This window comes from Apodemus sylvaticus, chromosome 5 (assembly GCF_947179515.1).
Source record: "Apodemus sylvaticus chromosome 5, mApoSyl1.1, whole genome shotgun sequence".
In the NCBI taxonomy this organism is placed as follows: domain Eukaryota; kingdom Metazoa; phylum Chordata; class Mammalia; order Rodentia; family Muridae; genus Apodemus; species Apodemus sylvaticus.
The window spans coordinates 53,744,445-53,888,623 of NC_067476.1; the positions used below are offsets into that span (position 1 = coordinate 53,744,445).

The following is a 144,179-nucleotide window of genomic DNA, read 5'->3' on the forward strand; positions in this document are numbered from 1 at the left end:
GTGTGCATGTGTGTGTGTACACAGAGCACACTGATTCTGTGGACTCTTCACTGGCTATCCTTTGCAACAACAAATGTGAGACCCGAGGAACAGGGAAAGGGCAGGGAGGATTTTCACCGTACTGTGTGTCTACATATTTGTAGCATGCCATTTGATGGATGTTCAATTGTCCCTCTGAGAGATGACAGTGACTGGACTGAATGACTTCTGAGGGGGAGGACACATGGCCTAGCGTGCTGGGGCAGCCTCAGTGGCTACCAGCCGTGCCACGGAAGCTTACCATCACTTCCCACTCTCAAGTATCCCACTGCAGGTGCGAGTTTTATGGCTGCTCTATTTAGAAGGTTCTTTTTGGCTCTTAATTTCTGTGAGTTCAGATTGGACGTTAATTGACATGAGAGTGATGCGAAGGGTATCTGCAGGACCTGGATCGCCACAGACAAACCTTGGGGCATGTAGGTCAAGTTTCTAGATTGTTTTAATTAAGATGGGATGATTACCCTAGCTGTGGGCAGCACCTTTCCAAGGTCTGGGCTTCCCAGACTGAACAGGAAGGAGAAAGCAGGCTGAGAACAAGTATCTGTTCTCTCTGCTTCCAGACTGCAGACACAACATGTCCAGCCTGTAGTGCTTCTGGTGCCACGCTGGACCACGCGCAAACCGTGAGTCCAGAGCCTGCAGTGATGATGGGGGGGGGCGGTGTTTCCCCCACTAGTGCTTGCTTCTTATAAAAGCACACCAGGACCTCCTTTTCCAGCTGATTGCCTTCCCATAAATTTGGGATCGCTGTCTATGCGCTTGCCTCCTGCTGCACACGGCTCGTAGCAACCGTTTGTTTCCTTGCTGTAGGAAGTCAGCAGAGACTTAGTGAGTCTCCTTGTCTAACACACGTTGAGGCCGTTGGACGATGCCTCACTCTGTACCCACAGCACAGGGTTAGGGAAATGACTTGGAACAAAGAGCTGGGGCCAGGTCTTCCTATGTGCTCAAAGCAGCGCTGTGCAGAGGCATGCACGCGCAAGGCACATGTGTGAGGCGGATGATTTAGGACGTTCTCAGGATTCCTGAGCTCCCGGAGGCTTTCCCAGATCTGTGTCTCCCTCTTCCATTGCTTCCAGTATCTATTGGACTAAGATGCAGCCTCAGGAAAAAAACAAGCACACGGAGGGGTGCCAAGGTGTGATGAATAATGAATATTTACGTACTGAAGAGAGGTTTTCTGTTGTTGTTGTTTTTGAGCTTGTCCTTACTACCACAGTATAAAACAGGAAGCAGACATTTACTTTGCTTGTTTATATTTACACAGACAAGAAAGCCACAAGTCGACACCGTATCATTCTGCTTTTTATTTATTGTCTGGCTAACTTACAAACATGCAGGTGTCTGTGGTAGCGCCCACCCTACCATTTAACTACCCCGATGACACAGGCGTCTGTGTCTGTTTACACAGTGCAGTGGTATGAAAAGATTCCTGCCTATAAACAGGGAAAGTTAATTTCATACCAAAAGTTTGAGAAGACTTCAATAACCACCCTGTTTCTGGTACTAAAATAACAAAATTGATATTACAAGTTAAAATATAAAGGCCTAAGAGTTTTTCACAAATATGCAACAAATCCACTACTTAGACATAAGAAGTCGATTCTTTTCAGATTGCAAGTAAGGCACCATTGGGTTAAACATTTTCTCAGCTTTCAGTAAATAAAATGCATAGTGAAATAGACACAAAACACTCAGTTTTAATACTGCAATATATTTCCATATAAAATGATTTTCAAATGTTAAAATACTGCATTGCATCTTAAATACACATAACGAAATATTATGGGAAAAACATACATGTAAGCTTTGATTTCAGGGAAGAAAACAGTCGTGTGTGTGTGTGTGTGTGTGTGTGTGTGTGTGTGTGTGAGAGAGAGAGAGAGAGAGAGAGAGAGAGAGAGAGAGAGAGAGATACCATAGGTTAAGCTAAACACAGAACTTCTCCAGAGTTTTAAATGCAACTGGGTCACTGACTTCCAAAGACAGGATGTAGGTGTATTAATGAAACATTCTTTGCAAAATACATTCTAAACCTTCTTTATTATGAATGGCAACTTTGAGCTGTGACCCCATTCCTGACTTAGAAATGTACCTGAAAAACTGAGATTTACCAGAACTTGTCCAATTTTCACTATTCCTTAAAAAACTGAGACCCACAATTTTTGAGTCTGACCTTTCTCTGCCTCACACAGCACAAGGACCAATTCTATTTTCAGTAAAGTGGGTCACTGAGCGTCTATCAAAAGGATGTTTATTCTAGTGAATATCAAAGGATTCAAAATACATTTAAAAATGTTAGAAATAAAAAAATTGTCAAGCTTGTTAAACATTTTATTTCTTTGTTCTTATAGAAGACAGACAAATGGCAGAGGAGAAGGGAGGAAAATTACTCTCTAAAGAACTAGGTCCGGGCTTTGGCAAGGAAAGTTATAAAAATACAATATATTCAAATCAATCACTTTATAATTTATTAGACGTTTCATCTATTAGAACTCCTAAGTTATGCTTTTATATAAACGAAACAGTCATTCTATAAATAGGAATGTCTTTCCATTTTTCTTTGGATTGATTTTTTTTTCCTTTTTTGTTAGCATCTCCCAGCAACGTGTGAGCAGTACACTGGACCCAAAATACAAAGTTCAGGTAGATACACACATGTGGCCATGTGCTTTAATAGACAAAGGTAACATTAAACATGACTATATAAAACATCAAAATGGAAATCTTTTTCCAACTCTACAGCTAGATTTGAAAGTCCCAGTAAAATGTTGTAAACAGAATTACCTATCTATGAAAGGCAAGCCTGGCCCTTTTGTGGTCCCTCCATTAGCAGAACTTAACTTGCACAGATCCAAGACAATGAGTCTCGGGAGAAATTCCAGACCAGAGCTTTCCAGCTTCCCCTGGTGCAGGCGAACTCCACCCCAGTAGGCTGTGTGGAGTTCTGCCCATTATCGAAGCTGTCCCCTTCTGCCATTATCTGATTGGATACGTTCTCTGACTTTCTTCTCCTATCTTGCCCTCCTAGCCTTTCCTGGCCTGAGGAAGTTTTCTCTGGGGTGGAGGACTGAAGAGCCACAGATCTGCAAGGCCACTGACCAGCGAGTGCACAAGCCGGCTGGTTCTGAGCCAGAAAGTGTCCACACGGTTCTGTTTTCTTGCAGGGGCTTTAATTCATGCGACTGTAAACTGTGCTAGATACATTTCTGACTAAGATACTTTGAAGAAACACCTGTACATACATATTCAGGAAAAGAGGCAAAATAAGGGTCAAAAATCTAAGGTCTCACTGCCTGCCAAACATTCTATCAAGTTCTGACTTTGTCTTGGGACATCTCTTGAATTGCTAAACGTCAGATTTGCCTTTTTAGGCACAAGCTTTCCATACTAGCTCCAGTCCTTCAGACCGCCTGACAGTGTGGTGCTTAGGCACGGCACGTGTGGACACTTGAAATCTGGCCGTGTGCTTGTTCCAAGTACAAAAGAGTTACTGGAGTGTGAAGACTTAGTACCAACGATGTAAATATCTCATTATAATACAAGTCGAAGTGATATTTCAGATGCACAGAGCTAAGTAAAATGGAATTCTTTTCATCTGTTCCCTTTTACCTTTATAAAACATGACTGCTGGTCATTTTAAGACTGGGAATGAGGCTCACATTATGTTTCTGTTAGACAGCTCTGCCCCGGGGCCTACCTCAGACTGCCAACGACTGGACAACGTGCAACCCCGGGGCTTCACGTAAGGCCTGCTCAGGAACTTGCTTGGGCCGTCTGTGGTTCGTGAAAACAGAACAGAGACCACGTGAGCAAGAAAGGCATAGAGAAAACCAGCTCGCAGGGGATTTAACAACTCAGCCTGGAGCAAGAGAAGCAGTGAATGTCCGACCTTGTGGGGTGGAAAGCTGGGATACAATTCTTCTCTGCCTACTTATAACAAAAGCTTATCCATCCCAGCAGCGGACCCTGGCAGGCCGCAGTGATACAAGCAATAGCTCAGGAATATATACAATGCTAACAGCTAGGCGCTTCTTTCCCCGCCCCCATTCGCAGGGATCCACCCCCCTCGGCTTCCGTTCCTCCCTCCTACTCTCTCAGAGCAGGGCAAAGCAAGAGGAGGGGCGTCAAGTTCTCAAACAGCAACAACAGAAGCAGCTTTGGAGCTTGGGTAGAGCGGAGCAGGCAGAGATCACCTCGCGTTGGGAGGAAGGGGTGGGGCTCCCCTTTCTCTTCTGTTGGATCCACCTTGATGAAGAAAGCAGATAAAATATAATTTTGGTTGGTGCTCACTGCTTTACCCAGAACTTGAGGCTGGGAGTGATGTGAGAAGATGATGGGCACTTGTAACCGCCTTCGGCTATGGGGAAGTGGGGGGAGGGCACAGGTACTGGCTACTGAGTACGTGATGGGTGCTGGCTACTGAGTACCTCCTCACAGTTATGTAAGTCAGCCATCAGGCATGTGGTCTGGCTGTCATCTGATACACCACGAGTAGCCAGCGAGATGAGAGGTGGCCCTGGACAATGCTGCGACGAGGGGGCATTCAAGGTGTACCTCACGCTGCTCAAGGCTGACTGTGCGGCTGACGCAGCAAGACCAGAATAAAATGTGTTTCCTGATAAAGCTCCATTTTCGTTAAATGATTTGCTATTAAAATCAATTTTAGGTTTGTTTTTAAGTACATTCTAGAAATATTGAAAGCAAATCTTTAAGACTGAGGGGCAAGCAGTGAAGAGTTACCAACTTAAAAAACATTTTAAATGCCTATTTGCTTTCAGGGGCTGTGTCACTCAAGGAGGCCGTGATAGTGACCAGGCCATTGTCCCGGTCCTCAAGTCACTCACTGGAGGCATAAAGAAAGGGGGATAGAGAAGGAATGTGTTTAGCTAGAACATTAAAAACCTAGAGGGCAAGGGAAGGTGGTTCTGATATTGGTTTAAACATCTACATGATACTTAAATTCTATTAAGAATGTTTATGATAGCCGGGCGGTGGTAGCACACCTTTTAACCTTGGGAGGCAGAGGCAGGCAGATTTCTGAGTTCAAGGACAGCCTGGTCTACACAGAGAAACCCTGTCTCAGAAAAAAAAAAAAAAGAACATTTATGAAAAATGAGGGAAAGTGTTTAGAGTTTAAGCAAACAGCTTCTTCAAGGGAATTTGTTCTGGTTCCTATAACAGACAGACGTGCCCTACTGATGAACACACATCTTACATATTCCCTCACAGAACAGCCAAAGGCATCTGTTCCACGTGAAGGCTTATTTTCATCCAAAACTTCAATTACCAACACCATAGTTTCCTTTTAGTTATAACTTTGGGCATGCACTGCCTATACACACAGTATCCCAAGTAAATGAAATTTCTAGGATTGGAGTTTTCCTTCCAAGCAAGAATATTTTGTTTGTTTCTGGCATCTGATCTTGGAAAATTCCTTACGGTGTTCCTAACTCTTTAAAGTCTGCAGCAGAAGCACAAAATGAAAACCGGGCTTGCTTCATTTAACCCCAGGTGTCTATGATAGAAATTGCTGCTATGGTCCTGCACAGCACCCGCAGGCTCAGTCCCCCCTTGGCTTTTGATCTGGCTCTGCTTTTTTTTGGGGGGGGGGGGCTTTGGTAAGTTCTTCCTGAAAGGTTTCTAAGCAGCCTTGACTTCAGTTGGTACTGAGCTGCTCAAAGGCTGGGCACCCGCTGACCCACAGTTACTGTGTGCTGAGAGGGACTCAGTAGGCCCTGAGCTTCCCTGAGGAACTGTGTCAGAGAGAGCAAGGGCCTAGCTGTGGTGACTCCTGTCTGATGTGAGGGATTAATCGTGAGTCTCCTCAGGAGCACTTTTCCATATTCCGTGTTAATTTTCTCTTAGTCCCCTGCATACTTTGGTGTGAAATTCCATGTCATTTTTTTTCTTAGTCCTGTTGCATATTTTGCTGTGAGATTCCAGTGTTTCTATTCTACCTTTTGTTCACATTTCTTCTTCAGCAGGGAGAAGATGATGCGGGCAGCATGCATGTTAGCAAGCCAGGGGAGACATCCGGATGTGCAATGCTGGCAAGTTCTCGTATGGAGCCTTAACAGACTCCCGAGGGATAAAACCATGTGACAAAACAGGGGCGTGTTTACTAAGCAATGCTATGTGAAAACCTACACCTAATATGACCTACTGTCTTTACCCCTGTGTAAAAAGTCAGAATTAGATGGAGAACAATAGGAAGAGGATCTGGTGGAATGAAAACGTTCTGTTCTGTGAGTGTATATATATGCACACATATATATGTGTGTGTATGTATATGCACACACACATATATGTATGTTGAATATATATACAATGTTGAATATATAACATATGTATATGTGTTTAATACATATACAAATCTATGGTCATAATGCATTTAAAAGATCAAGGCAGTATTTTGTTTTAATTTATATGACATTTTGCCAGTCTCCAACTAGTAGGAATAGAAGATGGACTGACCTTTGATCTCCTAAGAAGGTCAAAATGGAGGAGATGACCCAAAGAAGCAAAATAGTATAACTTAATACTGGTCCACCAGATGTATTCTGAGATGGTAATGCCACCTTCAGAGAGGTACCGCTCAATCTGGGTGCACTACCAGAGTGCACACAGCTCCTAACGGAGCTGCCCATGCACTCCCGGCAAGCGGGCTGGCATCCCTGTGCACCTCGGCTGCAACCTCGGCTCTCACCGCACAAGCCCACACGGCGCACGCTCCGGCAAACAGCGCATGCTCCGGCAGACGTACTTACTTCGGCTTTCATTTCTGGCCAGTTTGCTGGGATACGTCTTGGTTGTTGGTACATACGGCTCTGGAGGTGGCAAATCAGAAATCGGATGGAAGTAGAATCTGCTCTCCCACTCATCTGTGTAGCAACAAACAGAACCTCAGCACAAGAAATCCGCTGGGAGGACATGGGGAAGACAGACAGACAGGCATGCACAGAAAGTAGTTCTAGTTTTGCGGCTGGAAGTGCAGAGAAGCCACAGCGAGACCAGTGTGCCCGCCCAGCTGCCTCAATGATCCTGCCTGCAAAGCGACAGGATTTGAACTGGCGTGACCTTGATCCTCAGGTCTCACTGGGAGCTAAGATACAGGGCACTTCCCCCCGCCCCCCCCCCCACAAGTGGGCAAGGAACATTTAATTTTTTTTTTCATTTTTATTTTAATTTTATGTGCATGGGTATTCGGGTTGCATGTATGTCTGCACATCAAATGGTTTTGGAATTCTAAATCAGGTCCTCTGGAAGAACAGGTGAGTCTAACTGAGACCCTCCAGATCAGAGGCAGAGGGAAACAACTATGCCTTACTCACAGCTGTTCAGAAATGTAGATCATAAGATGGTAATTTGCAAACACACACACACACACACACACACACACACACAAATTACAAAATCTCTGGTGAATTAAGTTAACCACACTGAAACTCAAACAAGGAACTAACTAGAAAAAAAAAAAAGAGAGAGAGCTGCCCTTTTGGGAAGTGGGAGGAAGAGGCGCCGATAGGACGTCATGGTGAGCCGTAAAATGGACCCTTAGCTCTGTGCAGTGTGGACAACAAGGACGGAACAAGAAATCTCACTTCAAATAAACATCACTCACCTTCACAGGATGAGTCTTGGAAGCCATTCCGAACTGATGTGGAGGGTGGGGGTGGGGGCGGGGGCGGGGCCCCGGCACCAGGCCTGTCCGGAGGGAGGGGAGGCCTGGGCCCACTTCTGGGACTGTCCATTCCACTCCTGGACGGCAACTGAGGGGTGGCAGGCAGGGCGCGAGGTGCGCTTCCATTTCTGTTTATTGGAGGTGGCGGTGGGAGGGGCCCTGGAGGAAAAGACAAGACATCGGCTTACGTCCACACGGTGGTCGTCATCGCTGTGCAAGGCCTGACGTACACACCCTTTAACCAGGGAAAAGGAGGAGCGGTGGCGCCCTCCTGGACACGGACAGAAACACGAAGGGGACGGACACACGTCCGTGCGCATCTGTGAAGTCAGTGCATACAATGGCGGCTAACTGGATGTCTGCCTTCAAGCAACCTCTGAGGCTCGGGACCAAATGGTGAAATTAGAAACAGACAACAATCTATTTATTTTGACAACCATGTCACTGAAAAAGCATTTTATCCCTTTAAAGACTTATTGAACTAATTATTGCGATACCATGAAAGAATTGTTTAAAGTTAGTCTAGGTCTTTAGAAAAACTAAGATTTCTAAATTAAAAAAAAATTAAATTATTTGTGTGTGTGTGGTATGTGTGTGGTGTGTGTGTGTGGTATGTATGTGTGGTGTGTGTGTGGTATGTGTGTTGTGAGTGTGTGGTGTGTAGTGTGTGTATGTGTGTGTTGTGAGTGAATGTTGTATAGTGTCTGTGGTGGTATGTATGTGTGTGTTGTGAGTGCGTGTTGTGTATGTGTGTGGTATGTGTGTGTTGTGTATGTGTGTGTTGTGAGTATGTGTTGTACAGTGTATGTGGTGGTGTGTATGTGTTTGTGTTGTGAGTGTTGTATGTGGTGTGATGTGTGTGTGTTGTGTGTGCATGTTGTGTATGTGTGTGTGTTGTGTATGTGTGTGTTGTGAGTACGTGTTGTGTAGTATGTGTGGTAGTGTCTATGTGTGTGTTGTGAGTGCATGTTGTGTAGTATATGTGGTGGTGTGCATGTGTGTGTTGTGAGTGTATGTTGTATAAGTGTGTGTGTTGGAGTGCGGGTTGTGTGTGGTGTGATGTGTGTGTGTGTTGTGAGTGCATTTTGTGTATGTGTGTGTGTGGTCTATGGTGTGTATGTGTGTGTGTTGTGAGTACGTGTTGTGTAGTGTGTGTGGTAGTGTGTATGTGTGTGTTGTGAGTGCATGTTGTGTATGTGTGTGGTGTGTGTGTGGTGTGTATTGTATACTGTGTGTGTTGTATAGTGTATGTGGTGGTGTGTATGTGTATGTTGTGAGTGCATGTTGCATATGTGTGTGTTGTGAGTGCGTGTTGCGTAGTGTGTGGTGGTGTATATGTGTGTGTTGTGAGTGTATGTTGTATAGTGTATGTATGTGGTGTATGTGTATGTTGTGTGTTGTGAGTACATGTTGTGTAGTGTGTGTGGTGGTGTGTATGTGTGTTGTGAGTGCATGTTGCATAGTGTGTGTGGTGGTGTGTGTGTGTTGTGAGTGTATGTTGTATAGTGTATGTATGTGGTGTATATGTGTGTGGTGTGAGTGCCTGTTGTGTAGTGTGTGTGGTGGTGTGTATGTGTGTGTTGTGAGTGCCTGTTGTGTAGTGTGTGTAGTAGGTGGGTAGAGGGGCACAGGGAGTGAGAAAATGCCGACCTTACTCTCCCATTACCGACAGTAGGTGGTGGGTTCTGCTCCCAGTGTGGGTGTGTGCCGCTGGCTGTGGAGCTTGGGTCCCTGTCTACCAAGAGTAAGGTAGTTGTCACCTTTGTCACAACAGTGCCAGGAGCAATAACTAAAAAGGCAAACTAAAAGTATTACATATAACCCAGCACTCATAGATCTCTATGAGTTTAAGGCTAGCCTGGTCTACAAAATGAATTCCAGGCCTGTCTCAAAAGTATTTAGATATAAAATAAAGATTTAATATATATTACCAACCCATTTGAAAACGCTTTCTAAATACAATGTAATAATACTACGTGAGGTTGAGTTTCCCCCTGGACCTGGGGGCCCTGCAGCCGCTGGTCTCCTGCAGCGCCCGGGCTGAGACTACAGGCTTTGCCTGGATCATTGTTTCTACTGCCAGAAGGGCCCTCAACCTCTGACCAGGCCACCTCCCTGCCTCGCCTGAACTGTGTTTCTGGAAGATTTATGGGCAGAGACGTAGACTCAAAGCCTGGTTCAGGGAGACAGAGATGGTTAATTCTGGTAGTGGTGTAGCTGTTTTGTTTTTGGCATTACTCTCAAGGGAACTTACTTCCAACCATGACAGCCCAGCTTCCCACTAGGGAGCAGGGCCGGGTGGAAGATGAAAGTCCCCCCCTTTTCACTCTCAAAGGCGGACTTGGTCAGCCGGACTGCTGGCCTCCTAGACTATCCGGCCCCTTTCTAGAGATGTCCACGCCTCCATCGTGACTTTAGACCATTGGCATGGAGGTGCATCCACGGCTTTACCTGCTTTTGTTTGAGACATTTGGGAGAGCAGGGTTGTCATACCTGATCTGCCTGGCGGGTCCCGCACGGGAGGAGGGGGCCTCTCGTTGGGTGGGGGAGGGAGAGGCCCGGAGCGTCCAGGGGAAGGCAGGGGAGGTGCAGAGGAGGTGAGGGACAGGTTCCGCTGCGGCAGCCTGGGGATCTCGTCGTTGGAAGCCGGAGGCAGAGGAGGGGGGCCTGGCCGGCTGGGCGGGGGCGGAGGAGGTGGTGCCTGTGACCCCGCCCCAGGCCGCGGGGTGGAAGGCACTGGAGGTTTGCTGTTCTGCGAGGGGGGAGGGGGGACCGCTTCTCTGTGGATGGCGGGCCTGTTGCCCACGGGAGGAGGTGGTGGAGGGGGCTTGTCATCCAAGGCTCGGCTTGGGGTGGGGGGCAAAGGAGGCCTGGGGAACGGAGAGGAGGAGCCCGAGGGGTTCTGGCGCACAGAGCCTGCTCCAAAAGCAGCACCTCGGTTTCCGGGAAAGGGGGGCCTGGGGGCGCCCAGCCCTGCTGGGGATCCCCGGTTGTGCAGACTCGACGGAATGGGTCTTGGTGTATTGGGTACCGGAGGGGGAAGGCTATCTGGTTTTGAGCCCACATCAGGCCTCGGAGGAGGCATTCTGTTTCGGGGCGGCTCTGGGGGCCCACTCCTGTGGCCTGGTGAGGGTGCGGGAAACCTCCCCGGGCCACTTGGGGGTGAAAAGGGCTTGGCAGATGTGGCTCTTCCTCCTGGTGGCAAAATCGGTGGTCGGCTTCCTCCGGAATCTAAAGAACAAGGAAACGGATACTGGGTCAAAAAGTGAGGAGCCCCAGATAACCAGAGGGCAAGGGTGGCTGCTGGCCCTTTCCCACTGATTATTGGTAACTAGTGGCTTTATAAACTTAAATTATTTAATATGTTGGTGTGGCTCTCCTGGAGGCGGAGACATAGAGCTCTATCAGGTACACATTTTACAGCCGGGCTTCAAAAGGATGCACTACGCATCATTTGCAATAGTTCCAGAAAGGTCGCTGTAACTAGAAGACAGAACGGGACAGCATGGAGAGCCCGGAGAGACTTCTGCTAGTGGCTGTGGACACCCCCACCCGCCACTGCCGTCTATTCCCCTGCGCCCTGGACTGCTCAGATTTGAAAAAAATTCAGTCAGCCATCTTAGAGGTGTGTGAATGGAGTTACGCCAAAGAAAGTCTCTCTCTAGGTGTGAGGGTTTATCTAGTCCCTTTGAGAAAAACAATGGTCCAGCTGGAGAGATGGCTCAGCGGTTAAAAGCACTGACTTCTCTTCCAAAGGTCCTGAGTTCAAATCCCAGCAACCACGTGGTGGCTCACAACCATGGGTAACAAGATCTGACTCCATCTTCTGGAGTGTCTAAAGACAGCTACAGTGTATTTACATATAATAAATAAATATATAAATCTTTAAAAAAAAGAACATTTTTTAAAAAAAAAGAAAAACAATGGTCAATTAATGTAGGGGGCGGGGCAGGAAGGATTTAGTAAAGAATTATGACTACATTAAAAATAATCAGGAAGGAAAACTTTGTATAAGTAAGAACTCCATTGCAAAGAAGTAGGCACGCTTCTCCTCCGGGGTCAATCCCCAGAACTGGCAAAAATGTAACAATTCTGTAACACTTTTGTTGAACAAGTGGAGTGGAATTTGGTTTAAGAAGGAACTAAGTGGGGAAGAGATGAGGGGAATCTCAACAGCGTGTCCCCAAATCTGAAACCCAAGTTAATTCTTTTTTTTTAACATTAATTTATTTTTATTTTATGATTATGGGTGTTCTGCCTTCATGGACCACGTGTTTTGCAGTGCTCTTGAAGGCCAGAAGAGGGTGTAGGATCCTCTAGGGTTGGAGTTACAGAGAACTGTCAGCTGCTATAGGATGCTGGGACTCAGGCCAAGTCCTCTGAGAGAGCGGCTGCGACTCTGAATCCCCAGCTGCCTCTCCAGTCCCACCAGGTCATCTTGAAAAAAAAATGCTTACCATTGAAACATCTTCCACTTCAACCATGAATTAAGTAATGTGCAAATATGTATTGTACACCCATTTTCTAGACGTTAGAAACAGCTGGATGAGCAAAATTTTAAAAAAAAGTTCTCTCTCCCGTCTTTCCTGTTCTTATGGGAGACACGGTGATACGCAAGTAAAGAGGCATTTTCTAACAGTTGTTAGCACAGAAAGGAAGCTGATGAGTTAGAGAGGCCTCTAGAGAGGCCAGGCCAGATGGGGGTCCTCAGACAGTGCCTCTGAGGACAGGACATGGGAGCTGAGGCCCAGAGAGAAGGAGCCAGCTTTGGGAAGACGCCGCAGTGCACACTTCAGGCAGAGAGGGCCACTGAGTAACACGGACAAGAGCTTCAGGCTCCAGACCGGAGGCCTGAGTGCCACAGCCCAGGGGAACTGAAGCCACAGGAAGGGAAGTCCGAGTGGCCAGGCCACTAAGAGCCTTGGAGGCGAGACGGAGTTAAGAGTGTACCCTCCACACAAGAAGCACTTGGACGGTTTATTCAGTGGAGGAACATGAACCCGAGATCATTTTTAATTTTTGACCTCAGCACTGTAAACATGTATTTTTCTTTTTTAGACCACTTTTGTTTTTTTTTTTTTGTTTTGTTTTGTTTGTTTGTTTGTTTTGGTTTTTTCGAGACAGGGTTTCTCTGTATTGCCCTGGCTATCCTGGAACTCACTCTGTAGACCAGGCTGGCCTTGAACTCAGAAATCCGCCTGCCTCTGCCTCCCAGAGTGCTGGGATTACAGGTGTGCGCCACCACCGCCTGGCCTTTAAAACACTTTTTAAAAAAGATGTATTTTTTCATTCATTATTCGTAAGTACACTGTAGCTGTCTTCAGATACTCCAGAAGAGTGGGTCAGATCTTGTTACGGATGGTTGTGAGGCACCATGTGGTTGCTGGGATTTGAACTCAGGACCTTTGAAAGAGTAGTCAGTGCTCTTAACCACTGAACCATCTCTCCAGCACCATGTATTTTTCTTGAGTAGGTGGTATAATCCTGCACTACTAGCTTATGCTATGTCTTCCAAATTCACATGGAAGCTATGGTTTCCATCCATCTTAAAACAACACAGTCCACCAGCACCACCACCACCACCACCACCCCGCCCCACTGACTTCAAAGCCTTCTTCATTTTCCTTTTATTTAAGTTTTCCACCTTTGTTAAAGTTCCGAGTGCGTGCATCTGTCAGCTGCCTAGATTTTCTGCCTAGATTTCCCTGTGTGCTTCAGGGAAATAATTTTATATTTAAACACAAAGCTGGCAAGACAGAACCTACAGCCAGCTACCCGAGGACCAGTGACTTCGCCTTTGGATGAGAGTGAGACTTTCGTCCCAATGCATGAGGTCACCTTCAAGCTTCGTGCAATAGGCCTACTTGAAACCTCTGTGAATTCTGTGTTCAGGCATGCGTCCCATCCGCAGGAAATCGCATCATGGTCATGCAATATCCAAGACTGAATATGCAACCTTCAAGGACGTCAGATAAGGGCTGCTCTATCTGTGTTCAGAACACTGTCTTCTAATACCAAAGGTCTGCCATGCAAAACACCTGCTGCTGTCTAGTGTGGCCTGGAGCTGTGACTTCTAGGGCATGTTCCACAGTGTACTTGAAAATGCTTTATGTGTGTTGCTATGTACGGCTGTCTGACAAAGAAAGCTGCAACCTGAGGTTACTGGGTAGAGTCTGGGGGTGGGGGGAGAAGGCAGGTCAGAGGACCCCCCTTTCTCTTTTCCATTCCCCATCCTTTCACCTCCAGTTCACCCTTCAGAAAAGCACTGGAGGACGGGTTACCCCGAGGATACTGTCCAAATATTACATAGCTCCATAGGACTGCCTGGTCCTGACTGATAAGAAGCCCGAAAGGTCTCTCATAAAACAGGGTGACATCTTGAACAATGTGACTGTCTTAAAGGGTAGAGGCTAACTGCCGAATTGTCTCTTGTTTGGGACATCAGAGGAAGAATTCTATTTACCGTTGTCCCTGTTGGCGGTGGACCTCAGCTTCGGCATTCCAGCCTGGAACAGTCCTCCCAATCCTGGAGGACCTCCCCCTCCAAAATTCCCACCGCCGCCGCCACCTCCTCCTCCACCTCCGCTGCCTCCACCATAGCCGCCGCTGCCACTCCCGGCTCCTTTTGGTTCTGCAGATGGAAGGAAAGACACTTGAGAAAATGCAGGGGTATTTGCCAGTCCTAACTCCAGGAAGCTACCCCAAGGATGGAACAGAAGCGGCTGACCCTGGGCATTTAAAGTGAAAGAGACACTTTCCTCTTACATTGTGTACTTATTATCGGTACCAAGAAATTTCATTTGATTTAGCCACTTTGTTGTATATTTTCAGTTAAAAATTACAAAGAGAGGATGACCTTCCATTTTCTAATAGGTACATGGTTTCAAATAATAAATGTTCCCACTTTCTAATAACTGTGCCCCATCCTTTCTATTTTATATAAATAATTACTTTGATGGCTGAACTTCCTTAACAATGTGGATTATCAATGTTGCTATGGTAACAGTGTTCTGATTTTAATGAGACCGATCTCAAGCTAAATATTAACTATTAGGTTACCATTGTTTTTTTTGTTGTTATTTGTTATTTGTTTTTGTTTTTCAAGACATGGTTTCTCTGTGTAGTCCTGGCTGTCCTAGAACTCACTCTGTAGACCAGGCTGGCCTCAAACTCAGACATCCGCTTGCCTCTGCCTTCCAAGTGCTGAGGTTAAGGCGCGAGCCACCACTGCCTGGCATTTTTTTTTTTTTTAATTTATGGAAAAGGAGGATTCTTCTATTGTATGCTTAAAGACTTATAATATGGAATCTTATCAAATACCTCCTTAGCATTTACTTAGTTGATTATATAATTTTTATTATTTGATATTTAGAATAGATTTTAAATTTAGTACTGAAAATGGGATTATTTTTGGTCTTGGTCAATTACTCTTACTATGTTTTATTTTTTGCTTAGTGTTTTCTTATTCATAAATGGTATATACCATTTTCTTTCTTTTTAAAAAAGATTTATTTATTTATTTTATGTATATGAGCACACTGCAGCTGTTTTCCACCAGAAGAAGGCATTGGATTCCATTACAGATGGTTGTGAGCCACCATGTGGTTGCTGGGATTTGAACTCAGGATCTCTGAAAGAGTAGCCAGTGCTCTTAACCACTGAGCCATCTCTCCAGTCCTTATGACATTTTCTTATTTCTGGAGCTCCTTGCTGACAGTTTGTTTGGGTGGCTGTCCTGCCCTTGATAGAATGTGTATGGTGTCTCTGACCCTGCCCACTAGAAGTCTCCCATCTCTACCCAGGTAGAGTGTCATCCATGCTTAGCGGGCAGCTCATTGGGAGAGCACTTGCCTACCATGCTCTTGGCTATGACTTCCATCCCCATTACAAAATGAAAACAAGAAAGAAGAAACAAAACTCTCAGACGACCATCTGGAGATATAGCCACAGGTCTTCTGGGAAGCAGTATTACCCCCCAGGTGAAAACCACTGGCCTGTAGACTCCCTGTGTGTGCACTGACCGGAGTACATTTTGGTATTGGGACAGTGGTAGTTTTGCGACACTTACCAAAAAGCTTTCTGTGGCTTCCGGCTTGGGAGAGGTTCATACAGCATTTGAATTAGCTGTTTATTGAAAACTGAGACACAGACCTTACCAATAAAAACCCTTTTAATGTGCAGTTTTTCAGAGGGAAACTAAGAAAGTTTCTGTCTTTGTCGTTGTCTATGCAGGCTTCCTGAGTAAAGTTTGATAAATTGATGATTTCCTAGGAAATTAACTTCAAGATTTTCAAATGAGCCAAGCATCACGAAGCGCACCTGTAGCCTCATCACTCACAAAAGGAACCATCTGAAGACATCTCAGCACGAGGCTCCATTAGTCTGTCCCCCACTGCAGAAAATCCATCTCAAACCTCTTTATCAACTTTGGGAGATCTCATTTTATTCATTAATCTGTTTTTCTAAATTAGCCATTAGATCTCCATCTTTCTTATGTGCACAGTTCTCCGCTGAAGGCACAACTTGGTGATGAATTGGCAAGGACTGTTTTACCTAACAGGCTAAACCCAATTACAGCAACAATTTCAAGAGTGATTGTGAAACTGCTTTAGTATGAGTTTTAAAACGTTTATTATCTTTTAACTACCAATAATATAACATTGCCCATGCCATTCAAGTATTAGTCATCACTGAATAAGACAGCTTAGAACAACACACGCACACAGGACACATTTATGTTGTGTTGTAAACTGGAAGTGTGCTGTGCTATCAAACACACCCATCAGAGCTGTCTCCCTGGAGCTCCACACATTGTTCATATAGGGAAGTGCTATATGGTTTAAATGCAACCCTCCAGGGTCATATGCAGGAAACCTGGTCCTCAGTGTGTCTAGAGAGAGAGTGTGCAACCTTGGGAAACCAGGCTGGTGGGAAATAATGAGGTTGTTGAAAGGGATGGTTACTACTCTCAGAAGGAGCTAATACAGCTTCACAGGACTCTGGTTAGTTCTGAGAAGGTAATCATAAAACAGCAAGACTGACTGCTCCCCAATCGGGTTTCTCATCTTGCCTTGTGGTCTGCCTTATGCCTTCATTTCTGCCATTGTGGTGACGTCATCCCCACAGGTCCTCACCAGAGCCAGGCCAATGCCAATGGCATACTCTCAAACCTCTAAACTACATGTTAAATACATATCTTTTCTTTATAAAGAACTTGGATTCGGGTATTTTGTTATAGTAATAGAAAATGAACTAATACAAAAAACTGAACTTGAGGATTGCTGACTGGCTTTAGTATAACCATCAGGACAGGGCTAAATTACAAAGCTATCATGCATAAGCATTTTGATATAGTGCCCAGAGAGGTTTTGCCTGCTGACAAATATAAAACAGGATGAATTCTGCTATTGCAAAGAGCCTGGTCAGCAGTTCAAGTATCCAATTACGCGCAGGGACAACCAAGCATACAGTGGATTATATCTTGCTTCTGTCAGATGCTCAGCCCTCAGCACCACTATTTCCACACAATGGAAGATGGACCTCGAAGAATATGAAGAGTTTCCATTAGGGAGTAGGAAACTCAGACTGTCTGGTTTCCTTCGGAGTTGGCAAGGAATTCACACCTGCTCTAGATTCTTACAGTAAAGAGAGCAGGCAGGCATCCTCTGTCTGGGACTTGGTAGCTTCTCTAGCCAATAGCAGAGACCACAATTCAGATGGTCACTGGACCAAAGCTTCCAGACAGAACCCAGACAGAAATACTGTGTGGTGTTCTGATCTAGAGATCAGACTGGTAGTCATGTACTGAAAACCCACAGTTCCTCTCTGAGTGCTGTGCATTCTCATAGGCACCTGACGACAGAACCCTGGTCAAAGACTTGTTCTCTATTTCTCTTCCAACTCAGACCTCCCAGGCCCCTGCTGCTTCTTCCTTCTCTGCCTGTTAGCCACATTCCCCGGTGATCCCCTACCTACCTCTACCCCTCCTAAACCCTGCCTATCCACCTGCCTGTGGAGCTGCGTTTGGTGACTGTCAAGTCGCTCCGTTTCCTGAGTCTCTATGAGAGCTGAGGCTATGATAAATCTGATGAGAGCGAAAGCGTCGAGACCTGGATCCAGTCAGGGCTGTTTGTCAGTCCGTCAATGCTAATGAAGAAGCTTACACTGTGCTTACTTGCTTGTTTATATAGACCCTGTGTTATTGCAGGAGGCTTCTCAGACTCAGATGTACAGATAAGCAAACTTGTGATCTCATTTCCTGTCTTCAAGCTCCTGGGAATCGCGTCTTTCTCTAGAATTCCTCTTAGCGGACAAGAGCTCATTGTGCATGCATTATTTCATTGGAAACTCACAACTGACTCGTGCAGCCAGTAAAGCGGTACCCGGCTCCACTTTACAAATGAAGACTTTAAGGCTTGAAGTTGTGGCCTGATTGAAGCTGTGTGCTGGGCCCTGACTCCTGACTCCAAGGCCAGGACACTTCCCATGCTTCGTGCTGCCTCTTGGTCTCTGACGCCGGGAGCAATGGGCTAATCTCCAGAAGGCGCTGTGTATTTCAGAGAATCGCTGCTGTGTGTTTCTTGGACAAAGAATTATTATGCTGGCTTCCTGTGGCATTAGATGGGCTCAAGCTAAAGCTGTGGCTACAATGACTAACTCAGTTCTGTCTTTTGCTAGCTTTGCAGCTGTTGTGTGTATGTGTGTGTGTGTGTGTGTGTGTGTGTGTGTGTGTGGAGAGAGAGAGAGAGAGAGAGAGAGAGAGAGAGAGAGAGAGATGTGGCTGGAGGCATAGGTTGAAGATTAAGCTATAAACCATTTATTTAGAACTATGGAAAAGAGTTTTTACTTACTGTCCAATATTGGAGCACTTCTGTCATTGGTGACTGTCTTCTTTAGTTTCTTCCCTTTGCTGATGTCAGAGAGAAGGGCATTCCTCCCAGCCTGTTCTGTCTTATTCAAGGTGGGTTTCTCGGTATTGGCCTGAAAGGCAACCACAGGGACTCATCTGCTGCTCTTGGGGGTAAAACCATGCACTGGAGCGCTCAGTCAGACAGGTGGCTTGGTTTAAAGATCCTAGGCTATAAACTCTATGGGAGTTTTGGATTTAGATGTCATTTTCTTTAAGAATCAGATTCCTGGGAGCAGATACAGCAACAAAACACACAAATACTAAGTCTGTGATAAAATCTGAATGTTCAGACCATAATCTGCCCATAAAAAGCCAGGCTGTGCTGGTCCTTTCACATGTCAGTAAGTCTGAGGGAGTCTGCGGCCTGCTATTGGCCCTTATCTGAGCTGTGTCCCGAAGAGCAGATAGCATCTCCCATCATTTAGCAAGAAAATGCTGGACTCTGTCCAACCAGAGTGGGGTTTTCAACTCACTAAACCTTTAAAAAACAATTTCATCCAAATACACAGACAAAAGTGTATTTCTCTTTTAATTTGTGAAATTTACTATGGCATAATTTACATACATTGAATCTCTCCTGTCAGCTCACGCTATTAATTTTGACAAACATATAGTCAAAATATGGAATAAAATATTTTTTTCTTACTCTATAATTCCCTCACGTTCATTTGACTGTACCCTGTTTCTGATATTTAATTCCTTTGAAATCTTAGCCCAGAGCAAAGACAGAGCTACTTTTTTTTTTGTTTGTTTGTTTTTGTTTTTTCGAGACAGGGTTTCTCTGTATATCCCTGGCTGTCCTGGAACTCACTCTGTAGACCAGGCTGGCCTCGAACTCAGAAATCTGCCTGCCTCTGCCTCCCAGAGTGCTGGGATTACAGGCGTGCGTCACCACCGCCCGGCAAGACACAGCTACTTAAAGATGTCCAGGCATTTATTTCATAATCCTAAAGTTCCTGACTGTGAGACTGAGGCCCTGATACATTGGGTTAGTCTAGGAATGTGGACACTCAAGTCTAACACATAGGCCTGAAGGTGAGCACCTCTGCTGTGTGAATCCTGTCCAGGACAAATATGGCTGCCTCAGGTCAAAGGTCCTTCTAGCTGGCATGAGAGTCTCTTGGGCTGACCCAGCCCTTCGGAAAGGGGTGAGATTCCAGATTAGCCAGTTTTGATCATAAGAAGTAAAGGCAAGAAACACATGGTTTGAGGCCTCCCTCAGCCTCTTATTGCCAGGCTGAGAGGTGGAAGGGCGACTCCACTGCACGGAATTACTGCGTGCCAAGATGTAGACAGAGTGAAGAGATCCTTCGGCTGCGACAGTGGCAAAGAAGCACTTTCTCCGTGTCCCACTTCATTGTAATTTAGTCATTATTGACCTCTGTGTGTTACTTCCGCTTTACAGACACATGAACACAAACCCCAAACAAAAACACCAATGGAAGCCTGAGGTGTAGTAAGTTAAATCATCTGGTCCAGCGGCAGGGGTGTGGAGGCTGGGAGGAGGAGCAGAGGTCTGAACCCTGGCAGCCTGATGCCAGGACGGTCCCCTCTCGGAGAGAAGGGTGAATGTGGGCTCCCAAATGTTCCTTCCCCATCAGCCCTTGACAGCCCCTGGGAGCAGCCAGTAGGGAGCGTCTCCAACCTCCTTCCACACACAGTCTTCACATGGCTAACGTGGCTTGGATAGTGATTTTGTTCTCTAAAACACCACAGAGAGACCCTTAAAAGCCACCTGTCCCTTCGCTTTAAGAAGGAAAATCAACCAGGATGAACTGATGAATCCACACTGGACACCTTCAGTTTGAGTCAACGCCTTCCACGGCGACTTCCCCCTTGGCTGGAGATTTATTTTGTCACCTGACTTCCTTATGCCAACCTCCCTCAAGTGGCAGACTTGACAGGACCCCCAACTGCATGGCCCAACTAGGTCAGTACTGCCCGGTGGCCACCAATCCATCTCCCCCTTTCTCCGGCCTTGCTTTGAGTTCTGTAGTTATATCCCTGGCTGGCCTCAACTCTCCTACCTCAGTCTCCAGAGTTCAGATTACAGGCGTGCCACCATATCTGCCTTCAAATTTTAATCCATTAGGGTCAACATTCGTGATTTGTAAAATCATCTCTGTGCTATGTCATTATTTAATATTCTCATTACATTCATTTACTATATTATTTTCTGTACTCCTCTTTAATGAACACTTCCTCTTAAATTATATCACTGGCTTTAAAATCAGTCACTGGCTTTGATATGCCAATCATAAACTTTTCGAACACATATTAAAATAAGTGTATCAGCATTCAAATTCTAAAACATAACCCATGTACCAATTAGTAGTGATAGGCAACTCACATTTTGGGAGAAATACAGATAAACTGCTCTCGCCACATCAGCCAGCTAAGCGTGTTTTCTAATTAATCCATGCAAGGGCTGCTTAAAAATTTCATAGACTGACACTCTTATAAAATGAAAAATAAATATTATAAAAAATGAGTTTGTTAAAGAGATACACAAATCCTATCTGAGAATAAACCCAACTCCCATCAAACTGCTATAAATATTTTTAAATGCTTAAACACAATTTCTGTCCTTATGCCCTTAGGGATGCTCACAGGAAGCTGGGGAAGTTAGTAGACCAAAGAGTTACATAAAAGGTGCTATGGGAACCCTGGGGCAGGAGACTTTTTCTCCTCCAGCCTCAGTTTCCAAATACAAAAAAAAAAAAAATAAAGGGATCGATCATCAGTGGGGGGGGGGTGAGGGGGGTCTCCCAGGAGCAAAGGCTCACATGGTAGGTGGGGCTTTGGGATGAAGTGGGTCTTGGAGCCTTCTTACAGGCGAATATACCAAAACAGGCTCTCAGCCTTCCCTTTGGGAAGTAATCATCTAGACACAGGGGTGTGAGAGTGTATGGGGATGGAGGGGGGTGGGAGTAATATTTGCCAAGAACAGTGGGTAAAGATGGCTTCCCCCTTGAAGGCAGAGAAGGCAGAGAAGGCAGAAAGAGAGAGGTGAGTCTGGAAGACGTCGGATGCACTGCAGAGAGCCCTGGCTTTGGGCTAGGCGGTAAGCTCATTTGAATGGGGGACAGTGCATTCTGCATCAGTGCCTCCACACTGTCCCACAAAGCCTTATTTTAAGCTCTCACGTTTGCCTTGACGGATCTAGTGGAGGAAGACCACACTGCAGGCCCATAAGCTTGCATCCCAGGAGACCTGGACCAAACACATTCTTTTTGCTATCTGAATTCAAGAGGTCTCAACTAGGTTCTAACCTCAGGAAAGACTGGGCCCTGGCAAAGCAGACCTGTGCTGGAATGCCAGTGCACTCACGGCACAACTACGCACCAGCATTTGACCTTGGTTGTCTTCCTGCACAGGGTGAAGGGAGAAATCTACTGTCTGTGCATGCTCAGAAATAATCCCAGCCCTTGGGAGGTTTAAGACCTATCTCAGCAAGAGGCATTCTAAAAAGCTGCCATCTTGTCTTTTTTTTTTTTTCTTTTAAGAAAAACTGAATAGAGAAAATATACTCACAAGTGCGAACGTTGGTGGCGGTGGGGGCGCTGGTGGGGGAGGGACGGGCATTTTGGGTAGTTAAAATTTCAGCAGTCTTGAGGGTAAATCTGTAAAACAGAACACATTGGTGCATTAGATCGCTTGCTAACAGTCTGTCATAACCTCCCACTTCTCTTCCACAGTGACACAGGACACCTTTTAGAGGGGATGGGATGCACTACACTCCCCTCAGTTACCCTGGGAAGACAGTTCTGGAGGGACCCTGGTGAAAGTGGAGATGCCAACACTGCTCAATTCCGCCCCTGCACTGCAGACCACAGAGGCGTAGGGCGGCTGTGAGCATGTGTCTGCAGGAAACCTGTGCCTGCAGAAGCAGCAAGATTTTCTGGAAGCTACTAGAAATGCATCCCAGTCTGATCAAACACGTTTCGAGTAGCACCTACTCTTCCTCACTCATTCGCATAAAATCTTTTCTGCTCTCCCACCTTTCAGCCCCCGCCTTGAACAGGTCCAACATTTAATGAGATCCCGAGATGCTCCCAAAGCACGGACATTTTAGAATCTCTGTTGCAGAGTTTGGGCCTTATGCCAGTGAGCGGCCTGGGACACCGACCACCTGAGGGCTGTGCAACATTATGCCCAAATTCCAAACTCAGGAATTCTTTTCCTTTATTCTTAATAGTCTTGCCCAACTGCAGAAAACAATTTCTTAGCACTTAAATATTAATTTGGCTCAACTACTAAAAGGTTAATGTGGAAAATTTACACCTCTTAACAAACCATCCATTGAAATACTGCAGGACAGCCGGGCGGTAGTGGCGCATGCTTTTAATCCCAGCACTTGGGAGGCAGAGGCAGGTGAGTTTCTGAGTTCCAGGCCAGCCAGCTCTATACAGAGAAACCCTGTCTTGAAAAACCAAAAAGAATGGAGCTGGAGAACATCATACTAAGTGAGGTAACCCAGACTCAAAAGATGAATCATGGTATGCACTCACTAATAAGTGGATATTAACCTAGAAAACTGGAATACCCAAAACATAATCCACACATCAAATGAGGTACAAGAAGAAAGGAGGAGTGGCCCCTTGTTCTGGAAAGACTCAGTGAAGCAGTATTTGGCAAAACCAGAACGGGGAAGTGGGAAGGGGTGGGTGGGAGGACAGGGGGAGAGAAGGGGGCTTATGGGACTTTCGGGGAGTGGGGGTCCAGAAAAGAGGAAATCATTTGAAATGTAAATAAATATATCAATAAATAAAAAAAAAGAAACTTCAGTAAAAAAAAAAAGAAAAAGAAAAAAAAAGAAATACTGCAGGAGAGCTTGCACCCTGTGAACAACACCAGCAGACTCCCACACCTGCTTCTAAACCAGACCGAGGACATCGGGGGACCCAGTGCCTTCGAAGTGAGCTGACTATGAAACGGCACTTAGCCCCTCGGGGTGGGGCACCCCTGAACTCCAAACACTTAGCAGGTAGAGGTAAGAAAACATGGCAAGTCTGAGGCCTACACAGTGAGTCTGGCCTATGTAGCAAGCCCAGGTTAGCCAGAGCTACAGAGAGATCCTGAGAGGGAACATATTTTCCAAGTTCTTTATTCATTACTTTCTAATCTTGGGGTGGAGGGGTTCTCTGAGAGACCCCTGGAAGTGGCTTTATCCAGTTGTGGTTTATTACTGCAGTGGGCTATTTCAACGCTCAGAGCATCCTGATCTGTAGAAATCACTGGAAGTTGCCCTTAAATTTGCCCATTTTATGTGCTACATAAAATGGAAGGGTTGAATCAATAGTTGGGTGCTTTATTTGCCCTGTGTGGAAGGATGGGGTGGGTATCAAAGGAACAACGCAAGATGCAGAATCCCAACTGCTCCCCCGCCCTTGCTACGGTTTTTACATTCCATGGTTTCCATTTAAGTCCAGTGACAGTTTATAAATAACACTGTTAATTTATTTTCATGATTTCTTGTGTGCTCCTGGCTCCTTTCCAACTTAGTTTTATTATTTTTCTCCCCTGATTCCAAGGGATGTATTGTGGGGAATAGCAGGCAGCACAAAAATACGCCAAAAGTTCTACTTGTCCTCTCAGTAATAATTAACTTTTAGATTAAAAGGGACCTTGGATAAATAACAGCCAGAAATAGTTCTTATTTTGATGTATATTCTGCTAGTTTATAAATACATGTGAGCACGCATGCATGCCTGGGCACCCATCCCCCACCCTCAGGCTGGGCAAATGTATTCTCTCTCCCCCCACCTCTGCCTCTCTGTCTCTGTCTCTGTCTCTGTCTCTCTCTCTCTCTCACACACACACACACACATACACACACACACACACACACACAGAGAGAGAGAGAGAGAGAGAGAGAGAGAGAGACATTTGGCCAAGAAATATCAATTAAGAAATTTTAGATTACACATAACTCAGTAGTGTCTAAATGAGTCAAAGGTCTTAAATTCACATTGCTATTACAACCATAAAAATAAATAAATACAAGAGTGTTCATTTCACTGGAAGGCACACAAAATTATTAAGTAATATGAAATTGCTGCTAAAATCATGAATTTTTTAAAAGCTCAGAGTTTTGAGATTCCTACTGGAAAAATTCTTCTTGCTTTTTATTCTTTAGAGATTCCACAGTACAAGCTGAGTCGGATGTCTTTAAAACCTGAAAACCATTAAAACTAATTAAGGTGAATTTGGCTTTGTTCTTCAACTTCCTGTAAAAGGGCTCAACGGGAAAACTGAAGCTCACAGTAAACCACACTCATCCTGTTTCTTTAACACAGTCTTTTCACAGGTGCAGTTGCCTGTAGTTTCTATTTTATGACACCAGTTGCTAGGCAACATCCCCACCCCCACCCCCACCCCCACGACCTCTCTGGCCACTTAGAGACTTTTACCCTGGCAGAAAGGCTGGTCTTCCTGCTAATTACTTCACCTCTCCTGAGCTGAGGGTCCCCGCTCAGGGCCAAGAGGCAATCCCAACAAGACACACACAGGAGGACCCAGAAAGCAAAGCCAGCACAGCCCACAGAGGCCCCAGGAGTGACTCGCCCCACTCGTGTTCAGGGGAGCCCACGCTGGCTGCACACAGGACCCTCCACTTCCCACAACACACTTGGTCTTTGTTCAGGTGCTCCTTTGAAGCAAAGGCTTCAGTTGACTACTTGGGGTGGTTTCTTTCTCTCAGCAGCAGGGTGTGCCCGCTGCATTCGGGGTGGGGGTGGGGCACGGCTAATTCTGACACGCTTCGTTCAGAGTTCTAGACAAGGAACTGGTTTAGGGTGAGATAACTCGGCGACAGCTTGTGGTCCTAAAAGCGTTCTCCAGAGCGATACGGAGGGTCGAGAACTTAGGAAGCAGACTCACTTTCATTCCAGGAGTGGCTACTACAGGGGAAGCAGACCACGTGACCATGAAGAGGGTATTCTAACCCACTATCTTACATATTTAATTTAAAAATTAACAGACACTATAGGCATCCCAGGCCCTTCTAAAAGTAAGAACATGAAGTTTAGCTGGTGACTCAGCTACCTGTGGTTTAGCCTGAGGGACAAGGACCAGAAATTCTTTACTTTATCCATGTAAGTGAAACCCATTTTCTTCCCCATCTTCTGTCCTTTACAAGTACAGAAGGGACTCAAATCTCAAAGGTGAAGTTTCCCTAAATCATCAGCACCACATTTAGTATTCCCAGGAGGATTAATCTCTGCCTCCAATCTGCAGTACACACACACACACACACACACAGAGACAGACACGACATTCAAATCCACAGACTAAATATGTTTATTTTAACATCTCAAGTATAGCCTTATGTACTGAAATGTCACCAGATCTATTTCTAAAAAGGTCAAAACACTTAGAAAGGAAAATATTTTAGTTGTGAGTAATCATTCTAAGCATGTATTAAATGTTGCTGTGATCATTAAAGCAAAAATACTTTGCAATCCCTGACTCTCAGGACCAGAAAAGGACCTGGAAACTGTACCAATTGTACAGTTTATCATGTGGGCTCCTGGCTATGTAGGTGGAAAAAGTTCTTGGAATCCAGAAAATTTCTTCTAGATGCAGTAGTTAGGTGGCCTCGGGCAAATGACTTTGGGAAGCCCTGTTTCCACTATCAACGGATATAATAAAGCTATCTTCTTAGTAAAGCTACCCAAGAGTTAAATTAAGCAAGGTTTCATAAGAATTAGCCGTTTGTTAGAAGTTTAAAAAGGATGCGCAAACATAAAGTACAAATCACATGCTAAGTGATGAGCGCCACCATCTTTCCTACCTTCTAACCATGAGAAAGTGAAACCATAGCCCCTGTGTGCACACATGAGCTGCCACTGAATCACAAATCGCAAAGGAGTAAGGGACGTACGCTGTACGCTGTGGTTAAAATCTCTTACTGCTCTTCCACAGGCCCTGAGTTCAGTTCCCAGCACCCATAACCATAAGTGCTGGTCATGAATTCCAGAGGATTCTCTACGCTTCTTATGTCTCAGCAGATTATGTGCGCATGATACACATAAACTCACAAAGGCACACACACACACACAAATAAAACAAACAAACAAAAACTAAAGCACATCTTACATATCTTGGAAAAGAGTTAAGGTATTTCTTATTCTCGTTTTCTGTTTGTTTTACTTTTTAGAACTTAAGGTCACAAAACACATGGTAGCCAAAAGTAAGTGTTTTTTTCCAATATATGGCACACACATGACAAATTGATGGGGGGGGGGAGGCCAAACCTTAAGGCACAAATGTATCAGAATTGAAAGAAAAGCTTTACACGTCTAACAGAAGTTTAAAGAAGCTGGTTACACAAATGACATCTTCATTAAGATGTTAGAGGCCTCACGGGTCTGGGACTCACAGCTCATCTCCCCTGATCTGTGGAGCACTGGGTCTGGGGGAGCGCCAGTTTACAGAGCAGAGCTGGGACCTGCGTCCCTCTGAGGGACCCTGCTGCTGGCACTAGGGAACACTCTCCAGCACTGGCACCAGGCTCTGCATCCCCTCCACAGTGTGCCAGCACCCACAGACACACTTGGGAAGAGCATCAGAGGAGCCGAATGTGTGTTTAGGCAAATCACTTAATCTCCTTTGCCCGATAAAAAAGAGTTTTGACTAGATCAGAATCTACAAAGTTCTGGGAAGCCATCATGAAACCCTAAGGAGGGAAACAGCCCATCTAGGTGAATCCACACAGAGCAGAGCACTCCCTAGGTCCTCCCCTTCCTCTCTCTCCTCCTAGTCTAGTCAAGTATACATGCAACCCGCTACCTTCTGAACTGGAACTCTCTGTAGCCTTCGTTTACATTTGTATTTCTATTCTACACAAGAGCTACATCACCAAAGGCTGCTTGTGCTTGTTGACTAAAGTTGTAAGGGCCCTCCTCAGTGAGAAAAGTGTCGTTCTCTATTTCTGCAAGGGGAAAGAGGATCACATTATATATAAAGATCATATATATATATGATCTTTATTTTTATCTTTATTTTTATCTCGACACACTATGGCCCATTAAGCGTCATTTAGTTCTTCCCTTTGCTGATAAAGGAAATAATACATATATATATATATATATATATATATATATATATATATATATATATATATATACACACATATACTTCCTTACCCTGTGCACATGGGTCTCTGTGTGCACAGCTTTAAAGTGACATTTTATAGTTGGCATCATTTAATATTAATCATATTAAATTTAATTATGACAAACGTACTGTATCTGATTAACACCAGAAGTTGCCTCGGCACTGTTCTGCTGTGGATCTAATTACTCTAAAATAAAAGCAATATTTTCCTAATAGACTGCCTGAGCAGGGACCACACCACATGTGCAGCTGGACAGCTGCAGCCTCAGGCAAGTAAGGGGTGCTGGTGGGGGCGGGGCTTGCTTTGAAACTGACAGTGACTCCTTAGACTTTAAAAAATCCTATGGCAGATCAGGCTGAAGACTCAGAGGCAGCTCTACGGACCTGAGTTGACTTTACCGAGCAGAGGCATGTTAACTGACATAAGGCTCCATCTTACAGAAAAACGGGAAAGAAATTAAGATGAATCCAAATATGGTAAATGGTCAGGAAAAATTCTACAGAAAAAGCTCACTTACACATTGGCTAAGAGCAAGTTCTGAAGCACTCACAATTATCATAGCAGGCAGCAGGAATAAATCACAAGTAGTTCTACAGAACAATTAAACATCTTTATCTCGACACACTATGGCCCATTAAGCGTCACTTACTTCTTCCCTTTTGCTGATAAAGGAAATAAATTTAGTTTGAATGCAGTTTTTCTTACCGTTAAAAAGGAAGGCATGATCAGAGACTCAGACAGAGAGAGACCCGGCAAGACATGAGCCAGAGGAGAGACCTGTCCCTCAGAAAGGCTTCTTCTTCACACAGGCGAGGGGTTGTTTCTGGGCAACCATTTTGGACAAGCTCTGGCCTCTTGTTTAGTGTGACACACCAAGTCAGAGGCAGGCATCCTTCTGTGGTATTTCACTTCCTGCCTGATTAATTTCTCGTTTGTTCCTTCCTCCTTTGCTATAGAAAAAGAAACTAGATTGGTTTTACTTAAGAAGCAATGAAAAAAGCACCCAAATTAAAGTTTCTCCTTCCTTTAGGAGAGAATGTAGCCCCTTGATGCAGAGGTAAGTGGATCTCTGTGCCTCTCTCCTGATAACAGCTCCACCCCCACCCCCCCAAAAAAAACCTCTACAAAAATAATTACTCCTGGAACTTGAGATTTCGTCAAAAGAATTCAATTAGCGAGCACAACCCTCAGTTCTGACTATTTCATTCAGCAATGTTGAGAAGAGTTGCTGAAGAAATAAAAGCCCTTAAGTACGCGGAGAATTAGCCTAAGTGGGCCTTCCTCATTTGCAGAACGTTCAAGTGTGTGTGGGGAGAGAGTCAGGATGCAGGTGAGCTGTGCCGGGCGGTGCATCACAGCAAGTGAGCTTCGGATGCCACCCAGGCCTAAGCCAGGATCAAGAGCACAACAGAGAAGCCACAGACCGGCAGCTCTCTAGGCCCGAATGCTCTGTTGGCTCTCTCCATGCTAACATCGTGAGATCAACTCTGCTGGAAGAGATCTGCCAAAAGCAGACAGAGGGAGGCAGCAGAGGGAGGCAGCTTCTCACTTCTGAGGTGGATGGCAAGGAAATATAGCTCAGGATTTCCCAGTCTTGGGTCCAGTATAGGGTAGCCTAAAATATCCATACCATTTCTCTGCATGAGAAATGTATGAGAAATTCACATTCATTTTTGTAGCACATACCATGTAACTGAGAAAATGGCTTCAGGTGAAAGAATGAAAAGCGAGATATGTTTCAGAAACATCATTATGAATCTGCATGTGGGAACCTGATTCCGGTGTAAAGCACGGCTGCGACAGTGGACAGCGTTGGAGGAGACACTTGTAGGGTACAGAGGGACCAGGAGTATTGCATTTCCTCTGGTGCTTAGGATAGCTCCACCCCAATACCAGAAATACTGATATTGAGGAGTGCTGGACAGACGGGCTCTGAGTTGGAAAGGTAGTAAACCCAAATCCCCTGAGCTCTGAATTGACTCGAACGAGCACTGTCACGATGTTGAGCCCCGGGCCCAGGTCCTAGCCGTGGAATCCCAGGGTAAAGTGACTAAGGTGCTCTACTTTTCTCCTGGTGCTGCCTGAAGGAACGCAGGACCTCTTGCCTAAAGCAGGGCCTCGTGCAGGCGGTGTTCCAACAGGACTTCCCAGGCACGAGGCCGAGCAGAGACAGAGGCTTGCAGCCAGCATCCACTTCTGAAAACCCTTGGGGCAAAAACAAAAAAGATTATCAACTCGAACTTAAATGCTCGGGTGACTGTTTGAGGAAGTCTAACTATAGCTGGCTCTAAAACGAGAACATGGGCAACGGGGTGACTTGTCCACATATTTACGGAGTTATTTTGAAGTTTGCTATGTTAGGCACCCCAGATTCACACATACAGAGAGAGGAAGAGAGGGCGGAGAGGGCATGGAGACAGAGACACAGACACAGAGAGAGAGACAAAGAGACCATTCCGTGTGCACGTTTTCCAAGGCTCTTCCATCTATTAGAGAAGCCCAGTAGGGAGGGAGAATGTTACTTAGCAGGCAGAAGCTCCCAAGAATTCCAGAGAGTAGGGATATAGAATCTGGGTCATTTCATCTTTAATGAAATCTGCAAATGCAGTCTACATGGGCTATACTTGAGTGTGTATCAGGTTAGATAGACGGTGAACTTGATAATGGTCCTCTGCTTAAAGCCCTCCAACAGCTTCTCATTCATTTCCAACACCACAAAGGCCCATAAGATTTTTCCTAGCGCCCTGTCATCCTGGCTGGTGCTGAATTGGCTGTAATCTTGCCTCTGCACTCAGTGCACACAGGGCTGGATTTCAGGTGTGTATCACCACCGCTTGGCTCAAACTGATGCTGATGTACCCCACAGCCCTTTCTGTTCCTTAGCTGTACCAAGTTCATTTGCATCTTGGGGCGTTGTAGTTATAAATCCTCTCACCTGAGCCTTCCTTGTTCGGCTGTGCGTAAAAATGCCCTCAGGCTCCAACTTTGTTTTCTTTTTGCAGAGTGCACATCACTTGATATTGGACCTGTTTGAATGTCGTCCTCGCCAAGATTTTAGCTCCATGAGAGCTGAGACCCTGTTTGTCTCTTTCTCTGTTGTTTCCTTGGCATCTAATCCCAGTGCCTGGTAGGTGTTCGATACAGTGGCTTCAAATTTCTTGTAACACAACGTTCCCTCCCAAGTTTCCCATAGTTAGCTTCAGTTGTCAACTTGACATAAACCCAGAGTTGCCTGGGAAGAGAGGAGCTCAGCTGAAGAACTGCCCTGATGAGAGAGGCCTGTGGCCATGTCTGCGATGGCATGGCTAGCAGCATTTCCTAACTGCTAAGCCAGCTGGCCTGGAACCCTCAAATAAACCAGTCTAGCACCGAGATTGCTGCCGTGCCTTAGCAGTCTGGGGGTTCCAAGTCTGCCTTGTGCTTCTCTGCTTTGCGGGACATCCTCCGCCCTCCCTCTCAGATCCGGAGATGCTCAGCCCACTGCACACACAGCATCAGCATCAGTAGTACAGTGGTCCACAGCTGCCCACACTCTTGCATACACTTAGATCTCCAGAACTCTTTTTGCTGACAGCCACTACATAATCTGAACCAAGGAAACGGCCCGGGAGGAGACCGGACGTGACCTGTGAGGATGCAGGGTTGGACCTGCCGCACTCATCCTTTGGGACCCTGGGTATGAAACTAAGCATAAGCAGGGATTGGGGTGAAGACAATGAAGTACCAATGACGCCCTGAGCTAAGGGCTGAGCTTTGCCTGCACGCAGCTCTAATCGCAGATGTGTGATTACATTTTACTTTGAGTAGGCTGGCGCAGACATTGTAAGTAACAGAGTAACTGGTACTGGAGGAAAGTTCTGAGTGTGACTCTTATATTTGCAATTGGCTGGGTTAATGTCGGGGAAAGGTTAGTATGGGCTCTTCAAGTCTAGAAGTTGGTAATCCTTGGAATGTATGCTAGTTATGATGTGGCTTATTAATCTATGACTGCTGATGGTACACGACTAACAGAAAATACTTCGGATGTTGGGCTATCCTGTTCTGTGCTCCCTGCTATGTTCGTTCCAGACAAAGCAGGGACAGAGGGCAGAACTGTACCAGGAAACAAGTCTGGAAGACTCTAGAGGTTGAGTTCTTGCAGGGTTGCACACCACTATGCTTACTTTCCCAATATCTGAAGAAAAACAAGCAAGCAAAAAGCAACAAGGCCTATGGCTCACTCCCTCCTTCATCCTGTGTGGGGTGGGGGTGGGTGGGGTCGCTTGATTCTTTACCAGCTTGCTAGGATGCAGAGTTAAGGAAAAGTTAGTTTGTTCATCTCAAAATAATCTCTTGGCTTTGGAAAACTGAAGTCTTTTCCATAATAGCTGATGATACAGGTAGTTTCCTTTCTAGGAAAGGATTAAAGTTATTGAAAGGAATAATAGTGACTGAAATCAAAGACTTTAGTAACTGAAGCAATAAAAAAATTAAATAAAATCCCAACCAGTGAGCTAAGAAACAAGAGAGAAAAAAGAAATACTCCAAGAAGCAAAAGAAAACAGGGGAGAGGGGAATGAGATGCCTTCCTCAGTAATACAAAAGGCTCAGGCCTGGTGGGTGGGGCCCGCATTCACATTGTCTTCACTGCCAGGATAACTCTTAACACACTCCTGGGACAGTCTTAGCTCACCCAGACCCAACTCTGGGCTAGAGCTATAAACTCTCAAGAAGACTTCACTGTGTTTGAAACCATTTCTGAAACCCAGGCACTGACTAGGCATTCCTGGGCATGAGGCCAATGACATCAAGTCTTCTCCTTCCTGGAGTCTTAATGCTAATAACCCAAGTACTGGAGGTGACTCCTCGGCTGCGAGATGCTATGGTATTCAGTTCTGGTTTAGACACTCAAAAAAAAATCCATGGGCTCAAAGCTTCAGTGGCCTTTCAATTATAGCAAGTGAGGTCTAAGTTCCTCCATGTTGTGTGAGGCTGTGGGGGAGGGGGGCTGGGGGAGGCTACCCTCCCCTGCCAGCTTCAGCAGGGCCTGTTTCTGTGCTCTCCCTCTTCTGAGCCCGCTGGGTCCTCCCCTAAGAACACTCGCCTCACGGCCGTCCACTCCCCTCACGGCTGTCCACTTCACTCGCAGTAGGCATTACTGACACCATCTGCTTTTCCCACTGCAGCGGCCACTATGGGTCTTTGTCTTGTCTAGTACTGTCTCCCCAGCTGCTTGGAACAGTAACTGACACATCAGAGAGCTTATAAAACACATGAAAGGGCACTGGAGAGCCTCCTGGCTCCAGGTTAGAACATCACCAACCTTATTTCTTTGTAGGAAAAAGTGGGTTTTTTGTACATGGAAGGCCCATGGAGTGCCCTTTGAGGGCACCCTCTTGTTTCCAGTAATCTCATTAAACTGTGAAAGTTTCCAGTTGCTCACCAGCTCCCAGCCCAAGTGTCCCCAGGGGAAAACCCATACAAAACACAGAGGATGGTTTCTTACAGCCCAAAAAGCCAACTACTGGAAAGTCCCCCTCCATATCCCGCCATGTCTAGTCTCTGCACATATTCCAGGAGTTGCTACTGACGTGTAGCTAAGCACGCATTCCTTCTGGTTACCTGTTGATGGTTTGAAGACCAAATACGGCCCTTACAATCATTTCTAGGATGAGTATAAGGGTATCTAGGTTCTCGCCCACCTTCTCTGTAGCCCAGAGTAACTTCATGCCTTCTCTTGGAGGACAGAGCCTTAAGGACACAAAAACTCCCTGGAATCCCAGGGAAAAGGGGCAGATAGAGGACAGTAGCTCTGTACTCTAGAGCCTGACATCATGTCTCCAAACACTGCAGGAGAAGCGCACTGACCCAAGATGCCCCTTGGAGGCCTCTGGCTGCTCATGAGCCAGGCCTGACTGGTGGTGTTTCCTGGAAGAGGCTGACCCAGCTGCTCTGTGAAGACAGGAGAGAGGGGAACATCTGCAGGTCCAGTAATGAGTGGCTTTCCTGGGCTTGAGACAATTTGCATTGTACCATCTGAAAGACTATCCCATTCAGCCCAGAACTGCCCCCTTCAAAAGTTCTATCAGATACCTACGTAGGTGGCAAAAATGTATACCATGATCTTATCCAGGACCTTAACTCCAGTGTATATGTAAATGTAAACTAATCACATATGTTCCTTGACTTACAAGGTAGGTTACCATCTTATAACTCACTGTAAGTTGGAAATGGTGTGGCTAGTAGTAAGTTGCAGTTAGACAGAACCAACAGTGGGGTGACAGCAGATAACAGACACATACTGCACACCTCAAAAAGTTACAGGAAAGATTTGGGAGTTTTCATCATAAACAAATGATGTTTGAGGAAAGACACGTCTAAATGATTTAAACACTTCAGATATCCAGACATCATTCCATTAATATGTATCTGTCAGAATGTTTTATGTATCAGTTTGAAAATATACTTTAAAGAAGACTTGTAAATTTACGTTTAGTAGATTACATGCAATCAACTAAACACGCTAGCTCAGAAACTAATTCTGCAGTGGCTCCTCACGTGCTCCCCCTCACCCTTCAGAGGCCATCAGCGGTTCAGGTCACTGCCCAGTGTTGTACCAGGAGGCCAGCAGCCAGAGTACAGTCCATACTAACGCATGCCTGCTTCTGTAGCCATTAAGTTGAAAAACTGCAAGTTGAACTGCCTTAAATCTGGAAACATTGACTGCATTCATTGCCTTACTTTCCAGAAATATAAATATTCCATCAGTGAAAAGGTTTGCTTTGTTCAGGTTGTGGGAAAAAAAAATGTGAAAGTTGTCAGAATAAGAAAAGGAATCAACCCTAACAACAAGGGGGAAAAGCTGGGGGGGGGGGGTGAAGAGGGGGGCCACTGGAGAGATGGCTCAGCGGTTAAGAGCCCTGACTGCTCTACCAGAGGTCCTGAGTTCAAATCCCAGCAACCACATGGTGGCTCACAACCATCTGTAATGGAATCCAATGCCCTCTTCTGGTGTGTCTGAAGACAGCAGTACATAACATAAATTTAAAAAACAATAAAGCTGGAATGTTAGGAAAATATGTTGCCTGACAGCAACCATTCCACATGGGCTGATGAGAACCACAGCACGCACAGGGGTCACAGAATCCCTGTAGAACAAGCACTTCTCCGAGGGCAGCAGTAACTTTCAGCCTTGACTGAAGTCACTCTTGTTATCAACCGCAGTGGCCAGAATATTGTTTCAAAATATTCATCCTCACTTTCGGCTTTGAAGGCTCTGCCTTCCACACCCTGTGTCCACACCCACAGTTCACTACCATAATCTTCTGTTATTCCCAAATAAATACCAGTTACTGTTTTGAGAATCTGTCCTTGTTAAAAAAATTTTTTTAATTAGATTTTTATCAAAAGCTTGTCACCACTTGTGACAAACAAACAAACAAACAAACAAAAAACCAGTGTGCCCAAGGACCCTGATAATCTTTAACGTCTATCTGGAGCTCATTTATAGTGGTGGCTGTGGAATCCACAGAGATTCCACACACAGATGCAGATGCTGACCACTGGCTTTGTGTGCTGTGCCCCCTCCCCTACCCAAGATGATGTACTTGATCATGTATAAACTAAAGTTAGCCAGGTAGTAGTGGAGCAGGCCTTTAATCCCAGCACTCGGGAGGCAGCAGGCAGATCTCTGAGTTCAAGGCCAGCCTCGTCTACAAAGTGAGTTCCAGGACAGCCAGGGCTACACAGAGAAACCCTGTCTCAAACAAACAAACAAACAAACAAACAAACAAACAAACAAAAAAAACAAAAAGAAAGGAAAGAAGGAAGGAAGGAAGAAGGAAGGAAGGAAAGAAGGAAGGAAGAGAAAGAAAATCCCCTTGCTTTTATTTCCCCTGTTAATTAAGATTACCCTGCCTTTTCTTGAAAACTGAAAATGTATGAGGCCAGGCTATTCCACTTACAAAGTTCTCTGAGGATGGTGAGGGCGCTTGTCAACGGTGGACACCGGGTGAGGTGAGCAGGAGGGCCACTGCTTCCGGTGCTGAGCCACTCACGCTGCTGTGGACAGGAAGCAGCTGGCAGCTCCTCAGTTCTTCTCCGCCTAGGGGAGATGTCACACTCTGCTCCCCCTCACACGGTCCCTGTGTCTCTCTTCTCCTGCTTCTTAGCACATTTTGCTTTTCTCTGTGGCCTGCCAAACAAGAGTTTGTTCTACCCAGATGACCCCAGATTCCCTCCAAGTACCTCCCCCTTCCCCTCTGGCTGCTCTGAGTTCTCCAAATGACTGACTGGGAAAACTTGAAAAAGTCTTCCCAGCTTGTCTGCGGTGGACTCAATACCCTGTCAGGGCACCAAAAAGACACCAGAAGATGCTCCCTGCTTCCAACTGTGTGTGCAAGGGTCAGAAAAGACACAACCAAGGTGATCAACGCCACGATTTTTTGCAGGATCTCCCATCCTTTTAGTGAGCAAATGACTCTTTCCCCTGCAACCCAGAAGCTGTCCAACACAAGTCTTGGACTATTCACTGTGTCTCAGATCCATTCCAACAGGATGACCAGTCGGTGGTTTGTGTGCAAATGACTTCCATGGCTACAATGAAATATTGACAGCTTTGAGGACAACAAAATACCAAGCAGCATAAAAACCACATGGTGCATATTTCCTATACTACCTCCAGGAAGACACAGCAACACACAGCAGAGAAGAGGAGAAAAAAAAAACAATTTAAATACTCTCTTCCCGTCTTATCCCCACCACCATTCAATAAAATAGACAGACAGACAGACAGACAGACAGACAGACAGACAAACCAAAATAAAATGAAAAACAGAACTTGACCTGGGCCCTACTCTTGGCTTCTGAGTGGCATGTATATTACGTCCTGACAACGCACAGATGGTTGTCTGGGTGCTGCGGTCAAAGCCGTGTAACAGAACATGCCAACATCACTTCCACCTCTGTTCTCTACATGACCCAGTGCCATGGCTTCTCGCAGTCACCAAAGCTTCCTCTTCTAGATAAGCGTCTCTAAGTCTGAGGCCCTGGCTGTCCTTGTCTTTTCCTTTTGCCCTGACCCCGTGTGGAGTCCATCGGCTTTCTCTTCTAGTTAAACACACGGTGCTCTCGGTTTGTAGGAGGAGAAGTACTGAGCATCCTGTGACATGATGGTGTCACCTGCCCCCTGTGCAAGCAACACTGTGAGGGGCCCTGCACACAGCCTCCACTCAACACACACAGCATCTACCGTATGCTCGAGGCACAAGGAGATTACAATGGTTAAGCAAACCCAATTCTCCACCTACAAGGAGCCAGCATTCACATCTGAGCCAATGGTGGTGGGATGCGCGCGAAATGAATTGCGAGTTCCGAGCACCACATTTTGGCTGAGCTCAGCTTAGCTTCTCCAGCTCCCACCTGAAGGGTGATCCAGACGAGGATCCAAACGCACAGCACTCCAGCTCTGTCGGTCACTGCTGTTCGAGGTCTGAGGGCATGGGCTGTCTGACCATCCACGTGCCGACAGACTGCGGGACTAGCCCACAAAAGTCTGGTTCATAAAGTGACTTAAGCACTGCTTCAGTTGCTAGTCCTCAAAGCAATGGGCACAGGGACACGGGGACAAGGAGGAAGAGTTCACTCCCCTTTGTGCTCCTAAGTTCCAGTGCCTGCCCTTTGTCCCCAAGCTAGCCCTAAGTGTTCCGTTGACCCCTGCAGGATCCTAAGAGGGTCGTGCCCTCCCAACACATATTCTCACGATTCCTCTTCCTAGGATAAGAGAATCTCTCTGAGGTATTAGAAGGGAGGCAGCTGTTCTTTAATTCATACTATTATTGTAAAGAGCATGACTCATTCCTTTTAAAGATACTATTATTTTATGAGTCCTTTATCTTAAAGATTTCATTATTTGTGTGTTGTGCACGCATGAGCACAGTTTAACTGCAGCAGAGGACAGCATGGGAAGTCCTGAGCTGGAGTTACAGCCAGTTATGAGCCTCACCGCATGGGTGCTGGGAACCACACCCGGGTGGGTCCTCTACAGGAGTACATGCTCTTAACTCTGAACCATCTCCCAAGTCCCACTGCTTTCTGTGTGTGTGTGTGTGTGTGTGTGTGTGTGTGTGTGTGTGTTGACTAGATGGCTTAGCCAGTAAAGGCACTCACCATCAAGTTGATAAACTGAGTTTGATCCCTGGGACCACATGGTAGAAGGAAAGAACAATTTCTGCAAGTTGTCCTCTGACCTACACACACACACACACCAAACAAACAAGCAAGCAGATAAATTAAACATTTCTTAAAGAGGAAGGAGCATCTAAGGTAGTGTTTCTCAACTTGTGGGTGGCAACCCTTGGTGGGGTTGAACAATCCTTTCATATATCAGATATTTACAACAAGAGTCACAAGAGTGACGAAATTACAGTTATGAAGAGGCAATTTAAAAAGAAACATTTATGGTTCGGGGTCACTACAACATGAAGAACTGTATCAGAGGTCAAAGCATCAGGAAGGTTGAGACCCACCGAGCCAGGAGGTAGCTTAGCCAGTTAAGAGCTTGCCTTGCAATTATGAGAACCAGTGCTCAATCTCCAGAAGCCACATTCAAATAAAGAAAAACAAAACAAAACAAAACCAACCAACCCTGGCCAGCATGGTGGTGTGCTGGCAACCCCAGCACTGGATGTGAGGATTTAAAGAAAGATGATTGTGGCTCACTGGGGCCCACTTGCTGAGCTCTGGGCTAGTGACAGCTCCTGACAGAATGTGGACAGTGCCGGAGGATACCTTTATATAGTAGAAAGACTGCAGTGGAAAATACCAACAGTCTTGTTTCTTTTAAGGGTTTTGATACCTCAGACTTTGAGGTAGCATCCCCGTTAAATTTATTTTTAATATATTATTTCTATTCATCTTTGCCAATTCATTAGGTAAAAACTGTGCACACAGGCTCCTTTAATTTTACAGATTAGCAGTGAGACTGACCATGTCTGGCATTTCTCTACTTCTCATTACATCTTTTTTTTGTTTGATTTTGTTTGTTGTTTTTTGGATTTTTTTTTTTTTCGAGACAGGGTTTCTCTGTATAGCCCTGGCTGTCCTGGAACTCACTCTGTAGACCAGGCTAGCCTCGAACTCAGAAATCCACCTGCCTCTGCCTCCCAGAGTGCTGGGATTACAGGTGTGTGCCCCCACCACCCGGGAATTGTTTTTTTTTTTTAAATTCCAGGGTCAATCTTTTATTTCCTTCTATTTGAAGCAAAATATTACCCAAAGTGTCATGCTTTATATTTTACCCTCTGTGGTGGGGATCAATTCCAGGGCCTACGTGTGCTAGACAAGCACTCTCATAGTAAGCTTTGGGATTTTTTTTTTCAAAACCAAAATGAAACATTTAGCCACTGGGCCTGGTGGGCAGTGACTATTCTTGGGAGCTTATAAATTGGACCACCTTGATTTTGCCAGTGGGGCTGAATTTTACTGTGACGTCTATGGGAGTGGCTCTGTGCCAGGCTGGAAGGAGGGCATAAGATTTCTAGGCTCATGGCCTCACAGACAAATGCAGGAATACCTGCAAACTGGTATCACGACCCTGAAACCTTAGGAATAATCAGTCTAAGCTTCCTTTATCTTCACTGGCTTCATCTGCCATTATGAAACTATTTAGGGAAAAAGAAAATCAATTTTGATTTTTTTTCCAGGACTGCAGAGCTATCAATCAATTCTGAGCACAGTTCACTCAAAGCAAGTCTACTCATCTGTGAACGGTGACCCCTTATAGCTTCCTCTTTACCTGGTTCTAACCAAGCTACAGCCTGAGATGAGGGCGGGTGTTCTTGGCTTCTCATAGTCTTCCCTGCTGGACTGAGAAGATGCTCAATATGTCTAAATTAGACAAGCGGAGGCTCGGGGCAGCGTGCTTGGCACACATTACACGTCAGCATTAGGCTCCCGTAGTTATCACGCCATCAGTCAACTGAGCTTCTCAGGGAGTACGGCTTGGGAAAGGCAGAAACCTGAGCAGGCTGGGGCAGAGAGTGAGGCCGAGAGATAAGGAGGGCGAGAGGGTATCCGAGGGCTGCAAGGCTGTGGAGAATCTGATTTGTGTGGTACTTGAAAAAACGTGGAGTACTGGTCAGCTTGGTCTATTCATACCCAGTTTCCAATTATCCTCGTCCCCGCTTCGGCTGTCTGGCATCGATCCGTTCGATCCGTGCCATCCCAAATTCCCATCCGAGCACAGAAGAGTGACCAGCGAGCCTAGACATACGGCTTCCTACAGGTTGCGCCAAATTAGACACTGGCAAACTGGTTTCATGCTCACTGCCTTGTATGCCACCTGAAGGGAGCTGTTGCCAACCAATAGGAACGTTACGGCCCAGGAGAAGAAAGGGGAGCCACTTGTCCCAGAATCCTCCATTACAATGAACATGGTCTTTCTTGGACTCACTAAGAAGATGTCTAACGGCTCTTCATGGTAGTCTCGCCCTACCTGTTTAGTCTAGAGCGGAGGTTCTCAACCTGTGAGTCAGGACTGCTTCGGGGGCGAACAGTTCTTTCACCTAAGACCATCCTGCACTCCAGATGTTTACATCATGATTATAACTACCAAAATTACAGTTATGAAGTAGCAAGGAAAATCATTTTATGATTGGGAGCCACCACAACACAAGGAACCGTATTAAAGGTTTGCAGTGTTAGGAAGGTTGGGAGCCACTGGCCTAGAGGCAGAAAGGTAAACAAAGGAACGGTAATTGTCTGTGCGCGTTTCCAGAGGTAGTGCCTAACAAACAGCGAGACCAGGCCTAAGCAAGGGCCTGGTCTCTCTGAGCAAGAGGGAAGCCAAGCCACCAGCCTACAGGTCTGCCCAAGCCCAGCCACTGCCAGGGGGTGGCACTCTGACTGGGAAGTAAGGCTGCAGTAAAGTGTGGGACTTCACAGAAGAGTTCCTGCAGCCAACGCTCATGGGCAGGGCACTCATGTAAAGCGGTGTGGAGAGCAGTGTGAAATCTTACTCTGTTCACAGAGTCTCCGACACATGCACGCTTGCTCTTCCCAGAAGCCACCTAGACTCCCTTTTCTTCATCCTTAATACAGGTTCTCTCTATTCACCCATCATGTTTTTCCTCTCCCCTTTTATTTATGAGGTCTTACTATGGACCCCATGCTAATAAGATGACTAACAGCCCTTTTGTGTGTTTGTGTCCCCCCCCCCTACAATCCCCTGGCCTCAGCTTCACAGGGGTTGGGATCACATGGTGGACTCCCACAGTCTGCCCTGCATCTTCCAGTACTGGGTATCAAGCCCATCTGTGGGCTAGGTAAGCACTCTGCCCTCAGGCACACCCAAGATCTGGAGGCTCAGTTCTGAAACTCCTCTGCTGTGGGCACTTCCCCTCAGCAGCTGAGGGTATGGAGGCTGAGGTAAAGTCTCCTCCCATTGCTTCCTCTATCCCACTATTCTGAAAATGTAGATGACTGTTTCTCAGAAATGCTGAGAGATAAACAAGGCTGCAGCACGAACAACAGCCCAGGCGATGGAGACCAGTGACTCTCTCCAGCTCAGACCTACTAAGGCCGGCCGCTATCTCAACGTCACAACACTTCATTCAAACATGCTCCAAGAGAATAAAAAAAAAAAAAAAAAAAAAAAAAAAAAAAAAAAAAGGAGTGTGCAGCTTACTGTTTGAGAAGCAAATGATATCTGGTATCACTTTACAAAAGTTGAGTTCATGAAAAAAAAAAAAGCCCTTAGAAAAACCTACTCTGAGCTGGACAGTGGTGGCACATGCCTTTAATCCCAGCATTTGGGAGGCAGAGGCAGGCAGATTTCTGAGTTCAAGGCCAGCCTGGTCTACAAAGTAAGTTCCAGGACAGCCAGGGCTACACAGAGAAACAGAGAAACCCTGTCTCGAAAAATACCAAAAAAAAAAAAAAAAAAAAAAAAAAAGAAAGAAAGAAAGAAAGAAAAGAAAAGAAAAGAAAGACCTAGCTCTGTTTTCCTTAGTGAAAAAAAAATTGAAGTTTAGAATTTATTCATAAGATATTATATAAAGTGTTACTCTCTTTTAAAAACTTATGGAAAAGAATGTTTATGTTGGCATGCCAACATTTAAAAGTATTAAGGTCTTCTACTGTTCAAAAATATGTTAAATAATAAAAGTAAAGTTAAGGGTGGCTTTACTCAAACTTAAGATCTCCTCTCCTCTCCTCTCCCTCTCTCTGTGTGTCTCACCCTGAAGCCCATGATGTCCTCAAACTCACAGCCATCCTGCCTCTGCCTCCCCCGTGCAAGGAGCTACCACGCCTACTTTCAATTTCTGAAGTGTATCAGGATCAGAGAATCTGGAAGCATCAAAGATTTGGTAACGGCCACAGTCTAAAGCTCTGTGAGAATTTCTCAGCCCAGGCATGACATTTCTCAGACATGTCAAAGCAGCGCACGACCGTCCAAACCCTTGCACGTCATCAACAGGGCCGACGCCTCCGTGGTAATGTGGAGCTTTTCCTGGAGACCTCGGCCATCTTAGTGCCAGAAGTCATTTTCATGACCTCACCCCAAACATGACACACAGGGGAGGGCTGCTCTGCTCCCCCTCGTTACCGCTACACGGAGCTGGCAGGAATCTCTCTCTCCCGTCACAAAACTCTTTCAAGGCAATGACCTGGGAGGAAGCGGTATGCTGATACCATGTGGGGAAAAGTCCTCAAATAGACAGACAGCTCACACGTATCTGTGTATGGTTTAAAGGAAATAAACAGCTCAGCTAGTTCCAATTCAAAACAGACCCAAGAGCTCAGTTTACCTTGGCCACAGCTACACCCATGTAGGAAGCTGAAGGTCCAGCTTATGCAGGAATTGTGTTATGTGCTAAAGGAGTGACCTGCAAGGCTGCCCACCCTGAGGTCGGGATGCAGTAGAGAGACATCTGCCCAGTGTGGCTGCAGGAGCAGAACCACACCAGTCTGACAGGGGTTCCCATCTTAAGTGACAGGTGGCTCCCGGCCACTTTGCTCTCCAGGGAAAGCAAGTGTGACACCTCTTCCTTGGGCTGCTCCTAATCGGTAGGTAGCTCATTCTGAGCCCACGAGAGTCTCCCGTTGCTGAGACCTGTCCATGGAGTCTTCCTGCCAGGGTGCTTGCCCTGCAGAACTAAGAGAGGAGAAGGAATCCTAAGAATACATAGTCTAACCGCCATCTTGAAAATTGCCGGTACTGAATTTTCGTTTTCATTTTTGCTCATTTAAAAACAGTCTGTAGCTCGACCTTGTGGTACCTGCGTTTCATTCCCGGGAGGCAAAGCAGGCAGGGCTCTTGAGTTTGGGGGCTGCCTGCTTTATAGAGTCAGTACCAGGCCAGCCAGGGCTATGTACTGTGACCCTGACAACAACAGCAACAGCGACAACAACATTAGTAATAGAGACCAGTGTTTTACTTGGTTTTGGGAAGCAGCATTTTCTGTAAAAGCAGTTATTTTTCTGATCAAAGAGGTGTCACCCAACAAAATTTCCAAAGGCATTTGATGTTTATTTCAAATACACTTTTACTTGAGATGAGCCTTGCCAGCCACTTTTTAAATCTTGCTTTTAATCTAGGCTTGATGCTGTTCTTTTGAAGTACTTAACTACACAGGGTTAAGGGTACACAAAAAATCCTTCATTTTTGGTCATACAAGAAAACTGACCTCACGGCTGATGGAGCATTCTTTACCCTTGGTCCCTCGGGGATGGGAGGGGGGGAACGGAAAGGATGACTAAGTTTAATATTTTGTGTCATCGAGGCTGGTGAGGTTTTTAACTAAAAAAAAAAAAAATGCAGGGCCCAGATCATGTGTTGGAATGATTCCAACAGTTAAACAGTAGTTTGCTTCTCGGGGGTTGGCTATGACACTGAGGCTGGCCTACCTGCTCAGGGTACACTCGTGAGGGCTGTTACAAGCCTTACACTTTCTGCCATTTGCCTTTCTAGGTGGTTCGCCACTGGCCAGCCTCTGCAGCTGGTCAAACCCAGCAGAACCTTCTAGAGGGCCCTGGAAAGAACACTTGACGGCCAGAGCGAACTGTGTTCAGTGTTTCCGTGCTAGTCCCTGGCCAGGGGAAATACCACATCAGAGGCATCTGGAAAAGACAGATGGCCCAGAGGAACAAAGCCCTCTCCAAGCCGGAAAGCACCAGCCCGCCTCCGTGTCCACCTGCCTGTCCTCAGCTGCCTGCAGACACTGAGCCATTGGCACCCGAGGCACAGCGGCCTAGGTCAGACACAGCCTGCAGGCCAGTGTGGTCTAACTTCCCAACTAACAGGTTTCTTATCTTGCTGAAGGCCCAGAGTAGTGGTTCTTTAGCAATGTCAGAAGACAGAGACATGTGGTCTGTGGGAAGGTCTACGTGCAGAGGTGCTATCCCTTGACAGAGCTATCACACAGGTCTCTCTCCATTCCAGAAAAGTTTGAGAAGGCTGACTGGCTTCTCTCCGTGTGGTGCGCACACTGCTTTTCTTGGCTCTTGTGTGAATAGGCTGAAGAGAGGGGCAGGCTACAAGGTGAACTGTTCAGAGGTAGAAAGGGTATGGCCTACAAAGGCCAAGTTCAGCAAATGTCGTTGAGGTTTTCTTTTATTTCCACAGTTCTGAGTCACACAGTTTCCTCTTTGGACTTTAACAATAACTAACAAGTCTTAGAAACATGAATCAGTATTCATGGGAAAATGCTAAAGTGCATCTTGTTCCTTATCCATGGTTTTATGTCCTTTAGAAATGTTTCTCACAGTCTCCTAGACTATTCAGAATTGAAGTTCAGTATCCGTAAGCGCTTCTGTGCTGTGTCTTCATCCCCCTCATGAGAGCAACTCCAGCCCCAGCCAACTGGAAAAGAGCTGACCCCTGGACCAGGGAGGCACACGCAGGATGCTGCTCACACGGTGAACTGGTCTGGCCTGGGAGGAAAGCAGAAGGAACCCCCAGACACCTCCAGTCTCAGAAGAAGGAACTGGGAATCTTGGAGTCCGGACAGAGGGGAGCAAAGAGGAGAAAACGACAGTGAACCATAGATAGAGAAGAGGATAGCGGCTGTTCTGTAGGGATGCAGGCACCTGGAGGACTCTTAGGGACCCAGCTGCGCCTGTGCCTTCAACAATCCTTATGATATGAATACCAAGAACAACAATAACTAAGAACAACAATAACCATCAGTTGCTGAACTCTTGCTATGTGATAAGGAGTGTTATAGGTGCTTTTAAGTATCATCAACTCCAATCTCATGTGGTGGTAATGTTTATGATCATGACTGTGGTGGTGGTGATGGTGATGGTGGTGGTGATAATGATGGTGGTGATGGTGATAGTGGTGGTGATAAAGATGGTGGTGATGGTGGTGGTGATAAAGATGGTGGTGATGGTGGTGGTGATAATGATGGTGGTGATGGTGATGGTGATGGTGGTGGTGAGGTGATATGATGATGCTAATGATGGAGTAGTAACACAGGCAAGGCAAAGGAAACAGCAAGAATCTCACCCTTCATGATCTGCCTCAGGAGCCTGTGCTCAAACATGGTAAACACCTCTCTTAGTGCTGTCCTGGACTTCCTGCCTCCTTCACTGCCCATCCTTACAAGAAAATCCCTCAATAAAAACATCTGACTTAGGAGGCCGGGTGTGGTGGCACACACCTTTAACCCCAGCACCCAGAAAGCAGAAGCGGGTGGATCCCTGTGAGTTCAAGGCCAGCCTGGTGAGTTCCGGAACAGCCAAGGGCTATAACAGAGAAACTGTGTCCAGCCCAGCTTTGCAAATCTTGGCTTTGCATAATAATGCACTGTATCTTGAGGTCACTGAGTCAACCATTTCTAAAAGGGGCTTTTAAAAATTGATATAATAATGGTGGCTGGAGAGCTGGCTCAGCAGTTAATAGCACTTGACTGCTCTTCCAGAGATCCTGAGTTCAATTCCCAGCAACCACATGGTGGCTCACAACCATCTGTAATGGCTTCTTCTGGTGTGTCTGAAGGCAGCTACAGTGTACATTAAATAAATAAATCTTTTTTTTTTTAAAACTTCACATAAAAGTCTGGGCTTTAGCTCAGTGGTAGAGTGCTCACTGGCTTCCGAGACGCCCTGGGTTCAAACCCTGGCCTTGCAATAGAAAAACAACAGCAAAAGCCTTGCCAATCGGTAACTGACATGGGTTTGTTGGAGGCCTTCCTTCCTGGGATGTGGGGTCAGTGTGAGCGTCAGGGGCGGCCCAGCATCCTCCTAAAGCTGGATGGATTGTTCTGAAAGAGGACACCACTGAAGATGGTCCCATGGGCATCTGTGAGCCCTGGCATGGTGTCACCTGAGGTGAGGCACACAGCCACCTCTTTCTTCACTCGCCTATTGTGCCGTTCAATCCTGGATCCTCACTGCCCCAGACAGTTACTGCCACTGTCTGTGGCCCTTCCAGGCCAGTGTTACCAGACACCAGATCCTCCATCTTCCCACATCTGTAGCACTCAGAATAGTGCCTGTGACAAGCATTCCATGCCTTTTATCCTTCCTAAAATATGAGAATAGCATGCATCTACTCTTTTTTTTAATATTTTTATTTTCTATATTCTTTGTTTACATTCCAAATGATTTTCCCTTTCCCGGATCCCCCCTCCCCATATGTCTCATAAACCTTCTTCTCTCCATCCCTTCTCCAATCGCCTCCCTCCTTTTTCTCTGTCCTTATATTCCGTTCCAATGCTAGATTAATCCTTCCCAGGATCAGGACCCTCTCCATACTTCTTCATGGGAGTCATTTGTTATGCGATTTGTGCCTTGGGTATTCAGGGCTTCTGGGCTAATTGAAAGCGAAGACACAATAAATTTTTTAAAGATTTTTACAGTGGTGATAGGAGGCAATGCTTGTTGATAACTTGGGGGGTGTTTTTGTATTTTGAGACAGAGTCTCACAAAGCTATCTAGACCAGGCAGGCCTTGAACTCCTGACTTTCCTGCTTCTACCTCCCAAATACTGTGATTATTGGCATTAGCTATGATACCCACTCACCCACTGGTAACTTTGGAAAGCGTTTTTTTTCTAGTTGTATATATGCCTCAAATATTTTAAAGTTAGGATTATGCATGTACGTGGTTCTGAAGTATCTTTTGACACCTAGGTTTTATTTTCTAAAAAAATATTTATTTTGTTTAAGAACAGCAATATATATATATATATACATACATACATATATATATATATACACACACTCAAAGACACACACACACATATATGTGCAATGAATGTTGATAACATTGTTTTTTGTTTTTGTTTTCATATATATATACATACATATATACACACATACACACACACACACACACACACACACATATATATATATATATATATAAACCACATGCTTGCAATACTCACAGAGGCCAGAAGGGAGAGTTAGAAACCCTAGAAGTGGCAGTTGTGAGCTGTCAAGTAGGTCCTGGGAATCAAACCCGGGGCCTCTCTAAGAGCAGCCAGTGCTTTTAACCATGGAGGCATCTCTCCAGCCCAACTTTTCCTATTCTTTCATACTACTTAAATGCTCTTTGAAAATGTGAGTTTTAAATGACAGTGGAGTCTTTTACTTAACATCCTCCTGCTGTAAGTCACTTAGTTCTTTCTACTTTGCCTTTATAACTATGCTGGCACGAATATGCTTATAGAGTATGCATGTGGAGACACACTTTTAACCCCAGCACTCAGGAAGCAGAGGCAGGAGGATTGCTATGAGTTTGAGGCTAGCCTGATCTACAGAGCGAGTTCCAGGTCTGAAAAAAATGATGCCTATATACAAACTTGTGCACAGCTGGTATTTTGCTATAGAAGTGATGACAGACATAGAGGTTCTAGGTCAGAGGGTGAATAATTTACACTTGCTTAGTGCAAATGACCCCTTGGGAATGCTCTCCCTCCCTCCCTCAGGCCGCACACAATGAATGTTCTACATACGGTATCAGGGTTAAAACAAATGATTACAGTTTTGGAAAGTATTTACCGTAACTGATTTCCTCAATGGGTTAGAATAGTGACCCATACATTTTAACTCCATGTTCATATATAATGTGCCAGAAGGAGGGTTTACATATATTAAGAACAAACCCATTATGACTGGAAGTTCCCAACTTCAGGACCCTGGAAGCCCTAACATGCTCTAGTATTTCAGAACAGAAACTGTATATTAGAAACCATTGAGCCAATCAACTCTCTTATGTATGAATAGAGTAAGCAAACCCAGAGAGGTTCTGTGTCCTGGCCAATGAACCAAAGCTGAAGCAGGCCCGAAGGGCCATCGCTTGAATGGAAAGAACAGCCCCCTGTTACGAGACAAGAAGAAAGACTATACAGATGTAGTTTCAAAAGAAAGTATTGCTCTAAATTCTATTTTGTCTTCATGTACAGAAATCTGAAAGAATTCTTTTATAGGAAAAAGCAAATGTTAACATCTTAAGTTATACTCTATTCAGCAAGATCCTCCTTGGAGTTACAAGGTTTCTTTTCTTTGCACCCTTAACATAGTCAGCATGTATCCACCGGACTCTCATCCAACCCAGTTACTAACTTTCTACAATGGCAAGTTCCTGTGTAAGTACTGAGGTAGGAGAGGAGAGTACCACAGGTAGGAGTGAGGGACTCCGGACTCGGGAGAGGTAGGGAGGAGGGCACATGAGTCCGCCACAACTGACCTGGCAGTGACAGGCACGCAGAACGTACGGTAGATGCTACCAAGCAATGCAGAGGGATGGCTTCCTGGGGGAAGTGCGCCTGCGCTTAGAGGAACCAGGGATAGAAGGAGAAGGCACTGAATGAAGTGCTGTCAGATACGGCTAGCAAGAGATCTGGGGAGACACCTGTGTGCAAGGTGAAACTGGAGAGGTGTCCAGGGCCAGGCAGTGTTCAGGAATCTGTACCTTTGAGTAGAACTGTTGAGGAACCCATGGAAACCATTTAAGTTCTTTACCATGGCTATTTTCATGTTCACTCTAGTGGCAGTGCAGGAAAAGACTAGAAATATTGTAAACAGGAGATGAATATGTCTTGGTCCGGGCAGGCTTTGCTTGTCTCAGCTGGAGTGGGATGGAGGAAACATGAGATGTACCTGAGCAATACTTAACAGGAAGGAACAACAAGACAGAGAAGCAGGAGGTATCAATCAGAAGCGTAGAAAAGGACCAGGGCCAGCTTTCACACAAGAGGGATTTGCGCACACAGAGCTTGAGATCCAGAGAGTTCCCAGGTGTGTGCAGAAAACCACTGGAATCGCAAACCCAGAGACCAAGGGAGGGGCAAACGGGGCCACAGCTAAGCACCATTGTGTTGCAGCCACAACCCTTCCACACGAGGCAGCTTGTTGTCTTCTGCAGATGGGTAAAGGCAGATTAGCACCACGAGGAGCATAAGCCAGGCAGAACTGGCAGTGTCTCACAGCATTTCAAAAGGTGACATGGGACAAGCTCGAGTTCAAGTGTGCATCTCAAGTAACCGAAGACATCTAAGACATCATTTTAACACAGAAGTCAAGTTTTCTTTTTTAAATTAGGTTCTTTTTAGATTAACAAAGTATCGAGTTGCACCACCGGCCATGTGCAGGTGGGTCCTGGTGCTCTGTTCTTGTTCGTTCCCTACAGCATGACCATGAACGCCCTCTCCTGGAAGATGGCCAGCATTCTCTTTGTAGCAAGCCTTCCCCTGTGTCTTCTCTGCTTCTAGCACAGTCTCAGTGTGACCTGGCCATATCTAGTAGGGCCATGACACTGGATTTTGTAGAATTAGACACTATTCTTGACTTTCGCGCCAATAAGACATTCGGCCTTGGAATTTGTGGAATTAAATTAAATGGAATTGAATTTTGCGGATGAGGGTACAATGAAGGTGCCTGTTGGGTCCCCTGGTCCTGCCCACTCTTTCCCTCTGCTCTAGAAGGGAAAGAAGACAAAGGGGGCAGTGTGTACACCTTACGGGAAGTTTGGGAGGCAAAAAGCACAGAGAATCCTTCCCTCTAAACTGGGCCTGATGTGTAACCTCCTTAAACTTTGATCCACAGCTTCAATTGATCTCCCTTTTCAAAAAAATTTTTTTATTCTTATTATTTTTAGTAATGTGCATGTGTCTGTATCTGTGCGTAGATGTGTGAACATAATAAGGTACTCAAAGAGGACACTGGTGCTGGATCCTTCTGGAGCTGCTGGATGTGGGGGCTGGGACTTGAACCCAGGTCCTCTGGAAGAGCAGTATGTGCTCTTAACCACTGAAGCATCTTACCAGGCCCTCAGTGGATCATCTCGTACTATTCATACATGTATAGGCTCTTGATAATTTCTTAAAGCAAATTTCCAAACTTCAAGCATTTACAACAAACTACACAATTTTCTGACAATTCACACTACCAAAGTAACAGAATCAAGCATTACACAATGACATTTCAGTCAGAGACTAGGCCTCAGAGATGATGACAGTCCTGTCGGATACTGCTTAGCCCAGTTGCCTATTGTATAAGTGCACTCAGTGATATTAGCACAATGGTGAAATCACCCACAATGCATTTCCCAGACCATGCCATCCTCTATAAGAAGTTATGTGTACAGGCTGGAGAGAAGGCTGCGCAGTTATGAGCACTGACTGCTCTTCCAGAGGTCCCGAATTCAATTCCCAGTAACCACATGGGTGGCTCACAATCATCTGTAATGGGATCTGATTTTTATTTTTATTTTTTTTAATCTTTTAATTTTTCATATCCGTAGTTCTCAAAATCATCTTCTAAACCATGAACAGGGACACATGACACACAGTGCTGGGGAGGGAAGGGAGGCAGCTCAGGCAGTGGGAGAGTCTGGAGGAGCACACATCCCCCCCCCCATGCCTTCCCCCTCACACATTAAGCTAGTACAGTTACCCACTGCCTGTTATTCAGACTGTCCTTTGCTCTAGCTGGCCGGCACTTGCTCCCACCAGCTGTTAGACCACTCTGCTGTCAGCCCCACCTGCAAGGGAACAACCATCTTCATATTCATCTTTCAGTTTTCAGAGCTTGGAGATTCAGCTTCTGTCTATAACTCCCATATGACAGAAACAGCTATAACACCTACCAATGTCCTTCTAATAGTGATGTTGTTGTTGTTGTTGTTAAAAATTAATTTACTTATTTTATGTGTATGAGTACACTGCCACTGTCTTCAGACACACCAGAAGAGGGCACTGGATCCCTTTACAGATGATTGTGAGCCACCATGTGGTTGCTGGGATTTGAACTCAGGACCTCTGGAAGAGCAGTCATCCATCTCTCCAGCCCTAGCTTACTGAGCTTTAATTTGAGTTTTCCATAAGCCCTGAAGACTTTAGGAACTGAGAAATTCAATAAGGGAGCTTCATGACATCAAAACGACTTAAAACAAATTAGTTATACATTAGAGTATGTGTTTCCTTGTGCGTTAAATAGCAAGATCTAGTGGATAGCCTATTATGTTCTTCAAAGTGGAAATGGGCATAAACAATATACAGGTGTCTGCAATTATAATATGCACAATTAATCTACTGCTGTGTAATAAATTACCCTAGAACCTGAGCACTTAAACCAAGACCATTACATTATGGCACAGAACCCACAGGGCAGAGATATTCTCACACAGCCTAGCTGTATGCCTCACTATCCATCACAGCACAGCAGCCAAGGTTTCAGCCAGGGCTGTAATCTCACTGGAAGGTTTGACTGAGGGAGAAACTGCTTCTGAGCTTACTCACGCCCAGTCTCCGGCCTCCCCAGCCCAACCCTCTCCCACCACCTCTGCCCAGCTGTTGGCAAAATGCCTCCCTTGGCTCGGTGGCGTTTAGTTCTCTATAGGATGGTTGTTCATGGCACTGTGGTTGGCTTTCTTCAGAGAACAAGACAGTGAAGGCGGAAGTCTCTGCAACTTGATCTCAGAAGGGCATCCCCTCCTCTCTGCTATACTTCCTTCCCCAAAGTGAATCATTAAATCCATTCCACAGGCAGGGAAGCTAACCAAGAAACGCCTGCTGTTGTCGCAGACTGTGGGTCTGAAGGAGGGGTTTGATATAAGAACTTGAATTTCACTATCTTGTATGCTGCCTGCTGCCTGGTGACATAAAACATCTACAATTTTCTACAGGAGATGACGTCACAAGGGCCCTGAGTTCTACTTCACTTCGCTGATACATTCACACACAATCCAAGGAAACGCAAAGTCCCTAGGGGCTGGCAAAGACAGGGAAGCTCGACTTCCTCCTTGGGTATTTGCATCTTTATTTTATGCGTATGAGTGGTGCATGGGTGCACCACATGCATGCCTGGGGTTCGTGGAAGAAGGCTTGACACCTCCTGAAACTGGAGTGATAGACAATTGTGAGCCACATGGGTGCTGGGAATCAAACCCAGCTCCTCTGAAAGAGTGGTTAAAGTGCCCTTAGCCACTGAGGCATCTCCCCAGCCCCAGAAGCACCATTTCTCTATCCAGCTTATAGACTTCAGGTTGGAAGCCCCTGCATATGAAGTCAACAGTCTATCTTACACCATCTTAAAAGCCAGGTGGGTGCTTTGGGGATGGGCACAGAGATTCTTCGCCCATCTCTGGGATCCACCATCTGGGTTTACTATGTTTGTGGGAGATCTTTTTTTTTTTTTAAGTCAGTTTGAGGTCTACTCAGAAAAAAATCCAGTTCTGAAGACTTCCTTTTGTAGCTGCACAAGGCAAATGTTAGGCCCCTGCGAGTAACTCCTGGGGTTCGGGTTATAGGGACCCTTTACCTACTCTGGGCAGGTAGTCCTCAGCAATCTGAGTTAGCAGCAAGCCCTTGTTTGAAGTAATAACCACCTTTCTAATGCAAAGTAGAGAATGCAAGAACAGAGGGAGATAAATGTTTTCCGGCAGAATTCTTATCTTTTAAAAACTGGGGTCATTGAAAACAGGAATCTGAATCATCCCTGGAGGGGGAGGGGGCGCTTTACCTCTGTTTCTTTCATAGCCATGACCGATGCAGCCACGTTGCCAGCAAGTGTGGAATAGCCTGGGCTGCTGTGGAAGAGGCTGAGCCACAGAACCAGTCAACCGGACACATGCTTGCAGGTGTCCGGTTGCAATTCTGCCATCCTGGGCCTCAGTGGAAACATCTTGTCACTGCTCACAGGAATGCTTTGTTCTCATTTGCTCAGGGTAGGACAGAGGCCACAGGCAACACGTTTCATAACTGCACCGTGTCTAGTGCTGGACCTCGGTCCCAGAGCAGAGCCTGGCACTGGCTTTTCAGCTGTGGAATCACAGAAGTCTTGGGGACTCTGTTGTTCACTGAGGCAACTGAAGCACCCCGATTGTTTGATAACCAGCATTTCTGTGTGAGGGCAAACAACAAATACCAACTATGGAGAGCACTGCTTCTCCAAACACCCTCTCTGGGATGATGTTGCTATTGGAGCTGAGCTGACCCCCATCCCTACACCACTCTGGCCTGCGTGGAGGGAATAGAATGCAGCTTCCCAGTACCCTGTGCTGTGGCCTCTGGGTCTTGGATTACTTCTAAGGCCTGCAGAACCTGTCACTCAGATCTCTCTGGAGCATTTGCCCGACAGTATCCCCACATCAAGTTATATCTGGGCATACAGACCAGGACACTGCTGCTGGCTAAAGGCTTTTGTCGGGGGGAGAGGTCAGGTGTTCTGTGTGTCTGCCTGATCAGCATGGTTTTAACCTACAGGTAACATTGCCCCAAGGTGCCCATCACCGTATGGAGCAGAGGCCAAGGAAAACATGTTATTCATGCATCTTCCCACCTAAGAGCAGCTACTTGAAATGTGTGGATTCCACATTATTTCAGGCTTATCGTGAAGATCATTCTGCAGTGCTGCTGTGGGACATGTAAAATTATAAAATGCTTTTTGAACTACTAAAATGCTCCAGTTTGTTTTACTTCCTGCTTCTGGGAAGTGGATGGGGGGAGCTCTGAACACACACAGACCTGTGGAATTTAATCAAGTCCCTTCCTCCCTGAGGACTTCTCATCCGAGTAAACAAGACTCACACTGCACCTGCCTCTGATGCAGGTTGAAGAGCTGATGGAGATAATTTACAGACAGACAAATGTGCTCTTGGTATTTGAGAGCAGCGGTAAGAATTCAGGATTTAATCTGTTTCCGTGAAGAAATACGAGGATCATTGCAGTGAGTTAATGAAGCACTGTTTTAAATAGTTGGGGGGTTTTTTTGTCCATATAAGCTGCTTTCTGATTGTTTGTTTGTTGAGATATGTTCTGGCCATGGAGATAAGCTGGCTTCAAACTCACAACCCTGCTGGCATTGCCTCCTGAATCCTAGGATGACTATTCCACCAGGCTCCACTCAAGCTAGTTAAAAGCAAAGACAGAAAAGTGACTTAAAATGTTGAAATATAAGTTAACAGCGTTGCATCGACTCAGAATTTATCTGTGAGAACTCAGAGTTCCCTGGATGCTGTAATACACCTCCTTTTCCATAGGAAAATAACTTAAGATTACTTCCCTAAAATTTTGGAACTGCACCATGTCTGTGATAAATGCAACCCCAATTATTTTTAATACAATATCAACATAAATGTAAAGGTTGAGGCTGTCTGACGTGTCTCACTGTCATTTCCACATCGGCAAAGGAAGGCTGGACTTGATCAGCCATTGCTTTTGCCAGTTTTGTTAAGACACGAACTTTTGTTTCTTAAAACAAATATTATCGAATCCGTTGGCAATAAAGGCAAGGTTTGAGACAAGAAGCCTTCCTTCCTCCCACTTACCCCAAGAGCTCCGTCTCTCTGAGCAGACACAGAAATCAAAGGCTCCACAAGACGCTACCGCAGCCCTGCCTCACCTCCTCTACAAGTGTTTCATGGGTCACAGGGTCATTCTGGAGTGACGCCGCACTGCTGAGACCATAGAGAAAGAGTTGTTGGTGTCTTCTAGAACCCTCTTTTAGTTATACACAGATACACCCCACCCTCCACTTGGCCCTCAATCAGGTCTATCTGGAACTCGGTAATGTTCCCCTGCTGCATAGCCACCTGCCCACTGCCTTCATTTCTGTTTCATAGCATTTCCGTTTTTTCAAGTACTTTGGCCAAAATTCTAGGAATCTTTCTTGATTCCTCTCTCCTCCAAATGTTACTCAACCCAACAGTTAATCTTACCGAATTTTGTTTCTTAGGTTTTATTTTTAATTATATGTATGTGTGGGTATGTGCATGTGAGTGCTGTACCTAAGGAGGTCAGTAGAGGGCCTCGGGTCCCTAGAGCTGGAGTTACAGGTAGTGTAACTCCACTTGGTTGCTGAGAGCAAAACTCAGGCACTCTTTTTTTTCTTTTTTTCTTTCTTTTTTTTTTTTTTGTGTTTGGATTTGGTTTTTTCAAGACAGGGTTTCTCTGTGTAGCCTTGGCTGTCCTGGAACTCACTCTGTAGACCAGGCTGGCCTCAAACCCAGAAATCCACCTGCCTCTGCCTCCCAGAGTTACAGGTGTGCGCCACCACCACCCGGCACTCAGGCACTCTTAACAGAACTATTTCTCTAGCTGCTCTTATTGTTTTTACCTTCAACCCTCCAGGCCGCGCACCTCCTCAGGTCTGTGAGCCTGGCCTGTGGCACCTCCCTCCCACCCCCTCTTTCTGGTGCAGCACATGGGATTCTTAACCCTTTCTTTCTCCCTTTCTCTCACTCCCACAGTCTACAGTACAGTACGGCCACAGCGCTTCCTCCCATCTCCCGATTGCTCCAAAGTTATTTCCCACTTTGAATAAGAGACAGCCCCTGCTGACCTACTGGCCCTCCAGCACTCTGTTCCCAATGTCTGCCTTCTCGCTTCTCTGCCTGAGTTGCAGTGGTTTCTGGTTATTCCTTGGGCATGCCAGGCACGATCCTGCCTCTGCTATCCTATGCGTCCTCCCATCTACCCGTGTGGCATCTTCTTTTACTCCTTCCAGGTCTATACCATCTTCTCACGAGCATCACTCCCATCACCCACGTAAATCTACACTCATCACTGTCCCGTTTCTTTCTTTTTCCTGTTTACTCAGTAAACATGACTCTCTAACCTTCTAAAAGTGTACCTTATAAAAGCCGGGTATGGTGAGGCGTGCCTGTAATCCCCATACAAGGGAAGCTGAGGCAAATTTGAGACCAGTCTGAGCTACAGAGTGACCCTGTTGCAAAAACAATGAAAATCATGGAGTGTTTTTTAGGTATATTGCTCAAGGTTCACAGCCTCCAACTGGACGAGAAGGTCTACATGGAAGGTGACCAATAAATGTTTCTGAATTAAGAGGAAATGTCAAGAAAGGAAGGAGGGGGAGGGGAGAGAAGGAACAGAGGGAAACAAAGCAATCAGAAAACAACCCTGACTATGTACTAAAAGCCCAGGATCCTAAAGGGCCTTGTGAGTTCTAGTGGCAGAGCCTGCTTGTGCCCTCTCTTCTTTCTCAGGACTTGTAGGGGAGTTGATGGCCCAGTTGATAAAGTTCTTGCTCCGCAACCCTGAGAACCTTAGTTCACGTGTCCAGAGCCCACGTTTAAAATCCTGACATGGCAGTTCCTGCTGGCAACTTCAATGCTGCAGAGGCGGAGACAGGAGTGACCTTGGGGGCTGACTGGCTAGCCAGGCTACCTGATCAGTGCTGAAGAACAACTGGGGGAAAGCTTCAACGCTGACCCTGAGTGCCCCTCCCTGCTTGCAGTATATTATTTACTTCATGTGTATAGGTTTTGTTCTGTATGCATGTATATATGCACCTTGTGCAGACAGAGGTTAATAGAAGGCGCTGGATCTCCCCGGACTGGAGTTACAGACAGTTCTGAGCTGTGTGGGTGCTGGGATCGAATCTGGGTCCTCTAGAAGAGCAGCCAGTTTTCTATCCACTGGGCCATCTCTCCAGCCCGCTTGGGATGTTTTAGAGAAGAACAGGGTTTGAAAAAGGACACGGAGAAGAGGATGCTGTCTGCCCTGGAGAGACCCTAACGAGTGGCTGTGCTGTTAAAAGGCACACCTTGTGTCTTTCATTTGCAGTTCCTGACAAAGGCAGGCCCCAGAGGCTAGGATTTCCCCAGGCGGATCATGAAACATCTAATCTTCTCCAGCCCTTTACTCTTGGAAGAGGCCACAGAGGAATTCTCTGACTTGCCTCTGCCTTACAGTAGTCAGAAGACCCTCCATTCCAGTGGGGTTCCCTGCCCCACACCCTGGATGGTAGAATCTCTGCCTAGAAAGGCCAAGAATGCTGAACAGACAGGTTTCCCTGGTCAGTCTTCATCCAGCATTATCTGGGCAATAAAGCTTCTCCCAACCCAGTAGGATAGGGCTAGAGAGTTTCCAGAGAGCTAGAGGGTAGACAGTGGAGATGTCTACTGAAGGACACAAGTCCCGTCTCCCACATTTCAGCCTGTGTCCTTTGTGACACACTAACCTCCTTCCCAGGGTCCTTTGTGATACACTTCATAATCGACAAGTACACACAACTGTCACCTACTGTTCTACAAGCTTCTCTAGCAAATTAGTCAAACCTGAGGGGGGGGTTGTGGAAACACCAATTTGCAGCTCGTGTGAGTTAGAATCACAGGCAGTGTGACTTGCAACTCACATCCAAAGTGATGGGGAGGTGGGGAGCAGTCTTGAGCCCTCCACCTGTCGGACGCTATCTCGAGGTAGACCGTAACAGAACAGAGCTGGATTAGAGGACATCGGCGGTGTCTACTGCCCAAGTGCTTACCCACTCATGAATGTAAATTCTCCCACACTTTCAAGGATCGGAGATGTGATCTATGCTGAATGTGTAGAGGGAGAACCTTGGGAGCTGGTCTAGACGCAGGTTAACAACTTCAAATTCAGCTTCCCCAGAAGAGGTCCTCTAGCCTTAGACTCCGGATGGCTGACCCGCATTAAAATTCACAAGGCGCTGCTGGGCATATGAGAGTGTGTGCAGACGATGCTAGTCTTTCCACCGAGCATTCCTATTGTCCGGACGCTCCCCTCCTGAGACAGCGGAGTCTGCTCGGGGTTCCAAAGGCGGACCAGCAGCCATGGAATCAGTGCTAAGGATGACGGGCTCTCCAGAGGATTGCTTCACCCAGGCCAGGGAACACGGAAACTCATGCATACTTTACAACCGATTTCAGCCACAGTTTCACACCCACATCTGTGTCTATGAGAGTCAGTCTACTTTCCTGCCCCAGCCCATTACTAACTGCTCCTCTTCCTTATTTCTCAAGGACCAGGTCATTACATACCTGCTTCACCTGGGTAAGATGGATTAGGTTTCTGCCCACAGAATTATAGTTACATTGTTGTCTGCCAGAAGAATGCAGAAGGAGCAGCAAGCAGAGGTTACTTTGTCAAACCCTCAAGCTCTCTGCCTACCCTGCATTAGGCAGGAGTGGGGACTCTAGGGACCACAGAGGCACCTGTATCCAGACTCCAGTGCTGGGGTCAGTCCTCGGACTGATGGTACTCACCGGCTGTTCTAACCTCTGTCAGGTCACTTGACATTTCTGGGTCTGTTTCCAAATTTTAAAATGGGGGAGTCCTAAAGTCTCTTCCCTTTCTTAAAAACAAAAAATTCTATTTTCTATTTGCCTCCTAGAATTCTAAATGATGACAACAGCATCTGCAAGTCTCTTTTCTAAACTCTTCCCAAAGCCAGATGTTCCTGGCACCGAGGAAGGGAAAAACAGCTCTTCAATAACCTGACGTTTGTGTCTTTTAGGGCCAATTACCTCTGGCTTTTCCAGTTCTTCTTTTACCACTATTCCCTTATAAATCCTTAAAAGAAAAAAAGTTAGCCCTTAGTAAACTATTCGTCCTTCCTGATTCATCGGGATCTATCGCATACTAATTACTCTTTCCAAATGATCTCGCTTGCGCACACCCTCTCCAGCGTCTCACTCTGATAGCACTGCTCAGTGGCGCACTTTGCTCCCCATTACAGGGAGCCCTGTCTAACGCTCTGGGTTGATCGGCTGTGCGAGCAAACATCATCTACACATAAAGATTCTAGCTTAAGCCTTCAGAAGGTGATAGGCAAGTGGAAAGGAAGGGACAAAGAGAAGGTGGGAAGACGCGGTGCTCTGTGGGAGCGGCTCTGGGAGAAATCCTGGTGGCGGTTCAAGTGTGTTCACTTCAATGAGTTGTGGAAATTGTGTTATTTTCCTCAGAAGGCCCAGTGCCGGGAGAAACTGAGCTGGAGCGTCACTCGTTTTCCTTTAATGGCTCCCCCTGGCCAACTTTCTGCATAGCGCGTTGGTGAGGCACTGGGCAGCCAGCCCCTTCACTGGACCTAGACCCCGGCCTCTGAAGTCAGGAACTTCCTACAGATTTCTAATGCCTTTAAGGAAGACCGGGTCTTCCCACTGGTGGCCCAGAAATCAAAGACAACACTTCAAGTACCGCCACACAGAGAACAGCAGTGTCCACTGGCAACCTCTCCAAATGAGTCCATACATATATACATGTGTAACATCTTGGTCTAAACATGGTTCAAATGATTGTAGACTCCAACATACCATCTCATCATGCTTCAGACAGTCTCACCATGTAGCCCAGGCTGGCCTCGAACTCATAAAGTCACCTGCCCTGCTTCTCAAGTGCTGGGATTAAAGGCGTGCGCCACCACCCTCGGCTCAAGTAGCAATTTTTAGTTGAGAAAATAAAATCTTTCAGGGATTCCTCTACACATACTACGCACACACACACACACACACACACCTTACTACAACTCTACAACTTCCTTTTATGCCACACTAGGATTTGCAGCTGTTAAAGCTTTGATCTGAGTTCCTCCTACAGCTCATGCTTTGGAAGCCTAGCTCCCACCAAAGCAATGTTCAGAGCTAGGACTGTTGAGATGTGACTGGCTCCCTGAGGGCTCTGACTTCATCAATGGATTGATTCCATGATGGACTCATAACTGGTTGCATTATTGGAAGGTGGTAGACAGTATGGGTGTGACCTACTTATAGGTAGCAGGCCACTAAAATTGTGAGCTAGAAAGATATACTTCGTCCCCGGTCCCTTCCTGTCTCTCTCTTTGCTCCCCGGCTACTGATCAGTCAATTTCCCTCTCCATTACCTTACTCCACAGTGGTCCTGTCATGCCACAAGTAAGGAACCAGACACCGTAGGCTGAAACCTTCACAACTGTGAGTCAAAACCAATCATTCCTCCACAACATAGCTCATGCCGGAAACTTTGTCACAGTGGTGAAAAGTTTTATTAAACCACAAACTAATGCTAATGCAAAATCCATACTGAAATGCAGGATGAACACCAGTGCAGAGGAGCCAAGGTCACTACAGACGACACCAAAACAGTCTGGTAAGTGTGTAGTTAGTTGGTCTCAAAGCATTAAGTTTTCATTAGCAAGAAGAAATCACAAAATTGGTAGGTAAAGGAGTATCCACACAAACAGCTGTGGGTATTGATTCATAGTGCTATGCTCACCTCGTGGGATTCTGGGAAAAAGATGCTTCATGCGTGTGTCAGGTCTGGAGGAAAGGAAGGTTGAGGGGCCCACTCCTAGTTTTTCTTTAGAGAAGCTATACTGTCTCTCACAAAGCTCGCCATTTTTCCGCCCAGCTTTAAGATGACAACTCGTCCCTTTTCACCTTCAAGCTGAACTCTGATTAACTTGGCAGTAATGCCTAGAAATTTCTAGTGCTTCCCCACTCAGCACGACCCACCATCTGCCACCCTGGATCCGCCTTTCTCTCAGACTCCTTCCAGCCGTGTGTGTGTGTGTGTGTGTGTGTGTGTGTGTGTGTGTGTGTGTGTGGTCAGGAAGATGTATAAGGAGAGCCCTTCATAAGCCTTTTCTGGCATCTCTAACACAGTGGAGGCAGGAAGCTGGTATTAAAAAAAAAAAAAAAAAAAAAAAAAAAAAAAAAAAAAAAAAAAAAAAAAACAGGCCAAGAAATAATGCCTACGGAGAGCAGAAGAAATGGAAACAGCTTTTGGATCAATACATATGCAAAAAAAAAAAAAAAAAAAAAAAAAAAAAAAAAGACAGCGTGTCCATCTGGAAAGCATTTTAACAAAACAAAAAGGCCCTTTCTACTATGAACAGCAGATTAGCATAATTCAAAACTCCCTGAACAGCAAAGCCCTCTGACAAACTTTACAAAGCAAAGCTAAAGAGAACCAAAAGAGGTGCTCTTCAAGGGACGCCCAGCCATCGCTGCGCCGCAAGCCTCTCCCTGCTCTAGGGTAGCACCATGTAACAGGAAGGAGGCCAACCTACTCCACATCTCAGCTTCTCGGGCTCCACCAGGCATTGGTACTAAAAGCTCGGATGGGAGGGAAGCCCGACCTGCTCTCTTCCACCCGCTGGAATCGTGCGCTGCCGCCGCCGTCAGCACTAGGGAATGGTCTTTGGAAAACAGTGAAGTTCAGACCTAAGCTTAGAGAGCCTCCCTCAGCATCAGCTTCCTCTCCACTTTCTTGCACAACGTGATAGTTAAAAAAAGGAAAAGAAAAAGAAAAAGAAAATATGCTGCAATCCGAGTGCATACCAACACCGAGTCTTTACTTTCATTACTGCCCTGCTTATTTTGCACTACTGGAATGTAAACAACACACGAGTCCACCAACCTTTCACCCGTTGTTGTTTTTCAGTCCAGACACGTTAGAAAACTAAAGCCAGACCCAAGACAGAGAGGAAACCGGAAACTGATCCTAGCCCCTCTCCTCGTCGCTATTTGTTTATGTATTTGGTTTTAGACAAGGTCTCTTGTAGCTCAGACTGGCTCTGAACTCAATGTGTAACTGAAGAGGACCTTAAAGACCTGGTCCTCCAGCCTCCGCCTCCCGAATGCTGAGATTACAGGCATGCGCACGACCACACCCAGTTTACGTGGTGCTGCAGTTAACAGCACCAAACTTGGGCTCTGTGCACCCGAGACAAGGGCTCTACCTACTGAGCCCCGGCCTCAGCCCGAGCCAAAAAGCAAAACAACCTCCCAGGCTGCTCGAATGCTTTCCGTGACCTCCTTCCTCCTCTTGACTCAGACCTGAGACATCGTCCTTGCTCGCTTTCCAGACCTGGAAGCAGCCGGTTACTTTGTCAGGATTTCTGTCGACTTTGCTCTTCGTGCGGAAGTGTTTCCTCGGTGGCCATCGGATTGTCAATTCCGGGCTGGTTAGATGCTCCGGAGAATTACTCCCACAAGCACCCACCTTTCTGACACTGTGTGAGACTCACCCAATCTTCTTCACCATGTGAACCACAGGAGTGTGGACAGGAGGCTCTAGTCACCGCCACGCCTCGAGGCTTCTCCAAACCTGCTCAGCTTTAGTCCAGGTTGTGTTGCCTCTTAAACCGAGGACTTCCCCATCTACACGCAAGCTGCCCTACCCCCTCTTCTCTCCCCACAGCTCGAGTAAGGAAGGGAAGGAAGGAAGGGGGTGGGGCAGAAAAAAATGTATGGGCCTGAAAAGTTATTCTGTCATGAAATGCAAGCCAGAAAACCTCATAGGTTTTATGAGATGAAAAGTCTATAAAACAAGAAGTTTTCGCACATGGCCCTGAAGCACGTTTTTTAGCCACAGTATTTCTCCTCCAACATCCCACAGACGCCCCACACATGTCTGCACACACAAGTTGCCCAGTCCTGTTTCAGATTCGTGATAGTAAGTAAAAATGAGAAGAGGCTTAGCCGCATTCCACGAAATAACATATTTAACGAACATCTGAAGTTTATTCTTTTTAAAGGCATAGAAGTTCTAAACAAGGAAGCCAGCGATTCTGAGAATTTCATTTTCACCACAGTGGCCCAATGCTTGTTCCTCTAACAACGTGTGGTTTCCAGCTTTGCACAGACTCTTACATTCAAAGCCAGGGCAGTTTCTTCTCATTAGAAACACACATAAAGTCAGCTCAAGGGAAGGGAGTCAAACAGGTGGGAATTTTAGAGCCACCATGGAGGGTTTTCAGGCAGAAGAAGGCACTAACCTGTGTTGCTTTAATCCTCTGGAAGAAACCGACTGAGCAGAAACCGACCGAGCGCGGCAGTCCTCAGCTATCTTCTGGCCAGCTTCCTGTGAGGCTGCATGTGACATTGCACTTCCTCACAGCACCTTCTCTTGACTGCCTCTCTAACTGCTCAGAGGCATGTGACACAATCGACCAGCTGCTGCTTTCACACAGGATGGTCCCCACCTATAGAAAAGACCATCCCCTTACAGGGGTTCCCTGGCCTCTTTTGGGTGTTCATAGGCACAAGTAGAGAAGAGATAAGACTGGAGGGAGACCCCACATTATGGAACGGAGGAAAGCAGGGAAGGAGAGCCCATTGCCCTAGGCTCTCTACTCTAGAGTTGGGGTTCCACAACCTACAAAGGGCCGGCCAGTATGAGCGCCTGGGGTTTGGACATTCTCCCACAGTTGGGTCTCTGATATTGATGCTCTGATATTGATGCCCAGGAGACATCTAAGGAAGGACCCTTGATAGTACTGTTGCCAAGATGTCTCCACACTCTCCTCTGGGAGATGCACTGTCGCCAACAGAACAGAACCAGGCCTTGGCTCCCATTCGGGGGTCCTGCTGCAACCACGACCACTCACCCTGAACTTCCTGGGAGAGTCTCGAGTTCGTGCAGCCTGTTTAGTAACACTGTCAGACACTGTGCCCTAATTCTTGGGTTAGAAAACAGAGCCACTGTGTTGTCAGCCTCCCTGGACTAAGCAACTTTGATGCATGAAAAGAAGAAAGGGTGTCTGGCTATGTCCCTCTTCGCCCTGGATGGGGGAGAAGGCCAGTAGAGCCATTTCTAGCTCTCCTGTCTGGCCATCCTCTTTCCTCCGATAGTCACCCCAGCTCTCCAAACACACACACACACACACACTTGTGGATGTAGGAAGTGGTGTGTGGGATTAAAACTATGTCCTAGGCCAGCGGGAATCGTCTCCAATTTGTTCAACTTGACTCTTGCAAAAAAGCCCCAAAATGGTTTCTTTCTGGCCACCCAGCACAACTCTTTTCTCAAAAATGCTTTTAAAGGGATTTTTGGTCTTGGATTTCAGCAAGGTAACTATAGACAAGTGTCAAGGGTCGGGACTATTTCCCATGTAACTCTTGAGTGTGGTTTCCATGTGAGCCACACAGTAAGGAAATTTGCCCTGAATGAGCGCTGCAGACAACCGTCAGGGTCTAGAGTCTCACCACATGATTACAGCCCCGGCTTTAGGAACACTAGGAACTGTTTTCCCATTTTGACAGCTGTCAGCTGGTTTGGGGATTGGACTGTACATCTGGATTAGCCAGCTGAGTCAAGATGGCTGTCTGCACTACAGACATGGCATTAGCTTTACAATACGAATAATGGTAACTCTTCGCCATCTTGGAAACAGACATTGCAAAGAACTTTGTGGAGAAAAACAGTAAGGCTCGGTGTGGACATGTGACAGCATTGATGTCTCATAGTCTGAGTTCAGTTTCTAGTTCTGTTTTCTACTAAGTGGGTCTGTGTGTTCTCATGTGCTGTGGTGTGTGAGATCAGTAAAGATCTTCAGACACCTAACCAGGCTCTCTATGTGGATGCTTCCTCTGTTTATACATTTTAAATTTAAAATGTTTAAGATGCAATTTAAAAATTTCAAGATTTAATTTTTTCCATTCCCATATGTCTGTGGTGTGCATGTATGTGTATGTATGTTTTCATATGTATGGGCACGCATGTGCAGGATGCACATGTATGTGTATCCACATGTATGTGGGGATCCAAGGCTGATATTGGGAAGGGGCTGGAAGACATGCCCTTGATGTCACTTATCAGATCACAGTCACAAGTAGACACCCAGCTAAGTGCTTTACATATAGATACCAATTCTTGCAACACAGTGAGTTAGATATGGTCACCTCTGCTTTATATATAAGAAGCCAAACTTAGAATCATGTAACCGCTCAGAGTCCCCTGATGAGTTCGAAGCCAACTAGCACACTCAGTTATATTTGACTAGGGAAATGCAAATCAAAGCCACAATATGACATCATCTAACTCCAGTTAGAATGACTATCATACACACACACATACACACACACACACACACACACACAGAGAGAGAGAGAGAGAGCAAACAACAGCAAAGAAATAACAAGTGCTAACTGATGATGCCAAGGGGAGCCTTCACACACTGTTAGTGGGCGTGTAAATTAGTGCATCTGTTACGCAAACACAGTACGGAGTTTCCTCAAAAAACTAAAAGCAAAACTCCAACAAAATCCAACATTGCCATTACGGTGGAAAGGGATTTGTTGCTGAGATGCCTGGCCTCCTCCCACGCTCACCACGGTTCACCCCACAAGTCAACCAGGCTGTCCACCCACGGCAGGCAACGTGGAATACACACACCGCTGCCCAGCCACAGAAAAGGATGAAATCTTGACACTTGGTCAATGTCCAGGGAACCAGAAGGCATGAGGTGAACTAAAGCGATGCAGGCGTTGGAGGACGAATGTCATGCATTCTCACACGTAAAAGACTTCACCGCCAGGATGCAGAGGATGGACTGGTGCTCACAGGAGCTGGGGAGGGTGGCAGAGGACGGAGAAAGATGTCCAGTAGATATAGGGGTGCCTCTGGGTGGGGAGAAGAAGCTCACAGTCCTCTAGCACGGCAGGTAACTGTGGCTAACAACAATTAATTGTGTGCTCCTAAAGCAGAGAGCAACAGACGTTTGCTTGTTCGAAACACAAAGGAGAAATGCGTGGTAGACGTTCCAGCTGCCCCTACCCCAGCATTTCAGTTATGTACACACGGCAAACTATTAGACTGTAGTCATAGATGTGTTGCATTCCATGTGTTATAAGCAAAAATGTTTTAAATTCTCTCTTACACACAAATACCCACAACGTTTCAATACTTTTCTGTTGCTACATGTGGACAACTCATGTCTAATTCCCTTTCTTTCTTTCTTTCTTTCTTTCTTTCTTTCTTTCTTTCTTTCTTTCTTTCTTTCTTTCTTTCTTTCTTTCTTTCTTTCTTGGTCAGTTGAACAAAAAAAATTTTTTTTAAGATTTATTTACTGGGGACTGGAGAGATGGCTTAGTGGTTAAGAGCACTGACTGTTCTTCCGAAGGTCCCAAGTTCAAATCCTGGCAACCACATGGTGGCTCACAACCATCGTAACTAGGTCTGATGCTCTCTTCTAGTGTGTCTGAAGACAGCTACAGTGTACTTACATAAAGATTTATTTATTATTATATGTAAGTACACCGTAGCTGTCTTCAGACCCTCCAGAAGAGGGAGTCAGATCCCATTACAGATGGTTGTGAGCCACCATGTGGTTGCTGAAATTTTAACTCAGGACCTCTAGAAGAGTGGTCTTTACCACTGAGCCATCTCTCCAATCCCTGAACACAAGTTTTTAAAACAGTATTTTAACCATTTTTCTACAAAGACCTTGTTTCTGTTAAGCTAAGTCAAAAATAATCCTGATGTCACTCAAAGACTCTCTTGTATATCTTTTGTTCATTCTGAAAAGATTTTGTTAAATTCTTCTAACATGATTATGAGAAAGTGTATTTGTATTTTTACATTTCAGGCATATTTCATGTGTTTCACTCTTATGATTGCACAGATTTTGCTTCATTTAATTAAATGATAAGACAGTCACACTCATACTCACTGTGGATAAGTTTTCTTCTAGGATTTATATTCTTGTGCTTCTATAGCTTTGCTTAAGTGTTTTAATGTTTAATATTAAAATTTCCATTCCTAGATGTGTTTTGTCAGTTGGTATTTACCAGTTACTGCTGATTTCTGTGTAATGTTAACTGACATACAATTCTGAAGATTGCAAACAGTCAGTGAGCTTTTGTTCTTCCTAGGCTGGGAGTTGAACACAGGGCTCAGTCAAGGCAGACAAATGCTTTACCACTAAACTGCATCTCCATCATCTGTTTACTGTATCTGAGACCCAGTGGTTGGGTTTTTTGTTTGTTTGTTTGTTTGTTTGTTTGTATAGAATAGAGTTTATTCAGAGTAGGGGATGGGAGTTAGTGGTAAAGAGAGGTAGAGAGAGGTAGAGAGAGAGAGAGAGAGAGAGAGAGAGAGAATAGAGAGAGTGGAGTGGAGGCCGGCCATGACCACGTGGAGGGGAGAAGAGCCCCAGGGGCAGAGAGGTGAGAATGTGGGAGAGAGGAGAGCAAAGAGAGACCCAATGGTTTTAATAGAAGAATTTAATCTACTCACATTTGTTTCCCTTTTTGGTATATGTATTATTATATTTCCTTTTAAGGTTCCCCCTTTTCTTAATTTTGCTGACTGGCCACACTTTTTATTGTTATAACATCCTCTAACCTTGACTGTGAATATGTGCATTCAATTTTAATGGTTTAGAAATCCTACATATACTTTTCTCTAGTTATCAAATACAAGTGACCTTTCTGGGTCAGTGACAGAGCACTGTCAGCAGGACCCTGGTAACAGTAAAGTCACCGTTTACAGGAAATGAAATGATAACTTCCTGTTAGTGACAACAATGGCAGAGCAAAGGGTGACATTTCAGAGCACCAGAAACTGTTCTCTTTGTGGGTATATGAGGGATGGGACAGAGTCTTGCTATGAAGTCAAGCCTGGGCTCAAATTTGCAATCCTCCTGTCTCAGCTTTCTGAAGGCTGGGATTACAGGAGTGCCACTACACCAAGCTCTAGAAATTGGTATCAGAGGGCAGACTGCAAGGTCTCCATTGGCTTCCTCCCTTCCTGTATGGAGGGTGGACTATAGGTCGAACTGATGGTGTGGGTAAGTGTGGAGTAGAGGGGCGGCCAGGTAGCCAAAGCTGAGACACACACAACACCGTTCTTGGGGGAAAATCTCTGCAAACTTTAATCTCTGAGGCCCACAGACACTAGGACAGCCTGCAGACATGTCTGCAGGAGGGAAACAGCCCAAGGTGTTTCTGACTACCTCACTCCTCATTACTAGAGTCACCAGCTAAGGTATCTGTTCTAGAATGAGGCAGGATCACAGGAATGCTAACACATCCTCTAAAGAGCTAAGGCATTCAACCCGGAGTAAAGCAGCCAGAAGTCTGACTTTCCTAATGGACAGCTAAGAAGTCAGAGGACTTGGACCCTTTAAACTTCTCGTTTCTGAAAATGAGGTAGCTGTCAATCATTTAAGCATTGGAATGACTAGGGGTGGGGGAATTCTGGCCACAAAATGCATGTGTTGGTTGTACAGCAGTGTGTGTGTGTGTGTGTGTTTGTGTGTGCGCACGCGCGCACGTGAGTGTGTTTTACATTTACAATGTGTGCATTTGAATGACAGCTAACATTTAAATTCCATACTTAGTTTTTCACAAACCGGAGCAATGGTAAAGAAGGAAGACGGATAGAGGTCTAGGAATGATCAAAATACCTTCCAGGAACTCCGATTTACTGTTAAGAAATTGGTTAGGTAGGACCACCAAAGTGATAGACTACTAGATAAGGGTGCTTTTGTTTAAGCTGGTTAGATCAGTTTTAATTATTCATGTTCATTGTCCCGAGTGGAGAGAGCAACCTTTCAAGAATTAAAGGGATTTCCCCCAAACCGGTAAACAAGTGGTGGAACTGGGATTTGGCGTGATAGTTTCTGACGTCATTTCCTGTGCACGTGCAAACTGTCCTCTTACTGTTCAGGCTCCGAGAGAAGTGAGCCCAGAGCGCATGCGCATTGCCCTGGGTGGTCTAGGAAGAACCAGAGCACCACGAAGCACTTGGTGGGAGAGCTTCACAGGGTAAGGCAGCGCGTCCGGACAGACCAGAGAGCAACAGCTTCCCTCAGAAACCCGTGGGGGGATTTTTGAGGCATTATAGCATGCAAAGGCTTTCCCCTTCCCACTCATTCGAAAAGACTGCACGCACCGCATCTGTGAGCCCTCGGAACAGTAAAAGGGAAGTTGAAAGGTCGACAAACTTCTCCTGATGGTGCACCACACAGCGGAACATTGCTTGTGTGGTTGCAATGTAATGGAAGCTGAAATTATCAGGATTTGGACCATCTGCTCCCAAAGCCCTCCAGAGCCCTCCCTAGCTAGCCTGGTCACTATCTGGCATGGCACAGGGCCTGACGCCATAAACCAAGTTGGCTTTTCTCAACCTTACGGAACTGGATTGCAAATAACCACGCTGTTCGTTCATCTTTATCGCTAATCAAGACAGAAGGGACATGACAAATTCCTTTGTTCATAAAAGGACTGGCTAGGGACATGGAAAAGTCATGCTGTCTACACAGGTCTCCTCCAGGTGGGGCCCTAGAGCTGAAAGGCGGGACACATGCCAGGTCCCTAGCCCTGACACTAGCTCCAACTGATAATGACTCGCAAATTAAAATTGCATCTTCTTCAAGGAGTCTGTCTCCCTGGGGACACAACTGCTCCCCAGGAAGGGCATGCCGGGGAGTAAATGCCAACAGAAGCAAGCTCGAGGGCGCCTTTGTTGGGTCTCACTGTCTCACGACGTTGGGTGGGGCTTTTCTTCTGTCTTTTTTGTTGTTGTTGTTTTGGGGTTTTGTTTGTTTATTTGTTTATTTATTTTTCCGAGACAGGGTTTCTCTGTATAGCCCTGGCTGTCCTGGAACTCACCCTGTAGACCAGGCTGGCCTCAAACTCAGAAATCCGCCTGCCTCTGCCTCCCAGAGTGCTGGGATTACAGGCATGCGCCACCACCACCCGGCTTTCTTTTTGTTTTTTTTATATATGTATTTTGTTTATTCTCTCTTTTCGACCTTACAGGTCTTCTGCATACATAGCATTACAGTATTATGGGATTCTAAGAATGAGTGTGTCTCTTTTTCTTGTGTCTTCCTTGGGCTTTTTGTTTAGTTTTGTTCTATTGCAATGTGTTAATTTTTATTCCTATTTTACCATTATCCCTTAGAAGCCTGTTTATTTGCTAGTGAGAGACAGAAGGGGGATGAATCCTGATGGGGGAGGGTGGGTTGGAGCTAGGGGGAGCAAAGGGAGGGAGAACCACAATCAGTGTGTGTGTGTGTGTGTGTGTATGAAAAAATACAAACAAAACTATTTCAATAAAAGGAAAAAACCTGAAAGATAAAAAATGTTTAGAAAACCCCTATTTTAAAAGTGAATTATGAAAACATGAGTGTGCTCAAAATGGTAAGTATGCAATTATTAGGAATAAAAATCATCATTGTTAATCATAAAAAAAAAACAAACTTGCTGTCATCCAGGATGAGGTTAAGAACCTCAATAAATACAGAATTCCAGAAGTAGGCAAGAATCAAGATGCCCGTATTCATATGCTGCCCACCGTGTGTGTGTGTGTGTGTGTGTGTGTGTGTGTGTATGTGTGTATGTATGCATGTGTATTGTGTGTGTAAGTATGCATGTGTGTGTAATATATGTGTGTGTGTGTATGCTGAAAATTAACATCAGCTCTCTTCAATTTCTCTCTTTCTCTCCCCCCCCCCAGCCCCACACCGCCGGAAGTGCTGTGTCTCACTGATCAGAGCTCACAGGTTCTGCTGAACTGGTTGCCCAGCAAGTCTCTGGAACCCCTCTCCGATCTCCACTTGGATTACATCTGTCTCCCAGTGCTTAGCGTATAAGCACATCACTTTAAGGCACTTTTTACCTGGGCTCTGGAGGCCAAGCTCAGATCCTCACACTTTCATGGAAAGAACTTATACCACTTTCCCCTGTCCTTTCTTGTAGACCGAAGGAGTATCACTGTTGATAGGTAGGGAATTTTATGCTTGGGAAGTTCTAGATTAGTAAGACAAGTGGTCAAGCAAAGAACTTCGTTTCTGAGGTGCTCTGCATGCAGACGATAAAGGGTATTTGAGAATTAGGAGGAATAAAGTTTAGATCATTCTAGAACAGCAGATCTAAGCTCCACAAAGCGGCTGCGAGCCTGCAGGTGGTACTACAGCACTTCTGTTCCTAGATTTGGGAGTATTTGCATCCGACTAGAACCAAGGAAGAAAACAGTACATGGATTACACCATCGCCATGATAAATAGACAAGCCCCTTTGGTAACCGGAAGCCATGTGGTTGGGAGAAATAAAACCAGACTTAGAATCAGTCATGGGCTCTGCGGGAAGAACAGGTCTCTTCACTGAACTCTGGGGAAATGTTTGTGTATTATAAACACTTACTCAGTGCCTTTGGAAAAACCTGGATTAAAGAGATATGTTCTTTAAGGCTTCTGGTATTAAAGTGGGTGTTCTCTGACTGTGACTCGGGGAGAATCTGGCCGCGTGAAGCCCCAGATTTATGCAGGTTATAATTAGAGTGTAGGTCACATCCAGCTGAGCAGCATCAAACCCAACCTGGTGTGTTTATCCTATTTTTTTCCCTGGACTCTGATTTTGATTTTGAAGTGGCTGCAGACAGCCTAAATTACATGCTCTGCAAAGGAAGTAAATTTACAGAACACAAACATCTGTCAAGAGTTTATTAATTAGTAACAGTCATAATAAATGAGAAACACCACATTGTGTATATCAGCACCTATTATTTTCTTTGCCTTCAATCAGCTCTTGGAAATAAAGTTGGTACTCTAGAAGATGCCTAGAATTTACTAAATTACTGTTGTATATACCTCAATGACACACTTAAATACTAAACACAACATAATACCCACCAATTAACTTCCAAGGACAAATTTATATACAGAAATAATCAGCCATCTTTGTTTGATAACATGAAGTGTGTTTATTGAGATGTGTCTCCTGAACATTTTGTACAGGCCGCATTTTCACTGGGGTACCCTGGAGCATCAGTCACAATAGCAGGGGACAGCTGAAGAGACTGTGGCATGTTATGTCATTCTGATGGCAAGTTTCAGTTTTGTGGACTTTTAAAAACATACTTATTAGTGTGTGTCTGTGTGTGTGCATGGTTGGGGGGAAGCATGTGTGCCACAACACATGTGTGCGGAAGTCAAGGAACAACTCTGTAGAGTCAGCTACCTCCTTCCATCTTTACATGGATTCCATGCAAATGTATTTACCAGCTAAACTGTCTCCCTCTCTGGTCCCAGTTTTTAATAAACTCTACTTCCCATATTATTGGAAAATCACTACTATAAACTATAATTCATAAAAGCTTGATCATATTTCAAGTAAGTAGATTTTTATAGATAGGTATGAAGCTCTCAGCAAGAAGAAATTTGCATGAGGGAGAAATATGTTATTTTCAAGCACAGTGTGCTACAGAATACACAAGATGCTCAAATAAAGGTTTAAAAACCACCTAGCCTGATTAAAACTAGAAACTTAATGTTACAAAGCAAACATCACCACTACCCTGGATTGTCACGAAGACAGATAGCCTTGGGCTACCAAAAAAGAAAAGAAAAGACAAGAAAAGAAAAGAAAAGCCAACCAACCAAAGGGGGATCTGCAATCTATCTGTGGACTGAGACTGGAGGATTACTTGTGCAGTGTACATGGTAACATGTGTGTTGCCTACACACACTTCTGGCCAGAGAAAGAAAACACTGAAATAGCCATGGCCATTCCATGCCCCTATCATACAACAGTGGCACTCTGAGAGTGACCAGAAATGAGACACGAATCTGCAGTCTTCTTGGAATGTGTCAGCATCCTGCCATACTTGATGTGATTCCGGTTTTCAAAGACGAGGCCGGGCGGTGGTGGTGCATGCCTTTAATCCCAGTACTTGGGAGGCAGAGACAGGCGGATTTCTAAGTTCGAGGCCAGCCTGGCCTACACAGTGAGTTCCAGAACAGCCAGGGCTACACAGAGAAACCCTGTCTCAAAAAAAACCAAAAAAAAAAAAAAAAAAAAAAAAAGAAGAAGAAAAAGATGCATAGTTTTCATATTCCAAAGTCCTTACATGATAACCATTTAAGTTCATCTGTGTATACTGTGTACATGTATATACAAACACATTGCACATTTTAAGAGGTTTTAACATCTTAAAGACATCAAAAGCTGTCTATATGACAGCGACCCTGTTCTAAGGCTACTCAATTCTTTTTTTTTAAAGATTTATTTATTATATGTAAGTATACTGTATCTATCTTCAGACACACTAGAAGAGGGCATCAGATCTGGTTACAGATGATTGTGAACCACCATGTGGTTGCTGGGATTTGAACTTAGGACCTTCAGAAGAGCAGTCAGTGCTCTCAACCGCTAAGCCATCTCTCCAGCCAGGAGTACCCAGTTCTTAAGGTGGCAAGGGTTCAGGCAAGAATAGGCCCCTGGTAAGCAAACTCACCAATGCAGAGTCAGACTTCCTCTATCAGACACCCAGGAGCCCTTTATCATTCCAGAGCTAAGCACCAGGCAAACAGGGACAGCCTCTACAGCCTGCAGTCCTCCAGAATAATTCAAACTAGCCACGACTACCCTGTCCTGACTTGCCTTTTCTGCAGAATCTCTGAAAAGTATCCGACCTAAATATTTTTCTCCGGGAGAGTAGTTCTGCCTCCCAGCCAGTCTGCTTCTGTTTACAGGCAGCGCTCTGTGGCATGACACACCTCCTTTCTTCTAGGGTCGATTTTGTTGTCTCCACTTGGGGCCACAGCTGACTTACCATTACATAAGGGATATTAAACTGTCTGGGCATCAGTCAGGAAAGAGAACTCAAAACTAACTGAACAGTTACGTTTCTACCTCAGCGGGGCCCGTGAACTTTAACCTCACTGAACTGCGTGGAACAAGCAGCCCGTCTCCACGTGGCTCTTCCTGTTCCGACGGCAGCTGAGAGAAAGCCTCACCGCAGTGACTTTACAGCTCCGTGATGAGTCCCCTTACTACGAGAGCCCCTCCAAATTCAGTTCCCTTCAGTAAGGTGAATGAGAAGACTGGCAGCCTTCCTGGGCCTTGGCTCAGGGGTCAGTTCCTTCCTTCTGGACCCACACATTAGGATCATGGCCCTGAACTCTGGTGGCGTCAGTAGAGGCTATAGCACATCCTCCCATCCAGGTCTACTTCCTCCCTCAAGGGAAAGAGCTGACTGACATCTTTTAATGAAGATTACTCTCTTCCAGCAACGGAGAACAGAGGTACCCCTCGTTCTCAACACAACCTGCTTCAAAATACAAAGTGCTGACCCAGAGTCTAAGTCAGCCTTTCTAATCATTTACAACATCCCCATCTTCCTAATGTCTCAGTATAGGAAAGCATTTTCTAGACCCATGGGAACAGCCATCCGACTGTTCTTTTCAAGAATGTCCAAGCCACTTCAGCCATCCACTTTTCTCTTTACTATTAAGCGGAGTACTTCCTGACATCGTCTTTATGAAGAAGAGGGATATTCCAAAAGAAAGCGCCCAACCTATACTCGCTCAGGGCTGTGCTTTGAGTACTTGTGGGCTCTCCTCAGAGAGATGCATAGTAAGGAATGGCAAGACGGTCATGCCTCGAGGACCTGGGTAATTGTCACAGAGCCTGGACAGAATCAACTGAAGCCTACAGACTGCCCCACTGACCAACGTCAGACGCGCCATTGAGGCGCTATGCCAGACAAAGCCCACACTGCTTGCCAGGCTAAAACCACAGTGAACAGAGGTTTGACTAGTCGTTGCTACTTTGTGGGCTCTTCTTTTTCCTACCTTTTCCCCCCTGCCCCCATCTCACCCCCTCCCTTACCAGATAGAGAAAGGATAGGAGAGAGACCAACAGCCATCGAACCCTCCTACTGAGGCTCTAGCATTTATGGTTGAAAAAAAAACCTCTGAAAAGCTCCCAGAATTCCAAATGTCACACAATCGCAGAAACGATCTGCAGCTGGCAAAACCATGCTTCTGCTAGAGCACGAGGCAAATCACAGTCAGCTGATGCAAAGCAGCCCCATAGCCCCACATCGGGAGTTAAAATGAAAACATGCTCTTATAATATTTCTGCCAGTTTTTAAAGAAACTAAAATCCCAAAATTCTCATTACACAGAAGCAATAAAAAGCTTTTAGGTCATTCATATAATCATATAATAGGCCTATCGTATCCAATTCTTTCTTTCAAAGGTCAGTTCAATTATCCATTCATAAACAAGGGTAAACAAAGTGGTAACTCTAGTAGTTCCATAAGGAAGGACTGACATGTCATGTCAGCCAAGGTCTCTGAAACACCAGCTACTTCAGGCCCCCAGAGCCTAGTCTGCCCTATGGACTCAGATTACTTTACAAGGCTCATGGTGGCACAAATTATCAGTGTTACCCATTTGTGATGGTTTGTAGAGTCTTAGCCAAGGGAGTGGCACTCGTTGGAGGTATGGCCTTGATGGAGTAGGTGTGACTTTGATGGAGTAGGTGTGTCCCTGAAGCAGGGAGACACCCTAGCTGCCTTCTATTTACCAATGGAACAAGATGTAGAACTCCCAGCTCCTTCTCAACCACGCCTGCCTGGATGCTGCCATGTTCCCACCTTGATGATAATGGACTGAACCTCTGAACCTATATGCCAGCCCCAATTAAATGTTGTCCTTATAAGAGTTGCCTTGGTCATGGCGTCTGTGCACAGCAGTAAAACCCTAACTAAGACACCATCAACCACAAATAATTATTACATTAAATGCTTATGGATGTGAGCAATATTACCATTCAAAAAACCCAAAGTGCCTTTGTGTGCATTTGTCCAATTTATTACCATTAGTAAGGAAGCAATGACATTCAGTTTCCAATAAATGAAGATCAGTAGCATGCCCTTCCAAGCAAGCCATAAAACTGCAGGAGAACCTGGATTTAACACCCTTCCTATGTGTCCCAGCTCCAAACTATCTATTAACTCATCAGCTAGATGTGTCAGTTAGCTTTGTGTTACTTTAGCAGACGTCTAAGATGACAGACATCTTTTAAGGTTTATTTGGGCTCACAGATCTGAGGGTTCGATGCATGACCTATGAGTTGAGCCTGTGGCAATACCACATCATGCAGTAGGACCACAGAGCTCACCTGCATTCAGTAGGTCTACAGAACTCACCTCGAGACCAGAAGGCAAAAGAGAATGAGGAAGAGCTGTATCCCATAATTCCCTATGGCCTAAGGGCCTCCCACTAGGCCCCACATTTCAAAGGTTCCAGCATTTCTCAAGGGCGCACCATTGGGGACCAAGCCTTTAACACATGGGCCTCTGGGGACATTATAGAACCAAAGCACATGAATGAATGAATGAACGAATGATTACTATCTCCTTGATTATCTTTTATGAGAAAAAAACTAGCAGTTGTATGGCACAGTTTGATGGGATTGGCAATCTTCAGTCATAGCCTTGCAAATATAATGTGTTATATGGTGACTACCAAGCTATCTATAAAGTCAAGCAAGATTGCTGGTTGTCTGCTCCAGGTATCTATCAGCATGTACTAAATGACCCTAAAGCTAGCTGTATAAAACCATTACCATTTCGATGCCCCTGAAGCATGTCATCAGGAATTCAGAAACAGTACAGTGGAGGCAGCTTTGTAACTGTCTGTAACATCTGTGGTCTCTGCTGCATCCACCAGCTGCACTGGGAGCTAGAACACTGGGGCTGGAGAAGCCATTTCCAAGATGGCCTCTTCATTTGCATATACATGTCTGGCACAAGCCTAGGGCAGCTGTTTACACACACACACACACACACACACACACACACACACACACGGGGTCTTTTCAATTTCCCTATACTTATTTTACTTCATTTCTTAGTTTCTCAGGTTATGAGTGTGCTAAGAAAATATTCTATACCAAGCTATAGCATCTACTCTATCCTTAGATGGATTTCTCTCTCTCTCTCTCTCTCTCTCTCTCTCTTTCTCTCTCTCTCTCTCTCTCTCCTGAGTCAGGGTAAAAACACTGACTGTGTAGCTCAGGCTGGCCTAGAATTGTGACAATTCTCTTTCCTCAACTTCCTTTGTGCTAAGATTCTGTGCGTGCACCACCGTGCCCAGGTGGACTTTTTACATGTTTGTTCAAGGAAAGTTCTAAGCGCCACTATTTGCGCTGAACAAGCAGAGTCCAGCCTTTTATGACATAGCCTTGGAAATCACATGGGGTTACTGCAGCCATACAACACTAGTGAAGAAGTCACAGTCGTCCCTGACACCAGATTAAAGTGAGAGCACCTCTTACTAGCAAGAGTAATTATTTAATGGCACCTTTTAAAACATTTTGAACTTGAACTTCTGTTGATAAAACATGGTTATTCATAGAAACCAGCCACGAATATCTATAATTATATTTCTAATTAGCCAGTTTCTGCATCAGAAGGGGTCAGAGTCCCAAAGCAATGGAAGGTCTGCATTGGTGTTGGATAAATATTAATTTGGAATAATAACAAAGGAGACAGCTGATAAAAATGTTGTTACCTTCGAACCGTTAGTTTTATTAAAATTATCAGTTGGGCAAAATATCATTTCATTTTTTGCTAAGGGTATGCAATCAATCAGATACTCAAAAGTTACATTAAAACATTTAAGAATCTAGAAAACGGGAAGCCATTTAGCTTGTAGACAATGGCTCTGCCTCAAGTAGCAAACTCAAGCTCCCAGAGCTAAGTAGGCAGGGGAGCACAGGCAGGCTGGGGCAAGGACATGGAAATAAATAGTGGACAGTAGCTTGGGCCTCTGCACAGGGCATTTGGATTCGTGTGTATGTGTGTGTGTGTATGTATGTGTATGTGTGTGTGTGTTTTAAGCTACATTTCTAAAATTAGTCCTGGGCCCACAGTTTATAATCATTGATTTGGATTAGGTAACAGGTCTTTTCTGGGATTATTAGGTTTTCCCTAGTTGTTTTGGTCTATTTACCGCCTTCTCTGGGTACTGTTTTCCCCTCCTCATTCTGGAAACTCAGAGCTCTGTAGGTGCTAGACAAGTGTTCCTCTATCACACTGTGCCCCAGCCCTGCCTTTAGCCCTCTCCGAAACTCCAGCATTCATCGTCTACTTCTGCAGTTAATAATAAACACTCACTGAGAATCTCATCTCACCCAGGTTCTGAGTGCATGCTCAACGGTCTCTGGGGGTAGATATTTCTAGGCTTCTTTTACAAATAAGGAAACTGAGCTTATGGCAAATCAAATTAACAGGTAAAGGAGCCAAAACTGATACACTGCAGAGATGGAGTTCACTCGTAGATGTGTTTGATTCGGTGATAACTGCATGTTCTGTGTAACATGATGCTTCTGATAAAAGTGGCTTCTTTAAAAGTGGGCTGGTCAGAGAAGGATGGCCTTGCTGGGACTTCTCCCGGACAGAAACAGTAGCGTGCCTGAGGCAGGCACTATGCAGAGGACAGCCTCTTATCTAGAAATCCTGGAATGTTTAAGTAAGAAACTGTACAGCCGAGCCCTGACACTTGCCCTGGATACCTGTGAAGAGACCTCGAGCCTTCCAGAAGGTGTACTTGCACAACTAGTCATGTGACAGAGAATCATTCACCAGCAAGATGCTTCTCTCTCTCTCTCTCTCTCTCTCTCTCTCTCTCTCTCTCTCTCACACACACACACACACACACACACACACATACACACACAGAGAAAGCACAAGGACACTGGGCTCCAAGCTCAACCACCTTTCCTGGCATACCCCAGGAGATTCAGTGTTAATGAATCTTCTTTGAGAAAGCTCCCTTTAAAACCTCGCTCTATTTCCTTGAAGAGAAAACTCAGAGTCCTCATACATCACATGTATGACAGACAATTTTAATCGTTTAAATAATTTATTCTTCATTGTTTAATGCTTTATACCATTCCTCCATGCATAATTTATTATGCCATTTATGTTTATTAAAAATTGATCATGGGGACATGCTCCCTCTCTGTTCTCCGGGGCCACTGATATTTCTGTCAGACCACTTGGAAAGAGACAACAAAGCGTTAACCGTTTGCACGTTCTTTCATCTCCTACAGATTCTCTTCATCACAGAAGGTCAAGGGGCTTGGATAATAACTACCGGGATAATATTACCTTGGATAATAAGTACTCAACTCTTCTTTTTGTACAGCATAGACTTTTCCAGAGCCTCCCATGGTGGAGCCGTAGCTTCCAGAGCTTTCTCTAGAGTCTGCTCACTCCCTCACACAACACGCTTCTCTTCCCTTTGTCTTCAGTCATGAGTTCACTTTGGACTTTTTCCTTGTCCTTTATTTTCAATTTCTCCCTAAATCATCTCATCTTTGAATTTCTCAGCCCCATGACCTGAGCATGTCTCTGCCACCCACCAACCCCGAAGCCTGCGCCTCCTCATCTCCTCCATGATGCCACCCTGGACGCTGTGGCTCAGACCTGACCATTCCCCATTTCTCTGAGGGAAGGCGGAAAGGATCCGTGGTGCAAGAGCTGAGTGGAGGTTTGGAAGCACCGGAGGGGCTCACAATATAGAGGTCTTCCCGGCATCCAATCTCATGTGTCAAAGGGTCCCCTTGCTATCTTTAGTACATCCTTCCCATTCCCATGGGTCCCATCTGTCTCACGCCAGTGTCTCCCAATGCAGTGGACTAGACTGTCACTGACTCTTCAACCCAACAGTGTGACCTGACCCTCAGCCTTACCTTGACACTTGCACCCGTGTAACCAGTCGTAACCAACACACGAACAGTCCACTCCCTCTTACCTTTGACACATGCCCCCTACCTACACTTTACGCCATGGTAACACCCTCCTCCCTTTGCCTGACCCTCTGCAACTGTTTCTGGGTGTCCCCAGGCCCACAACCCTCCATCCCCAGTCTGCCACAGGCAGTGTGATCTCTCCAAAAGGCACGTCTGGCCGTGTGACCTAGACTACTTCCTGTGGTTTTGCTTGGTTGTGTTTTGGTTTGGCTCCGTTCTGGTTTGTAATAGCTTGTGTTCTTCCTCAACTTTATACATGGATATAACGCATTCTGATTACTCTCTCATACCTTGCATTATCCTCTTCTTCCATACAAATCTCCTTCCCATATTCACAATTTTTGTGTCCCACTAAGTTTGACACATACGATCTGTGTCCATGGGGTTGAATAATCCCCTGGAGCCTGGTAGGTGTGCAGTAGGTGTGCACCTGAGTACTGCGCCCTCCTCTTTCTGAGACTCTGTTAGTTGTCAGCAGTCCACATTAAGTAGGAGGGCTCTCCGCCTTCCACGATCCACAGCTGACTTCGGGTTAGCCAGATTTGAGCAGGCCCAGTGCCAGTGACCACAGCTGCTGTGCACCCGTGATTGACATGCCTACGTCATGCTTATGATTTGGGTCTTTTTGACACAGTGTCTTACTATATAGCCAAGTCTGGTTTTAACTCGTAATCCCCTTGCTCCTGTTCCAGAATTCTCCACACCGTGTCAACCTCATGATGACTGAGTTGTGCTCACCGTGGACCACGCTCATGAAGACCCAACTGTGCTTCACTTGTTTGCTGGATACTTGGTGCCTGGCATCGCGTGTACTCAATGGTATCCACTGACTGAGAACGACTGTGTGGTGACTGAATCCTTTGGTGGGCTCCAATAAGCTATGCTGGCTGGTATTCACATTGGGTATAGTCTTCTGCCTTGAATTTGCTCTATAGCTGTGATTGGCTTTAACCCTTAAAAGACTACAGACGTGAGAGCCTGCTACTTCTGGTTTTGCGATCCTGAGCCTACAGGGGAAAAAGAGAGCACCTAAACCCGCTTCCCAGTCCACTCCTGCCCAGCTAGGGTGGGTGAGGAACACCACCAGACGAACCCGAGACAAACATAGCATGGGGTAGCTGCCCAACTGTGAAATCAGCCCAGACTACAGACTGTGGGCAAGTAAAATGACTAATGTGTTAAACACTATGCTCTAAGGAGATTTGTTACTCGGCGATATTTGCATGAAAACTGTCCCCCTCAGCTTGTATACTTGGGTGCATGACCCCCGACTGCTGATGCTGTTTGAGAGAGTTTGAGAGCCTTTAGATGGTAGAGCCTCGCCGAAGGAAGGATGTCACTGGGGACAGAATTTGAGGTTTGTAGCCCCACCCTGCTTCTTATTCTGCTTTTGCTTCCTAAATTCAGAGGTGTGATCTCGCAGCTTCCTGCTTCCTGCTGCCATGCCTGCCTCATGATTACAGACCCTCCCTTTACAACTGTAAGCCAGGTAAGCTCTTTCTTCCTTAAGTAATCTTAGGTCACGATATCTTATCAACCATAAAAAGAAAACTAATATACATACATATATACAAATACAAACGATACACTAACTCCATACATAAAAACAAATCAGTTACTACACACGATGAATTTATGTGACAACAGCCAATGTTTCTAAGCAACATGTACATGAAATGGCAGACTGAATAGAAAATAGCAGGCTGGCAAGGTGGCTCCGTGGCTAAACATCTTGTCACCAGCCTGACAACCTGAGTTCCATCCCTGGCATCCAGCTAGTGAGCGGCAAAAAGGATCAAAGCAATTCGCTGCCTCCCAGGAGTGTCCTCTGACCTCCACACACTATGGCGGCATGCCTGTCTCCTCTCTCTCCCTCTCTCTCTGTCTCTCTCTCTCTCTGACTCTCTCTGTCTCTATCAGTCTGTCTGTCTGTCTGTCTCTCTCTCTGACTCTGAATAAATGTATTTTTAATAAAGAAAACACCAATGCAATTGAAAGGACCTGGAGGAACGCATCCTGTCAGTCTCAACAACACACCACATCTTCTCTCTACTGTTTAAGACATTTTCCAATGGAAAGTTTTTTTTCCTCCCACTTCCTTCTTTTTTAAAAAGAGATTCCAGGCCTGACATTAACATTAACATTAAGGAGTCTGACCAATAATGTAAGAGAACACTAACAAACACACGGAAGTTGCTTAAACTCCCAGGGCTGAGCCATCCCTGCTGGAGTGCTCGGGATGGGGCACTACGGGGACTCTGGGCTTAGCTGGGCTGGACACTAACTGTATTCTTCTGTGTGAAAAATCTACCATCCCCCAGTGAAGAGAAAGCCCAGTTCTTACACACACAGCCTTGTGATGCGTCCATGGGCTAGGGGGGAAAAAAAAGCAATTACCCAATGTTTTTAGCCCAGATAGCCAAACAGTTGCACACATGCAAAACAATCTACTGAGACTCCGAGGAGACAGTTAATGCACACCATGACAGGATCCAGGGCATGCAAGGTCCTTTCAAAAACCCAGAGATCAGGCAGGCAAGTGCATTAGCATGGCCGTCTGCAGAATGAGGAGGAGGGTGGCTGCATTTACCCTGCATGGGTGGGGCTCCGGGTTACTCCTCGTCATCCCTGCTCCTTCAGAAAGAGAAAGGACTGTTGTGTAACAACATGGCCTGGGCAAAGGATCTGTCTTTTGTTTTTTTTTAAAAACAATCAAAACCAAAACGCCAAAAGCTACTTTAATGCTTTCAATTGGACTAAAGCATGAATGTTTTAAAATAAACTCATGTAGGTAAAATTATCGTGTATTTCTTATAATGTAGCACGTTTGTTTGAAATCATCTCCAATTACTATATTTTATATGTTGGAGACTCTGAGTATAGAGGTGGATCCGGCAGCCCAAATGCTGCGTGTACACAGACAGAAAGATCCATTCGCAGGCTCTGAAAAGTTCCAGGCGTCGTGAGAGACCTCAAGCATAAATTCTGTCCGCTGCTAAGACTGGGCACGCGGGCTTACTACACATGACCAAGAGCAAATACTAGTGTGGAAAACTGGAGGTACACCCTGGGCTGTGGTGGCGCACACCTTTAATCCCAGCACTCGGGAGGCTGAGGAAGACAGAATTTCTGAGTTTGAGGCCAGCCTGGTCTAAAGATCGAGTTATAGGACAGCCAGGGCCACACAGAGAAATCCTGCATCAAAACAAAACAAAACAAAAGCCAAGCAAACTAGGAAGCACAGAGGCCGGGGAGATGGTACACAGAGCAGGCGTGGGACCTGAGCTCAGATCCCTCCCATGGAGAAAACTGCGCGAGTGTGTTGTTAAGATAGGCAGATACCTAGACCGACCAGCTAGCCTCACAGAGCTGAAGGACAGGTTCAGACACACTATCTCAAAAATATAATGGAGAGTGATAGAGGAAGAGATGCCCGATGTTTCTACAAACACACACATACACATACACACACAGAGAGAGAGAGAGAGAGAGAGAGAGAGAGAGAGAGAGAGAGAGAGAGAGAAATGCATACATACACATAGACACACAGAGAGAAAGACATCCAGACACACACAGAGATACACTCAGACATACACAGACACACAGACACACACACACACACACAAAACACACACACACTTTACTTTCCTGGATAATGACGCTCTTTGAATAGAAGCCATTTCAGTTGTTGACCCAGGGACACAGAGAATGGCAGACAGTCTGTAACTTTCTTCAGAGTCACTTCAGGTAGAGGCTCCAGGTAGAGGGCAGAGCAGGGGGCAGAGGACAGGGACCAGGCTCCAGTTTTCCCCTTGGAGGAAGGGGGAAAGGCTGGCATACAAATGGGGTCTTGCAACAGAAGAAACACTGTTCTCCCGACCTGAGGGCCTCCAGGCTGCATCCTCTCAGGTGATTTTATTTAGTAGGTATTTAGTAAGTGTTTGTAGGGTGTGTGGAGGAATTGTGGAGATTGGCAGGCAGACCTGAGGACAACCTGACACAGCAGGTATGTATCAGAGTGTGTGGCTATCTATCATCAGAACGAGGCAGAGCTGGGCCTTAAACATGAGTGAGTTACTAAAACATAAACCAGATTCGATTACTGCACTGACTGTTCCAGTTAGAGTTCAGGCCTCAGATCTGCCATGCCCACATCTGACGTGGCCCTGCACCCCTCTCCCACAAGCCCCCACGCCCTTTCCTTAATTGGGATGTGTGCAGCCCTTTCTCACCTCAGGACCTTTGCTTTACCCCTGTCTGACATATTTTCCCCAGATGTCATGCGCCTGGTCCCTGGTCACTCCGACGTCAGGTTTCCTGGATAGCTGTGTCACAAGCAATATCTCCGCTGTTCTTTAGCCCTGTGGTTCTCAACCTTCCTAATCCTTTGACCCTTTAATAGAATTCCTCATACTGTGATGACTCCCAACCATAGAATAATTTTGCTACTTTATAACTGTAATTTTGCTATATTATGAATCATAATGTATCTATGGTGTTTGATAGATAATCTTAGGGTTGGTCCACTCCTAAATGGGGTCATGACCCACAGGTTGAGAAAAAAAGCATCTTGTCAGTTTATATCTTAATTTACCCAAGTTAGAGAGACAGTGAGACAGACACACACAGAGAGACATACAGACAAACAGAGAAAACACACAGACACACACATACATGCTCACACTTCTTTCTCCCTCATAGAAGGCAAACTCTGTGGAGACACAGACCTTGTCTTAAGCCTCCATGATAAGGGTTGAACAAATGCCTACTGAACAAAAACACAGAAGGAAAGTGGAGGCTATAGACAGGTAAGGAATGCAAGGGGGCTGCCCGGAGTGCTGGGTTCAACTCTATGGGTTAGTGGGTTAGTAGGTTAGTGGGTTAGTGGGTATGCGTGCTGTCTGGGAGGCACATGGGGAAATGCATCACCTGACCTCACCCCAGGCAACCTTCCACATTGTGGCAGAAAGGGAGGCTATCTTGAGCTCTGTCTCCTGGATGGTAGTTCAGCTGGAAGTCTCGAAAAGACCGGAAATTGGAACTGGGCCATCTCTACTCAGCACTGCAGAGAAGTTAACATGTCTGCAGATATGGCCCAGTCAAGGTCTCTTCATCTGGTGTCTATAGAGTGAGGGAATCCATCCATATCAAACCTCAGCTAATTCTGAGCATCTTGAGGTGAGGGCCAGTCCTAGAAGGTTCTGATGCCCTGTATGAAGAATCTCCAGCCCTCAAGCTCACTGTAAACACGTGCTCCCTCTGACGGGAATAGTAGGATGCTTTGGCCAGAAGGGTCTGCACAGCAGACCTGGAAACAAAACCAATAAAGAATGTGTTCTCTGCTAAGAAACCTTTGGCATCCATCAGCCTACTGATTTTGGAAGATATTTTTCCAGAAAGGATTGGAAAGAAATATTTGAGGGTGTGTATGTGTGTGTGTGTGTGTGTATACACACGTTAATTCAATACCTTTATTGAGTGTTGGTAAACATGTATATCTCCTTAACTGCTCAGAACTCGTCTCTGGGAAAAATATCTCTCTGTTCAAGAAAATGAACCTTAACCTTCCCATCAGTGGGGATCGGGCAGTAGAGGGGACAGGCTGAAGGGGAGCAAGAGCCATCTCTGGGCAAGCATGTCCTCTTCCGGAATCTCTGGGATTAGGGTCTGAAGCAGGGAGGTGGGAGAAGTGAGCAAAGCCTTCAGGGCCATTTCCAGGGACCAGGGCAACAGGTAAGGCTTGGTGAGGTAACCGGCACTCTGGAGACAATCCCTCTCCCAGCCAAGGGTCCAGGTCTGTGTGACAATCACTGCCAGTCCCCAGTAAAGGAATTGCTTGCCAGAAGAGAAATAAAATAATAAAACAATTTCCCCTCCCAAGCTTTCAACATTTCTCTTCACAGAGAGCAATGCAGGTGTTCCTTAATGGCCTTCACTTTTAAACGATAGAAAGATTATAGTAAAGGGTGGGGGGGGTGGGGACAGAACTCAGGAATTCATAGTCCCTTAGCCCCAGGCTCAGTCCTCCAGGGACAAGCTGCAAGCTACACATTGGCTTTGTTTATTAACATTTTACTACGAAATACACCAAGCCTTACACCAAGCCTTGCCCTGCCCTGCCCTGCCCTGCCCTGCCCTGCCCTGCCCTGCCCTGCCCTGCCTGGGCACCAAGTGATTCCATACAGTAAAGCCACCACGGTAGAAAACACAGGAAAACTCAAACCACCGCGTTCTCTTTTTCCAATCACCACCACCCAGCTCCTCTGCCCCGGGTGAGCTCAGCAGCACTAGGGCCTTGGCTAATCTAGAAATTGCTTCCATATGCAGGCACAGGAAAGAATGTCCTCACTGGCTGCCTGGAAAGGAAACTCTGGCAGCCACTCCTTCCTGCCAGAAAACACTCCTCAGGCCAGAGAGAGAGCTACAGGCGCTTGAGCTGAGATCACACACATCTGCAACCTCCCCAGTTTATGGATGAAGAAACTGAGGCAGGGTCATACAGATGGTGGCATAGCTGGAGGAAGAACTTGAAAATGCCTCCCTCTCCCCTCTTCCTCCCCTCCCCTTCCCTCCCCCTCCCTCCCCCTCTCCCTCTGTCCATTCCACCCTCCCCACGCTCCTCTCTCTAAAAGAAGTATGTACCTAATGCAGTGTTGCAACAGTGTCTAGCTGGAGTCTGAAGCCCGGGTCTCAGGCTACAGGAAACACTTGAGGACGATCAGCTGGGCAGAACTCGTTTATGGACGGGTGCTGTGGGAGCGGGGTGCAAAGGACTGCACTCAACTCTGCATGGGGCTACATTAGGGTCTCCTCTGTCCTTGACTCCCCAGCCTCCATACCTGTTAGTCTAGAGCGGTCCTAGATGCAGTACGAAGACCCCAGGAGAATCAGGAGCCTCTTTTCCACAGAAACCGACCAAGTATAAAGCAGGCTCACTGAAGCCTGAGTCAGATCATCCGGAATGTTGACCTTGGAAGGAAAGCTCAGCCCAGCTCAAAAGAGCAGCTTTGGACAGTCAGGATGTGATGATGATCAAGACACACACATTTGAGCAGAGTCTGTACACACACACACACACACACACACACACACACACCTTCAGCCCAAATGAGTCTAGGTAGTTCTGTTATATGACCCTAAATTTTCTGTCCCTTTCTCTGCTACAGTGATCAAGTGTGTCAAAGTGCCCTTCAAATAAACACTTCATTAGCAACACTGATCCCTGCAATTAGAAGTTCATATATCTATATTATAGATAATATTATATATAGAGAGATATAATTAAAAATAGCATGATTCTAGGTGAAAGTATTATACAACATGCTTCCTTTTTCTTTCCTTTTCTCTGTGTAGGATGTATGTGGTGCTGGGTGTTGAATCCAGGGCCTCAGACATGCAGGGCAGACACTTAACCACTGAGACACATCCCCAGCACAACAGAGCCATGCAACAATATTTACTGAATACTTACGTAAGAGACATGAAATTAGAGACATAACACTGCCTGCCTCCTATAACATGGTTCCTGCTAAGGGACTCTGAATAGAGCATCATTTATGTCTCTATGTCACTATAAAATCACACTGTTTTCAGATGTAATACCATGGCAATCATCACACACACCTTAGACCACAGGCAACCATAAACTATGAACAGGTCCATGCCTTTTTTGCATCAGGAATACAGAGCAAATGTTTCCTGTCAACAGAATGGAGGTTCAGTGTGTCCTCACTTCATCAGCCACCACTCCCACTCCCTCCCTTGGTGATCCCTTGGTGCTCCACCACCTCCTTACCAACCTTTAGCGACTGCAAGAGAAGAACTTCATCTAGTACCACACAGCCTCTGCACTGGATCCTGCAGAAATCTGCCAAAACGTCTGAGACTGGTTTATACCTGCCTGATAAATGCTTGTTCAAATTGGCATTTTCCATGCAGCAAGTTCCTGCCCATTCCCTGGCAGGTTCCAATCAGCTTTTCCTCTTTTCTCCATTACTAGGTCAGAAGCCAACTCTGTCAAGGTGGTTTCTCTGCTTCCACCTTCTTGTGTGTTCTCAGGGTTGAACTCAGGTCGCCAGGCTTGGACGCCAAGCACCGTTACCTAAAAGTCATCTTCCTGATCTCAGCTTTTTTTAATTTTAAGAAACAGGCTAGAAGTTAAAGACCTGTACCTGCTTCCAAGCCTCTTGACCTCAGTCAAATCAGTAAAATAATAAAGAAATAAAAAACAGTCTAGGATAGATAATTATATTTGGTAAACATGTGAATTTTTTAATAAAACTTTTTCTGTCCATCTATCTATCCATCCATCCATCCATCTACCCATCCACCCATCCTCTAGCTATCCATCTATCCATCCATCCATCCATTATCCATCCATCCATCCACCCATCCATCATCCATCCATCATCTACTCAACTTCAGTGAAAGACATATCTTTTACTGGACCACAGTCAAAGCAGGCTTCAGAGCACTGGTTCAGACCCTGTTTCTTTTCTCGCTGGACTATGCTCACAGGACCCTCTCTTTCAGTTGTTGTCACACTGTCTCTTCATGTCTACCATTTATTCCAGTGCAGGCGAGGGCCCCAACTCTGAGCATGCTCCACAGGCTCCTTTTTCAGTTTACAGATTCCTTTGGGGGATGGTTTAGGGTAGCATTTTGTTTTGCTTGAGACAGGGTCTTACTATGAATTCCTGGCTGTCCTAGAACTCACTATATATAGACCAGGCTAGCCCGGAATTCACAGAGAACAGCCTGCCTCTGCTTCCAGAGTGCTAGGATAAAAGGTGTGTGCCACCACTCCTGGCTGCTCTTACAGATTCTTACATTAGCATATTCTCTTAAAAAAATATTAGTTCTGGGAAAATTTGAAGTAACCCCCCCACATCTCCTACCCTACCCCATAGAACCTATACAGTGAAAACACCCTTGCTCAAAGGGCTCAAATTAGAACTGAGTGTATTCTTAAAGCTGTTCTCCTGTGGGCCCTTTTGATTTACTTCATGAGGGAAAAAAAAAAAGGAGGAAGTCCCTGAACCATCTTATGCAACAAGGTCAGCCACAGCACACTCGGCTCTGAGTTCCTGTAAGCGAGCAAGCCACTGCTGGTTTCAGGGGAGTTCTGATTTATGCTGGGGCTAGAATAGCAGAAGATGGGGGTCACTTAGCACAGGGCCCCTCGCTCCAGGTTCCTTCCTGGCTGTTTAGAAGAAAGGCTAAAACCACTCTCTACTCTACAACTTCCAGTTCTAAGGCAGCAGTCTGTATGAGTCCCAAGGCCTGCTGACATGATGGAGTAACACAGTCCACAGCAGGGCCCAACGTGTCACTCTAGTCAAAGACAAGGCGGGTACGAAACCCTGGACATCAGAAACGTCTAAATCAGAAGCCCGGCTCTGTCTCTAATGCCTTAATTTTAGAACGGTCTGAGTCACACCAGACTGCAGGAGACAGCTCAGTCTACACAGTGCTTTCCACACAAGCATGAGAGCCCAGGTTACACCCCCAGAGCCCATGTACAAATCCAAGCATGAGGCAGGGCTTGTAATGCCAGTGCTACAGAGGAAGGAGACAGGAGACTCACTAGGCTCACACCTGGCCATCCTGGTCTAACAGGCAAGCCCAAGGTCCTAGTGAGAGACTCAGTCTCAAAAAGCAAGGTGGATAGATGCCTGTCTTGAGAAACAGCTTCTAACGCTGACTGTCAGCCTCTACAAACATACACATGTGTGCAATGCTCCACTTACATACTAAGGAAGGGAGGGAAGGAAGGAGGGAGGGAGGGAGGGAGGGAGGGAGGGAGGGAGGGAGGAAGGAAGGAAGGAAGGAAGGAAGGAAGGAAGGAAGGAAGGAAGGAAGGAAGGAAGGAAGGAAGGAAGGTAGGGGACAGACAATGGATTTGAAGCTGGATCCCACATCAGGTAAGGTGAAGAGTGGGCGTGACTTCAGTTGGTCTTTTTCTGGGGTTGAAAGGGTGACCAGGAAGCCTTCTAGCAGAGGACTCACAGTGGGAGCTGACAGTACTGCAGCCCTGAGGGAAGGACGCTGGGAGGAAATGGACCACTTCTCATCCAGCCTACAAAGTATGGTGTTCTGCAGTTGCCATGGACAGTTTCACAGCCCTGCTCTCTGGCCTTGCCCTTTCAGTTCCCCCAAGTGCTCTTCCTGTGGAGGGAACTGTGCAGAACCAGGGCTGGAATAAGCCTCAGGCCAAAGATACTTTACAGTTAGCATATCCTCTAGGTTCTGCCCAACAGTTACCCAACCACAGCCAAGTAGGAGTTTGGTCCCTGCCCCTCTCTCCATGTGTTCCTAGACAGCCTCTTCCCCTCTCACCTTTTTCTCTCTCCTCTATCTTTCTCTCCGTGTCCCCTTTCTTTCTCATGCCCCATATAAACTTCATTTTATACTAGACCCATCATATGGTTGGTACTTTGGGGTGGGGGATGCTTCAGTATGGGTCCGTTAAGACATCTCCTCCTGCCGCATCATGCCACCACATTACAAAACACATCCATCAACGGTGTCATAATCAGATTCATAAACTGGAAGGCTGATGGCCTCCCTACCTCGTGGACCACATCCAGACACACCCGCCTGTCAGGCAGGCCACTTCCCAGCCATCAGATCGCTGATCTCTCCATCCAAACGCCAGCGACTTGGTAAGCTACCCCACTGGTTGGCATGAACTAGGAACTCCCAGGCACAGTCTTCGTGCTACAGCTGGCCTTCTTGCTGACACACCCCCATCACCCAAGGTCTTAGGACCCTTGGGTGAAACCCTCTCTGACCTGCATGGCAGCAGAAGCTGCCTACTGTGGTAGGAAGAGGTCTCACTTGCACAAAATATCCTGCCCACCAGGCAAACATTACCATTTGTCTCTTTATAGGTCTGTTCATCTCTTTGTTGATACACAGTCACACTTCTGTAAACAGATGCCATTCCATTCTAAGATGTAACAGATGACTTTCCACCACCTTTGCTAAGGGCTCGGGAAAAGAGCTATAGTTTGAGTGCCATCTTAGCTAGGGGCAGTCACATGACTAGCTATAGCTTCAGTGCCATTTTGGTCAAAGGCAGTCACAGGACTGTCCACCATCTTTGTTGTGAAAAGTCCCTGCTTCACCACCTTCTTGCTTGAGAATAACCCGATTTAAAAAACATCTCCAAGCCAGGCAGTGGTGGCACACACCTTTAATCCCAGCACTTGGGAGGCAGAGGCAGGCAGATTTCTGAGTTCGAGGCTAGCCTGGTCTACAGAATGAGTTCCAGGACAGTCAGCTCTATACAGAGAAACCCTGTCTCCAAAAAAAACAAAAACAAACAAACAAACAAAAAAAACAACAACAACAAAAAACAAAACAAAACAAAATCTCCAAAGACACTTTGCAGTTGAGATAAGATTTTTCATGGGGTTTCTATCCTGCCTTGATAAATAGTAATTTTAATATTACTTTAAAAATGTACAACTTTAAAAGGCTAAGGATCACTGCCTTAAAAATATATTTAGCACTCAAAAAAAGCAATATATATATTTATATTTAGCCTTGTTTTTGCTACTGTCATTAAGTTACAATATAATTTTTTCATTTGCTAGATACAATCTAGAGCAAATAATTAAAGGCAGACATACATTGTCTAAGTCAGATATCCTTAATAGGTACTAGTTCTCAATCTTGTTAGAAATCTGCTAAATTTAACATTAAATGTTTAAGCTTACTATGACAGAGATTCTGAAATCCTAACGGTGACCCCTCCCCCAAGGTCTCCAAGATAAGAGCAAGACAAAGATCTCTATCTCAACCCTTAAGACCTCTCAACCCACCCTGCTGCCTGGGACCGTGTTGAGGTCCTCAGGCTCAGAGAGGTCCCTATCTTATCTGATAAAGTACTGAACTTCTCTGCTATCTCTATCTCTGAAGATCTCCAGGTCATTGTTCTACAGGTGTAAGGAAGGTCTGGGGCAACAGGAGGTATCTTGGTCTTGACAGAGTGCTGGGTGGGGGATAACACCTGGTGGGGAAGCCTTCAAAGGCTGCCCAACCTCCTCTAGGAAGGCTTCATGCTCCATCTGGCTAGAACCACAGTCTACTGCCCTCTCCAGTTCCCAGGCCAGGAGGGCCACAGCTCCCTGAGTCCAGGCCCTTAGCAGCTGGGTTTGAGATCCAGTTCTCCTTGCAGGAAGGAAGGAAGGAAGTGTTCTCTCTCTCTCTCTCTCTCTCTCTCTCTCTCTCTCTGTCTCTCTCTCATTCCTATTTCATCACTCTTCTAGGAATCAAGCCAAATTAGCTCCATCACATCCTATTGAAGAAAGGCATTCATAACCTGAGTTCAATTCCCAGGACCCATATGGGAGACAGGAAAGAGACTCCCAAAAGATGTCCTTTGACCTCCATCTGAACAGCATGCCATGCACGCGCCCACATCCGTACATACAAAATGTTAATTAAATAAGTGTAAAAGAAAAAAAGAACATTATTGTTATTAGATTATCATTATTTCTCTAAACATGGTTGTTCACCAATTTCTGAGACCTTGGCAAAGGACAAGTGAGAAACACCCAAGTCAAGAAGAAATTAGGAAATGGCCAACACTTTGTTATTGATGAAATAGGTAAAATCTTGTCATACTAAGTTTAGAACTGTACTGATAGCCAATATAACTGAGGGGGGCTTGATCCCATGACCTACTTAATGGGCATCAACAGTAGCTAAGATTTCAATGTCCCAAATTCCTGTTAATAGGCCGTTTTAAAGCAGGTCAAGCCAGAAGCTCACTGGCATGGCCTTCCGTGTTCCTACCCCCAATGTATCGGTTGTGGGTCTGACGTGTCGCCTGGAGAAACCTGCCAAGTATGACATTAAGATGGTGGTGAAGCAGGCATCCGAGGGCCCACTGAAGGGCATCCTGGGCTACACTGAAGACCAGGTTGTCTCCTACGATTTCAACAGTATCTCCCACTCCTCCACCTTTGACGCTGGGCCTAGCATTGCTCTCCATGACAACTTTGTAAAGCTCATTTCCTGGTATGACAATGAACATGGCTACAGCAACAGGGTGGTGGACCTCATGGCCTACACAGCCTCCCAGGAGTAAGAAGCCCTGGACCTCCCACCCCAGCAAGGACACTGAGAGCAAGAGAGAGGCCCTCAGTTGCTGAGGAGTCCCTGTCCCTCCCAACTTGGCCCCCAACAATGAGCATCTCCCTCACAATTTCCATCCCAGACCCCCACAATAACAGCAGGGACCTCAGGAGCCCTCCCTGCTCTCTTGAATACCATCAGTAAACTTCTGTTGCACCCTCCCCCGCCACCACAAAAGAGGAGGTCAAGCCACAGAGACTGCTCTAGAACACTAGGAGCTTTGAACACTTCCTATGTGCTAAGCATTTTGGTGCTAGGGGAATTGAAGGGTGAACAGTGGTGCTTCCAAGCCATCAAGCAGTTTATCATCCAACGGAGAGACAGGCACTCAACAGACCACGGAGGAGGTTAAGGCATACGCTACACTACAAAGCAATCAGGATGTATGAAGGAGGACATGGCAGCTAAAACAAAGATGGCAGGGGGCTTGCACGGCAAGGAGGAGGAGGGAGCCTCCTACACAAACGCTGAGCAATCTCGAGATGGGTTTTCTCCAATGAGTGTTTCCTTTGAATCCACAGCTTGGTTCAGGTCACCAGATCTCGGTGACCCGTCGCCCGCAAGCTAGTTGCAAGGGGCTCCCCATGCCTGGTGAGGAAGATAGGCCTCCTGCTGGGCCTCTCCTTGAAGTTCAGAAGCCCCTGACTCCTAACCTTCCTTCTTTCATTGATAGGCTGGGTTTTCCTCTCCATCTCAGTATTACTAGGACCAGGGATGAGATGGATGAAGCTGCTAGGACTCTACTCCACTCTCTTGGGTATCTGAGTTTATTGGGAAACCACACATCAGCATGCAGACATGGAACCTTCCCATGCACAACTTGGAAGCCCTGTCCTGCCAGTACCAATCGAGACATTTCAAGAGTAGTGCTCCGCTCCTACTGGCTGGTTGCCATCCAGGATAGTCCAAGCTGAGCCAAAGCAGCAATGTGTTGTTCCTCAGTCAGACTTACAAGCAATGGCCACAGGCACCGACCAACAGCAGGTTGGACGTCTCGATGGTGCTGCCCCGTGTGGGTACTCTTGTCCACTCTCAGGAATCACCAGTGTCATGGCAAATGCCCTCCATGGCACACACAGTTGTGTGGGGCTTGAACTGGGATGGTCCAGAGCACTCACTCATTAGGAAGCACTGACTTTTGAACTATCTGTGAAGTACACACACACAGTATATACAGCAATACGCAGACTTGTCCAAGGAAGTATGGAATTGGTGCTTCCTGGTTAGAGCTGAAGTACTTCTTAAAGTGCTACATCTGTGTGTGAGGGTGCACACAAAAGGTGTGGAAGATGGTTTCAGGTTGTATGTTTGTGTGCAAAACAAAGGCAGATAATAAAGGATGTGTGTGTGCATAGTGAGTGTGATTTTTATTTTTACTGTATATAACACAAAATCTGCCACTAGCAATATTATTAAAAAGTAATATTATGTGCCAGAGATAGTGGCACTTTAATCTAAATATTTAGGAGGTAGAGGCAGGAGAATCTCTGTGAGCTCAAAGCCAAGCCTGGTCTACATAGCAAGTTCCAGGCCAGCCAGAGCTACCTATAGAGACCCCGTCTCAAATGAAAGTAATATCATTATTGCATATAGTGTATAACAACATAATATAATTATTAAACATTAGAAAAGCAATATTACTTTAAAAACCTCCTTGTCATAGCAGGATCATTGTTCCAGCTTATGTCTTTTCTTCAGCAAGTGCACACTAAGTATAAATGCAGCTTTTTAGTTGCTGGCTAATGGATCTTTACATGTTATACATATGCTATCTCAGCTCAGTGAGAAATGTAGGAGCACTGCCCTTCCCTTACTTATCATTTAGCTAAACCCCTCTGTGCTCATCAGATCTCTGACTGACAGTTTCTAGTACTGACAGCGTCGTTAATGGTACTCATTCCGAACAGTTTCCGGGTGGTCTGTCCTACCAGAAACCTGAACTTTTATCTTCCTCCAGATCTGTGACCTCCCCTTCCACACAGTACAGTATCACTGTCAAATTCACCCGACCCTTGTGCAACAAGGCTGAGAGCGCTCGTGATCCTCCTCGACTGCCCTGTTCCCTTCATCTCTGCCTTTAACGCGGGGTAGGGTAGAAAAGGGACTGAGTCAGCGAGCCGGGTGATAGTCAAGTCTTATTCTGAGACTACATTCCTAGAGTTTACACTATTTCAGGAGACTATTCTGAGTAAAAGGCCAGATAGGTACATACCCCTGCAGAGGCAGGATCCTTCACAGCTACGGCACAGTCAGAGATCCTGAGTGCAGAGATTTCCCACCAGCAAGCCTCTGGTCCTTTCGACTGACTACCTGGCGTCATAGGGACAGGGCCACATTCTGTGCCTTCACCCAGCTGCCGTGGGCCTTTGGGGCTCTGCGCAAGGACATATGGATCGGAGGAATTCTCTTTACCATAATGTGACTTTGGTTTCAGGGTTGCCTGATCTACAGTGTCGTCCTAGCATGAAGCCCTGGACTAGCCTCAGTCCTGGAAGATGGGCAGAATGGACAGACTTCTCTTTGGGGATACTGACAAGGACAATTCAGCCTTACTCTGGGGACCCTTTATGAATCTTCCTAGCCTTTTAAGCAGTAATTAACATCAAAGACATAGTACCACTTTACTACGGAGTGGGGCTATCAAGAACCCACAGTGTTTCCTAATTTTAAATTCCAACTTCTGCCCACTCCAATGATTTTTTCCCCCATCTGTGTAAGGTTAGTTACAAAATGCTGTTATTCTGGGCTACACAATGTTGACCTGACCTACTCAAAGACAAAAAATTCTTGCTGATTGATTTTGTTATTCTGTTCTTATAAACGACTACAGTTGCGCAGCTGTTCCTGATTAGCCAGTGTACTGCTGGAGTTATGCACAAATAATTTTATAATGAACTCAGCAAGTACAAGGGCAGGGGAAGTGGAATGGAGTCTCACCTCCCAGGAAAATCCACAGGAGTGAGGAGGGCGGGGCTCTCAGGCCTCTCCAGGTTTCAATCTCTATCTGCAACGGTTTGCTTTTTCCTCAGTGTGTAATTTCCGCAGAGCCTCCAATGAATGTCTTCAAAGAACCTTTGTCTTTGGAGTTTTGAATTCAAGAGGGAACCCAATTAGCTCTTTAGGCTTAAGACTCCTTAAATATCCCCAACTTTGTATTTGGTATGTTTCTGTTCTTCACATTAGTGAAACATTTATATTTTCTGAGACAATGTCGTAAATAATATATGTTTAGAGGGGAAAAAATAGGATTGAAAGGTCTCAATTGACTTTATTATTAATAGAAAGTGTTTTGCTTTAGTTTAGCACAGAATAATTAATCTCTGTGAGATTAGACATCTAATCTCACAGGTTAGAATCTTTTCTAAAAGATGAACTTATACACATAAAAAAATAAGAAAAAGATGGGGCATGAATAGTTCAAATGAGTGGGAGTTATTTTCTCCTTAAGGCAGAGTTATTGAAGAGGATTTCATTTTAAAAAAATCATTTGAAACAAATGAAGAAAAGGAGGGTAGAAAGTTTGTATCCTAAAATGAACTGGGTAGCAGAGATGTAGGGAACACTCTCAAATTGTGTTAGCCAGACTGTGAATTGCCACAGCTTTCGGAATGTAATACCACCTCAGGGACCAACACACAGAAACAAAAGCTTCTGTGTGTTAGCGTGTTCAAACGCACGTGCAGAGCGTGCTCTCAGAAAAACTACACCTGCAGAAGAAACCTTGAAACAGTGTGACCGGGGGAACAAGTGACAGAATAGTAAACATTCATGCTGTAATTGAGGTTTTTTTTTTTTTTTAATCTGTAGAGAATGTCTGTGATGCTCTATTATATTTCAAAAAAAATATTGCCTGGAGCTGTTTGAGGTCCTGGGTTTAGTCCTAAGTGCTGTGAAAGAAAAAAGTACAAACTAGTATGTGGAAGTCCACTCTTATTACTAGAAGCTATTTGTGGAAATGTGGCTATTGATAGTTATATAAGCAGAGAAAAAGCATGAGCCAGAGTGACTCATATTATCTTTAGGAAGGAAAACTTGAGAGAGGGGAGAAAAAAAATCAACTTTTAATACATATTTCTTTTTGCCTTTTTAAAATTTATGTATTGTGAGGTGCATAGGTGTGTGTGTGTGTATTCAGGTGTGCAGACACAGAGGCATGGAGACACCAGAGGAGATATCAGGTGCTACCCTCTAGTCTCAATTTTATTTGGGAGAGGGTTTCTCATTGAACCTGAAGCTCACTGTTGATTGGCTGGTTGGCCAGTGAGTTTCTGGATCTACCGGTCTTCACCGGGCAGTCCTAGGGTCACAAGTATGAAAGGACGTATGTATTTGGCTTTTGTGGAGGAGAGCCACCAGAGGTGCCCCACTGAGCCACTCCTCAGGCAGCAGGGACATACTCATTTGTGATCTGAACAACAGCACAAGTGCTGAACACATGGTCTGTTGGAGAATAAAACTTCTCCTAAGCTCCAAGGGGAAAAATATGCATTATTTTATCATAGCAAATGGAGCTAGTCAGTTAAAGATTTCCACACATAAGGCTGGAGGATGGCTCAGTGGCTAAGAACACTGACTGCTCTTCCAGAAACCCTGAGTTCAATTCCCAGCAACCACATGGTGGCTCACAACCACCTGTAATGAGGTCTGATGCCCTCTGCTGGTGTGCAGATGTACATGCAGACAGAGCACTCAGATACATAAGTCAATAAACCTTTAAAAAAAGAAAAAAGAAAAGATACTTCCACACACAGAGGAATTTTATGGTTAAAATAAGGCCAAATGATACTGAGAGTTCTTTAATCATGAGAGATTATCTTTTTTTCTGATTCTAGTTCCTCTTCAAAAACAGATTAAGGGGGGAGGGAATTATACTGCCTAGAAAATGACCTTAGAGCTCTCGGACTTGCACTAACACAAGCTCTATACACCCTCAACCTCATTTTTTTTATTTGTCTCAGGGGAAAAAATGTAAATTTTGAAAATAAGCAGTGGTAATTGTAGGAGAAAGAGCAATGTGTGTCTTTATTCTAAAACCCCAGTATTCTTTAAAACCGCCATTCTGGGTTTCTCTTTAGAAATTTGTGATCAGATTACAGCTGTAATGGACACACAGAGGCCCTGACTAAAATAAACTACCTTATTGACTTAAAAAGCTTTTAAAAGGGTTTCAACTATTTTGCCTTTTTCTAGGTTCTCAAAAATATAATCAGGAATTTCTGGCACATGTGAAGGCTTGTCTTAAAGTTCCTCCACTTGCTGTCTGAGATGCAGGGTTGAGAACTGGTTTATTATTTCTTTCTTCTCCACACTCTAACCCAGTTTGTGCGCAATCCATTTCTATAGTCCTTCCTGTCAGTCACACCCCCTGCCTACCTGATGGCACACACACTCGAGAGCACACACACACACACACACACACACACACACGGGGGTGGGGTGCCGATGGGATGTGGCCTGTTTAAGCACTGCTGCTTCCTTTCTCCTCTCCCTCCGCCTGATCTGACTGCCTCCTTTATTTAACTACCCATCTCCACAACACACGACTATTGTGGTCCAGACACTGCTCTCTCTGTTTATGTTCCCAAAGAGTAAATAGCTAGGATACATGTTTTCTCAAGGTTCTGTGGGATGCTCATCTATTCTGCTGGGGGAGGGGAGACCCAAGGTTTCCTGAGCATCATTTGATGGCTAAGTAACACTTCAACATTGTATCTCTCAGAGACCAAGTCAGTGGCTTTCTTTGACCTTTATGGGTCTAGCTTTCTTGTTCAACACACACAATCTCTCACACAAACCAACCAGAAAATGTTTGTGATGCTTAAGAAATGAGCTGAGGTCATCAGAAATACAAATGGACAGAAAAAAACCAAGTTACCCAGCAGCCCATTGGTCTGTTGGTCTATGCAGGGTCAACAGTAAATTACGACATGCATTCTGCCACAGAGCAAACTAACAGGTGAGCTGATATAGTCGCTGACTTAACAGTGAACGCTCTAATGAGTGATTGTGATCAACCAAAAGGGGACTAATTAAATACATCCCAACTTCAGAATGCTACCCAGCTGTCAGAGACACATGGGGGCAGGGCGCTGGTGTACAGCCCAGCGGCATAGCCTCCATGTGCTTAGCATATTCAAGATCCCGGGTTTGAGCCTCAGCTCAGTCTAACAATGACCATGCAGAGGAGGTCCCTACAGCTGGGTGTCCAAGAAACACTAAACGCTTCACTGGTTGGTGATTTTTTTTTCACTTTACCACAAGAATAATTAAAAACGAAGTAAGAAAGAAATGAGTAACACATCCCCAAATTCTGTGGGGATGGTTAAAGTATGAGAAGAAAAGACATGTTGGGAATAAGTAAGAGAAAAGACAAATTGCCCGGATTTAAAGGAACAAGTCACTTCGCTTGCTGGTGACTGTATGAACATCTTAACACAGAGACATATTTTAAAGGAACATGCATTGTCTATGTAATAAAAATGAAAAAAACTCATGTAAAAGTCAACTTTGGCTTAACGTTACAATCGACTCCTCTAGCCACGAACACTGCATCCGAGTCCCTATTTCACGCACCACTTCCTTCCCGCTGCAGGCACCAGACAGAACCGGCCCAAGGTCAACAGAGTCGGTGGCAGGGGAGGCTGGCGCCCACCAGCTTTGTTTAAACATCTCTCTCCGCTGTGCGTCCCTGCGCAGCCCCAGGTGGAGCCTTCACACTCAGGTGAAGAGGAGCAGACACGCACTGCCAGACACGCGCTGCCGCAGAGGTCCTGGATCAGCCCTTGCCTCTGGAGCACAAGGCTGAGGCCCGTGGACCAGAGCGAGTAAATGAGGAAATTCAGTGAGGGAAAGAAAAAGCTCTCAGCGAAGGAGAGGAGACCTGAGAACGGGGTGTCAAGAAGACTGCCTGAAGTTTTTATCCATTGAAAAACAGACAAGCAAACCGAAGTCTCTGTGGTTGATCTGAAGGAGCGCCCGCTAGGTGGACAGGACGCTCGATGGGGTCTGGGCTCTGTACGCCACCTCTCTCCCCCTCCAGGACTCACTGTGAGTGGGAGGAGGTAGGTTGGCCTTGTCTCCTAAAATAACTTGGACTTTTCTTATCCTAGGCTTGTTGTGGGGTCCCCAGACCTGGGTCTTAACTGTGGGATGCTCCTGGCTGCTGGCCTGTGTCACCTCAAGGGTGCACCCCTGTGATTAGCCAGGAGCTTTGTCTGTCCCTACCTGCCTCATTTTAGGGGTCTATCTGCCTCTGTCTCTGGCAGTATTAGAGCAGAGACTAGCACCTCTTAGTATTTTAGTAATGATCGTCCCTTCTACAAGAACACAAATCCTATGAGTTATCAGAACTACTTCCTATTTTGGGTATAAGATACTCTACAGCTAAATTAACCATGGCAACGAAGGTGACTTTATACAGATCACCCAGAGTAAAAAGTCCAGTTTTAGGTTGAGATGTTTCCCGGCATCTTAAAATCAGAGTTTTCTGCAAAACAAGGATCTGTTTTGACTTCCTAGAAAAGTCATTCACCTCAACTCTGACTGCCAGGGTGAAGAAGTTACCATCGCTTAGTAGAGAGTAATAAATGAACTTCATTTTGGGGGAATAAGCGCAAAAATGGATGTTTTTAAAAAGTGACTGCTTTGAAGAGTCTGTTGTCTAGTGGGGTGGGTAGAAAAGACGGAGATTCAGGGCAGAACAGAAAACAGGGACTGGTGACTGAGAGGAGTGAGCTGAGGGAGCAGGGCGCGTGTCAGTGTGTAGGAGTGAGTTCTCATCCAGTGTGAGCTGCGAGTTCTCATCCAGTGTGAGCCGTGCTTACCGTCTGTACTGGCTGGTTGTGTGTCAACTAGACACAGGCTGGAGTTATCACAGAGAAAGGAGCTTCAGTTGGGGATGTGCCTCCATGAGATCCAGCTGTGGGGCATTTTCTCAATTAGTGATGGGGGGGGGGTAGGGCCCACTGTGGGTGGTGCCATCCCTGGGCTGGTATTCTTGGGTTCTATAAGAAAGCAAGCTGAGCAAGCCAGGGGAAGCAAGCCAGTAAGAAACATCCCTCCATGGCCTCTGCATCAGCTCCTGCTTCCTGACCTGCTTGAGTTCCAGTCCTGACTTCCTTTGGTGATGAACAGCAATGTGGAACTGTAAGCTGAATAAACCCTTTCCTCCCCAACTTGCTTCTTGGTCATGCTTGTGCAGGAATAGAAACCCTGACTAAGACACCATCGTTACCCCAGAGGTGGGAGCTAACAGGTACCTCCCACTCACTTGCCTATGTCCTTTCACAGAATAGTAACAAAGCCTATTCACTCTGTCTTCTTAACGTCTGTGGAACTCACCTACAGATGTAGAGAAGTCAGGGGAAGGGACGATGCAGGGAAGGCACTTAGATGGACATGGGAACCACAGTTTAGCAGAAGCCAGGAGTGGGTGGGTCATGTCCGATAATGGTGGAGGCAGAGCTGAGTTAAAGGTGCAGGGTTTGGAATAAGACTGCCCCGGTCTGAACTAACCCTGCCACCAGCTACGAAACTCAGCCTCACGCACCACATAAACAGAAATCTCACAGGGTTGCTCGAACATTAAATGAATCAACTAAATGGCATGTGACTAGTGACATTATAGGAAGGAAGAGGGACATGGAAGGAAGGAAGGAAGGAAGGAAGGAAGGAAGGAAGGAAGGAAGGAAGGAAGGAAGGAAGGAAGGAAGGAAAAAAGAGGGAGAGAGGAGTGGGGAGGGAGGAGCTGAGAGGCGGCTCAGCACCCACACAGTGGCTCACGCCATCTTTAACTCCAGTTCCACGGGAACCAACACGCTCTTCTGGTCTCCAAGTACACCTGCATTCATGCAGTACACAGGCACATGTCTCTCCAGCCCCTGGATTGTTCTATTTTGTTGTTGTTGTATTGTTTTGTTTTTAAAGACAGGATTTCTCTGTGTAGCCCTGGCTGTCCTGGAACTCACACTGTAGATCAGGCTGGCCTCGAACTCACGGAGCTCCACCTGCCCGTGCCTCCTGAGTGCTGGGATTAAAGGTGCACCACCACCACCCAGCTAAAAGGACAGCAAACGTTATCCTAACACATTTCTTGTTCTAGAATAGCCCATGGTTTTTGCTGTTGTTGTTGTTGTTTGTTTGAGACAGAGATTCCTTGTAGCTCCGGCTGTCCTTGAACTTGGAGATCTGCCAGGCTCTGCCTCCCAAGTGCTGTGATTAAAGGTGTGTGCCACCAAAATCACTGAAAGCTTTAAAGAATGTCATTCACTTAATTTAATTGGGCTGGGTGGGTGCATGCCTTTAGGGTAGGCACTCAGGTGGCAGAGGCAGGTTGATCTCTGAGTTCAAGGCCTATCCCGAAAAACAAAAATAAAAATAAATTAAGATTTAAAAAAAAAAATTGGGCTCAGTGTTAGAGTCTTATTTGGCATGTCTGAAGCACTGAGTTCAAACCTCAGCACTGCAAAAACGAAAATCAAAATGCACACTAGTATAATTGAGAGATAAGACAGAACCAAAAGAAAATATGAATTAGCCGGGCATTGGTGGGATAGCCTTTAATCCCAGCATTTGGGAGGCAGAGGCAGGCAGATTTCTGAGTTCGAGGCCAGCCTGATCTACTGAGTGAGTTCCAGGACAGCCAGAGCTACACAGTGAAACCCTGTCTTGAAAACAAAACAAAACAAGGGAAAAGAAAAGAAAAAGGAAACATTTATACTAAATAAATGGCTTGTTCAAAGAGAAAAATCCATTTATAGTAAACATTAAAATGTAACAGAGACACACTTTTATGTGAGTCATAGCAATCAAAACTACAATACAAAAGTTGTAGTTAGTTACATCTCGTGACTCTCACCTGTGTTCTTTCACTGTGTTCTTTTATTGCTTTTGCTTTCTCGATAAGTATTTGTGACTAAAGGGCAACTCTGTAATGCTCTTTCCACAAGCTGTCTGGCCACAAGAAGAAATGATGTCCTAGCTACTGGGCTTGGGCTCCACACCTGAGATCAAAGCTGCTTGGACTGAGGCAGGCAGCTAATATCCTTGTTAAACTCCACTCCCACGGATGGAGGGCATGATAACCAATATTTCCTGGTGCCTAGGGGCTAAGAAAGTGCTGCATTCCCTGACCTTAATCTGCCCTAAAAACCTCAGCAGTGTAGACTCTTCCGGGTAGACAGAGACTGCAGAACTCAGACATCAAGATTCTTCTCCTCCTTGGGGCTACATGGTAAACGCCAAACGAGCTAGATCAGGGGGATCCGAGAGACTGTTTCTTTATGTTAAGTTATACTAAAAGCAGCTCCTATGTGTAGGCTGCTTTGTTTTGTCCACACTGATTATATAACAGTGTTAATGATAATGTCTCACAAGCACCAACAGCACCATTGTACACAACCTGCTAAGTATCCCGTGCACGTGACCACATATGACCCTCAAAGCCATCCTCTATGTAGAGATCGCTGCTCTCACTTTAGGGGTAAAGGAAAAAAAGACCTTGTAAGACAGAGTGCTTGTATCAGACACAAGATCAAGGAGACTTCGTGGTCCATGCTGAAACCATGCGGAAACAATACTCAGCACACTGTCATCACCTGTGGGCTCTCGAAAGTGAATGCTCTAGGGCCAGAGGCCCATGCATGTATTCCCAGGACCTGAGAGGCAGAAGGAGGAAGACTGCTCCAAGTTCCAGGCCAGCCTGGTCTACATGGCAGGTTCCAGGCAAGCCAAGGTTACCTATCATAACCTGCTACAAACAAACCAAACCAAGACTTACACCCCTCACTCCACACGCAGAACTGAGCCTTTATAAGCTTCTCATCACACATGGCTAAGACCCAGCAGCTCACTCCACACTAATTCACACGTTAGCAGAGAACACTACCCAACTAACTGAAGGGATCCTCAAGGGTTTTATTGTTCAAAAGTACCCATGAGTCAGTTAGTGATCTCAGCCTGCCTATGATACCCACGGGGTGAGCAACAGCTACATTTGTTAGGGTTGGGCAGTGTAACGAGGCTCCAGGAGGAAGTCCTTTGTCCCAGGGAAGTGACACCAGGAGTGATTCTCAACTGAAGCTGGACAGTGGGACAGAACGCGACACCTGAATCTCCCCATGGCGAGCACATACACAGTGATGAATAATTGCTAACAGGACAAACCAATGAAAGGCTAACTCCCAGCAGCTGAAAGGAATCCCACTCCTTGAAACCCCTTGTTCTTCTTATAGCTATTATTATTGTTGTTGTTATTATTATATTATTACTATTATTACTAAATAAGTACGCTATAGCTGTCTTCAAATAAGTACGCTATAGCTGTCTTCAGACACTGCAGAAGAGGGTATCATATCTCATTATGGATGATTTTCGTTACTGGGATTTGATCTCAGGACCTCTGGAAGAACAGTCAGTGCTCTTAACCGCTGAGCCATCTCTCCAGCCTGGAAGTCCCTTGTTCTCCACCTTTCCACATTTGCCTTCCAGCCCTGCTGTTCCCAACAAAGTTGTCTACAGTGATGGGAAACATCCGGGACAAACCCTTCTGAGCTAAGTCTCCCCTCTACTCAGCAGAGAACATGACTAAATGTTCCAGTAGAGACCCTCACTTCAAAGAGCAGCAGGCTTGATTCCAACTGCAACCCAAATGGCCGGTGTGGGGCCCACGGCCTGACTGACTACATGGGTTGCTGGAAACCATCTGCAGAGGGGCCACGGCATGGGAATCATCAGAATTCTCGTAGACTCCATTGGAGGACAGGCTCCAGGAAGGCCACAGCTCTGGGAGCTAGATTCCCAGGTCCTTAGAAACGAACGGGTTACAGGGAGAAATTAAAAATGTTCTCGTGTGCTTTAGAACAAAAGTATAAAAAGAATAAACGAATACTTGACTTCACCGTGGAAAGTGCACGTCTTTAAAATTACAGCTATAGTTAGGACCACACTCAGATATCAAAGACTACCGTGACAAAACCAGAATATCCTGACCATTCATGAGAGTCGGCTCGCGGCTGCCAGAGCGCCCTGGCACAGTCAAGTTTAAAAGACACTGGCGTTCTTCTCTTTGCTGCCAAATCTGGCAGGTCCTTTTTGCTTGTGTCTTGGTTGATACACAGTGCCTAGTGACTGAGTTACTTTGTATCAAATTGCTTCTTGCTGTCTCATAAGCTGTTATGCTGCTCTAGCCTGAGACCCTGTGGTGGAACCACTGTCTGTCGACACAGTCACACAGTAGGTCTAAGGGCATCCGGCAGTAGCTAAACACACAGCAGAAAATGTGTGAAATGGACAACTGAAGGAAGATGCGCATCCCTCCATCTGGAATGAGGTTCATTCTCCCTTATTGTCCCAGAATTTGACCATTCCCTGCTTTCAAATCACTTTGCTCTCCATCACATAATCTATAAAAGAGCTCATGTGATAGGTGGCCAAATAGAAAAGCTATGGCTTCTCAGGGAAGACGTGGTGTTGCTGAGCTGATCCAGAACATTGGCCAAACCCAGTCTGTGGCTTCTCTTCAGCCGGCGACAGGCACTCGCAGATGCGTGTAGGGACACACAGTGCACCCACCACCCCACATCTCTCAGAGACTCAACCTGCTGAATCAGGGTAGAAGGCAGCACCTGAGCACTGTACGAAGCAGAAAGCCCATAGTTTATGCCAGACTTTCTCTCTTTAAGAATTCAAAATGTGCAGGGCGGTGGTGGTGCACCCCTGTAATCCCAGCACTTGGGAGGCAGAGGCAGATGGATTTCTGAGTTCGAGGCTGGCCTGGTCTACTGAGTGAGTTCCAGGACAGCCAGAGCTACACAGAAAAACCCTGTCTCGAAAAAAAAAAATCAAAATGTGATCTACAAACTGAAACAGACATTACATTTTAAGTTATTTATCTATTATCGAAATAAGCATTTTTTGAGGATGCAAAAAAAATCTATCAATGCCTTCAAATGAAAATACAGTATTCAAATTGTATGGAAACTGTTAATAGAAAACCTACCCAGACTGCACACGGGTCCACTGTCCCTTTGAATCTACCTGCAGGCCGGCACAGGAACTGGAGAGATGAAGGACAAGGAAGATCCAAGACAGACTAGCAGCTTTCAGAGAAAGAGACCAAATCTGCTCACAGCAGACACCCTGAGGGGTTAGGAGCCCACAGCCCAGGGATATTCCTTGGAGATTAAGCAAGACCTAGTCAAACCAGGTTCCACACAGACACACCTTTTGTTAATCTGAGTTCAAAGTCTAGCCACAAACCGAGAATCTGGGTCATCCCTATCGGATTTCTCTTACACTAGCTAAGTTTAACAGTTCTTTCTTTGAAAAGAAAAGCATGATAAAGTGTATGTTGGGGGGGGGGGGATGAAGATTGAAGGAAAGCGGTCCACGATTTAGGGAGAGGCCCCGGGCGCAAAGCCCTGACCCGAGCGGGCCGCCCTTCCAGGAGCAGACGCAGGCACCTAGAGCAGGCACAAACCCGGGATCAGGCTGCCTCCCAGGCATCGGAGCCAAGTTCTGGGAGCCGCGCGCTCAAAAGTCCCCCGCCCTCGGGGGAGCTGGAGTTGCAGATGCGGCTCCCGGGCATCACGGAGAGAGCGCGGTTAGATCGGTCGGGGCCATGGGCGGCCCTGGGTCGGTGCAGCCCGGCAGCGCTCAGCAGGGAGCGCGGCATCTAGAGCCTCGGCAGCCGCCGCCCCTTCCTCCCGCGCGGGCTGGACCGCGGGCCTGAGCGGGGATCGCTCCCCTCGGCGCCGAGGACGCGGCCCCGACATCCCGCCCCTCCGCACCCCAACTCCGTGGACCCCGGACGCGCCCTGCATGGCGGGGTGCGTCTCCCTTACCGTGCGGCGGCTCCGGGCGGCTCCTCGGCCCCGCGGCGCGCGGGGCATTTTTTTCTGGGAAACTTCTCTCTGGGTCCGCAGGGCTGAGCCGGGGCGGGCAGGAAAAGCGCTCCGCGCCGGGAGGCTGCGACCATCCGGGAACTTCGCCGAGATGTGAGCCCTCCCCCTCGGCCCGCGTCCTCCCCCTAGGGCCCCCGCCACACGCGGCCGCCCGCCGAGGCAGCCGCTGGCCCTTCGCCCTTCGCCCTCGCCGCGCCCTGCTCTCCGTGGCCGGCGGGGCCCGAGCCTGGGCTGGGCTCTCCCCGGGGCGGAGGCCGAGGGATCCGGACCCGCGTGCGCCCTGGAGCCGGCCCTGGAAGGGATACCCAACCCAGGACGCTATCCCTAGAGACTGCACGGGCCTCCGGGTGAGGTCCTCTCCCCACGCCACAGGGAAAACCTTTTCCCGTCATCTCCACGCCGCTCCCGAATCAGAGGGCCCCCGCTGTGAGAAACGTGAAAGTTTCCATTCACTTTAAAAGCTGGCTTTTAAAATGGAGTGGCCCCACTGGAGCCCAAGGGCCACGCGCGTCCCCAGTCCCCGCCCACTGGGAACGCACTGCTCTTCCCGGGATAAGGTGCCAGTCGCTTGGGATTCTTGGAATCTTTTTTTTTTCCACCAACTTCTGCAAACATAGAAAGATCAAGAACGGAGCGAGTGTAAGGAGAAAACTGAGGCCCTTCCACATGGGCTCTCAAAACCACCACCCTCAGGCTTCCAAAGGCAAGTTAACACGAGGATGACGCATTACAACAAATATATTTGAAAAAACAAAGACGAATTATGGCCAGTATAATAATTACTGGCCCGTATGGTAAAAAATGCCAAGGCGATATAGCTGCCCTCCGAGTAAAGGTAGGAAGGCTTTGAGAAGATGCACCTCAGAATTTGGCATCTAAGATGCGAGCCCTTGGCTTCAGGCTTTCTGTGCTGAGCTGCTCCTGTGTGTGCCTTCTCTGTGACATTGTGACATGCTTCTGGCCAATACGATCATCCTGGAAAGACAGTGACAAGGGCCACCTCTCCTAATCTCTTATTGTCTTTTTTTTTTTTTTTTGGTAGAAGTCCCTAAATGCACTCTTTCTTTTTTCTTTTTTGTTTTGTTTTTGTTATTTTTAGGTCTCCATGAATTCCAGACTAGTCACAAACTCCCATAGTTAACAGTATTCATCTAAGGTTTAGTCTATATTTGCCTTTTTTTTTTTTTTTTTTTTTTTTTTTTTTTTTTTTTTTTTTTGGCTTTTCGAGACAGGGTTTCTCTGGCTGTCCTGGAACTCACTCTGTAGACCAGGCTGTCCTGGAACTCAGAAATCCGCCTGCCTCTGCCTCTGCCTCCCAAGTGCTGGGATTACAGGTGTGCGCCACCATGCCCGGTTTATATTTGTCTTTTATGTATGTATTTATGTAACGTGTATAAGTGGTTTGCCTGCAAATATGTCTGCATCATATGCATGCCTGGTGCCACAGGGGCCATAAGAAGGCCTTCTGATATAAGAAGGTGTGGGACGCCCTGAGAATGGAATTACAGACAGTTGGGAGCCACCACGGGGACGCTGGCAATCTAACTAGCGTCCTCTGGAATAGCAGCAAGTGCTCTTCACTGCTGAGCATTTCTCCAGCTCTGGCCACGATTCTTGACATTGAGTTTGGATCTTTTCCTGGGTTAGCAATGTGTGGTAAATATTCTCTCTTGTTGCTTGACAACGCGGGGAATCCGTGCAGAGGGTAAACAATCCATACTCTGCCGTGTGCTGTGTTGCTAAGCAGTGGGAGCAGCCAGGGACATTAAGTACACGTTCAGCTTGAGACGGCTTCTGCTTACGATTGGTCTCTCCGTCGTCGACAGAGGAGCTCTGAACCTGCTCTGCTTCTTGTTTTATGATTCCCATCTTGGGAGCCACTCTAACTCCTCCTAACGCTGTGCCTTCGGACCCCACCCCCGATAACCAAGACTTTATTGCGGTTACCTTTCCCTGAATAGAAGATAGTCTGAAATACCAGAAAAGGGAGTTTACCTGCCTCATTGAATTTCTTACAGGAACCTCTGTAAACTAGGCATCTGTCTCGATTTTACACACAAGAATGGTGCCCCCGAGAAAACTTGGCTGACCTGCCCAAGATCTCTTAGTATATGAATTTCTAAATCCAGATCATTATGACATTAATACTTTGCTCCAATCACCATGCCATAAGTCTCTTGACTTGATTTCCTGTTTGTTCCACCTCTGAGCTGCTACTGGCAGGAATGATCTGAATTACGATCCCTGAATGCTAAGCCACAAAAGAAAGACAAATTGTTACAAGCTTTAGTAAAGAAGTGTTGGTGTCCAAGCAGATCTGGTTAAAGGCTCTGTGCTAGACTCGGTTCTGTCTTCTGGGCTCATGCAGGAAGGAGGTGGGATACCAGGTGAATGGAGCGCTGTGCTCAGCCAGCCAGCAGAAGCAGAGGACCAGGATGTGCAGGGGAGGGCGCTGTCTACAGGCTGCTTTGCGCCACATGAGTGCTGAGCATATTTAATAGATATATCCAAAACTGAAAGACCAACGCTCCTGAGAGATGATTATTTTACTTACTGACACTGCACCTTATTCCAAAAAAGAGTTTTAAAAAGCCTTGAGACAGAACTGAATAGGGTAATATTTAGACCTCATGGGAAAGCAAATTCACCAAATATTTTCGCTCCATTTTTTTTTGTTCCTAAAAGTATGTACTTATTCTAAACAATTCGAATAATTGATAGTCATAAAAACAGAAAGTGAGAGCCACCTAAATCCCATCTAGAAGCAGCCATTTGTGATTTTTCCATGGATTTTCTGTGAATTTTTGTTACACAGCAAATAGGCATGAAGGCGTAAGTCAGTGGTAGAGGGTTTGTCTAAGATGCACAAGGTCCTGGGCGTGATTCCCCACCTACACACACACACACACACAAGCTCACTCTGCATTGATTATCTGCTGCTATGTGAAATTATCAAAAATTTACCAGCTCAAAACCACATCCATTTATTAACTGAGGACTTTCGGTAAGCGAGCACCATTTGACGCATTCCTCTGTTGAAAGGCTGAGTTCTTGACTAGAGGCGCTGGGGGGAAGATCCACTTCCAGGCTCGCTCTGGTCACTGGCAGAACTAAGTTCCTGACTGAAGACGGGCTGAGGCACCCGCTTCCTTCCCAGCTGCCAGCTGTAAGCCTACTCTTGGCACTCGGAAGCCAGAACACTCTGTCCTCAAGTCCAGGGACAAAGACTCTCCATATACAAACTTGTTACATTCAGAGTATGTATGCCAGGATAAACCCTACCCACCTAATCCCCCTGAAGCTGATCCCCCTCTCTTATACTCAGTCTTAATTACATCTATGACATCCCTTCACCACAGCATCCAGACTAGGGCCAATTTGAATAACTAGTGGAAACGCTAGGGATGGAATTCTCTTGGGTATGAAAGTTTATCTTTCCATTCCACTAAGACTCAACAAATCTAATACATTCTTTTTTTTTTAAGCTAGACATTTTTTTTTACTGTATTTCTAATAATGATGATCTCATTGGCAAGCTCTGTATTAATTAGTCATTACTCCGTAACAAAATAAAAGGTTGTGACTTAAACATTTATTTCATCATAGTTTCTGTGGATTAGGAATATGGCTATAGTTCAACTGGGTAGTTTTAGCTGATAATCTCTGACAGGACTGAAGTCAAAGAACTGACCAGGGCTGCTGCAGTCATCTGGAGGCGTGTCTAGAGAAGGCCTCATTTCCAAGGTGTCTTGCAGGACAAGATTTTAGTTCTCACTGGCTATTGGCTGAAGACATCAATCACTCTTGATGGTCAATTGACAAGTGTGTAAGTGACTAGCCGGGCACACTTCTGGGTGTGTCTAAAAGGCCATTTTCAAAGAGAATTAACCAACAAGGACAGACTGCCTGCATGAGGGCGGTGCCATCCCCTAAGCTGGCGGCTGGGTGGATAAAAGGTGAAAATGAAGGCAAACCAGCCAGTCCCCGTGGCATTTTTTCTGTAACCCCGGGCAACTGTGATCTGAGCTCTTCTGCTCCTATGTGCTCTGCTCTAAATGCTTTTTAAACAAGCGTCCAAACACAGCTTTTCTTTTTTTTAATTGTTCAAACAGATGTTTTGCCACAGTGATGAAAAAAACTGACTACCACAGAAAATTAGTACCAAGATATTAAATGTTGTGGCATTTAATCCTGACTGTGAGGTTAGGCCTTTGTGAGAAGAATTCGCAGAAATTTCACGAAGCAGTCTAAAGAAAGAGTATTGTAAGCCTAGTGGGCAGACCAAACTGTGGAAATGAAGACTGATAGAAAAGACTTCTCACGAGTTTCAGATGCAAACAAGGACTCTATCTGGAATTCAACTCCAGGCCACACATACAACATTCTGATAAGTAACTTGTCTATATGTTTTGTCCCTGTTCTGAGACTTTGACATTGAGTTTAAAGATGACAGACCACTGTAGCAGAGGAAATTTCAAGGCTGTTCAGCAGTCAGGCTGTGATGTGGGTTTTGCTATCTTCTTTTAACCATGTTTACATTGAGATTTGGGATTGTCCAATTTAGCTTTAACTGATCCCCTAGACACAGCAGAGAAGGAAATTACAATGAAGGATTGTCTTGATTGTTCATTGATGTAGGCGGGCTCAGCCCATTGGTTCAGAACCATTCTGTGAGCACAAAACTAGCTGAGCATGGGCGAGCCCCCCCCCCCCGCCCCCACCCCGTGCCAGTGAGCGTCGCTTCCGCACGACATCTGCTTCAGGTTGCTGTGAGTGACCACCCTGGCTTCCCTCAATGGACTGAAACCTGTAGGCTGGAATGAACTCTGTTCTCCCATAATTGTTTTAAGTCAAGACTGTTCTATCATAGCAACAAAGGTGAAACTAAAACAGAAAATGATGAAATAAAATGGAAAAGCTTGTAGCTTGCTCAGAAAAGGAGCACAGTTAAAGTCATGGACAGGCAGGGTGTGACTCTTAAAGAGATTCGAACAGTTTAAAGGAAGCCATGGACCTCGAACCAGGAAATAAAGGTGGTGTGTCCTGCACAGCTTACGCCTGGAAAGCTGACTGGGGTAGCAAGAGAAAGAAGGCGCGACAGACATACAGATACATGCAGAAAAGCCGGGTTTGGGTGGGTACACTCCACCCAGCTACATGACAAGCCTGAGCCTCAGCACGTTTATTATATGCAACATGGAAGGAGGAGTTCGCTAGGCTGGGCCTAGGGGGTCTCTATAGGGGAGCAGTCTCGGGGTGCGCTCATTCGGGAGAAGGGAGCTGCGGTTGTTTTTTTTTTTTTTTTTTTTTTTTTTTGCATACTCTGACATACTTCCAAAATTTGCACTCAGATGAGAGGATGGTTTTGCTGCTCCTGTGGACCTGGGGCATCGGAGTCTTTGACAGCCACGCCCATATCAATCAATACACGCCCAGTCTTTACTCCATCTGCTCTTTACACATCGATTCAAGGCTTCCTCGGTTCCTCACAAGTAAGCGATTCTTTAAGAATATCCCAGAAACTTTCCCCCTGTACTGATGTCCTCAAGGGCCTTCCCCGGTTTCTTTTCTATTAGCTTCAGAGTGTCTGGCTTTATGTGGAGGTCCTTGGTCCATTTGGAGTTGAGCTTAATACAAGGAGATAAGGATGGATCAATTCACATTCTTCTGCATGCTGACCTCCAGTTGAACCAGCACCATTTGTTGAAAAGGCTATCTTTTTTTCCACTGGATGTTTTCAGCCTCTTTGTCGAGGATCAAGTGGCCATAGGTGTGTGAGTTCATTTCTGGATCTTCAATCCTGTTCCATTGATCCGCCTGCCTGTCACTGTACCAATACCATGCAGTTTTTAACACTATTGCTCTGTAGTATTGCTTGAGGTCAGGGATACTGATTCCCCCAGAATTTCTTTTGTTGTTGAGAATAGTTTTAGCTATCCTGGGTTTTTTTGTTATAATTTCCTTGAGGAAGTGCCTCCATGAGATCCAGCTGTGGGGCATTTTCTCAATTAATGATCTAGCAGGGAAGACCCATTGTGGGTGGTGCCATCCCTGGGCTGGTAGTCTTGGGGTCTTTAAGAAAGCAAGCTGAGTAGCCGGGCGGTGGTGGCACACACCTGTAATCCCAGCACTTGGGAGGCAGAGGCAGGCAGATTTCTGAGTTTAAGGCTAGCCTGGTCTACAGAGTGAGTTCCAGGACAGCCAGAGCTACACAGAGAAACCCTGTCTCGAAGAAAAAAGAAAAAGAAAAAAGAAAGCAAGCTGAGCAAGCCAGGGGAAGCAAGCCTGTAAGTAACATCCCTCCATGGCCTCCGCATCAGCTCCTGCTTCCTGCCCTGCTTGAGTTCCAGTCCTGACTTCCTTTAGTGATGAACTGCAATGTGGAAGTGTAAGCTCAATAAACCCTTTCCTCCCCCGCTTGCTTCTTGGCCATGATGTTTGTGCAGGAATAGAAACCCTGACTAAGACAAATGACATCTGGGATAAAGCTATTATTTGGATTGTGTAGCTGGCAATTTCTAGCAAGAAATAGAAATCTGCCTAAGTGAGGTGACATGGGAAGGCAGTATATAGGGGTTAATAGCTAAGATGCTAAGATGCTTGGGGAGGGAACAGGATGGCACCTGCTCCACAATGAGAATAGTGGGCTCGCTGAGATTCCTAGGCCTGAAAGGGAGGCCGTTAGACAGACTAGGAAACAGGTTTTTGTTTTTATTATTAGATATTTTCTTTATTTACATTTCAAATGTTATCCCCTTTCCGGGTTTTCCCTTGAAAACACCCTATCCCATCCCCCCTCCCCTGCTCACACTATCCCAACCCCCACTCCCACTTCCCTGACCTAGCATTCCCCTACACTGGGGCATCCAGCCTTCTCAGGACCAAGGGCCTCTCCTCCCATTGATGTCCGACAAGGCCATCCTCTGCTTCTTATGTAGCTGGAGCCGAGGGTCCCTCCCTGTGTACTCTTGGTTGGTGGTTTAGTCCCTGGGAGCTCTGGGGATACTGGTTGGTTCATATTGTTGTTCCCCCTATGGGGCTGCAAACCTCTTTAGCTCCTTGGGCCCTTTCTCTAACTCCTCCATTGGGGACCTTGTGCTCAGTCCAATGGTTGGCTGAGAGCATCCACCTCTGTATTTGTCAGGCACTGGCAGAGCCTCTCAGGAGACAGCTCTATCAGGCTCCTGTCAGCAAGTGCTTGTTGGCATCCACAATGGTGTCTAGGTTTGGTGACTGTATATGGGATGGATCCCCAGGTGGGGCAGCATCTGAGTGGCCCTTCCTTCAGACTCTGCTCCACACTCTCTCTCTGTATCTCGTCTAGGAGACAGATCTTAAGGAGAGGCTGCTGGCATGTGACATTCAGCTGTAGAGTGGTGCTGGGCTATCATGGCCCAGCAGGGTGGGGGCGAAAGGAATAGATACCTTGACTTATTCCATTCTTGCAGGTGTCACTTGTCTCCTGAGCCTGGTTGGGAGCCTTGAATGTCCATGTGGCTCAAGTTTCCTTTCCAGAGCAGGGTGGAGAGTGGGGACCACCGTGAGTGCAGGGGTGGATGGAAGATGTGCAACCAGACAAACATACCTAGTCACTAAGGGAACATTTCCTGGGGACATGGGACTGGTCCTGCATGTAAAAGAGAAACTAAAGCCTCTGAGTTTCCAGGGCTGTGGTCATAAGGGTGGCCTCAAGAAAGTGGCACAAGGCATTGATGTCATCATTGGCTTACGTGACTCCTACATACAAGACCTTTCCTGCGGGTAAATGGGGATTTAAACCGACCTGAGGATGTAGTTCAGTGTTCAGGACCTGCCTAGCACACGTGATCCCAGCGCTGCAGAAATGCATCAAACAAACAAAAACAGCACAGACTCAGAGCGGGCAGACGTCCTCGGCAATCCCACGTGGGCTTTGTTTCATTTTAATTAGGGGACGGATGTGATGATGTGAAAGACGTTTGTGTTGCTCACACCTTCTGAGTGCACAACTGGCCGCTGACTGGTGGTGACCAGCCAGCGTCTTTTGCACGGAACCTGTGCAGATATCTTCTGAAGGTGGGGCACACACTCAAAGGCTGTCGGGAAACGATCTCCAGAAGCGGCGGCCACGTGAGAGGAGACTGTGAGGAAACACAGCGCCAACTGGAGGTTCAGAGAGAAGTAGGAACGAACAATGTAATGACAGAGAAAGGGGTGCTCACATGGATGGGCAAGCGGGGGTACCCTTTCAGGTGTCTGTATTCATGGGGCGCTCCTGTGGAAAATCAATGTTTTTTTTTTAAATCCATTTCCTATTTCGTGTGTGTGTGTGTGTGTGTGTGTGTGTGTGTGTGTGTGTGATATGCACCCCCACTACACTCTTTTATGCCTTCTCTCACTCCTGGGGAGATCTTTCTTCTTCATAACAAGTCTCCCTCCTAACATATCTTTTTTTCCATTTTCTTTCTGGTGATCCTCTGTATTTAATTACCGCTGCTTGCATGAACTCTGGGGAGGGGTTGTTTAATGGTAATAGGCAGCCAGCCAGTGGTTAAATCACTAAAGAAAGGGACTCCCCGCCGGGCAGTGGTGGTGCACACCTGTGATCCCAGCACTCTGGGAGGCAGAGGCAGGCAGACTTCTGAGTTTGAGGCCAGCCTGGTCTACAGAGTGAGTTCCAGGACAGCCAGGGCTACACAGAGAAACCCTGTCTCGGAAAAAAAAAAAAAAAAACAACAACAACAACAAAAAAAAAAAAAAAAAAAACAAATCCAAAAAAAAAAAAAAAGATTGTAGAAGAGGGCTGAATTTATTTAGGTTATTTGCTTATTTTGGCTATTGACATCTATTTTTATTTTCAATAATTTATTTTTATTTTATGTGTATCAGAATTCTCCCCCATGGATACATGTGTATTGCATGCATGCCCGGTGCTTGCAGAGGTCAGAAGATTTCACATCCCTTGGAACTGGACTTTGGGGTGACTGAGAGCTGCCCTGTGGACGCCTGGTCTGGAAGCCAGGCCCTCTGCGAGTAGCCAATGCGATCAATCACTGAGCTGTCTCTCCAGCCCTATGCTTTTTTTTTTTTAAATGTGAGGATGCTGTTAAAATATGAGTGTTCTGGATGATGAGGGGGCTGGAGAGATGACTGACAGCTCTTCCAGAGGTCCTGGGTTTGATTCCCAGCAGTCACATGGCAGCCCACAGCATCTATAACTCCAGTCCTAGAGGATACAGCACGCCCCACATGCATGTGGTAAACATATACACATAAAAATAATAAATTGTTTACAGTTTTAAGATAAACATTTTAAGAAGGAGATGGGGGATTATTAAAGTATTCCCCCAGATAATTTTGAGGAGTTATAGGAAACCAGGGGAATATGAGGCTATAAGAGAGATTAAAAGAAGACTAGCAATTAATGCTTACTTAAATTAACTCGTTCCTAGGAATGCCTGTGACATAAATATTAACGGATCCCTTGCTAGGGACATATAGGGATAACATACTTTTAGCCCATAACTGAAAATGCTATTTAAAATTTACGGATTCCGACATGAGTGTGCGCAGGAGACGTGGCACACACAGGAAGCAGGCACTTTCTCTGCTTTGTTGTCCGCAGCTGCTGCCGGTCCACAGACAGGATGGCCCTCCTCCTATGTCTTCCTTAGTTCATTTTCTTTTCTCACTTTTAGGGCTTGGTAGCATCTCCATGAGTGCAGGGGAAGCTCCAGAAGATTGTTCTACATTCTTTTATGATACGATCAGTACATGTGCAGCCTGTGGAGAAACTGGAGAGGCTCTGGGGAAGAGGTTCACAGTTCCCAGAAATGAGAGAAAGCACCTGCCTTGCAGGCTATGTGGAAAGGCGTGGCCAGGAGGCTGCGCTGCCGGCGGCGGGGGCGGGGCTGGAGGAGCAGAGACCGCAGAGCCTGCTCCCGGCTTTTATTGAGTTTTTTCACAGGGAGATTGAGCAGTTTAGAAGTTGCAGTCTGAATTGTTCTGGATGACTTTAAGCCATAGGAGTGTTCTCTGGTTACCTGGAATCTAGCCCCGGGGCGGTGAAAGTGAAAGAATTTTGCCTCAGGGTTGTAGGACAGATAGAAGTCTGACTCTGGGCTGGTCGATTTGCATTTCACCAGGCTGCTCCAGTCAGGAGCCCTTGTAATCTCTAGGAATTGGAGCTTGCCCTACAAGGGCAGGTCTTTCCAAGCCACAGAATGCCAAATGTAATAAACAATTATTGTATGCAAACCAGTTGGCGCCAGGGAGAAGCATATGCAGGGACTGTCCTCAGGGAGGCGCAAAGAAGGAAGAAGCTTGGGCTTCAAGCACACTCTGGAATCAGACCATGTAATGTATTACTCTCGTGTTCTAAACGAAGAAACTGAGGTCCATAAATATGTCAGTGTGTGCTGCTGTCCTGGATACCTGGAAGGCTGAGATGGGGATTTTGAGAGTCCTGGGGTGTTAGCGCAGCCTGCACAACTCAATGTAAATATGCAAACAGCCTACCTGAAAAGAAAAAAGGAGAGAGAAAATGAGATGGGGAGGATGGGTCACTGGGGAGCTGAGGAAAGGGAGGAGGAGGAGGGGGAAGAGGAAGAAGAAAATGAGGAGGGAGGAGGGAGGAAGAGGAGGAGGAACCCATATAAAATAGTGCTTGACTTGTAATCACAGTGCTGAGGAACCAGAGACAGGCAGCTCCCTGGGGCTCCCTGGCCAGCTTTGCCTACCTTGCCAATTCCTGATCACCTAGAGACTGTCTCAAAACCCAGAGAAGATGGTTCATGAGGAACATCTGAACTGTGTCCCCTGGCCTCCACACAACCTTGCATACAGACACATGCACAAAAAAATTTACAAATTTTAAATATTATACTATCCAAATGTGAACAATGAGTTAATAAAAATAGAACTAGAGGAGGGAGAATAGTTATGAAAATCTGTAGTGTGCAAGTATTTTCATTGTCTGTTTAAATACTAAACCTAAAAGTTTTATGAACTGAAAATGTATTGATGCTTTTTTTCTTTAACTTTTTCTTTCTTTGGACGTTATTTGACAAAAAATACAATATTTGGAACGGCACACTGCAAAGACAATGGAGAAGAAAACACCCGATTCTATTTCATTTACAATTAACAGGAAGGCCAGCCACTAAATTTGTAAGTCTACAAATGGGTAGACTTCAAGGGAAGGCCCTTTCCTAACGACCACACTTGAAATTCCCACTCTCGGTTGTGCAATGGACACACCTGCTGCGTTTTGAGCCAGCAAGAGATTCAGCAAAAATGAGAAGCAGAGTTGCATGTGACAGCCACCCTTGGAAGCAGCTGAAACCGGTTAACTTGACATTCTATGCAGAGACCCACAACGTGGTTCCTGTAGATGGCACAGACGTCATCAACCACAATCTCCCAGGCCTCGGGGCTACTGCCTTCCACCTTTTCACCCAAAAGTGCTTCTTGCCCTGCTGTTGGCACCACTTCATGGTACCCAGGCCCATCATGGCCGCCGTTTTGGAAACATAATGATGATGATGCTTCCTTTCCAGGATGGCACATGGTCTGGTCTTTCTTTTATTTGATTTTATTTTGTGCTGTGTGCACACATGCATCCCATGGCTCAAATGCCATGATGTGTGTGTATGTGTGTGCATAGGTGTGTGTATGTATTTGTATATGTGTGTGTATATGTGTATGTGTGTGTATGTATGTATGTGTGTGTATGTGTTTGTATATGTGTGTATGTGTGTGTATGTGTGTATGTATGTGTGTGTATGTGGGGGGGGGGGGTCAGAGGACTACTAGAGGAAGTGGTTCTCTCCTTCATTTTGTGGGTCCTGGGAATTAAACTTGGGTCTTCAAGCTTGGTGACAGGCACCTTTGTTGGCCAAGCAGTCGCACCTGCCCCTGCCCTTCTGTGTGATAATAAGCAGCTGTCACCAGTCAGTCACCTGGTGCTACCTGAAATATTCAGTAGTTTAGAAAAGGAGAGGTTCCCTTCATCTGTCCCTTTAATGTAAAGTAACATTCTGACAACAACAGTGGTGTTTGAAATCAAATTTGAAGCATAGAGAGAGTATTTTTGAAACAGGGCCTTAAAAATGTCCAGTCTGTGGTTTCGTTAAAAAGAAGTTTACTATCTATAAAAACCTTTACACCCACACACTTTCAAACCTCAGAGGAGGCCTGGAGAGATGGCTCAATAGTCAAGAGCGTTCGCTCCTCTTCCTCAGGGCCCCAGCTCAGCTCTCAGCACGCATGTGATGGGTCAGAACCAAATCGAGTGTTAAAATATTCAAGAATGGGTGTTTGTCTTCCAAAGTACTTCAGAAGACAAAGCTGTCTGAACCTTTCGTTAAGAAAAATGCAGTTAAGGTATAAGTACTCCTTCCCTAGTACACATGAGGCCTGAGTTTGACCTCCATATACATAGATAGATATGTATATTGATAACACATCAGGTTCTAGTAAGATTAGAAGAGCAATGATGGACTTCACTCAAGAGAACCATTTACCTGCCAAATCTCAAAGTTCCAAGAGTGGCACCTCTCTGAACTGCCCAAGCTAACCATAATGTATCAGTATTGGCAACAATAACGTGAACACTAAAGTTAACAATAATGTATCCGCATGACAACTGATGGATTTCACTAGGAGGAGATTCTGCTGATAGGAAACGGGATAGACTCTGCTTTCAGCTTGATGTTTCTGCAACCCTAAAAACTGCCTCCCAAAATAATGTCTATGATTTTTAACAGAAGCAAGTCAGCCACAACCTTCTGACTTATTACCATGAGAACACTGACTTAGACTATTAACAAAACAGTTGAAAACATTTGCTTTCATTTGTATTTTTGCGTATGTTTAGTAATGTGTGCAGTGGATCGTTAGCTATGCTTTGATACAATTTACAAGTGAATCTGAGTCACTCTGGAGACGCCGCCTTAACGCTGTACCCTGCGCATTCTCAGTATGTGGCCTTTCTGCTTCACAGCTTTCCTACTAAGAGAGACGACTTTGGAAAACTCCGTGGTGCCCCTGGGGCAGTTACTGCAGAGGATGAGCAGGTGCCCGGTCTGTGTTCTTGGGACTACGACAGCACCTGCAGGGCATCTTCTAGAAAAAGGAGTCCAGCAGAGCGGCCATCATTCAGGGCCTGAGGAACGTGCCTTCTGTGGAGAATCTAAAACGAGAACATTTCGTGATCTCATCCAGTGCAGGCAGCCTGAGAAACGGTGCGGGTCCCCAAAGCAGGAGTGCGGAAAGACACTAACTTTAAAACAAGCCAGGCGTAGCCTGTCAGCACCAACCCCAGGAAGGCAGAGGCAGGAGGATTGCTACAAGTTTGGGGACAGCCTGGGGTGCATTATGAGAAACAAGCTAGCCTGGGCTTGTTTAAGAAAAGTCAAGGAAGTGAAGACGGATCGGAGATGGAGGGGAAGAGCAGTAAGAGCGGGAGGGGAGGGGTTAAGAGAGAGGAAAAGAAACAATAGTAATTAGTAAATGAGGGGCGGAATGGGGGCTAATTGGCAAGGCCAGCAAGGCTTTAAAATGGGCGGCTTTCCTCAGCGAGGTTAGCTTGGCAGGACATGGGGACCTGCACTGTTGGGTTCATAAAAAGAGAAAGCGGTTTAGAGAGAATGGTATACAGCGGTGTGGGGAGGGGGTGTCCCAGCGGGCCGTGCGGAGGCATCCCTTCCCCCTGAGGGACCAGACACACACAGACATGGTATACAGTAGAGTTATGCGGGGCAGAGGATGGCAGAGAGAGAGAGAGAGAAGAGAGTAGAGAAGTGGAGGCCAGCCATGACCACGTGGAGAGAGGGGGGAGGGGAGGAGAGCCCAAGAGGGGCAGAGAGGTGAGAGTGCCAAGAGGCGATGAGAGAGAGAGGAGGGGCAAGCAGCCCCGCAGCACCTGTGGGGAGGAGCCTACCTGGCTGTTGCCAGGTTTGTGGGGCGGGGCCTAGACAGAATCCTAACTCGCACACCTTTGTTATATCTCCAACCTTGGATTCTGGCAGCACGACAAGAGCCTGGGGAGACTCAGGGGTGGTAAGGAAAGGGCTGCTCTTGCCTTCTCATTCCTCACAGAGGATGCCTGGGAAATCAAATGGCCACAGCTGGTCCTGTGGGCAAAGTGCTCCCCAGGGTCCCCACCTGTGCTGGGCATACCTCTGACCCTGGGCTCCCAAACGCTGTGTCCTAAGACGGTGGCCTGTTAGACATGGCAGCATGCCACACACACACACTGTGCAGAGAGCAAACAGGGAGCGTGGAGCTGCCTGAGAGGGGCCGTGAGGGAAGGTGGCTCAGGTGGCCGGCCTGCTGGGCCTTCCGAAATGGAGCTCCAGGCTTGCTTTGCCAGCCACTGCCTGGAGAGGTGAGTCTAACCTCTCGCCAGGACCGGAGAGCGGGAGAACGCAGGCCTCCCTTGACATCAGCCGTTTCTCCTGTGCTGTTGTTCTTGGACAACCCAGCCTTATATCTCGTGCTCCAGAGAATAGAAGTACTTCCGGGTGGTGACACAGTCTTCCTGTGCCTCTCTGCTCAGCCGGAGCCCTCTCTTCTACTGAGGGTTCCCTTTCCGTCGCTATCTCTCGTCCAGTCGTCAGAAGTGACTGTGACATCATCACCGATGTCTCCTCTGGGCTCCTTGGCACCCTTGATATGCCAACTTTTCTTTTTTTAAGATTTATTTATTTATTTTATGTGTATGAGTACACTTGGCTGTACAGATGGTTGTGAGCCTCCATGTGGTTGCTGGGAATTGAATTGAGGACCTCTGCTCGCTCCAGTCCGCCCCACTCGCTCCGGTTAACCTTTCTCGCTCAGCCCCTGCTCGCTCCAACCCAAAGATTTATTTATTGTTATAAATAAGTACACTGTAGCTGTCTTCAGACACCCCAGAAGAGGGAGTCAGATCTCATTACGGATAGTTGTGAGCTACCATGTGGTTGCTGGGATTTGAACTCAGGACCTTCAGAAGAGCAGTCAGTGCTCTTAACCTCTAAGCCATCTCTCCAGCCCAATATACCAACTTCTGAGGAGAGTCTCTCTCTACTAGAACTCTTTCTAGATTTGCACCCCACCTACCCCCCCAAAAAACTCTGAGTTCCTCAAGTATAAGGGTTTTGTTGTTGTTTTGTTTTGTTTTTTAATTTCCGAGTCCTTCATCACAGATTTGCTACTACTTGAGACCTTCTACAAAGAACCTGTCTTAGGGTTTTATTGCTGTGAACAGACACCATCACCAAGGCAACTCTCATAAGAACAACATTTAATTGGGGCTGGCTTACAGGTTTGAGGTTCAGTCCATTATCATCAAGGTGGGATCATGGCAGAATCCAGGTAGGCATGATTCAGGAGGAGCTGAGAGTTCTACGTTATCATCTGAAGGCTGCTAGCAGAAGACTGACTTCCAGACAGCTAGGGTGAGGGTCTTAAAGCCCACACCCACAGTGACACACCTACTCCATACTTACTCCAACAGGGCCACACCTTCTGATAGTGCCACTTCCTTGGCCAAACCATCACAGAAATCCTTCTGGAAAACACGCTTGAGAAATGGAGAAGAGAACGCAGAAGCAACCAAGACAGAAGGACATATGCATCATGGAGGCAGTGAGAGAGAAGCGAGACAATCAGGAGTTTGAGACCAGCCTGAGCTGGTTTCAGTGGAAGATGAGGAGACAGCGGTCCTAGCATCTGAAGAGAGGAGCTGAGAAGTAGGAGGCTGCGGACAGTAGATGTTGACGCAGCTCCACAGTACTGAGGGTTCACTCTGGGCTGTGGCTTCGTCCCTGGCGTGCCCTGTGACTGGGAGATGCGCCCTGGCTGCAGCAGCTTCAGGCCTTACAGAAGCCAGGCTGCTTCCTGGTCAGAACCATGGAACAGACTCTGGGGAAGGAGATGGCTGTACCAGCAGGTCAGCCTCTGGAGTGTTGGCAGATTGGTTAAGGACTCCCTTCCATCTGTCTGGCACTACCAGCTTGGGATTCTTAAGGGATTCATTTCCCTGTGGTTAATGGGGAAAGAGAAGAAATAGGTTTTGTCTGATGAGAGACACGTCCAAGCCTTTTGTTCGGGTTTGAATGTCGACCTGCCCCACAGGCTTCTGGTCTGAGTGGTTATTTCCAAAGTGGTCTCTCTGCTTGTGGGGCTGTGGATCCTTGAAGGGGTGGGGCTTGATTGGTGGTAGTGACTCAGTGGGGGTTGGCCTTTGAAGGTTATTAGCCACGCCCCTGGCTCCTGCTGCTGCCTGTTTCCTGATGGGCAGTCATGCAGCAGAGTCTGCCTCAAGGTCTGTAGTCCGCTCCCCAACTAACACATGAGCACCATATTGGGGAGTGTGTTAAGACTGCAGTTGTGGGCCCGACCTGTACTCACTGGGCCTGAGCCTGGACCTTAAAAGATTCCTAAGTAAGTACAAGTTGAAGAATCACTGAGAGGGCCTTGAGACCACCACTAATCACTAACTAACGGCAGTGTATTGTATTAGATAGGTATTAACAGGGATTGAGGGTTCTCAACACACACCCACAGACACGCGCGCACACACACACATACCAATAAGTATATGTGGCAATGCATGGGTTCTATAAGTTGGCAATTCACATCAGAAATACGTATAACTTTTACTTGTCAATTAAAAGTGAAATGTTTAAAACTGTTGGAGTTAGAGAGGTGGTCTGCTGTTAAGAGCTCTCGCAGAGGAGCTGGATTCTGTTCCCAGTACCCACAGAGCAGCTCACGGCCATGAGTAACACCAGCCCCAGGGTGTCTAACACCATCTTCCGGCTTCCATACAGGGCATAGACATAGACACAGGCAACACAGTCAGAGGCAATAAAATAAAAGGGAGAAAAACAATGACAAAGAAACCTGAGACTTCTCTCCTCCCCTCCCCTCCCCTCCCCTCCCCTCCCCTCCCCTCCCTCCCTCCCCTCCCCTCTCCTCTCTTCTCTTTTCTCTCTCTTCTCTTCTCTCCTCTTGCTTTTGCTCCCTTACCCCCTCTTCCCCCTCTTCCCCCTTTCCCCCCTCCACATTCCCCTCCCCCCCTCTCAGCCATGTTCATGGCTGGCCTCTACTCCTCTACTCTCTCTGTTTCTCTCTTGTCACGCCCACCCTCACCAGCAAAGAGGACGCAACACCAGGGAGTTTCTTCCTTCTATGGTTTATTCGGGACACCTTGAATTAAGCTTGTTTCTTCTTTTGGCGGCCCCGGGCTCTCTCACCAGCCTGACCTTATATTGCCTACTCAACCCCGCCTGCCAAGGGAGATAGCCAGCTGTTTCCTCATAGGTCAACTAAGTGAGTTCTTCATTAGCATGTAAGTGTGATAAGGAATACAGCACACTGCGCATGTACTACAGTGATTTACTACCAGGGAGCTGCATGTGGCCAGCGCCATCTTGTAATAGAGATGAACAAAGGATGGCTTACTACACTCTCTCCCCCTCCCTCTTTCTCTCTGCCTTTCTCCGGCTCTACTAATCCTCAACTCTCAACTCCCCTCCCCAAGCCCTAAATAAACCCTATTCTATATGATGAAGAAGAAGAAGAAGAAGAAGAAGAGGAGGAGGAGGAGGAGGAAGAGGGGGAGGAGGAGGAAGAGGAAGAGGAGGAGGAGGAGGAGAGGAGGAGGAGGAGAAGAAGAAGAAGAAGAAGAAGAAGAAGAAGAAGAAGAAGAAGAAGAAGAAGAAGCCTGAGACATTTGCCAGTAACTGATTTTGTCACTTTAGACAAGTCACTTATTTGCTGTCATCCATAAAACACTTGCTTCAGAGGACACCAGGACTGCAGTGCTGAAATGATAATGCTGTGTCATTCCCTGGGGCCCTGGCTCAGCACCTGCAGTCAGGAGCCGTACACAACCTGGATAATCTCCTCATTGCTCCGAGTATCAGTTTCCCCCTGTTAAAATCAGAGCAATGGGTATTCTAGCCCCTGGGGATGCTGACTGTAAGGGAGATGCGTGCACAGGGTCCAGCCAAGCCTGGTGTTAAAAGCTCATTTAGCCCTATCAGCCGGCACATCACACCTGAGACCGTGGTATGAACTCATGTTTGCCCCTTTGTTGCATGAATGCATGCTTCTTATTGCTTGCCCAGCAAGAACCTGGCTTCTGGGGTCTGGACTGTGGATGCTACAGGGGAAGTCAAAGGAGAAGGAGAGGGGGAGCCAGGTCTGGGAGGTCAGACATCTATCTACCTTGTTTGTCTACCTAGCTATCCCACTAAGCTGCTTAAGGACCGATGGGTCTTCTTTCCTCACCATGAAGTTTGTGTGGCTCGAGAGCAGTGGTTCTCAATCTTCCTAATGCTGTGACCCTTTAATACAGTTCCTCACATTGTGTGACCCCCAACCATAAAATTATTTTGTTGCTACTTCATAACTGTAGATTGCTACTGTTATGACTCTTAATGAAAATACCTGTGTTTTCTAGTAGTCTTAGGCAACCCCTGTGAAAGAGTTGTTCCACTCACCACAGGGGTCATGCACCCTGCATTGAGAACCACTGGTCTAGAATTTTGTTTGGTAGATAACAGGCACATATTCTAGGTGTACTGTATGATCAAATAGGAATATAGTAATATGGTCATATACAGGGTTTCTAGGAGGAAGAACGTTCTTCCCCAAGCTCTGCCTTTTTGGGGCTGTTTTGTTTGTTTTAGTGATTGTAGGGATCTACCTCAGGGCCCTAGATGTGCTAGGCAAGTGCTCCCCATCTGAGCCATAGCCCAGTCCTTCCCTGGGCTTTCTGCCTGCACACTGCGTTGTCAGGGGCTGAAGGGACGGCAGCTATCACTGTGGCCACTCATAGCTTGTTCCCACAGCACTTTCTGGTGAGCCTGGGATTACCAGAGCCTTCCCACAAAACCCAACAGTCTCTCTGTAAGCCTCCTGAAGAACCTCTCAATCTCAGCTAAAGGTGGGGGACACTGTGAGCTCAGCATTGACTCCAAATCTGGAAGAGACCATTTCTAGTCAAGGGGGTGAACCACTGCAGAAGGTGGGGGTGCCCGGTCCACCCCCGCCCTCTTTACAGTGTGTCAGGGTTTGACTTTGGGGTTGGGTAGACATGTTCCTCGGTCTTGGCATTGCCCTCTCTTGCTTCCCGTGTGGCATTAGGTTAATTGTTTCTCTCTCATGATTTCCCTGTTTACAAAATGCGGATATTAGAAACTTCCTCATGTAGTATTGTTATAAGGAAGAGAACAGAATGTGCCTTGGAACATCCAAGGGAGACACTTGAGAGTTCTTGGGGCACCAAGAAACAACTCTGGGGCTGTGGTGTGAGCATGACCAGCCCAGACACAGACACACTTGTGCCAAAGGTAAAGACTGTGCCCCGGAAAGAGCCTCCTCCCCATTCCCAGGCCTGAGAAGGCCCACTTCCCCTCTACTAGACAGGAGCATTTCTTTTTATCTGACACTTCCTTTCCTCATGCTGGGTGCTTCTGGTTTCTGCTGTGTCAGGGGGTCTAATTCCTTAATGGTTCATAAATCCTCCTGGGCAACAGAGAGATGACTTGTTTAACAGCATTCTCAGTGTGTGGGGGAGGACCGTTCTTTGTTGTGGGGCTGTTCTGGGTGTTCAAGGGCTTTCGTGACATCCCCAGCCTTGGTCCTGTAGGTGTTAGCTGGACCCACATGCATACAAGCTGAGACTCTAAATTATGGTGTGATCCAGATCATAAATGACTCAGTGGAGTTCGGCGATGCCTCCAAACGGTTCCAACACCTCGAGGGGAAACCGCTTCATTTCCTGCTGTTTTACTGATCCTGGTATCAAGGTCAGTCTCTGTCAGCTTTGCAGAGGCAGGACCTACACTGAGTTGTTAACGGGAGTGGGGGCCAGGTAAGGGCAGCTTCTGTTCATTCCTAAGGGCAGGGATGTTCCCCAACCAGTCGTCAGACTTGACCAGGGCTGAGGGCAGGGGAGAGGGAAGGAGCACCGTGTGCCTGTGTGGTTCTGTCAGCTCTACTCCAGTAGCTAATCCTCTAGAAGGATTCTGGCCCAGACATTTCCCTGCAGAGGTCATAGCTTCCCTGATTCACACATTTTAGCCGAAGTCTCTCGGTTGTAAAATGACAGGTCTGAGCTAGAAAAAGTGAATTCTGTGTGTGCTCTGGGGCAGCCAGTGGGCTGCTTTACGAGTAGATGGTAAAGACCTAGAGATACAGCCCCCAATGGGATGCATATGGTGTACCTTCTCCTTCAGAGGATCAGGGACCATAGGTGCATGGGGGAAAGAATGTAGGGGCCAGAGGTGGCGAACGACTACAGGGAAACCAGCTACTGAACAGCGCAGGGCAGCTACATGTGTGAACTCACAGAGGTTAATGACAGCATGCATGAGACCTGTGCAGGCCCAAAGCAGACTAAATCCCAACATGGAGGGAGGAGCTGGGCATGAGGTCCCGTCCCAGCTGAAGATCTGTTGCTAGCTGTCAGCTACTGAGAGAGCAAGAATCAGTCTTCTCTAGGAGTGTGACCTCAGGTCAATATAGAAGACCACACTTCCAAGAATATGTAGACAACTCAAATTGGACTTGTTGATAAAGGAGGAGGAGGAGGAGGAGGAGGAGGAGGAGGAGGAGGAGGAGGAGGAGGAGGAGGAGGAGGAGGAGGAGGAGGAGGAAGAAGAGAAGGAGGATGGGGAGAGGGAAGAAGAGGGGGACACAAAGTTAAGTGAATTGAGCTGGGAGGAGTTGGGGGAGGGGTGAATATGGTCAAGAGTGTGGCCTTGAAATCCTCAAATAAATATATATATTACCTTTTATTGTTAAAGTTTCTCCTTTTTTCCATAAAACAATGGTTATAATAAAATGGTAAGTTTTAAAACTAGTCACACTTGTTATTGAAAATCTTAACTTGCCCTCTCGAAAAATTATTTTAGATATTTTTACATGAAACCCCACAGTCTAGGAATTACTGACAAGCACCTTGGCCGCCCAGGTACAGAACCAGCAGGGTGTAGACTGCTGAGCCGCAGTGACAGTTATTCTTAAAGGCTTGGGCAGGAGTCTGTGGCAGGCGGGATTTCTCTGGCACTGGGTTCGAGCATGAAGCTTCCCTTCCATGACCTCTCTTATGATACCATAGGAATGGACCAGAAGAGCCTAAGGTGCGTTTGGGCACCAACTCCAATGGGGCTGACAGCCGTCAGCATTGTGAGAGAAGCCATTAGATAAACAAGAACCCAGGAGCAACTGGAGGCTAGCAACTAGGAAATCACCATAATAATATACTTGATTTCTGGCCAGTACATTTTCAAAACTTAGTTAACAAAGATTAGTGGCCATGGACGTGCTAGAAAATGAAGGGTTATCCAGCACTGTGCTTTTCTTTTTTCTTTTCTTTTTCTTTCTTTTCTACTTTAAAGCACGGGTGTCTAAACTGAAGCCCTACAGGCCACATGTTGTCCTGGGACAGCTAGGAATGTGGCTTAACAGATTTGTGGATAGTAATATCAATCTGTCGATGTCGAGGTACACCCCTGATCTTAAGCTATTTGGAGAGAGCTCTCGCTTTAAGCAAGTTTTATGTAGGTTTAATCGATGTGGTCCTGTTTTAACTTACTGGATGTAGTACTCACATCTTAACACAAGAGGGCACTGCTGCCTAGTTTATTTAAATAGGACTTTTTTTTTCTGGGTGTGCCCCGGTTTTATTTTCTATTTTTTAATCTTTAAAATGTTTATTGTAGTGTGTACATCAGACTGTCTCATGGAAGTATATGTGTACTTTGGACGTATTCTCGCAACCCAGGCACCCTCTCCTTCCTCTCTGTCCCTCCCGTTTTTGCCTTTGTTCCCTATCACAATTCTTTTCTATCTTCAAGTCTCTGAACACATATACTTCACATATTTAAATAAAATCTTGGACCCCAAAGTGAGAGAAAACATGCATGGCTTTTGCCTTCTGAGACCATTTTTATTCCTCTACCTCCAGTTCACTCTTTTTTGTTTGTTTCTTTTGTTTTTGTTTTTGGGTTTTTTGTTTTGTTTTGTTTTGTTTTGTTTTTTGGGGTTTTTTTTGTTTTGTTTTTTTGGATTTTTTTTTCCGAGACAGGGTTTCTCTGTATAGCCCTGGCTGTCCTGGAACTCGTTCTGTAGACCAGGCTGGCCTCGAACTCAGAAATCTGTCTGCTTCTGCTGGAATTACAGGCGTGCGCCACCACCGTCTGGCCACTCATTTTCTTTCAATTAGCATAACTTCATTCTTCCTTATAGGTCTGCACCATTTAAAGCTCTACTATGTAGTGAACTGTATTAGCTCACTAATATCCTGCCATAGATAGTGATATTTTTTGTGCATGGTGTGTTGTTTTTTAAAGTAAATTTTTCTAGAGTTGCATGGTTAGAAGAAAAGTTTTTATTTATTTTTGTAAGCAGATACCACTAGGCAAGGATGGAGAGGGTTTGGGGTCTTTTTTGTTTGTTTTTTTTTTTCAACCTTGGAGTTCACGATAAAGAAAGCTGTGTTATCTAGACACCGCATGAGTGCAGGGCGGGTGGCACAAGAGCCACTTTAACTGCTTGACTTTTCATGAGAGTCAATGTTTTGCTGAGATGTTGGCAGAGGCCAAGCCTCAAACGTAGCCCAACTCAGAAAAAATGATGAAGAACCCAAATTCAAGTGAACCTTGATCAAGCTCGCCTGAGTAGACCCTCGGGGGAGTTTGCAAGTAATTATGAGATTTTAAAGGATTTCTTGCTTTACTAAAGGATACGCTACAGAAGATTTTTTCATAGCAAACTCCCTAGTAGTGTGTATTCAAACAAGGCAAAACCTGGGGGTGGGGATTCAGCCTGGTGGTAGAGCATTTGCCCAACGTGCTTGCATGAGAATTTGGAATCTAGCATCATAAAAAAAAAATGTGAATTACTAAAGTTGAGTTTATATGCTATTTTCATAGGTACCATTTCTGACGAATAAAGTGTGTACTGTTATCTTAAATTGCCTCATATAAAGAAATGGCAGTATATAGTTGATTTAAAGTGGGAGGCGTGTCACTAAAGTGAGCAGAGAGCTTTGTAATCTTACTCACCTAAAAATGAAATCTGAATAGACTTAACGTGAAAGACCGTTTTCCTAATTCACGGCTGGATTCAACCTTTGCAAAGGATTGTGTTTGCTTTTGAAGAAGAGAAGAGGAGGGGGAGGATGAGAAGGAAAAGGAGGAGGAGGAAGAAGAGGAAGAGGAAGAAGAAGAGGAAGAAGAAGAAGAAGAAGAAGAAGAAGAAGAAGAAGAAGAAGAAGAAGAAGAACAAGAAGAAAAGAAGAAGAAGAAGTTGTTGAGAAGTTGCGTTTCTTTCTATCTTCCTATAATCATTATTTGTGATTCTTCTGTGAATGAGTCACTGAGCCACGTTCTCAGTGGACAGACTAGTATCTGAACGCCGATATTTGCCTGTCACATCCTACCTAACATGGTCTCACACAGTTCATTCCTGGAGGGCTGGCGCCGCACTTACTTGAATGCCGTGTAGTGCAGAGTATCACCCTAGACTATCACTCAGAAAAAGTCACAGCTCCTTGTTGGAACACAGTCCAAGAATGGAGTCATAGGAGGCGAACTCTGAATACTTACGAAAAAAAACTGAGAAAACTACAGAACAGACAAGAGTCTGGTGACCTTTGTCTCTTCAAAGCATGGAACTGTTCATGAGATGTGTTTTCACGCTCCTCCCTGTGTAGTGGATTAGAGCGAGTTTACTTCAGATTAATCATTACAACTAGCCATTGTTGTTTGTTAGTTTGCCTCTACAGAAAGAAAAATACGTTTTGCCTTGTGCAAAACCCTGACTAAGACAGACCCCGTCAGTTTCTTTATTCTAACTGGGGATAATGAAAGGGACAAGACTCAACACACAGGGTACTCACATGTCTGACACACAGTCAATACTGTTGGTATCTATGAAAGAAAGCAATTGCTTTTAATAGGGTAAGGTAAAAATATGCTTAGAGTCTTTAAATTTAAGCCAAACTAAAGCTTTAATCCAGGCATGGTGGCTAGTGCCTGCAGTCTCAGCAGAGGGAAACTGTATCTAAGAGGGAAAGGAAAAGTGTAATGGAGGGAGGCCAAAAGGGGAATGAAAATATTCTGAAGTCACACAGTGGTGATGGCTGTATAGATTGTTAATACATAAAACCCATTGAATTGTGGACTTGAAGAGGTAAATTTTATGGTATGTGAATTATATTTCAATAAAAAATGTAATGGAGAAAATTTTAATTACACACACACATACACACTAGACACTAGACACTAGACACTTAACCCTGTCTTGGGTTGGGTGTGGGGTATAAAAGAAGGTCCAGGCACTGGTGGATCTTGTTTAGAGGGTATCTGCAAAGTAAGGATTAGCCTGTTTTCCTCTAATTGCTGCAGCAGAAGATCTTGTGATCCACGTCCATGACTCACAGACTCAGAACCTTTAGTACCTGGCTTGCCCAAGGTCCCACAGGAAGTGTGGATGTATAGGTAGAAGGAAACAGCTGGCCAGTTCCAACAAACCACCTTGGATCAAGTTGAGGACAAAGGCCATAAAGTAATTAATCAAACAGACATTGCAGGACATTCCTGGGTGCAGGTGTGTGGTGAGGAGGTTGGCTGGGCATGGCCTTTGAGAAAAGGCTCGGTGGATGGGTAAGGCTTCCCGGTCAGAGATGGGTAAGAAGGGGTCATGGAAGCGCTTTTCCTAGAAGGATTCTTACCCTCAGGTGCTTTTTAACAAACAGAGGGACATGTGAATCTTATAGTCACACCAGAATTCACACCAACCCAGCTGAAGTCACTGGTGTCTGTTTCAACCAAGTAATTGAAGGTGTCTCCCAAACAAGGACAGAGGAGGAAGAACCTCCTTTCAGGCTGTTTGGGCGTTTGTTCATTCACCTACTTCATTTTATTTGACAAGCTTTTTTTTTTTTTTTAATTTTTTTCAGTTCTTAGTTTTCCGAGACAGGGTTTCTCTGTATAGCCCTGGCTGTCCTGGAATTCCCCACGTAGACCAGGCTGGCCTCAAACTCAGAAATCTGCCTGCCTCTGCCTCCCAAGTGCTGGGATTAAAGGCATGTACCACCACTGCCCAGCTGATAAGCTGTTTTTGGCATCTACCTGACGATCACCTGACACTAGAAATAAAAATAATCTTAAAGAAAGATTGTGAACCCAATAAAACAAATATCCAGCAGTGAGTGTGATCTAGCAAAGGACTGTAGAAAGAACAGAAGCACAGGTATGGGGGCTTAGCCCACAGCACTTGGGAGGCAGAGGCAGGATGTCTTATGAATCTGAGCCCAACTTATATAGGCTAAGAGTTCTGGGTAAATCTGGACTAAAGAAGAAAATCCTCCCTCAAACAAACAAACAACTGTGTTATAGTGGAGTTGATTTTTTTTTCCCCAAAAGTTTTGTTTTTCTTTCTGGCTAAACAGAAACACTCTTTTTAAAAAATTTTTGTAGATTTCCATAGCAGAGCTTCTATGGGCTGATAGGAGGAAGTGTCTGGGGAAGGAACTTAGGTGGTTAAGGGGGGGTGGGGGTGTTAAAATTTAATCTGGAAAATATCCCTGCTATATTGTTTCAGGATCATTTCCTTCCTTCCTTCCTTCCTTCCTTCCTTCCTTCCTTCCTTCCTTCCTTCCTTCCTTCCTTCCTTCCTTCCTTCTTTGTTTTGTTTTTTGTTTGGTTGGTTTGGTTTGAGACAGGGTTTCTCTGTGTTGCCCTGGCTGTCCTGGAATTCCCCACGTAGACCAGGCTGGCCTCTGCCTCCCAAGTGCTGGATTAGTGTGCACCACTGCCCCCTGGCTCAGGCTCAGTTCTTGAGTAAAGGACAGATGGAGACCAAAGGATCCATCTCGTCCAATAAAGTTTGATTTTCTATTAGAGCCGATTTTGACCCACCCCACACCCAGGGACCTTTGTTAAGAAGAAAAAGATACAATTTATAATTCTAAAGGAGAGGAAGCCTCTTTGTGATGCAAAACAATGTACATTGTGCCGTCTTTACTGCATCTAAGTGTTGTGTGGCCTTGGTATTCTCCGGTAGTTGGGCACCCATCAGTCAGCACCGTGGTAACTCGTGCCTCTTCCCTGGAAACCTCAAGTCTCGATTCTGTTTCCAAGAACCAGACTATTTAAGGTCTTTTGTATAAGTGAAATCACACAATTTTTATTGTCTGAAATCTTGATTTTCTACTCAGGATAAGGTTTTTGAGATTGTCAGTCCTTGGAGCATGTGTCAGAATTTGATTTGTTTTTAAGGTTGGGCAACCCAAGGCTAGTAAAGTTGGTTACATTGTTCTCTGAGAGTTGGCTTAAATAAACAGGCTGAGTAAACAGTGACTAACACAGCAGCCCTAAGTCTTAAGTAACTTCGATGTGTTATTAACTCTGGCTGTGAGGTCCAGCAAAAGTCCCAGTCTTTAAAAATGTAATGCATAGTTTCATAGTCTTGCCCTGCCACAGTAAACAGTGTTGCTGTGACCATAGAGCATCTGTTCAACTTCCTAGTTTTTCTAGACATTTTGATTTGTACTAAAAAAATGAAATTGTTGGGTCGCTGTGGTAAGTCTATGTACTTTGGGGGAAACTGCCAAATTGTTTTGCACAGCATGGAACCACTTTACAAACCCTCAGACATTCATTACCTGAGAGTTCACATTTCTCTGCCTCCTGGTCAGCAACTGCAGCAGACTGTGGGGGAAGGCCTGGACTTTGAGGTAGAAGGAGTGTTAATACCACCATGGGGCAGAAGGATGGGTAAAGCATTTACTGTTCAAGCGTGAGGAACTGATTTCTAGCCCCACACTCAGAAAGACGCTAGGCCTGTGACCTGTGCTTGTAATGCCAGCACTGAACGGCAAGGCAGGACTTGTCCAGTCCTTGTCTGATGTCCAAGGTCAGGATGACAGCACGGTGGACACACTTGCTCAGAAAGAATGGGGCTTAGGCAGTGCGGCATGAATACACAGTGCCCTGAGGTGAGACTCTCTGGTTTGGTTGGAGACTCAGTTGTGACATGTGATATTTTTTCTGAAAACTGTCTTATGAGAGGATGTTTGCTGAAGCAGACACTTGAGATGTTTTGCTGAGAACAGACACGTGATGTTTCTCTGGACCTGCATGTGAAAGGGCATGTGATGCTTTGCCGAAGCGGATGCTTGAGGGAACACATGATGTTTGGAAACCGTGTAAGTATAACCCAACAGACGAGGACAGTGCTCTGGCATCCTCGGTTCGCCTTGCTTTCGTTACTGATTTCGCTTGTCGTGACTTTGTAGGGAGAAACTCAGCCACCAGCTGGTGGTGTTCCAGCGGCTACTCGCCATGCCGGCAGATTTGGCAGATTCTCGAGGCTGTTTCTAGATCAAGATGCTGATGCTAATTTATGTCTGGTGATTTGCTAATGGACTGGACTGCTAACAGCAAAGATTGGAATCGCCCCTAAGAACTACTTCTGAGCAGGTCCACATCCCCCTGTCCCATCAGCCATCTTCCTCCCCTACCTTTGGTCAGTGAGCTGTAAGGAGGATGAAGCTCTGAAGAGCCCTTATTAAAGTAGGTTTTCAAAAATGTGAGCCTGCAGCATCCCCACAGTCCTATGTGTGGTGGTGCTGTTTGGGAGGAATTGCGGTATTTAGAGGGGGTTGAGTCTCTGTGGGAAAAGTGACTCACTGTGGGTGGGTGGTAGAATTGTATGACCTGGCCCACTTCCTGTTGATCACACTGCGTTCTGAGCTCTGTGATTCCTGCCATACAACAAACTACCTTCAAACCACGAGCCAAAACAAGCCGGTTCTTCTCTCCTAAAGCTGCAAGACAGCAGCTGAATCCCAGGGCTGCCTCTCCCCCTTTCCAAAAAACCAAAAAACCAAAAAAACCAAAAAAAAAAAAAAAGAAAGAAAAATGAGGGGGCTGGAGAGATGTTTCAGCAGTTAAGAACACTGACCGCTCTTCTGAAGGTCCTGAGTTCAAATCCGAGCAACCACATGGTGGCTCACAACCATCCATAATGAGATCTGACGCCCTCTTCTGGAGTGTCTGAAGACAGCTACAGTGTACTTACATATAATAAATAAACTTAAAAAAAAAAAAAGAAAAATGAAGATAAGTCATCATACCAACTTCGGGTTTTTTTTGGGGGGGGAGGGGGTGGTTTGAGACAGGGTTTCTCTGTGTAGCCCTGGCTGTCCTGGAACTCACTCTGTAGACCAGCCTGGCCTCCAACTCAGAAATCTGCCTGCCTCTGCCTCCCAAGTGCTGGGATTAAAGGTGTGCACTACCACCGCCCAGCTAGCTTCGCTTTTCAATGTTATCATTCTTTCTTTATTAATTTGTTTTTGAGGCCTGGGTAGATTTAATTTATAGAAAAGTTGCACAGGGCACAGAGGATTCACAAATGCCCTTTCTCCAGTTTCCCTTCATGTCGGCAGAGCTGTAGTGTGTTTATGAAAGGGAAGTGTTAAAGACTGACCCAGTGAAATGTTAGACGTGGTGCAGATTTGCCAGGTCTTTTCCTGTCCCACCTCGCTACCTAGGTTGTAGTCTACCATGTCCGGACGTCTTCCCTGAGCTCGCTGTAGAACCAAGGACTCCCTTTTCTTAGCTGGGCTTCCTCTTCTCTGCTTGATCTGGGGAGCTTGGACCCCAGTCTTCTGAGGAATGTCCCATAGTCCTTGACAAAACTGCAGGTGTAACATCTCTCTCCAGATAAGAACCTGCTCAGCAAGCGCCTGGGATTCCTGGAATGTCTTTGCATATAAATGAGGTAATCCCAGAACCTTGAGACTCAACCATAAAATTTCTTTGAAGCGGCAACCTAAGAAGAACCTCTCCCCACTCTCCAAGGTTCATATTTTGCCCTTGATTCACTTGGAATAAAGGGTTTGTGTACAAGCTGTTACACTGAATATCCTCTAAAAGAATTGTTTTACTGAATATCGGCTGAGAGAAGCCCTGAGCACTCACTCCCAACCTGACGAGGATCCGAGGATCCGGCAGACGCCTCCCGATCCGGGCTCCACCTCATTCTTCCAGCCTGGTGTGCAGCGGCGCCTGGACACGCACAACCAGAGAACAGCCAGTACCCCACGATGTGCCGGCAGCTCCGCTGCTTGTGACGTCAGCTCCTGGCCTCACTTTGTCCCGTGTCTAGTGGGAACCATGCCCACGGCGGCCTCTACTTTAAACTCCGTGAGGAAAAAAGGGGATTGTAGAGGTGAATGGGAGGGGACAGTGTGCTGGAACACTGACGCTCATTTCTGCTGCTACAGTGTCCCTGTCCTCACCAGCATGACGAGTGTCACCACCAGGATGCAGAAGGGTCCTGCGTCCTCACATGCTATAGGAGGAGAGGTGGCGGTGGAGAGGAAACGGAGGGAGAGGAAACGGAGGGAGAGAGGGAGGAAAAAGCTCTCCGGCAGGGCTCTCCTCATCAAAGCGCACCCCACTTCAATCTGTAGTGCAACCGGGACCCGCCCCCCTTTCTCGCATTGCTGCTGCCTCAACACCCAGGTTGGGCAAATTCCTTGTAAGACCCCTCCTCACATTTCTGGAATGCCCCGCCCCCTGCACTGGACCTTCTAATCCTGAGCCCCGAAAACGCAACTCCATCAGAGTCGAGAACAGAGGCGGCACCTGCCTTATGGTTTTGGTCCTCATTTTTCTAGAAGCCAGCCTGCCAACCCAATAGACGCAGACACGCAGGGCTCGCAGGCTAGACCCTTTCAAAAACGCCAGTAGGTGGGGAGAGTTCCCAAAAGACCCTGCATTGATTTTATTGGTGAAAATCAGGCTTTAACTATGGAAGAATGAGGCTCTGGCTTGAGGGCAGATCGCAGCCATTTTTGGAGTTTAAATGGAGTGCGCTTAGGTGCAATGTCATAGGTACACAGGGCCAAGCTGCCTAGGATGGGGGCGAGGTGGGGTGGGGAACATTGGGGGGGTGGGGTCATGACTGCTTGGAAAGCAATGGACTGTATCATGGCAGGGCTGAGAAGATGGCTCAGTGGGTATCAGGCGTGTCTTACAAGCACTTGGCTTTGATCCTTAGAATTTCCACTTAAAAAGTGGGGAACAGCAGCCACACACTTGAAATCCCAGCTCTGCGAAGTCAGAGTCAGCCGATCCACAAGATAGCCAGTTAGCCACCCAGCCAGCCTACCAGGATCAGCGGGAGAGCCTGCCTTTTAAAAAGATGGTGGTTGAGAGCCGGAGAGACAGCTCAGTCACTAAAGAGTGAATGGTTTAGTGACACCTGAGGAATGACATCAGAGGTTCTCTGGCCTCTGAACACACACACACACACACAGAGGGTGGGAGTTACAGAGAGGCTTTGTGATTTGAGAGAACTCACTGGGGGTCTTGACTCACTTGCATATGAAACATGACTTCAGTGTATTCCCAGACTTTGTAGGGAGAGCTCGGTCCTGAGGCCTCTGGTTTACTCTTCTATTAAGTTTGTTATAGTGCACACAGACTGTGGCACTTTACCCGTTTTTAGGAACACAGCTCTCAGGTACCAATGTTTGCATGGTCATCACGGCAATCCGCCTCCGGAACTTTTCATCTTGCCTTAGAGAAAGTCTGTCCCCATGATCGGTAACTCCTAATTTCCCCTTTCCGCCAGCCTCCCACAACCTCTTCTCCACTTCTACCTGTGTGTTTCTAAGTACCTTTTAGGTAAGTGGAGTTTACCTTGTGGACACATGGTCATGTGACCAAATGTGGGGGGTTGCAGAAAAACTGAGCCACAGTAAAAGGTTTCTGAACGTGCAACTACCAAAAGTTAGCTCAAAAAATCAAACGCAGCATGAGTTTGAGATATCTGGGGCAGTGTTTGCACGAGTTGCCTTGCGGTCTGAACACACATGAGCGCTTTGCACTGTGTGTGCTATTGTACTATACAACACCCATGAACACGGCCTGATTCACCTCTGCTCAGATTCCATACTATTGGATGTCAAGAATTGCAGTGACCTTACTCTCTACGGACACATGTTTAATTACTGAAAACAGAGATGTGTGATACTTACCTTCCATTGTCCCAGGCATGTATTAAATGCGTCTATCTTTGGATGGGATTGTGTTAGACAAAAAAAAAAAAAAACCCTCTCAAAAACAAACTTGGTTTTTGATCCTTAATAGGTGATAAAATGATGTTTGTCAGAGAATTTTTAATTAAATTTCTTTGTGATTTGTTTTTATTATACATTTTTTGTTTTGTTTTTGTTGTTGTTGTTGTTGTTTTTGTTTTTCAAGACAGGGTTTCTCTGCATAGCCCTGGCTGTCCTGGAACTCACTCTGTAGACCAGGCTGGCCTCGAACTCAGAAATCCGCCTGCCTCTGCCTCCCAAGTGCTGGGATTAAAGGTGTGTACCACCACTGCCCCACATTTTATATTTCTATGTAACATTTCTCAATCAAAAAGTGACTGTGAGTGGAAAAGGCTGAAGAATTAGATCAACTGACAAATTGCTTGTTTGGGGACCTGAGTAGGAGCCCCAGAACCCAGGCCAACAAAGTTGTATGCAGCAAGAGGAGCCAGGCAGGCCTTGGAGCTGCTGCCTCGCTGGCCCAAGCTACTTGACAAGTCCCAGGCTAGTGAAGAACTCAATCTCAAAAACAAAACAAAGCAAAATAAACAAAAAAAGGTAGATACCCCCGAGGCTGAAACGCATACACCCAAAACCCAGTCTCCACCCCCCTTTCCGCCAAGGTCTGTGGTGGGAGCCTAGACCCTTTCCCTGGCTCGTTCCTTCTGACACGCTCTCACACAGATAGCGTAAGTCTTTCTTTCCATTTCTTTGGCTCTCTACCTAGGAATGGGATTGTTGATTGGCTTGGTGACCCAGAGTGTGACTTTCTGAGAAACTGCCAATTGTTTCCCTTTAAAGTGGGAACTGTTTGAGATGAAAGAGGCCAGCACTGGTGCAGAGGTGACGGGAAGTCATCGGAGGAGATTGAAGCCACCTGGGCTTGGACTGGCCTTCTGGTTGTGCAGTTTATAGCTCTCCCTGGAGCTGACAGGGATCAGATGTGTTTGTGATTCAGAGGCCTTTCCTGAGTCCAGCGCCACATGGTTTCTTGGTCTGGGGCAAACTGTACTAGAGCTTAGAGTTTGCCACAGAGAAATCATTTTTCAGATTTCAGATTTCAGAAATGGTGATGGTGTGTGCACTCGTTTCTGGTTCCATTCATAGGACCTGAACTCCAAACATGATTGGTCCAAGGACTGAAGGAAAGACCAGGGGTTTTAATTGAGAAGGCAGGAAGGAAGTAGGCTATCACAGTGTGCTCAAGAGCACAGACCAGAACTACTTAGATCAAGCTAGGCATGCTGGTACAGCATGGAGCAGGTAACCCCATCATCTGCAAGTCAGTTTAGAATCCCCCCTTTTTTAACTTTAAGAAAATTATGTATTTATGTATTTTTTATGTATGAGTGCTCTGTCTGATGCATGGCTGCATGCCAGCAGAGGGCATCAGATCCCATTATAGATGGTGTGAGCCACCTCAGTGTGGTTGCTGGGAACTGAATTCAGTATTCCAGGAAGAGCCGTCAATGACCTTAACCATAGAGCCATCTGGCCAGACCCTGTTTTAGAATCTTAAGTTTTGCCTGGGTTCAGATCTCAATTCCTCTAATTCTAGTTGGAACAGAGCTTAACTTTCCCCCAAATTCACTTTTTTTTTCATTTGTAAAATAGGGATATTATGGAGATTGTGTGAAACTATTTGGATAAAATAAACCCATGTGGGCAAGATGATTCTCTTGGGGCATAATCTCGATGAGGATGGGATCCGCTCTTCCTCAGATCCTGAGAACAAAATCCAGGGCTCTGTTAGGCTGAAAGAGCTGAGGCTCAGTTCTAGCTCCGTGTCGAAGCTCTAGGGACAATCCCAAGGAACCCCAAGCATCCGCTCAAGAAGGCCTCTCAACAAGAACCACGTAAGAAACCCTTCTCCCTCTCCTGGTTTCAGAAAGCTACTTTAAACCATGAGGTTTGGACACTATTTGTATGCACAGCCCTAAAATTACCTTTGGGCCAGCGAAATGGATTAAGCAGGTAAAAGTAGTTTTTTGCTGGACAAACCTAACGACCTAAATTTTATCCTAGAGCCAATAAAAAGCTGGAGGTGGGGGATCCCAGCGCTCTGTTCATGGCGTGTGAAGTGTAGAGAGGAGAAGCCATGGTAGCTTTACATGGGAACAGAGCAGAGCAGCAGAAATCATGAGAGACTTTGCCTCAAGTGATGTAGACGAAGAGAAGTAACCCCTAAAGGTTGCCCCCCAATTTCACCAATGCATGCGCGCGCGCGTGCGCGCACACACACACTCACACACACAAACACACAAACACACACACACACACATGCACATACACTAATTTTTTGTTTGTTAAATTTAAAGTTGCCTAATTTCCTTTCTACCACATCCTCAGTGTCCGCATCCACTGTTATGTCTTTGGGGAATCTGGTAGACATCTAGTAGGTATGAAACTGTGCGTCTTAAGTAAAGGACTCTCTACACTTTAAAAATAACAATTAACTGGGTGGGATAGGTGGATGCTTCAGTCATTAAGAACACTGGGTGCTTTTATAGGGGACCTGATTCCCAGGTTCCACACAGAAGCTCACAATCGTTTGCAATTCCAGTTCCAGGGGACTGGATACCTTCTGACCTTCATGGACACTAGGCATGTGTGAGAGACAGACATGGAGGCAAAACACCCGTACAAGTACAATTATAGTTTTTAAAGGAAAGAAAACAAAAACAATTAGCAATGGCAATACGACAGAAAACCTTGAGTATCCAAGCAAAACTCTTCCCAGGGGCCATTTAGAAACACTTCTTTTGAGGACTCCCTCTTACCCACTATAAAGGGCTCACTCTTTAAGGAGACACTTCAAGAACACAGCAGTGTGAACAGAGATCACTATTATTAACAGGGCATGTCGAAAGCTGCATGTTTGGTAAGTGTGAAAGGATTAAAGCAGACAGAGCTTCCTCTCTTCCATCTTTCCTAGTGGTGGCTGCGCCTGGGGCAGAAATAAACTCAGCGCAGCTTCTGCTCATCCTTGCTGATGTAACTCAATGAGCCGACCTGCAAACACAGCCAGCGTCCCGATGAGACATACCAGCATAAAGACTCCGAGGAGGATGTGGTCCATCACCATGGCAACATACTTCCATTCCTCAGCCGCCTGGGGGAAAGCAGACAGAGTTAGACAGGAATCCCCTAAGCTGGGACACAGGCTCATAGCATCCCCTACTGGCCTGTCCTTCAGTGTGTGAATCTCCAAACCACAACACCTGAGGCCCATGTTATAATCTTCTGTTTTTGCATAATTATTTTATGCCAAAATGGCTTACTTAAGTGACCAGGGGTAGTCAACACAGCACATCTCAAGTCAGTAATTGGAGCTTGAAGCCAATTGATTGCTCAGGTCAACTCCACCCCTAACCACCCCCACCAACCCCTACCCCTCTGCGGTCACACTCTTGCATTTGATCATTTAGACCCAGAGGTGTGTTAGCCTGGAGGTGGTGGCACTCGCCTTTGATCCTAGCACTCAGGAGGCAGAGGCAGGAAGATATCTGAGTTTGAGACTAGCCCGGTCTACAGAGCCGAGTTGCAAGACAGCCAGGGCTACACAGAGAAATCCTGCCAGGAATAAGATAGATAGATAGATAGATAGATAGATAGATAGATAGATAGATAGATAGATAGACGGATGGATGGGTGGGTGGATGGACGGACGGACGGACGGATGGATGGATGGATGGACGGACAGACGGATGGATGGATGGATGGGTGGAGGGATGGATGAATGGATGGGTGGACGGACGGATGGACCAACGGACAGACAGACCCGGAGGTGTGAACTGGAAGCTACACAGCTTACGTTATTGGACTCCTGGTCGGACTTCATGGTCTCTGCAATGTACTTCACGCCCTCGATGGCGCTTTTCACCTCAGGGTGTTTGATCAGCGGAGAGTGAAAGCCCATAGGTGGAGGCCCTGGTTTCCCGGAGATGTCAGATATATCTATGTCTTCTGTAAAAATCCTTTTCTCTTGTTTGTCTCTGGATGGTCTTTTCATTGTGGAGAAAAACATGATGTTTGGGATTGTGTCGATAAAAACCTAACATAAAAAAAGAAATCCCCAGCATGAGACTTTCTGTCAGTATTCCCAGAATCACTGGCATCATTTGGGTAAGCAATGTGGTCTGGGGCAAATCACTCAGCATTTCTAGGCCTCGCCTTCTGCGAGAGGGCAGAGACTCTTGGCTGCAGCCTACAGCTTCGGTTCTGTAATGTGAGTAGTTAGCCACTGGAGGGAGCCTGTGTGCAGACGCCACAGCTCCACAGGCCAGGAAAGTTCCTGGCAGTCTGTTCTCAGGATTAAAGACCGCTCCTGCAGCCTCGGAAATGTAAATGCTTAGCCTCACAGATAACTCTACTGTTTTTCTTCTGTTTTGTTGTTGTCGCTGTTCCTGCTGTTAAGTACACAGAGGTCTTGCCCAGAGCCATCTAACAGGCACCGTTAGTCTCCTCCAGAAAGTCTACATGGTGAGCCAGTGTGGCTGATACCAGCACAGTTTAGTATGTCTATGATGTTTATCAAAGTGGGCATATTTGCCGGGCGGTGGTGGCGCATGCCTGTAATCCCAGCACTCTGGGAGGCAGAGGCAGGCGGATTTCTGAGTTCGAGGCCAGCCTGGTCTACAGAGTGAGCTCCAGGACAGCCAGGGCTACACAGAGAAACCCTGTCTCGAAAAAAACAAATCCAAAAAAAAAAAAAAAACCCCAAAAAAAACAAAATGGGCATATTTGGGGGGGATATGGCCCAGTGGGACAGTGTTTGTCAAGAATGTTCACAGCCCTGAGTTCAGTCCCCAGCAAGGCCACAGAGTTAATTAAAAACATGTGAAGCCGGGCGGTGGTGGCACACACCTGTAATCCCAGCACTCTGGGAAGCAGAGGCAGGCAAATTTCTGAGTTCGAGGCCAGCCTGGTCTACAGAGTGAGTTCCAGGACAGCCAGGGCTATACAGAGAAACCCTGTCTTGAAAAAAACCAATATATATATATATGAAGTACTAACACATTTTCAGTCCAATAATATAAATATTTGTGATCACACTCCTCCTTGTTTTGTTCTCCATGATAATTTTCACCAGTGAAAATAATCATGTCTATTCACAAATTGGAAAACACGCCAATAAAAAGCTGAAGAATGCCCAAGCATGAGACAGAAATCTATTAATCTCTACTCAGACTCCATAAACTCGAATTGGGAGTGGGCTTAACTCGTTTTACTTTTCTTCCATCTCCAGGAAGGCTACATGAGCTGTCCCCGAAAAGAAGCAGTTCCTTTTTTCCAGTTCTCTAAAGCCTATGAAGGACTAAGGACTAAGTACTCAGTGTTAGCCAGGACTAAGGACTAAGTACTCGGGTGTTATCCAGGACTGCACTAGGTTCACTGAGTGGAGACCTGGGAGTCTCAGCTCTCACCTTCCGCACCCACTCGGGCATGATGTGGGTGCTGGGCGAGCGGTGGTGTGTGTTGATGACAATGACGGTGATGATGATGGACGCAATGACAAAGACCATGGTGAACAACATGTATTTCCCGATCAGGGGTACAGCGCTGGAGGTGGAAGGGATCAGCTCCACGATGACCAGAAGAAACACGGTCAGGGACAGTAAGACAGAGATGCTCAGGGTCATCTTCTCCCCTAGAAAGACAAAAGGAGGGAATGTAACCACCCACCTGGGCCTGGAACTCCAGGGGGTCAGAATCGGATACAGGGCCAGTGAGGAGATAATTAAGGCAGAACAAGAGTGTTGTGTACTGGTGACACAGTAAGGGGGTGAGGGGGTTGGACTCAGATCTGCACCGCAGACCTGCACCCGGAAGACGGGGTGAGGACATGGAGAAGGGTCTTCTGCAAGCCCAGGAGAGTGGCCTCAGAATAGCCCGACCCTGCCGGCTCCGTGCCCTCGGTTTGAGCTTTCAGAGCCATAAAGCCACAGGCTGCGGGTGTTGAAAGTGTCCACCTGTGCGGTTCCATCAAGCAGTCCCTGCGCACTCATCAGCCACCAAAATCCGAGGCAAGGGAATGTGACCAGTTTGTTCTCAAAGGATAATTCTGGGGATCCTTCCTGTGAGAGCGCAGGGCCCTGACAGCACCGTGTGGTCAGGGTTTCCACTGTAGCTGCCAAGCAGCGAATGGCGACTTTGTTTCACGCGCTGGACTCTTCCCTTTTGGGAAGGGGAGGGGGACAAGAAAACAAGAGGGATTCTGGGTTGGCAAGCTAGAGCCGGGGTAGAAGTTTGAATAAACCTCACCCTTGGGCTTTTTGTTTCCCAGGAGATGGCTCTGCAGCCCAGAAATACCTTTCTCTCCACGTGATGCTGCTAGGCCAAAACTGTTTCTTGTTTTTGTTTGTTTGTTTGTTTGTTGTTTGTTTAAAAAAAGAGGGAAAACTCTGCCACCCAGGAGCCGTCAGTAGCACGCCCCTCTGCAGCAGGCCCGCCTCTAGCACACCCAGGCGCTCACCCGAGTCTGTGGGCAGGTAGAACACCAGGCTGGTCAAGAAGGAGAAGAGCAGGCAGGGGATGATGACGTTGACGATGAAGTAGAGGGGCAGGCGTTGCATGACGAAGTGGTAGGTGATGTCCAGGTAGGGAGTGTTAGGGCAGCAGGAGTAGAACACCCAGTGCTTCCAGCCCCGGGCCTCCTTGATCACCCACTCCCCGCTCTCCATGAAGTTACTCAGGTCGGGCTGGTCACTCTCCTGAGAATCAGAACAAGGTTTGCAGACTCCTGCTGCACCACCCTGAGGAAGGGCGGAGACATG

The 144,179-nt window shown here is 46.2% G+C and overlaps 2 protein-coding genes and 2 long non-coding RNA genes across 8 annotated transcripts in view; 2 read left to right on the plus strand and 2 right to left on the minus strand.

Moving 5' to 3' along the window:
• Nucleotides 1-1,331: 1,331 nt before the first annotated feature.
• On the minus strand, nt 1,332-106,359 carry Wipf1 (WAS/WASL interacting protein family member 1). 5 transcript variants are annotated; one of them, XM_052182716.1, is made up of 8 exons: nt 106,248-106,359; nt 22,167-22,255; nt 18,574-18,703; nt 14,187-14,354; nt 10,217-10,954; nt 7,664-7,882; nt 6,810-6,923; nt 1,332-4,287 (listed from the first exon to the last, which is right to left on the minus strand). In XM_052182716.1, exons 2-8 carry the CDS (start codon nt 22,215-22,217, stop codon nt 4,232-4,234), a joined length of 1,476 nt encoding a protein of 491 aa, XP_052038676.1. In that variant the 5' UTR covers nt 22,218-22,255; nt 106,248-106,359; the 3' UTR covers nt 1,332-4,231. The 5 variants fall into 5 exon arrangements, with proteins under 5 accessions (XP_052038676.1, XP_052038675.1, XP_052038677.1 ...); XM_052182715.1 differs by lacking the exon at nt 106,248-106,359 and adding an exon at nt 62,700-62,811; XM_052182717.1 differs by lacking the exon at nt 106,248-106,359 and adding an exon at nt 61,950-62,085.
• On the plus strand, nt 28,720-34,528 carry LOC127685473 (uncharacterized). Its single transcript, XR_007977882.1, has 3 exons — nt 28,720-28,810; nt 30,756-30,880; nt 33,586-34,528. It is a non-coding gene; the product is annotated as an uncharacterized LOC127685473 (long non-coding RNA).
• LOC127685472 (uncharacterized) lies at nt 68,387-70,899 on the plus strand. The gene is made up of 2 exons (XR_007977881.1): nt 68,387-68,472; nt 70,169-70,899. It is a non-coding gene; the product is annotated as an uncharacterized LOC127685472 (long non-coding RNA).
• Nucleotides 106,360-140,383: 34,024 nt separating the features above from the next.
• Chrna1 (cholinergic receptor nicotinic alpha 1 subunit) overlaps nt 140,384-144,179 on the minus strand; it is a 12,947-nt gene continuing 9,151 nt past the window's right edge. The window contains exons 6-9 of the mRNA XM_052181164.1: nt 143,879-144,116; nt 142,830-143,053; nt 141,218-141,457; nt 140,384-140,515 (exon numbers count right to left, since the gene is read on the minus strand). Of these exons, the coding sequence (XP_052037124.1) occupies nt 140,384-140,515; nt 141,218-141,457; nt 142,830-143,053; nt 143,879-144,116 (834 nt within the window). The remainder of the gene's footprint in view (nt 140,516-141,217; nt 141,458-142,829; nt 143,054-143,878; nt 144,117-144,179) is intronic.

Bases quoted from the DNA above. Each gene is read 5' to 3' on its own strand.
- Wipf1 (XM_052182716.1), bottom strand. From the start codon at position 22,217: ATGCCCGTCCCTCCCCCACCAGCGCCCCCACCGCCACCAACGTTCGCA. The intron at 18,704-22,166 runs GTGAGTATATTT...GTTGCCTTTCAG, and splicing joins CGCCACCAACGTTCGCACTT to GCCAATACCGAGAAACCCAC. The intron at 14,355-18,573 runs GTAAGTAAAAAC...TTCCATCTGCAG, and splicing joins AAGTGCTCCAATATTGGACA to AACCAAAAGGAGCCGGGAGT.